The sequence below is a fragment of the Semicossyphus pulcher genome, unplaced genomic scaffold (assembly GCF_022749685.1).
Source record: "Semicossyphus pulcher isolate SPU_LCO1_2020_fin unplaced genomic scaffold, fSemPul1.0.p SCAF_10, whole genome shotgun sequence".
Classification (NCBI taxonomy): Eukaryota; Metazoa; Chordata; class Actinopteri; order Labriformes; family Labridae; genus Semicossyphus; species Semicossyphus pulcher.
This window is the reverse complement of record NW_027211604.1, coordinates 21,325,048-21,452,500: the sequence shown is the minus strand read 5'-3', so window position 1 is coordinate 21,452,500 and position 127,453 is coordinate 21,325,048. Positions and strand designations below refer to the sequence as shown.

The window sequence follows — 127,453 nt, the reverse complement described above, 5'->3', positions numbered from 1 at the left end:
ATCACAAATAGCCTTTACAGCAGTCACTTCACATGATCACACATAAGAAACATAAGGAACATATAATTACCAACTAACAGCCAAATTACACATTTAAAATAGACCAAACATCATCAACTGATTTCCAATTCTTCCAAATATACATGACACATAAAGGATAAATATTCAGTTAAGTTGCTGGTGTGAGCTTAAAAATACAAAAGTAAAACAACAAGGGTTCAAAATTTTTAAGAGAGAGAGTTTTTAAGCCATATTACTTGAAAAATATGTTTTATTAGCTCATGTCCAGTCTTAGTATAATTTCAACCGTATGGGATTTTAGCTATACTTTAAACCAACTCTGAAAGGATGTGGAAATCTGCCAGCGTGTCTGTGTTCAAGTTCAACTCCCATTTTTAAGGTATTGTAAAGAGAAATCTAGTCCCTCCATTAATTAAAGAAATATACTGTGTTAAAGAACAACACAAGCAGTTTAAATGTATCTGTTTATAAGATTTGAATGTAATGATGTAAATGGTTATGAAAAAGTCTCTCCTTCCAACTCCGTGCACTCACAAACCGGACCCACAAAGGCCCCCCGAGCTCGTCCTGCTTACGGGGCAAATCCACCATTTAGCGGCTTTCAGCTGTGATTTGCTGACCAGCTGCTGACTTGTGTTTTCATCCCGGTGGCCCTTTGCCATTTCACTGGTGATTACACTGCTAAAGAGCTCCAGAGAGCCGGACAATGCCAGAGAGCTTTACATGTCACCAGTGTCATCGGCCGCAAAGAATGGGACGTCGCCATTGAACCAAATATCAGCCTGTTTACAGTGAGGGGCCAGGGGTAGGGTGTGTGTGCATGAGGGTGTGTGTGGGTATGTCTACACTTCAATACCTACAGGAGGATGTGAATGTTAAGGCTTTGGTCTGTGTTTGTGCGAAGATTATGTTGTTTAAGGGTGTGTGACTGTAACTTAGACATGAGAAGAGGGTTTGTAGCTTACCGAGCTTACTTTCAGACATGTTTGTGTGTATCTGAGCACAGGAGACAGTTATAAAAACAAACTGCTCAACAGACAATGCATGGCCTGTCATCAGGCCAAATCCACTATTGTGTTATTTAAGTGCTACTGCAACAGACACACAGTGCATTTATGTGTTTTAAAGAGAGGTTTTAACAGAGGTCAGATGTGTCGTATCATATCTATGATACAGGAAATGTGATCTATCCAAAGAAAGTTTTCCAAAAAGGAACCTTACAATTAGCTAAAAAACCAGCCTGAAAAAACAAGACATTTCACCAGAATGCTAACCCCAAATCCTTCTATACATCCTTTATGAGCTGGGCACTTTGGGTACAGCACTTCTTTAGCTTGGGTCCTGCTTCACAGGGAAGGAGAGGACTCCAAACATGACTTTCCTTCCACTGGCGTACCACAGGGTTCTGTGCTCGGTCCTCTTATCTTTTGAGCAGTTAATTTCCTTTGTCCCATTATCTGCCCAAGCCTTTGTTGTAACATTGCAATGCTGATGATACAAAGAGAGTCCGACCACAACCATCTCTACTATGAGTTTAAACAGACTTTCAACCAGTGACAAAAACAAAATACTGGACATTTTCTGGAATATGTATATGTAAAAATATATGCTGTTTTTAATGAATATAAAGTGTTTTGTTGATTAACCCCTCTTAAATATTTTGAGTGTCTTTTAGTTCACATGCACTTGTAGTTCAAATAGTGTAGCTAACATCCATTTTTTTCCTCCTTTTTATTAGTTAAATGAAGAATTACAAAACTGTTTTAAGATAAAGATTAAAACGTACCAGCTTTTACCCAGCACTGGTTCCCACATCTGATCATTGTGTCTCGTTACAATGTGTTCAGGCATAAATCTGACATTTGACTGTTTGCTTTTCTCACATGGAGGACTGAAAGGCTGGCGGTCATGTGACTCAAATGTGAGTAATAGCCAGAGCCTTTACAGCAGCTGAGGAGAACGGCTGGTCCAGTCTTGCCCACCACACCCCATTCAAACAGTGGGATTTCAGGGGTTGTGGTGCTGCTGCAGGTGACAGGATCTCACTATCAGAGACTTTTTGTGTTGTACTGCACTGAATTTTGTTTAGTCAAGTATTTATTTTACAAATTGTGGTGATTCACGGGTGAACAAAAACTCAGGTGTCACACAAAATTTGAGCTTAAATTAACCAAATGTCTTCTGAATGTATTTTACATTCTGAACAAATTCTATTTGTTGGGTTTATTAATTGTGATGACAAGGTATTAATATTCAATCAGGAGTTTCTTTGATTATTAGACTACCAAAGCACTGGGTCAATTTCTTTGTAGCATGTTATATTTGCAGACCACGGTAAAAAATAAAATCAGTAATAAAAGAAGAGTGCTACTATTGAGGGCTGGTCAATAGTTTATACAAGTCAGGAACGCCCATCGGAGTAGCACAGGTAAGAGGAGGAGGAGTGAAATGTGTGATTGCTGAACATAACTGGGACTTTCATGTGAAACTTTTTTTCAATCTTTCACCATTCATTCACAAAAATCACATAAATGCCTCTTGACACACCTGTCATTCAAACACAGAGGAATAGTAACCAATGCTGCACCCTTCATAATAATGCAACCCTACAGTATGTGTGAGAAACTTCATACAGTACACATCGCGGTCAGTACTGACTGACTGCATATTAAAGGCTTTAGTCATGAACACACGTGGAATGCTGCAGGCCGTGTGAAGCAGCTAAAGTATTCCTCAACTATGGCAGGAGGGAAGCTCCTGTACTGCTCCTGTGCTTCTGACACTTGAAGTCACAACTGTTTTTTTGGCACACTGTGTTGGACTTTATATTTGACACAGGATAGGAACAGGTTTAGAAGTTGTTTAACTTTACCAGAAGAGTAAATCCAGGTTGCTGCAGCTTGTTTTAAATGTCATTTATGATAGTTTTACACTGGAGATCTGTTATTTTTTGTTTGTTTTACAGTTATATGTTAAACATATACATATGTCTGTCCAGATATAGGTGCGATTGTGGACGGTAAGATAGTATTGCTATGGTGTAAAATGCAAGATAGCTTTTCATTCATTAGGTTGACATGTGAGTGTATAAAATAGGCCTATGTAGGCTTGTAGAGTATTTTTTTTACATTACATTATTGCTATTTTCACTGAAGTGTTTACTTAAAAGCTACTGTGAGGAACTTTCAGTTTGTGTTGATGTCGGCTCCCCTTTTGGAGAAAGCCGTACTTCTTTTCTCTTTGATGATTTTGTCCTGTACACATTTAAGTGGTGGTTTTTAACAACAAAAAAAAATCTTATCCTGCTTTCTTTAACAGTCATTTGTATCACTCACTTTACATTTTTGGAAAATGTAAACAAAGGCAGTGTGTAGTTCATCGCTTTCTCTGACACCTAGCCCCTGCCTGCGGTTACCGGCATTAAAAATAACTATATAGAAATAATCTACCTTCTTCTTGATGGTCTGGTTTGCTTTTGTAGCTCATATAGAGTAATCAGAATTAATTTCATTCTGTTTCATAACTAGCGAAAAACTCCTCACAGTAGCTGTAATATCTGAGTACTTCCTCTACCAATGACAACACAAAAGAAGTTGCATACAGAGTTAACTTACAGAAGCTTAATTTATTTTAAAAATAATAATAATACATTTTTTTTATATAGCGCTTTAAAAGGAACTCAAGGACACTTTACATGTTTAAACAAAATAGCAAAGACAGTAAAAGCAATATACAGTATAAAACGATCAATGATCACGATGCAGAAATTACAGGTAAAATGTGTATATAAAATAAAAACAGTTACAACAGTGAGATAAAGATTGGTAACAGGTTAAAAGCAGATTTGTAAAGGTGGGTTTTGAGTCCAGAAGCCATAACTCAGTTCTCCAATATATAAATATATCTACTTACACAGTATCACACACACACACACACACACACACGCTAAATCCGACTCGTGTGCCAATTATATAATCAACCACACATAGCCTACTAAAAAGGCCCTTTAATGTTGAGCCATACGTTGGATGTCACTACATAAACAACACTAACTCACGCGCACAACAGAAATAGCCTCACACACAGACTCAACCTTGAACTCCCACTCTTTTATGGTAAATAAGGTAAATTATGGTAAAGCTTGAGAAAAAAACGTCAAGTTTTCAGGAAAATGGGACTCGGTGATTAAATGCACACGTGCATTTTCTGTATGGACACGTGTGTGGCGTGAAAGAGCAGTGACGAGGGGGGTTTAGGTGCAGTTACCCACCTTCTTTTGGAGGTTTTTAAAAAAATAAACTAGCATTAATAGACGAGTGGTGGGCGCACAAATGTCACGACAGTATCACAAGGTTGTAAAAAACTGGTTGTTGCAGTAAAAACCTAGTGTTTTGGACAGATATTTAATGAGGTAAGTAACGGTGATTTACGGACACGACGAGCGGGTGAGACCGACGTCATCCAGGGCTTCGTGGTGCGTTCATGTCTATCGGAATAATGCTGAAACAGTGCTGTATGTTTTATAGTAAGGGACAATACAGGTAATATTTTAAAGTAATTATTATGTCAACCAACTATATCACTGTTGTAGGGTCATGTAGGGTCATGATTTGCAGCAGCAACATCATATATTTAACGCATAGACACAGAAAGAGAGAGTGAATTTTAATTACGTGATCATGTACCTTCTGTTAAATGTTCACTGTGTTTTTTGTGTACTTTTTACAATATTTTTAAAGATTTGTTCTGGTTTTCCCTTTTGAAAGCCTAGTGATGATCTCAACCATTCCTACTGCATGCAGGTAAGAGCTTCTCACAGGATTTGGTGGTATCTCTTTAAGTGAGAAAAACAGATGAATTCTTCGCATTAAATGTTTTTTCAAATTTATGAGATGATAATCTCATTCAGAGAAAACTGGCGGGCGTTTTTGTTGCCATGAGAAGAACATTTCTGGGAATTATAAGATAATATTCTTGGAATGTCAGAAACATAAAAGACCTTTTTTATGCCAGAAAAACCTTTCTTTAAATACTGAAGTAATTATCTCTAAATAATTATCTCTTAAACTCATTGAACAAGAGAAGTTTTCTTTTTTCATAAAATGTTTCTTGGAATTTTGAGAAAATAATCTTGTATCACGGTCACACGGGCAAATGGTTTCTTTCTCAAGTGAAAAACATGGATAAAATAAATATTTATACCCTGTCATCAATGGGTTTTACATGGTTACTACCAACATTTAGGTGTACTATAGCCTATTACATGTTTGGTCCATTAAATACACAAAAATGGTGTAAAAAAAAAAAAAAAAAACTAATTTTGAAAAACAAGTTGCAATTTCCTTCTTTTCTTGTAACTCTAGTAGTAACAAGGAATCAAATTCATCAGCTTATTACTGTAGTACAAAATTAAGTTACTTTACTTTAACAATTTAGATTTCAGGACTTTTACTTAAGTAACCTATTTAAATATTGTGGTTTTACATAACCTAAGTCAAAGCTATTAAACTTTGATATAATTGCAGTCTTGCTGTTATGTGTTGCAGTGATGAGCTCATGTTATGTAGACCTCTGTGTATCTAACCAGCTATAGAAATGAATCAACTTCTTAAAGGGGGACAAAGACAGCTGTAATCTAATCAAATCATACATTAAAGACACGATAACCTTTATCTACAACTGGTAGTTTGCTGCTTTAAGTTTTTGGGTCAATATTTTAGTATCATTTGTTTGTAGGAATGGGAACATACATTTTAATTGGATCTTTGAGATTATGGAGTTTGCATTTTTGATTGGAGCTTGTTGGGTTATTTGTTTTTCTCGGTTAATTGCTGAGGAAAAACTGAAAATGCATTGAAATGTACTAAGACTGGGTTGATTTCTCTTTTTAATACTCATTTCATCTAAACAAAACAGCTTACTTAGAAAAATACCCGCTCTTTATTCATATTGCTAAAAGCACTTGATTACGTCGGACAAAGTGGCACTTTATTACTTCCGAAATTAGAAAGGGTTTAAGAGGTTTTTCGACGAGGCAGCACTTGAACGCAGCATCTCAACCTGACCTTAAAGCGCGCTCCCGGCTTTACGTGGCTACTCCCCCTCTACGGCGTGCGTGCGCGTACCCCTCTATCGCGTGGTGGGGATCATCCATATTGCTGCTAGTGCTGGAGTTAAGGTTGTAATCTTGAGAGGCCCTCGGACACGTTTCTTTATTTTTATATATGTTTTAATCCAGCGCGGACTGCTCTGCGTAATAGACTGAAGCTCTTTTGGTCTTGGAGCGGCAGAGGAGCGGCAGACTCCGCGGAACAACTTCACATTTCCTTGAAATTGAAGGCGAATTCGGGCCGGGGGGAGGACTGGTAATCCTGAGGGGGGAAGAAAGACGGTGGTGGGAAATGGCCACTCAGGTGGAGACTCTCCTGCCCGGCAACCCGCTCGCGAAGGCGGAGGAGCACGGTAAAGTGATCCGCGGTGAGCCGGAGGAAGAGGAGGGCGGCCAGGGCGACGGGGCCAAGCGGCAGACGGGTGTAACCGACCAGGGGAGCAGCAGCAGCAGCAGCAGCGGCGGCAGCAGCCCAGGGCAGGGAGGGACCCCCGCTACGGAGGAGCAGACCTCCAAAGAGGCTACAGAGGAGGGCAAAGAAGGCTGTGACAGCGACGACAAGCAAAGCGAGGAGGGTGTTAAAGGCAAAAAGGAGTTTACTGAAGCTCCCCCGCCCAAGGTGAACCCGTGGACTAGGAAAATGAACGCGGTGACCGTGGTCAGCGTGAATGGACAAGCACACCACGGTTTGTACCCCTCCCTACATGTTGATTTACTCGCTGTCAGTGTCGTGTTTGCTGTATGTCCGTCCAGGTGTGGTCGCAGGAGAATACTGAGCAGCTGTCACAGGGTTCAGGTTGCATTTATTGAACCAAAAAAGAGCCAAGTGGGTGCATAAACAAGCCCCGACTGTGGTCGCCCTCTTGTTGCTCCCTGCAAGCTGGTTATATTTGGAGTGAAAGCCCCCTCCTCATCCTCCTCCCGGTGATGGCTATTCTCGGAGTTCAGGGTGGCAGGGTGGACCCATGGGTGCCTGATTGCGCAAGGGTTTTTGTTGCACACCTTTGAGTTAAGATACCTCCTAGCTCTATTGAAAAATACACCACTGATTTGACTTCTTCTAGAATAGAAATGGAAAGCCTTTGTCATCATACAATGTACAACGAGATTAAGAGAGCTACTCCTTTAAAGTGCAATACAAAACTAAACAACAGCAACATACAGCATTCATACAGTATAAAACAATATAGCAGTCAGTGAATTGTTGCACAAATAGTAAAAAAATATAAAGATATTGCACAGACGTAGAATAATCGCACAAGTAGAAGGGGGAGAGGAAGCATCAGTGCATGTGTGAGTTCAGAGTGGTGATGGCTCTGGGGAAGAAACTTCTAATTTCACTATACAAGGAAACAGTCACGGTTTAACACCTCCAATTACATGTTATGCAATAATAACTTTACTTTTCCTCAATCTGGCTGAGATTAGACTTCATTTTAATCCCTAATTTAAAGGGTTTAAACCGCCGCAGAACATATAGTCCCTTGCCATTTTGCCTGCACGTTTATAGACACGTTGTGTTATGGTGCAATGGTATGTAAAGTTGCAGTGCTTGTGTCATCACTCCAGAAAAACTGGATTAAGTTGCTATTTAGTGAACTTTTTGTCACATTTTTAGCTGTGTCACTTTGCCTGTCTGCCGCAGTGACTTTAAGATGAGGTATACTCGGAATATAAATGTCCTTATGTTTAGCTGTCTTCAGCCCCATGTTCTCCCTGCTGTGTGTGTCTCACCCCAGTCCCTCAAACATGAGCTGACCCACTCCCTGTTCGTTGCCAAATAGTCATGGTAGTGGTTACTTCTGTTTGTTTGGAGGCAGCTCTCTTCCTACAGCAACGCCACACATTAACGACACATCCACCCATGACTACTGCTGCATCAATTAGAAAAGCCACGAGCCTGGCTGGCTGTGTAGCTGCTTAGCCTGCTAACAATAGCACACACAGGCTCCACTGTGGCCTAGCACGTCGTCCGAGCCTCTCCCACTCAGATGTTAGCTTAGCTCACAGGTCGCTACTGTACATTTTTAGCCATCCTGTGTACAACACGTCAGCTTTCAATCTTTTTCTCGACGCAGAAACGTAGCAACAACTAAACATCTGCTCGTTTAATCTCTAAAAAGGAGAAGGTTTGTTTTGAGACGTCACGTGTTCACTCCACGTGTTCCCCGAGAGAAAGGCATGGGCGCTGCTAGCTAGCAAATTAGCGGACTAGCTAAGTCAGCTAACTAGTGCAAACTCCGAGACAACATATCACTTGAGGTTGTTCTATGTGAGGTAGCTTGGCTGCTTCGTGGTCTATTATCCGGTTGTCATGCCATGCATATGTTGTCACCTCCAACCCGGCTCGTCTTGTCCCTCCAGCTAGCTATCGTTAGCATGGAAGCTAACAGGGAGGCTGTAGAGAGTGATGAGGGCTTCTGCATGATTTCACGCTGGTCCAGACTAAAAGTGCTAACTCATTATGTGTAGTCAGAAAAACACAGACAGGAATAGTCTTAAATAAATGATGATTGTTAAAATAAAAACCACATTATGCTGCTACGTGGAGTGATTGAAGGTGCTGCACATGGAGACAGCTCTCTGCCATGCTCCGTGTTAAAGCAACGTGGTTTCTAGCTCTAAGCAATGTGTGCTTATTCCTGAACACAGCCTGTTTTTGCATTTGCACAGTCAGGTCATTATGTCTCTGATCAGCAGCCTGTCAGCTATTTGTGTTGCCTTTTTTGTTTGCCAGCTGGTTTGTTTGCTGGGCTGAGACATGTGTAACTAATGTAGACTTTAGATTGAGGGTACAGTCTGTACCCTGAATCAGGAGGAGTCTGGGTGGGTTGGATGGATGGGCTCCAAATGCTGTCACATCAGCAAGTAAAACTGGAAGTGAGCCAGAGGTTGAGATAACCAGGCAGCAGTGGGCCTTTACTTTATGTTGCATTTAAAAACCTAAAGCTTTGTTGTTGATTGTGTGTTTAGAGCAGTGGTTCGAACCCCCTGGAAGTCCTGGGTTGTATGATTATGCCTAAGTCACAAACTCTAATTAATTTCTGACTTATATTTGAATAATTTGTAGTGACATAAAGAGGTACAGTATTTTAAGGAAATGGCAAAGACATGTGACTGGAGCATGATGAAATGCTTGACCTTTAGTATCCGAGTAAAAGCTTGGCTCTGTTTTAGTTGTTTAATTAAGGTGGTTTCATCCCCTGCCAGATTGTTGTCCTTGTATGCTTCCAAGGTTTCAATTTGGTGTAGTTTTTGTTTTCTAACCAAAAATACGAAGCAGGTAGAATTCTCTCTAATGGGTCATGTGTACTCTTGTGTGTCCTTGAGCAAGATCCTGACTCCTGTCCCGGATAAGAACACCAGCTGAAAGGCTGAAAATGTATTTCCACGGCCCAGGCAGCAGGGTTTAAGATCACAGTGGCAGTATGTTACTATGTAAGGTTAAAATTGTTGATTGGATTCTGGACAATCGCCTCAGGCATGCTAATACTGACATCTAGTCAGACTGGGGGATTGCTGATTGTTCAGGGAGAAATCATTTTAGTTTTAAGAAAATACTGCAGTTTTGACTTTATCCATTCTAGATGTGGATAGCTGAACTATAAACTTTATTTTTCCTCTAAGACAAATTTGTATTGTAAGTATTAATTTGAAAATCTGGCACTGTTATTGACTTAAGTGTACGTAAAACTTGTCGTCTGTCCAGCCTCCACCACCCAACTCCATAATCAATGGTGAAATTATCATAAGTACCCATGAAGTGTTACATGGGAGACTGATTGTCAGCTGACTCATCCTGAGCATGTAACTCTTTCATGGCCTGAGGGATGACGGACAATTTCACCCCGTTAGCCGCAACCTTTAAAACCCTGAAACTCAACCAGTAGGGAGAAACTCTCCATACAGAGGTCAGAGAGGACATTGTTCCTGAAAAGCATTTAAGCTTTTGAAGTCGTGATACAGATCATGCAGTTTAAAACAAATCGTCTTTCAGGCCCTTCAAAATCATGTGATGCTGTCTGATCTTGTCAACTTTTGATAAAGTCGAGTTTAATTATCTTTTGTAAGCTCCAGAGAGTAGACTAGCTAATGTTTGGCTGTTGAGGTTATCAGTAGTAAACACAATCGTGAGTGAGACTCCACCATATACTACTGGCTGGTCTGTAAGAACTGCTAGCCAGAAAAAGGATGCATTCTTGAGTTTTTATGTTAGGTTTAAATCCAGGGTCTTTCACCAAATGCATGTTGTGTTTCCTTAAAGGGCCAGTTCGCCGACTTTCAACCTCAGTCCTATCATGCTATCATGGGGAGCTAATGCCATTATGGTAGAAAAAAAATGCAGTTTCACTCGTGCAAAATAGTCATGTTTGAAATTTACATTGCAAACCCAAAGATTTTTTTAGACGATCCACCGGTATATTCTCGTTGTATTTCGGATTCTGTAGCCTGCAGCGAAAACAGTAGTATTTCGCTCCACCGTCTCTTGCTGGGCCGTTCCTTTCAGAGGGAGGGGCGCAATGCACGCTGGGTGTAGTAGGAATGTACAATGGGTGAAACCACAAGCTGTTTGTACAACTCCAGCTTTAAGGTCTGACAAATGTGTTGAATGCATTTCTCTCCTCATATAACATTTGTAAAGCTGACTATTTTATCAAAATAACGTTAAAGGCTCATTGTTCACACATTGTTATTTAGTAGGAGTCTTCTTGTTCACTACTTTTGTTTATGCAATACTTTTATTTTTTAGGCGTGACCAGCATTAGATGTTGAACAGCAGAGTAGCATGAAAGAAAACCAACAAAACCTGGACCCTCTTGTGAAAAACATTGCTCTGTAGTCAAGAATTCCACGTAATTGAAGTAATTGATTTTCACTTGAACTTTGTTAATTTTGGTACGGAGCCACTTCCACCTCCCAGAGCCTCCATATTCCTTTATAATGTAAGATCCTAAACGCATGTAATTTATAACATTAGTGTTTTCTTTTGTGCGGCTAATAATAAAATACGTAAACGTGAGCAGTTTGATTCTAAAAGAGGCTCCTCTGTCGTCTGGAATTGATTCAGTTTTGCAGTAAGGCTCTCGGGTGTCCAGCCAATCTCATTCTGGAAATATTGATATATGAATATGATAGGTCTTATCCTTATTTATAAAACCACATGACAAAATGATGCCAGAAGCAGACAATGAGGGACGCTACAGCGAGTGTAATGGTTGCGCCAGAGTTAATGAGTTTTTGATAAAACACTTTAAAGCTTACCATGTGATGGATTGCTGTTGTTGGCCAAGCTTGCCTCCCTAGTTACCACAGCTTACACTCACACCCCTGCCCACTCCACTTCCTGTCCGTCCTGCCTTTAGGCCCACCGAGTGAAAACATTTGTGAAATCTGGTCAAACTGCACAATTCCTGGAGCAGCTCTGACTGTAGTGTTGAAGCTGCTCTGACATTTTAATGTCTGCCATTTAGCTGAATCACTACTCTGTGATAGGTCATGTGACACTGTTTGTACAGCTTGAAGAAGTGTTGTGTTCACTGCATATACAGTATGTTGCTTGTTATTTTCCTGGATGTTCAAATTAGTTTGAAAGATACCACCAAAGGCGACGCAGAGCAGTTGGACAAAAAGTCGGGGTCTTTTATTTCTTGTGTTGCATTAAAATATAAGTGGGTTCTTCACAACCTCTCAGCATATTTTAAAAGTGTATGGCCCAGGATTTGAATCAATTTCCCAGACAAGAAGTCTCAGTTGCTCAGAACAGTTAAATGTCTTGGCTCAGCTGGTGTGTTTTGCCCCTGAGGGAGTTTATGGTGAATTAGCGATAAATGCTAGCAGTGGTGCTGCCCACCTTCTCTTTCAGAACAAGAGTACCAGTGTCTTTTTATAAGCAGACCCTCTCTTCTTATATTTCATGCTCTTTAACATTAAAACAGCAATGAAAACATTCGTTTCAGCTTAGTCTCTCAGCAGTTTAGGCTGAGCAAAATGCAATTTGTTGCAGAAGAGAACATACTGAGTGAAATATGGTACGATTAATCAGACAGTCCTGTAACTCTTAACTGCCAGCAATGTTACCTCTTGCTGCCAAATATCAATACAGCTTCTTTCTGACTGAAACTAGTCCCCATTTTCTTGAAATACTACTAATTTAGCGTGTTGACACAGGTTTTTCAGACCCGGGAAGACCTGCTTATAGATGCAGATTGTCTCTGTTCCCATTGCCAGTGGAGTGTCCTCCTGTTGGTCTCTTTTCTGCTGCGTCATTGTCTGACATCACAAATGCGCCCGAAACAGGGTTAGTAAACAGTGAAGATGTTACGGTGGTTAGGTCTTTATTGTATCTATTACTCATTCAGTCTGTGGCGCAAACTCGGCGCAGACAAATTTGGAACGATGTTCGAGCGCTGCTTGGACGGAGACGGGCAGAAGTTGTAGCTGAGATGACAGGTAGTCGCAGAAATTACTGACTGAGTATAGCATCGCGCTGGAGAGGGGGCGGAGATTAGCGGGTTTTGTGTTCCCATCATTGCCGATTGGAGCCAAGGCGATAATTACCCGGGTCTACTGCAGAGTCATTTGACCCAGATCTGAATGCCGATTGTAGCCTCTCCCATCAAACAACAAAGCCGGATGTTGGCTTGTGTTAGTGGGTTTTTTGACCAGTGGGAAAGCGGCTAAAGGGCAGAGCCGATGTGGTGCTACAGGTAGCGATGGGATGAGGATGACACTTAAACCAGGAAGTCATGTCTTAAGGCTTTACAGGTGCCAAGACGATGTGCAGCATTTTAGACAACAAGATCTGGAGAGTTAGGTTATGTTAGTTGTGAATTATGAATGTATTTAAAATGTGGTGTTTGCTAAATAGTGCTACATGATATAGATAAGCCTGCAGGATATGAGGAAAATCTTCTACCTGCAATAGAATTCTTCAAAATTGAGATGACAAATATTGAAGTGTGCATATTAGCTATAGCTTTACAGTTGGTCTTTCTGCTGTTGCACATGTTTTACACAGTACCTGTGTGTCATGTCGTCACGTCGTTTCTCCTGAATCCAAAACGGCCCATATATCGGGGGCTCTATCTGATAGGTCAAATGTTCCCATGCTGCTTGCAAATTAAATGTTTTTTCTCCTTCGTGTTGTTCATAAATCCTCCTAATGTTATTGGGTAATAATTGTTTCCAAATGTGCCATTAGTGCTGGGCCATTTAAAATTCTGCATATTCACGACTCATTATAGCACATTGGTTAATAGCAGGGGTATACTTTCTGCATGGACCTGAAACTGGATGCCAAACCTGCTCTATAGCGTCTAACGACCCCACTGAACTAAAGTGAAACTGCCAAATTTGAGATCCAAAGCTAGCTATTTGCCATCATCTGGCCAGAATTAAATTCCAGTCAGATAATCGCTGAGCTTCTTCCTGCTATGCTGCCGTTCTCTGCACACATGCTCCCGGTTTGTTGATGTTTGTATGACTTTACTGTAATGCTTGCTGAGTGAGTGCATGTGGTGTTTTCCTTTAGGGAGGACTCGGAGCGCTTAACAGCCGCAGCATTGTGTGCTGGAGCTCTAGTAAACAGTGCAGGAGACATGGCACGTGAACACACAGAGCTCAGATCTTCTAAGTCCTGAGAACCAACCATCCTTAAGAACGCAAAGGTGCTTTTACTTTGCTGAAAAGGTTTTATTATAAATGTAGGCGAAGCAGTTATGGATGTTTGTGGCTGATCTGGGTCTGTTCTTTTATATTAACCTGATCAATAGGGATGGGACAAAACATTGCTACAGTAATATATTGTCTTCGTTACTCTGTCGATATTCTAATTTACAGATATATGGCGCTCTGAACAGATTTCCCTGGGATTTTGACTCACCCCCTCACAGCTTCATGACTCATCGTGGTAGTGCTTATGACATGAATGAGGGCAACGTGAATGGAAATTAATTGGCCGAGGAAGAAGTTAATCAGATATTGTGATGGGAATATGATTGTCTTGCAATAGATCAATTATCTCAGAATCACTGTATCGTCCTAGTATCGTGATCATGGGCCACATATTGCCTATCGTATCGCCATAGTATCGTTAACGTGGGCCACATATTGCATAATGTATCGTATCATGGGTTACCCTGCGATATTGACCCCTACTGACATAGGGAGAAATTGACAAATAGCAGTTGCGTATTTTGACTTTGGTAACTTTTTTAAACAATATAGCAAAGGTTAGGAGGGCAGCTAGCTGGGACGATGAACACAAACATTTGAAACACACTGAAATCATGTATAAAGTTTCTCTATTTGAGTTATCAGACTGGAAGTACAGCCTTATTTATTTCCCCCCTCTTTGCTGTTGTGAAGAATGAAGCCTGACGTGGTTCTGTCCTGTAGTTGAGGTGTGACCCCCGAGGTTCAAGCAATCAGGAATGACTGGCAGGTCTGCCAAATGAATAAATGTAAATGTAGGCCCGGCCTGATGCATTAGCATTCCTTTAGCATGTTTGGTAACCTTAATTAACACTTGCAAATGCAGCCCGTCTTTGTTAGAAACTTTTGGTAGGGTGGACTGAAACCTTTACGCATTATATAACATGTCTTTCAGCTTGTTTTAAAGTAGGACAGCTTTTATGAGCAGGATATAAAATTGGTTAAAATACTCTGTACTGTAGTTGTGCACGAATAAGGTTATTGAAGTATTAAAGCTCCTCCTAGAACAATCTATTACACATTGTTACAACTTAATGATTTGACTATTTTCATATATTGTCTTTTATACACAAGCCTCTACTCATGGGTTTCCACAGGAGGAGTTCTTATTGTTGACAAATAAATTGATAAGCTTTTATATGTGCTAACAACTACATTATAGTGTTAAAAACCTTTATCAAATGTTTTTACACTGTTTTGTATCCTTAATAGGTTGAAAAAAGTACATTGTTAGCATTATTTCAGGCTGTCTTGCAAGCTCTAAATGAAGTTGTGAATTGGAAGGATTCTCCTGCTCGGCCTTCCTGCAGTAGTTGCTGTTGGAGGGGGGTTGCTGTTTCAAAATTAGCATGGACGCCTCACTCGTCGCCCACAGTTGTTCCTCCTTTTTTTGACTCCTGTCCTCTTTGTTGTGGCCATGAAGAGGCAGGACCCCCCGAGTTATCAGACACCTCAGGAGCTGTTTGTAGCCTGGTTTTATGACGTGTCAGGACCCCCGGCAAAGGTCGCCAACCTTAAAGGAGTGCTGACACTTGACTGGGTGAAGTGGAACTACTGTTTCAGACTGCTGCTGACTCTGAATGGCTGCTCACTGTATTGATGTGATCTCAGCTGATTGATCAGCTTGCTGAAATAATTTTGCTTCTTCATTGTTTCAGTTAAAGGTGGAAGTTGATGCATTTGACCTATAGATCCCTTTTTGTCTTGATACTGTTGCTTTAACTCTTGTTTCTCCTGACTCGGCGTAGAAAAGCGGACATTTAGACGTTAAAGTCGAGTCTCTATTAGTGACTATTATGCACAAACAGCCTAAACTGTACATTAATTCTGTTGTTTATGCAGCTACCTCTTTTCTCTGCTCTTCTGCTGTTCCCGGTCCACGACACTTCACGTTACTGGTGCACAAACACACTCCCATTCTCTCTCACTCGCTCTATCACTCCAAGCCCTAGTGAGTAATTATGATAATAGATTTATGTTTATCCAGCCAAAATGCAAAAAAGTCTCATTCACAGCATCTAAAATTGGTACGTTGGTCATTTGTCAATGTTTTTGTGTATTGAATCACTTTGTGATGATGATTTTTGCTCAGTAAAACCAGTGTGCTTTGGAAAACCATTGTTATTAAAGTAGTAAAGATTAACTATAAAAATGTGTCGAAATCATGGAGGACGTATTTATAAGGAACCGAAGCCGGTGGAAGTTCTTCAGCGTTCATGATTGACTTAAAGCTTTCTGCTCAGAACCTCAGTGCAGATTAACTAAATGCTAAGCTAGTTAGCAGCCTGTTGTGCTCGCTCTACTCCACCTCTCCCTCTGCACGCAACTCATACACACACACACGCATACCTCATACACACACTTGACTCTTGTCAGCTGTTTCAGATGAGCTCTTGTCTAAAGTCGTCAAACTCGAGCTCTTTTTATCTGTCAGTTTGCGCCTGGACGTGATGATAGCGGCACATCCCTCTGTTGGGTGTGGACAGTGTGCGTTGACGATCCAGTGTATGCTGTATCAAAAATATGACTAAGCTCCTGCAGCTGAAGGCCTTAAGTGAGGGTTGAACATGAAAGAGAAGCGTTGTGGTTAGTGTTTATTATTACTGCTACTGCCCAGAGTTTAAGAATTTGGAGTCTTTTTAGTTTGACCACTTCCTTTTAGGCTTAAAGAGCTGCACACTGAATGAAGCAGTTGATGAGTCATTAGCTGCAGCTTGTTGGCAAGTTAGCGGTGGCTGCTGCTTGGCTTCCTTCATAAAAAACACATCACAGTTTAATCCCTGCTGGTGTGCTTCTAAAATTAAGTGGATGAAACCCATACCAGTTCCTGTCTGAACAGCAAAAAGCTGCAGTGTCAACTTTGACCATTTCTCCCAAGGACGAGGTGTAGCTGTCTGTCATGGTGCTGTGCTGCAACAAGCATGCACACATGCAGCTCCAGTGGAGCTTTGCTGCAGTGGACATCCTTCACTGTCTTGGTCCTGCATAGTCAACCTGCAAAGCCGGGTCTTGTTCAAAGTTGTGCAGCAACTAAATAAGAAGTTGTTCTGGAAGTCTTTGTGTTGAGCTCTTAGTACTTTTGTAGATTGTAACTTAATCTCTGTGGTTTCCAGTTTTGTTTCACTCTTGTTTGTACTCTCCAATATCAGCTTTGGTGGAGCAAAGTCGTTCTGCATTCCGCTTTGTAAAAACACACACCGGGGTGGCTTGACGCTGGCGTTACTTGGTCCAATGTAAAATGGCAAAGGCTGCATGACGGTGGAGCTTCGTTACGGCGCTGAGGCGGAACGGCAGTGTAAAAAGGGCTAGTGTTCTTTACCTCGCTGTTCTGTCCTGTATATGTCGTTGGTATTTCATTAGGATCACAGTTGTTTACAGCTGCAAAAACTTCAAATCCATATCATCAGAAACTTTTTTTTCCCGCTGTTTTTTATGTCAGTTGTTAAAATCCTGAGTCATTTATCGTTGGCTGTTGGCTGACGGTTGCTATAATGGATTGGATGGACAATAAGTAGCTCAGTTTATCTGCTGAAAAGCTTCGCAGTGCTTCCATGTCAACATTCGTCCAGGTATCTGCTGATCTACTAATGTGATCATTTCCACCAGACTACTTCTAAGTGGTTGAATTCACGTCACTGTCATTTATAATTAATTTAACGAGATGAAGGATTTTGGTTAGCTAGTGCGCTAAAGTTAACGCCAGCCAGACTTGCAACACCTGAAGTCCCTCTGTTAAAGCGCCGTCTCTTGTTGTAAGGTTCTTTTTCTCCTTTTGTGGAAGCACTTTAAGCATAGTTTAGGGAGCTGCATAGATACATTGTAATTGACTTACTTGGATGGAAAGCTCACCGGTTTGACTTCATTATCAAGGCCATTATAAGGTGAGATTTGATGTCAGGTGAGATTTGTGACGTCCACGTCACTCTGCCTGGGTTTAAAGCGTGTGTGTGCTGGCTGTCACTGCAGCTCAGCGTACGCAGGGAGACGCCTCCCAGCCCTCTGCTGTCTGAGCTTCTTACTCTGCATGAGGTGATGTCACCACACGGATCATGTGACGCCGGGGAGAGTCTTTGACGTGTGTGTCTGAGGCAGGCGGGCGGTCTGCCGGCTCTGACTGTTTCCTCCATATTTGGTTCTTGCAGACAGGCTTCCCTCCTCTGTCGTCACTCGGCTCTGCTCTGCATGCAGCACCATCAGACTGCAGGCAGCCAGCAGACACTATCGATTTAACTTCACACTGATAAAGTGTTACTTTGGATTTTGAGCTTGAGAAATGACAAATATGAGGTGATTATCTCGCCTCCTCTTCCAGTTCCTGCTTCCCTGTAGCAAGCACTTAGAAAATAAGAGCTCTTAAATTTGAACCAGGCCTTTCTGAGTTCCTTTTCTTCTCTCAGATAGAAACTGAAACCAGTCCTGACGTTTAAATGTGTGTTTAATAAGAAGGGTTTTCTCTGTCTGACTGGATTTTTTGGGATATTCTGTTGAAAATTACATGTGAAGAAGATGTGAGAATGCTACACCTTTCCACAGTAACCGGGGAAATCCCAGAATACAACCATCACCTCAAATAAGTCAAACTTTCTAGAACAATATGACCTATGAATGATGATAAAATGCATGTGGGAGCAGGAAAAAACGACTCGCCATGGCCAAGAAAAAGTCCCAGCATCTGGCTGAGGACCGGGCCAGTTTCCCAACACTACCACTGTGTTTATCTAAGCCTGCAGAGCCGACGTGGCACAAGGTTTATTTATAGGATTCACCAGCGATACGCTGTGGGCTTTGGAGCAGGTATTGTCGCTGGTGTGTGCGTTTGCTGCAGCACCCATGGGAATTTGTCTTTGGTCTCCACCTGAGGGGTGTACTCTGAGTTCCTGAGAAAAAACAGTCTGTGGAGGAGGTGAAACTGGAGATGATAGCCAATGGAAAGAGAGAGATGATATCTGACTAACAGCTGCTGTTTTAATCTAAAGTAAAAGGAGCAGTAAAGCGTGTTGAATGTGCAAAATGATCCCTTATAGAGCCAACAAAACAAGCTGAATTGAGCCAGCAGTGCAGGACAGACAGAGGGGGAGATAATGGTTAATGTGAACTGGCGGGGGTTGGTTGTGACTAATGTTAATGGTAGCCTCTGGCAGTCGGGCGTGCACAGCAGGCTGCAACAACCGCCTCTGAGTGCTATGAGAAAAGACGCAGAGAATGAACACAGAGGAGAGAAGGAAGACGAGTGAAAAGAGGGAGGAACTGACAGGAGAGAAGGTGGTGATGGACCTGAGAGTGAGCTGAGTCACTACTTACTGGTTTGTGTTGGCTACACTGATGATTAGGGGAAAGCAGTTAAGGATGAGAGCATTGTTCCCCCTTTCAGACCATCTCGTCACTTCATAAGCGTGACAGTAATTTTACACTTCGACTTCATGTCTGAAGAACTTTCTTTGTCACTTTTTATTGGAAAGTAGAAAGAGAAACTGTTAGGATTGACCTAGTAGCAGGTCTAAAATTAAATATTTGATACAGTTATAAGATTTACAGTCTCCTCTTTTAAAATGTTTTATTTCTGCCAACTACGTGGTTAAAGTGTACCGACAACATGTGATTAGGAGTCCCAAATTAAAGTGGCTATATTTAATAATTTGCACTATTTATTGATATCGAAATATTTTAAGTGTAAAATTTCCATCTTTTAAAATGTCTTACTTCTTATATCTAAACGATAACTTGGCATTAAGTCTAATGTAGTGGTTCTCAAAGTGGGGTCCACGAACCATAGCCTTTTCCTCTTTGTGCACTTACTTATTTGATCAATCCAAAATGTGCTAAGCCTAGGTTAGCATAAATAGCTGCTTCTAGTTTAGCTCTGCCAAATGTGCCATTTTAAACTTGTCTCACTACTTCATGACTCCTCGTGGACACAAATGAAGGTAACATGAAGAGAAATTCGAAGAAGTTAATCGCGTATCGTATCATGAGCAATTCCCACCCCTATTTAACAAGCATGAAGATTACCCGTAAGATCTTTCTACTACCGGTGATCAGTTTGACCTGTTCATCGCTCTTTGATATTTAGTTCACTCAATATAAAAACCATGGTGATTCCTGGATGGTCGGCCTGTGGACAATGAAATGTGTTTGAAGCTGTTGCAGACAATTCTTTCTCGTATTGAACTATGTGAACCAGTGTGCCCCCTCTCCTTCCTTTTGGCTAGGCCAAACACAACCTGCACTTAGCCCTTGACTAAACACACAGATAAAACTGATATCCGTCCTCTCATTCAACTCGTTATTTAAACAAATTGTATTTCCAAAAATGTCAAAGTGTCCCTTTAACGAGTTTAATATGCACTGATTTGCTGGTGGTGCATTGGCTGTAAGTTTGACTCCATTCTGACCCTATCGTTGGTGCTTGTGTGAATCAACTTCCTCACACAGCTAGACATGAATTACTTAAAATACTATAGGCTATAAACAGAAGCAACATACATTTACTTGGGGTCAAGTAAAGCACAGTTAGCTACATCTGTGAGTGTGTGTCTTCAGTGTGTGTATGCAGGAAGAGGTCATTCATATTTTCTGTCCTGGTGCTTTATTAGTCTTTTATTTTGAAAGCTACATTGTGATAAAGTTTCATTACGTAGGTTTTCTTTTGCAGTTCTTATAGGTAGCTTGTTAGATAGTGAGATGCATCTTTCGTGGCAGAAATTTTCCGCTCATTTTGTTTAGCTTCGTTTGGACGTGTCAGGTGGTTGTATACATCTATGGTGTTGCTGTGCACAGTTGCACATGTGGAAAAACGTTTCTTGTTTCCATGTAAGCTCAATGTTTTGTCAGTAGGATTAATGTATTTCATCTTTGGGGAAACGACATGAATCTAATCTCCCTGTGCAAATACACGTTTTCCCCTCCATATGTCTTCACTCTGCACATTTCCATAATATTAAATAGCCATGTATCTCTGTAACACACATGCACATACAGCTGATATGTCCTTGAGTTTTAGAGAATATAACACTCTTATCACCCCTCTTGTACAGTTGAGCACATAATGCTCAGATAACACGGAGCACAACACGCAGTCACTCCTACCTGCCGGGCCAGACTGTTCTCGGGGTGCTTTTGACATGTAATTTGCTAAATAACTGAACTACCAGTGTGAAACTAAGAGCACCACAAAGTAACGATCAGCAGCAAAAACACGGGTTTCTTTTGTACATTGATTGTGGTTTAAGTTGGATCTAAGGAATCGTTATCTAACGCACCAAATGAGACCAATAGCTGATTTTAAAGTTTGGTTTGAGATGTAATTTGGTAATGGCTTCTATCCTAGTTTACAGTAGCACAAGCTCACAAAATATGTAGGAAGTTGCATTTCATTTCCTGTTATTCTAGAAAAGGTGGGAATAACATCTGACTCAGGCCTTTTTATTGCAGACAGGAGGTCAGATACATTGCTACAAACTTCCCATTGCCTAATTCCAAGTCTTAATATTGGCTTTTTTTTAAATGATCAGGGCTTGTTTACAGTAGCAGTCTTGACATTTGTTTGATGTAAGTCGAAACAAGGAAAAAGGAACATTTTGGGGAGGGGCGTGCAGGAAATACGATCCCCAAGAACCAAATTAGGATTACAATTTCTGTGCTTAAAACGCATGTATAGTTCCTAAGAGCTTTAACATTTTACCATTGTATTGGCTGCTCTAAGTTACACAATCATTTTACAGGAGAAAATTCAATGAACTCTCTGTTTTCCTGTAAAAATGTGAAATGTAGGAAATCTGAAGTGCTTAAAAAAGGAAAGGGCAAAGGATTAAGACTCCGTCAAAGAGGCAAACTTTAATACTTCATTGCTATGAATGCTGGGAAAAAAAACTCCAGAGGCATTAAAAGGCCTACAGAAGCAGATTTCTATAAGAGGACGGCTTGTTTGGACGCACTGCTGACGGTGTGACTGCCTAAGGAGCTGCAGCTTATAGTTTGGCAGACGTCCAAGCCCTGGGAGGCTCTCCTCTGACCTTAAACTATCATCTCATATCATCTGATATTCACCCAACACTGAGCAGCCCAGCGAGCGACTGCGAGTGATGCCTACGTGCCCTTGGTGGGGACATTGTGGTGTATCGTTCAGCTGATCAGCAGAATGCGAAAAAGCTCTACAAACCTGCTTTTTATCATTGAACAACCACCGTTTGTCCTCTAGTAACAAGTGGATCACACACTACAAAAGTCAGTTATGAGTCTGATACAGTTTTAAGAAGCAGAAAACAGTCAGGATTGACACACAGCTCACAGTCGGTTGAGCTTTGTTTCCTTTTATTAGTTTAAATTGATCTGCAGCCAATTTGATTGAATTAAACTAACCAAGATTTTAACTACTTTACGAATAACAAGAATGCCATCTGTAAAACGTCAGAGAGTCACTCCTGCAGGTTTGGTGCAGATAGACAAAAAACTTTGAATCAAGTTTTAAAAAATTCTTGTCTTCATGTTTGTGCACAAAATGTTTCCCTGACCTGCTTTTAAATGTGCAATGATTTAGAAAATATGTCGCCCAAAGTGCTTCACATCACAACCCCTTCTTTTGTTAGATCTTATCCAACATGGAAAACTGTTTATTTTTATTTTGTGCACTTACTTTTTTTAATACGAAACCAGAGTTAAAAGTGCCTTCATGCTATGTTCGTGAGGCTGCATTTTACCATAGTGCAACAATTTTAAGCTAATATTAACATGCTAACATGCTTGAATTGGCAATGCTAACAAGCTGCTGTTTAACAAGTTAACTGTTTACCCATACTATCATCTTAGAGCAATGTGCTTATATTTGCCAACTAGCATACAACACAAAGTTCAGCTGGGGCTCGAGGGAGTCATTAGTTTTTTTGTTTTGTTTTTTGGCCTTTTATGCCGTTTGATTTATAGAGAGGACAGTGGATAATGTTGGAAACAGGGGAAGAGAGAGTGGGGGATAACCCCAAAGAAGGGCCAAGAGTGGGATGTGAACCCAGGGCCGCCAATCGGGGACTGTAGTCTCTGTACATGGGCCATCGATTTAACCGCTGAGCTTAACCAGGGCCCAGTTTTGCTGATAGCTGGCCATAAACCATCATTTTGATCTGATGTTTGTGCTACATGAAGAGTCAGAGAATCACTATAGTTATAACAATTCATCCTGAAGGAACCATGAATAATTGTACCAAATTTCATGGCAAGCAAGCCAATAGTTGTTGAGATATTTTAGCCTGGTCACAAGTGGAGGGTCAACCAAAACATTAGCAGACGGTAGCATCCCTAGCACCATACTGCGAGCCTGGCTTATCAAAAAGAGTTCATAATTTGATGTAAAAATTAACCAGGAAACCTTTTCAGTAAACTTTAAGCTTTATAGTATTTTTGAGGCTGGAGATTTGTCCCTTTTGAAATACAAAAACTGAAGGGAAAAACAGGCCTTTTAAGTATTATCTAAAAACAACAATGTCTTCCTCACACTCTGACGCTGAGTGTGAGGGCTAGTGAAAGTCCTCTGTCATGATGACGAGGCAGAATAGCTCCCGAGTAAGTGCTTCATCAGTTGACCTACTTCCTGTGAGGGGCATTTAAGAAAACAATCATCCGAGGAATTCAGAACAGTGATATCAAGGAGACCATTGTAGCATTGTAGCACAAAGACGTGATGGTGGCAGCATAAATCTGCCACCCGCCCTGTATGTTAACATGCTCTGTCATGCTCTGTAAGCAGCTGTGTGACGTTTTTCTAATACTTCCACACTCCTGTTCAAACTAAGCAGATAAGAGCGGATAAATACTTGAAGAATTCATGCTGATTCCTTCTCCTAATTTAGCACAAAGTTGTTTCCCAAGGTTCTACGTCACGCTGCTCAGTGGAGGTTTCTTATTATTCTGGGAAATGTTTCTTCACCTGGCCCAGATGTGGCAGAATGCTTGCTCTAAATATGCAAACTCATTGTGAAGCGGTTACACTGAAATACAGCCTGACCCATTTCTGCTTGTAATGCTTGGTGCCAAGTCAGTGAAAGTTTGACGTTATCAGATATTTACCTCGGCTTGTGTTTTCTGTCCTGTTTGTCTGTTGAGACCTGGTTACACAGGAAAGCCCTGCTAAAGCTCATGGTTCACAGAAGCATTCCTGTGTGGTTCTGGATAAAAAGAGAAAAGCACCTAACACGTAATATGTCCTTCTTTAGTAGTCAGAAGACCAGCTATGTAAGGACAAACGGGAAATTCCCATTTCAATTCTGAATATTGGTTATTAGAAATAAGCCCTGATCATTTCTAATAACCAATATTCAGAATTGAAATGGGAATTTCCCGTTTCCAGATTGAATAAAGGCTGTAGGAAGGTTGTAGCTGTCTTGATGTTTGGGTTTGACCAGTTGCCACCTCAATATTTGCTAGATGGAAGTAGAGATGTAAAAGATAGCAAATTTCCTTTCCTGATACCTAAACTTCAGTATCATCCCAGACTCAGTATCCCTCCGATGAAAATGTGTACATATTGTTGGTGGAAGCACATTGATTTCTGACATTTTGCTGGACCTAACAAACATTACACTCGCTTGAAATAACCTGTTCCTGTTTGTTATTGTGACATGATAACATACCTGAAACTAGTTGCATTTTTGGGAACCAATGCATCTCGAATACTCCCCGATCCCCCATTTAAGGCTGTATTGGGGGCCAATTGTTTTAAATGGAAGTTGAGGGGAGCAGGGACTATGTCAGTAGGACCAACTCTTGATCTAGATTCCTGTGTTTTAAATGCCTGCAGAGTTCCCAAATACCTTCTTAAAATTATAAATGTATGTTTGTTATCTGTAGAAGCTAATTCTAGCTGTGTGTTGCGGTAGAACATCCAATGAATCAAAAGTGTTGCAATCATTTATTGTGTGTCATTTTGTTCTAGCAGTGGTCCAACTGGGGGGTTTTGTTGTTAATTAATTGTAAGTAATTGGCAATATAGTATCGGAGAGTATTTTAACCTTTGTGGCAGGAGGTCCACGTCAGCTGATGCTCGAGGGTAACCTCTGTCAAGCCCAAGGATGACACTTATGCTGTAGACTTTTCCCACCATTCTGGGTTGAATTAGCTTGGAGAAATGTTAAATCTGGTGAATGTTGCAGCTTTTATACTTCAACGGCATCAGTGATTTATGGGTGAGTGGTAGATGGTAGCACTTTTTGTTTACCAATAAAATGTAGGCAGGTTAAGATTTTAAGCTGCCAGCAACAGTTTAGTGTTGAATTAGTTAATATGGAAACTTAATGGAAATACACATACAAAAAGAAGAGCACCAGCAACAAAGACAAAGAGTTTCTGCACAAAAATAAAGGACAAGATGTGAAAAACTGCTCATTACATTGACGGTTAAAGTGATAAAATCTGTCCTGCAATCAGACCTGAACTTCTCATCTTTCAACAGAGGACATCCTTGAGTTTCTTAGCTAAAAGTAAAAGGAAGACGGACTTAGTCAACTTCTTAACCTTATGTTTCGTTATGTTTCATTCATAAAATTGCACCAACAGGAAGTCTAAATCTGCACCCAGTGCTCTGTTGTAACAACAGACGTGCTGCAAATAAGCTGTCTTGATTCTTTTCTTATAAACACAATCTGTCTGCTCTTCTTCAACATCTGAGCAAAAGATTGAACTATATTAAGTAATATTTTTAGTATGTAGGACTTGTTCTTTAATAGTTGATAACTAAACATGCTGTGGGAAAAACTATCATCCTGCCGTATATGTTGGACGAACACATTTATAATAAGGGCCACCACACCCTCAGCACATTATGGGCTCAAGTTTCAGGACTGCTGTTGGGTTTTTATCTCCTCTACATCCTGTAGCTTCATACTGTGAATTACTGTGATTTCTGGCTTCCTAGAAATCATGCCCTTTCTCTTTAAAATCCCTGGAGGACACATGACTGTGACACAGTTTAGCAAACGAGATGAAGCAAAGGTCAAAGAACTGAGCTGTCAGGAAGCTGGAATTTAGTCTCTGTTTAACAATTTCTCAACTATGTGACCCCCCCAAAAAACTGTGTTAAAATAAAGGTTCAGAAGTCCTTTCAGGGGATGGCAGAGGGGAAATAGAATTAAAAGCTAACATGCTAACACTTTGTGCAGCACATCAGTTTCTTCCTCTGTAGTGGAGCTATGATAAAGTTTATCATGTTTAATAATATGTTCAAATTAAAGTTAAATGGCCTCTCCACCAATTTTAACTCTGTATTCAGGCCTTTTGTGGCTCCAGAAGAAGCTGCCGGAAGTGTCATAAATGACCTCAAGTGATGTCACTTGAGTCTGCGTAGTTTGGATCTGAAGACTACAAGTTTGAGAAATAATGCTCAACAGATGTGAACTGTTTTCTTTATCTCTACTTGAGTCTAGCATCTTAAGGCTGCAATACATGCTATTAGCATATAAGACATAACGGAATCTCTGCTATGAACTGCTGCTTGTCCAGTTGCATTGTGGGTAATGTAGGCGGCATATTACAGGGTAATCGTCTCTTTTGATGGGTCCATGAGCAAACTTGAATCGTTGGAGTGCTGTTAAAGTTTTACACTATGTGCAAAGGAGCTAGTGCTAATGAGTGTAGCTAAACTTTGACACAGTAAATACAAATGTTTGACTAATATAAAGTCATGCCAATTGTTTCAGCTTTAGCACGAAGAAATGTACAACAGCCAACAATCAGACGAGAAAATATAAAATATAATCTTTCAAATAGAGGAGGAAGAAGAACCAGGATTAATGAGCAAGTTAAGTCTTCAACCTGTAGTTTAGTGCAGCGGTGGATGTAGATTACTTCCGTTGCTGTTTAGTACTGTGCATGTAGGACATTTAGCTAGTGACTGTACCTGTAGAGTACTTTCTCCTCTTTCTGTATGCAGTCTACTTCTGCCAAACTGACCTCTCAGTGTGGATGTACTGTCTCTTTCCTCTCAGCGAACATAACTTCCAGCTTTCCCCAGTTCTTGCCCGCTGGTTTCAAAAACTGTAACTGTTTTCTGGCCAGAAAAAGCTCAAGATTCTGAACTATTAAACCCCAGGCCAGTATCCTTCTGACTGCACTTCCCTCTTCTGCTACTGCATTTAATGTGTAATTTATTTTGAGCTAATATTATGCCGGTCATATCAGGAAATTCAGGTTCCCTATCAATTTCAATTTAACAAACTGCAGCTTCTTTACCATCATGACCTTTTAATATTGTGAAGTATTGTTGTACCTCCACATAAGCTGCTGAACAACTGTGACATGTAAACACACCACAGCTGAGGCCCCTGATGTACAGTAAAGCTCTGTGTGTTTGTTGTGGACACGAAAACACACATAAAAGACGCTCTTTAATGGGAAGAGGAGCTTGAAAGCCTGCTTTGTTTCACTGAACTGTTACAAAGACAGAATATGAATAATAAACAAAACATGACTTGTACATGAAACACATTTAGACAAATGTGTGTGGGACAGAGAGCATGATGGGAGATTTATACTATGAGTAACATCTCTGTTATCTCAATTTCAATACAAATGCATGGTTAATGTTTTCAGGTCAATGCAGGATGTTTTATTTTATGTTTTGACCTATGTATTTGTTTTCATATCGTTTCACCAGTTAAAGCTTCAGGACTTTTGAATTGGACTCTTAATGATTATTTGGTTGTTTATTTTTTGATTAATATATCAGTTGTTGATTTCTTTATTAATTGTTGATTAATGATTTGAAAATAAGTCCAAGATCTCGACTTTAAATTGGGTTTCAGGATGTTGATCATACAAAAATAGTGAAGACATTAAAGTGGTAATCTTGAAGATCTCAAATTTTGTTCTTTTTGGTGGCACCAAAGGCCATAAACGGTCATTTCAGGAGCACACGTCTCAGATATCCAGTTGCTTGCGTGACGTCCACGGTTGGCTCCGGTTGTAACTCTTGATTTTCCTCGCTGACGGTCGCTTTCCTTTTCAGACTGTTTGCTTCATCTGAGCGTCGAGTTTGTTTCTTTTTCTTTGGATTTTCACTTCTTGTTGAAGTTGTATCTGTAGTCATCCATCTTTTCTTTGTTTGTTCAGCCATAGTAGATTACTGTTTACTCGCAACACTTGCAGAGACCGGAGAAGCAGCTGCTTAGCTCCGCCTACCCTCTCTGGGAGACCAAGTCACCACCGACACCCAGTCTGTAATACTGCAAATACAAAGGCTTTCATCAGTTGGTAATAGGCTCAATCACCATTGTGTTACCTCATTCAGATTATTACTTTAATTTACAATCTTAAAACAGTAAAAAGCGCAATAAAAAAGCATTTGAGGACCTGGAACATGCAAATGTTTAGAGCTTTTGCTTGCTTAATGACCTTAATGATTGAATCAGTTATCAAAATTAGTGCAGATTAGTTTTTGGTCCACAGCTTTTAAGATGAGTCAAATTAGCATAATCAGCCACAATTTAGAAAATTGGATAATTGTTTTAATAATTATAATTCAAACATTACCTGGTTTCAGCTTCTTCGCTTTCAGGACTTCTTTCAGGAAATTTTGCCATTTCATATGGCCTAATTATATTTGTTACATTACCAGAAAACATGATAGGCTATAGCGCTAGATGCTAGATATTTCTCTTACATTTTATTGACAAACCAAAGAAACAGATATGTGAGAAAAAAGCAGGCAAATTCAGTAATGACATTTCAGCTGGTTGTTTCAGCTCCAGTTGGTCTAATTACAGCCTTGTTGTTGTTGTATAGAAAATGTGGATATCAGTAGATATCACAAGATGTCCCTGATTGTCTTGTCTTTTTATGATCTTTTACGTTCATAATAAACATTTAAAGGCCTGTAATGAAATCATATTACGCTGCTGCTCTTGGTGGTTTTAGGGCTGTAGTCCACTGGGGATTGTATTCCCCCTCTCTCTTTCTCTTTCTCTTTCTCTTTCTGGCCTCGTCCCTCGACATGATCGTCCTTAAGGAGATTACTGAGATTTGCTCTTTGGGGTAAACGGCTCGGCGAAGTCCCCGTGAGCAGCTTTCACTCCCTCATAGTCGAGTGTGGCGACAGGCGGAAACGGGCCGGATCTGTTACTTCAGGACACAAGACAAATCGGCACGGTTAAATCGGACTAGCTGCTCTGTTGGGAAGATTCTAGACGAGGTATGACGAGGGCTGATCCAATAACTCAATCTATTGAATTATAGGGATTATTGCTTATATTCATTTGGAATACTCTATTTTTAAGGATTTTTTTCCCCGAGCTTTATCAGTATGTGGTTAAACTTGGTTCTCCCTCGTCCCTGGACTGAGCTTTTATAACACAATGTTGTGTAGAGGGAAATTGTTACACTCGTAAAACAAATGTAAGCAGCAGAAACACTGAGTGAGTATGCTTGTTAAAAATGATGTTTACTTTATTTTAGGGATGGTTACGGACGTAAATTAGATTTTTTAAACTCTGTATTTGACCAATAGTTCTCTTTTATTAACATTTAATGGTCGAGTGTTGTTGTTGTAGTTGTTTTGTTGTAATCGGATAAGCTGCTTTGGTTGTATCGTTTTCTCTAACTTCTCTACGTCACCATATTAACATTTATTATGTCTTGAAAGATTAAAAAATGCTACATTAATGGTGATCCAGTAAAATAAACAGGCCAGGCTTCTAGAAGAAATTATACAGAATTCTTTTGCGTTTGGATGATTGGTCTAATTTAAAGAGCCTGGAATGGACTTTGACATTTAACACATGTAATGAAAGTAAAAACAAAATCAAAACATCACTCCAGAACTTCTTGAAATTGCATTACATAAGAAAGTACCTCCTGATCATTTTTTTTTTAATCCCCCAGACTGATCACTTCCTCTTGTTGACTGTCAGTTTCTGTGTTTGGCTTTGATGACTTTTTTTCTATGATCCCTGCTGGACATTTGCTTCATGAGTTTTTTAATGTCTCTCGTACTTTCCACATGTGTAGTTAATGTTTTACAGATCTGATTATGTATCAGGTTGTGTCACTCTTTCTGTGTTTGGATTTGTTCTTGTCTGTTGAAATCAGAGATGCAGATACATATTATTGCAATAGTTTTCATATTATTGTCGTTGATATATGAATATATCAACGACAATAATATGAAAACTATTGCCTCTGCAGTCCTAAGAGAAAGACAAATGATTTATCTAAAGCTTACCTGCAACAGGTATAAAAGACAAGTTATGGAAAAGTTAATGAAAAACAAAAGTGATTTAAAAAATAAATAAATAAATAAGTGAATAAATGTTGGCAAAACCACCAGAAAAACAAGCTTCTGTGTTTGTTTGTTTTGCTGATTTTCACCACAACCTTCATTTCTCAGACCAAATTCCAGCAAATTTATTCTACTTATTCCTGAATTGCCTTTAATTTTCTGCTGGTGTCAGATTGTTTTTAGATGCATGCCGAGCCCATTGTAATATCGTCCTTCTTTCTGTATTTCCACAGAGTCTACCGGCCCCGCCAAGGTGATAAAAGCAGGGAACCCACCCAAAGCCAGACGTGGAGGAAAGGTAATATACTGTCTGTGTGTCTGTCTGTACAAGAATACTCACTGTGCAGCTAGATGACGAGCCTGACATATGTTTAGAGATCGGACATAAGCATTAGTGACTTATAATATATATATATTTAAAGCGGAGCAGCCCCGACTACTCCCCCGAACAAAGTATCCAGAGCCGTATAGACTGAGAGTCGCGTCAGTGGAGGTCCAATACGCTCCATGATCCGCCATTGCGATGTCGCAACTCTTCCTCTATACGGCTCTAAAGTACCGCCAGTTAGTCACATACTGACCCATGTGTAGGGCTGACCCCGGCAGTCAGCCAATAATAATAAACTGGAGGGTGTACATCTATTAAATTTTAGCCTGATATAAAAAAAAATATAAAGCTCCTTTTGTCTTTTCAGAATCAAATTTTCAAAACATTGTGGGGAAAAATAACTAAGTGGCTTCTTCCTGTCTCACTGGATTTGCTTCAGAAAGCAGCACATGTTAAATGTTAAAATAGTTTTCCTTTTATAGAAATGAAATTACCGTCTGAGTCTTTTTGGTTTTTGGGGCTTTAAAAGTCTTTCTCAAATCCAATTATCTGCCATAGTTGGCAAAATGAACAAAAATCTGCAGTTTCACGAACAGTTGAAGAGCTGTTCGGTCCTTCGGAGTTATTTTGTTCAATCAGGATCAAGGTTGTAGGAATGGATTAAAGTTGCCTTTATTTATATCAGTATGACAACTCATATTAATGTTAAATTTTAATATTTTAGGACAGTATTAACTTAATAGAGATGAAAAACATGCAGAGGAGGTTTGAGCCGCTTCCTTTGCCCTGGTTAGTGTCCGCAGGGTTTTTTCAAAGGCAGCGTACTGCTGCATTCACATCACATGAGATGGATGGTGGAGAGGAGAGGTGACGGATTCACATGCCATGATCATCATGTGAGCGTCCACGTCATCAGGACAGTTTTATGATTAGAGTTGGTTAAGTGAGGATTCAAACAATCTTTTTTGACAATATAACACCATGTCCATTTAAATTGGGTTGAATTTGCTATAAATCACCATGTTTTATAACTAAAGATTCAGAGATGTTTTAGTGCTACTACATACCAATAAACTCTATATAAATTTAGACCACAATCTATTTAATGTAATTATCGACAGTAGTTTCAGAGCCAAATCATTCAGGGCGTCTTCATTAGTTCAGAGCTTCTTCAGCACTCAGTGGAGCTATGTGCAGTCACAGTGCTGGTATTTATCCGTCATGCCTCAGGCTGTGTAGAAACCTCCCTTCACACTTCCTGGAATGCAAATATAGGTTCCTGGCGAGCCAATGGCCCCGCAGATAAAGCCTACAAATACTCCCCAAAGCCTTTCATTCACAACTTCCCACCTTTGATGTGAGACGACCTGTTGTCGTCCTCCTCGGTAGTTAACCACACCTCAGTCACAAACTTTTATGATGGCTTGTGCGTAAAGTGCAACGTGCAGACACAAGGGCAGAAATCCACAAATAACAGGCAACATGAGGCTAAAGATAAAAAACAGTAGCGTATGTTAATGACCGCAGGTAAGCTAGAAAAACCTGACATATCAGGAAGTGTTTATGTTGCATTTGTGCACAGGGTTTACAGCTGACACATGGGGTTGACATGTAGAGACTAGAGTGCTCTTTAAAGTGACACTACCTGTGCAGTCGTGCTCAGTTATTTGTTTACATAAGTGAGGGGAACCTAGTCATGCCTTCCAGCTGTGAGATAAAATGTTTTACCTGTCAGTTAACATACAAGGAGTGTTTTTCTTCCTCTCTATAAGAACCAGAAAAGGTTTTTATCTTTTTACCTCAAATTAAGATTCAATTTTATTTGAAAATTTAAATTTGTATATCCAAAAGGATGTTTCTTCTGGTGTTAGCATGTGGTGCAGACAGAACCATGCAAAACCAATGAGAACTGTACATGCACACAGACGTTCCTCAGAAGATAATACTCTTTTGTTTATGCACCTTACATCTTATAAAATCCTAATAAAAAGCTTAAGGCTTTACAATCCTCAGTCTATATCCACATAAAATCTTTATACAGTCCCCTGTCACCGTGGTAACCTGCTCTAGCATCTCCATTTCCAGATACCTGTGACAATCCTGCTGATTCACCTGTTTCTTTTTACTTGTTGCTCAGGTTGGAGATTTCGGTGACACCAACAGCTGGCCGACTCCAGGAGAGATTGCGACTAAAGACATGCAGGTGGGTGTTAGAGTTTGCTTGAAAGGTCACAGGTTGGGAGATGTGCAGAGGACACACTGGTGAGACGAGAAGGGCTGTCTGTTGTCTGAAACTTTGTCAGTGACTTTAGGTAGACTTTGGCGTCTTTTATTCCACATACAATGCAATGTAAGAATCAGGACCCAGAATCTTTGCATTGGCCGATAAGAATTGCTTCAGTATAAAGTATATTTTTGGGGCAGAAGTGATGTCATTGTACCCGGACACGTTTATAGTAATTGTAATCAAGGCTTTTCACTAGAAGAGTGGCATTAAGGGGCAACAGAGCGTCCTTTTTATGCAGAACAACATGTTGGAGGGGATGTGAGCACCCATAGCATCTTTGGACTTTGTAGAGAGTTGTTGCTTGGCTGTTATCAGGTTGGACATCCAAACACACAACAGTAAAATGCAGATTTAAATGATATGATTTTTCAATATGTGTTAAACATAAAAAATATCATTGATAATACAATTATAAGAATAGTAAAATAGACAAGAAAATATCAGTAAAATGTACTTTCTATTCTACTGTGTGATTAAGCGATTGGAAACCAATATCACCCCCATGTCAGCTGGAGACAGTAGGATGCTCACAGCTAACAGTTGGAGCCTAATGATTATAGCAAAAGAGAGGAGAAAATAATCCTTCCGTTTCTGTGGTTGTAATTGCCAGGTGAAGGTGAACAGGGTTATTTAAAGGGCCGACTTGACACAGAGTGAGAAATAGATGCTGATGTTTATAAAAAAAAAGAGTTTCGCTGTGGTTTTAGTCACAAATTATTATAATCACCGACCAATCAGAGCGAGCAGCTGAACTTGGCGGCTTCCCCCGCTGTAGTGGATGTGCGTCGTTTTCTACAATAGGTATTTTAGTGGTTGTGGCTGTAATTACACAGCAGCCAAACATCCACACAAAGCAGTCTGCTGCTATTGGCCCGACTTTGTGTCCCGAGGACTGCATGTTTCCTTTTTTTAGGTATACAGCTCAAGTCTTTAGTTACCGTCATGGCACGACCTCTCACGCAGTGTGGAGACAAAACAAAGATGGCGGACGTTGTGAAATTGGCAAAAGGATAATTAAAAATTTGGAAGAAGAATTCTGAACTTGAGAAAAAGCCTTTTGAAAACATGAAGGAAAGTTACAAAACAATAGTGTTGTTAATTATAGTTACTATACTCACTATATTGTTATTTTTACACATTTAAGTCTGCATTGCCTTCATTGGAAACACTGTCCATTGAATAGTTGCTGAATTTATTAGTCGTTAAATGATTAGATAAAAAATCAAATAGGACTATTCGTATCCTTTTATCATCCCCCGTATGTATGAAGCTAAATATTTGCTAGTTTCAGCCTCAAAGGTTTTCGGGTGTTGTACTTTTCTGTATTAAATATCATTAGTTTTTTGGGCTGTTGTGTTCTGGGCCGTTGCTGAGGAAGAAAATGCTTTTTGAAAATGTCACCCTTGGCTTTTGTAAAGGGTTTGTTAATCAATAATCATTACTAGCAAAGATGCCGCAGGTTTCAGAGGCGAAAATCCCTGAGAATTTGTGAGGATCTGTGGCTTTCTGTTCCCTCCTGTGATAGTTAATTGAAAGTATCTCCTTTTTTTGGTGTCAGACAAAGATGACCTTTTAGGATGTTACTTTTAAGCTTTTGGGGAAATTACGATGGATGTTTTCTTTTAACGTTCTTCTGACGTTTTGCAGACCAAAGACGAGTCAATTAATGGTACAATGGAGAGTCACCACCCTACAAACGTTTATGCAGTTCGGCTCAGTCAGCTGGCTCCTCATTGCACATGGCTGGCCTTGGTTTAGACAAGAAAAGAAATCAAAAGAGATGGTCTCAGCCTGAAACACCTGTTGCATAAAAGCTGTACTCCAGTCTACACCCGCTTCGCTCAGGTGTTGATCCGCCCAACATACTGACCCCCTCCCCTACATACTTACTTCCCCTTACAGCTGTTGCTCTGCAGGGGGATGCGTCTAATTTGTGTCATCTTACAGTAGCAGCGATAATCAATCAGCCCTCAGAGGCGTTTCTATTTCTGATCTCCTGTCGATAGTGTGTCAGCGGGAGATCGACCCTGGTGACCTCCCCTATTTAAGGCAGCCAGGTCTCAGCGAACAGGAGAGAGAGAGCGTCCCCGGGCAGGAAAATGTGGGTCACATCGTCAGAGCCAGGAATAGCCGGCGGCTCCGGTGGCAGGAATCGTAGGTGGAAGGGGGCGGGGTTTAGAGACGGTGGCCAAGGCCTGGGAAGGGATGTCCTTTTAGGGATCCCCTTCATTAAACCCCCACTGGATCTGTGCTGCGGCTATTCTTAGGGGGCTTGAGTTCACCGTTCATCACGTAACATTTAGAGCTGCAATTCAAATGTGTATTCCAGAGATTGTACACGCGGGGAAATAGACTCTGAAATTTGATACAGGACGAGTTTTTGATTGCAGAGTTCAGGGGTTCAAGTGGGTGAGGTTTATACAGTAACGTTTCGTTGACTAAGTTTTTAAGTTTTACAATTAATTTTTTCTGTATAAAGAATGGATTTATTTTATCTGAGGTAGTTAAAGTAGTAGCAAAATATCTCATGGTACAATACTACGTCTTTCTCAGACAGACATTTTAATTTTAGAGACATGAAGTATGTAATTATATATAAAAGCCTAAATATCTTATGCTTAACAGAACAGCAGAACATCTTTTTGACAAGTGTTGATTATTGGTTAATCAAAAGTTGTAATCAGCTTCTAATAAGTGAACATTGTGTTAAATTTTTCTCTTTTATATCATTGTGCATTCAATATCTTAGAGTTTGGAAATAAATTTTTTCATCTTGATTGACGTTGTTGATTAAGTCACAGCTGCTTTAATTAGTTTAATAATTGACTTGTCAATCATCAGAATATTATAAGGCAACTATTTCTAAAATGGAAATGATAAAGATTCAATAATTGCTCCCTCTCAAATTTAATAATTAGACCATTTTCTGTGTGATACATGACAGTAGATTTAAAACCTTTGAGGATGTTGATAGTACAAAACAAGAGATTTAATCGATTCCAGAGAATCATAAATATTTGTCACTTGTTTAGAACATTTTGGGCAAAATAATAAATAGATTTCAGAAAAATAATTAATTAATTAGTAATTAATAATAACTGATAATGACTTGATAACGACTTTTACATGACAATACTATAAAACTTGAGCTTTAAAAGGATTGTTGTTGTTTTTTTGATAAAACAAGGATTCTTACTTGAGCCCCTTTTTCTGTCTCTACCTTCTCCACCAACACGCATACTTCAAACAGGCATTAAATGGCAGCAGGTTTAAGTCGGCAAAGCCGCTTGTTCACCCTCAAGTACTTCACACGCATTGATAAACTGCCTCTCTTTTACAATCCTGTAAATTAACGTCACATGCACATGGCTGTGTTTGCAAACAGAGGGCAGGCTCTCATTCGTCCATTTGTCTGTTCGTGGTTTCACTTATCACCCCATTTTGTCGTCTGTTTTTTGTCCAGAGTGAGAAGATTGTCAGTGTATTGTTGTAGCTGCAGCTTTATTTTGGGTTGTTAAAGCGACTGTTACAGAAGCGTCCTCAGTTTCCTCCCTGCGGTGGAAGAGGAATGAATCAGCATCCCTCTGATCTCTGCAGCATTACTGTCGACATTTTCTCAGCCGTTACACCACACGTCGTTATTGATTCAGGAGGAAAAACACTCCACTAGACACACCTGAGCTTTAAGCGCAGTCGTCTACCCTCATGGTTCGTTTCACACTTCTCTGTCCTCGCTAAAAATAACTGTTTCTTATTCCCATCTGTGCAGAAAGCAAAGCAGTAAACCAGAAAAATGTACGCCCGTCTTGATGTAATGACACAACATTATCCCATTTGCTGCTGAGTTGATATGGGATGTAGTTTTTAAAAGCCAGAGGGAGCTTTGCTGTGTGTTCGATGAAAAAAAGAAGAAACATAATGCCCTCAAATTGTTGAAGCAGAGCAGCAACACACAGTAGAGCTTTTAAAAAGGCAATAATTAAGTAGTTTTCACTCCTCCCATTGCACAAAATGGACAGATTATAACTGCAGGGGCTTGGGAGGAGTCACTGATGACTTGGTCAGGTGCTGAGACTTGTAAAATTCACTTCAGGGTCTCCCCAATCACTGAGGTATTCAGATTTTAAATTAGCCTGTGTGAGTGTTTGTGTGTGTGTGTACATCATGGTCCACCTCATTGTCTTCTCTAAACTGCTCTTCCCTCCCTCTGTTCAGATCGAGGCAGTGACACGGACCGTGTCCTGCCCGCCGACTGTCAGGCAGGTCAGAGACTCATGGAGATTCACTGTAAGTTCAACCTGCAGCCTCTGAAACCTGCAGCCTGCCTGCCTAACTATGATACCTGTAACAAGTTTAAACACCTAAAGAATCACACAATAAAAGAAGCTTCTAACAATATCCCTATATTCAGAAACGGTTGATAAGTTTCTATTCCACCCAGAAAGTTGAAGCTAGCTAGCTTAGCATGCTAACCACAGGACTGCTGAGTCATCTCCTGAAAACTCAATGCTGTGTTAATTTAAATTATTTAAAGTAGGGATTTGTTTCTGGTTTGGGTTATTTGAATGTAAAATATGAAATGCAATTAATGTTTGTTGTGGTCCTTTATGTAAAGATAGCAGTGACACATTAGTCTAGGTGCATAGGAAACATAATACCACCACCAGATCAATACAATAAATCAACAAAAATATAATTCCAAATCTAAAAAACATCAAGAAAATAATTACTTATTTACTTTCAATGTTCTTAAAATGTAAATATAAAGCGTAAGCAACGACACCAGCAAGCATTAGCTTTCTAGCTAGCTTTAGCTGCCTCTCTCTTTCATATGGCTGGATTAAGTGACAACAACTGTCCACACTGTCAAAGGTCAGAGCAGCTGGTTGTTACATAACCTCAGCATTCTGTACATTAACATGGGAGTCAAGTTATAACCCAAAGTAATGTACAGCGTGCTTTATTTAAAGAGTGGGGCTAAGGTAACAATGCTAGGGAAGCTCAGCCGCTAACCTGCCTGTTAGCTTGTTGGGGTATAAGTGAATTGACGAGCTTTTTTTAGCGCCCACTCTCACTGAAAGGTCACCAATCAAATTACAGTAATTTTGGTTCTTACAATTTAGAGCAAGTGAGTGTACATAATTCAAAATTAACATCCAGTATGTTATTTTAAAATTTCAGCTGCACTTTAAGCTACTACATGAATTTTAATTTGTTGATCAGGTGTCTGTTAGTCCTTCCTTATTGCCCTCTTTGCCGTTCACTTAGACTTGGGCTCAGCTGACGACCTGCCACGATGTTTAAAGCACCAGCCATATTTGTAGTATAGTCAGTTTATTTAATATTTCTTGTCAAATCAAAAGCCTTCCTATATCATTGTCTGTTTTATCATCCTCCTCATTTACCTCATTCTTAAATTAATGGTTTCAGAGAACTAAGAAAATGTCTTAACAAATTTGCAGAACATACCTAAGGTTCATGGAGATGTTTGCAGTATCTGTGCTGTTGATTTGTTTGTGTTCACTTTCTTTATGTTTAACTATTTACACACTAAAAGTAACATTACATCCTTGGTTAATTCAATGCGACAGATAGATACAGCCAGCAGTGTCGTGTCTGAACATGATACTTAAACCTTTCAGGAACCATACTGGAAATAAAAGATAAATTGTATAAGATTATGTAAATAAAATATAATTTTAGGCTCCACTGGCAATTTTGTATACTAGATGGATCCTCCGTCACATCCTAGGAAGAGAATATTAAAAAGCCTTAAATTACAAACCCTAAAACATTTAATTACACTTGATTTATTGGTTTTATGAGTCCTAAACTTGCAAGCAGCCAAAAGTAATAACACAATGTGCAGTTATTCTGTTCGTGGTTTATTTCCTCTGCTTCTTAAAATCAACTCTTCATCAATCCAATCATAATCATTGTAGAGGTTATAATTCAGTCCTTGTAACAAAATTGCTTCTGCTTTCTTCACCGTTAACAAAAGACTACAGCGAATGTTTGAAGTGAGGTCTTTGAGTTCAGTGTGATCAGATTAGTTTGTGATATGACTCCTTGAGGGCATGTTGAGCTGTGTATGTGTGTGTTTGCATTTAGACAGAATGGTTTGGGGCTTTAAGTGTATCCTACCTTTCACTTGCTGAGTTGAATGCTTTGCATGACTTGTATGCAAACCCCTCAGGGGTGTCAAACTTCACAGATATGTGTGTGTGACTGATAGCTGGGCTGTCGTAGTGCAGAAAAGCGGTTGAACTCTGTTTGATTTGAATGAAGTGGGATATCAAGTCTGTGAGCAGAGATAACCAGCAATGGCTAGTTCTTTATGTGAGCTACCCTCACTGTGTCCGTTACTGTGTGTGAGGTCAGACCAGGCTGGAGGACTGTGGTAGTACTCGCGTTTCTCTGCTGCAGTCGAACTTTATAATGAGACAAAGAAGAGATAATGAAACATGTAAACCACATGCAAAGTCTGCTTTGTTCTGCTCCCTTTTTATTGTGGCCCTGTGCTAATATAATATTTAAATGAATGCACTAATTATACGATTATAATGCCCACGAAACAGCTAGTCATTTTCAACAGTTCAGTGTTTGCTATGCCCTGCCCCACCCTCAGTTACTGTTGCTAGGCAGATTTACCAACTGAAATCCTTAAGTTTCTCGAGTAAATCACTTAACTGGCTCAAATGACAACTGTTTAGCTCACTGTGTCTGTTAATGTGTGTTAGCTCAGACCTGGTTGGAGGACGCTGTTAGTTCTTGCATTGCTCTGCTGCAGACCTTTTAAAGAGACAAAGAGGAGATAATGAAACGTGTAAACCACATTCAAAGTCTGCTTTGTTCTGCTGCCTTTTGATTGTGGCCCTGTGCTAATACAATACTTAAATTAATGCCCTAACAGACGATTATGATGCCCAAGAAACATCTAGAAAATGTTAACAGTTGAGTGTTTGCTAAGCCCAGCCCCTCTATCAGTTACTGTTGCTAGGCAGATTTACCAACTGAAATGCTGTTAAATAAGCAGTCCTTGATTTCACAGAGGCACACTAAATTAGTTTCTCATTTTTAAGAGGTTCAAAGGACAACTGTTGTTAGCTGCTGTTATTAGCTACCTAGCTAGCCAGCTAATGAAGCTAATGCTAACCCTGTACGTTGGCTAATAGGTTACAAAAAGACAAAAAGTCAAAGTCTTTGGCTTTGGGAAAGGGAAAAAGTACAGGTGGCACGCTTCAAACTTTTTGGACACTAAGTTGTCATCTTCCCAGAGCCCTATGCCTAACACTTTGATAGCTGAGGTGTCCAAAGCTTGATATAACAAGCGTAGCTCTACAGGTAACAGTGCTGAGCTAGGACTGGGCAATCACTGTTCGGGGGAGGGGTTGAGTGTGCCGTCTATTACCTGAACTTTATGTTGTCAATGTTAAACCAGTATGAATATTTTGTTTGGATTTTAAGCTTAGATTCATTTTGGCTTAAAACAATGCAAGTATAACATTGTTTCTTGACATTAATTTAAGCTAATTTCGTGTTAAAATATGTTAACAGAAATAGCTTTCTGCATTGTCTCCTTTAATCATTCTCTTCTTTGAATAGGTCTTAAGTCTCCTCTAATGGACCTGACTGTTTCTACAGATCTTTTCTAAACGTCTATCCGTCTCAACCTGTTTCCCCTCCAGGGCCCGAAGAGGACGACGACAGCCAAGAAGGAGTCAAAGGAGAAGAGAGAGAGCATCGAGGAGAGCAAGGAGAACCTGAAGGCCAAGTCGGATGACTCTGGAGAGGAGAAAAACGGAGATGACGACTCCCAGAAGAACGGGCCCAAGAAAAAAGGTGAATATGGGTCTGACAGTTGGCACGTTAGCACGCTAAAAGAAAAGTTTATAAATACTAGCATGTGCTACTGTTAGCACACAAACAGGCTCCTATTTATAATGCTAAACCTCAGCATTTTAACCTTCATAAGTAGTACCATGGTGACTCAAATCAGCTGAAATCACAGCTGTATAAGATGCCTCACAGAGGATTTTTAAAAGGGGTAACAAACAGGGGCTTTCCACTGAGACAATTCACAGACATTCAAAGTTTTTGCCTCAACAGTCTGAGGAATGAGAAATAAATCCTCAACCATGCTGTTCAGACTTAACTCTGTTCAGTTCTTATGAACCAACTCTGCCAAAACACTTTTGTTCTCTTCCTGTTTCTCATTCTTCAAGGATTTTGTGGCACTTGTTGGCATCACAAACACTTTCACTTTTCAGGGACAAACTAAAGTCAACACTTGAGGGCTTTCCCCGGTATTTTCAGGGGTTTTTATTCGTCACAAAAAAGTCCAAGTTTGTTTCCTAGTTGATGATGGTATGACACTTAAACCTCTAAAACGAATCATTGGTTGACACATCAAAATGTCAGTTGGACCAAGCTGGATAAAAAGACTAAGAATAGAAATGGGATTTTTTGGCATTACAGTTAATTTTAGCAATGTGGCTGCTCTTAAGTAAATACACATGATTTTATTGAAGTTTCCCATCAAGTTATTAATGTCTCGAAACTGAACTAAACTATTTTCAGAGCGTCAACAATAACAGGAGAAGTGGACAGCCTCCTCTAGAGCCCCATTAGAGAACCAAAAGCCAGCTATACTGCATATTTTCAATAGATACGATTACTCCATATGTGTCTTTTAATGCAATTATAAGATGGACAAATTAATGTTTTTTTAAGGGACTCCCTGTCAGCTGTCTCAAGCGCTAACTGGAAGCAAGCTAACTTTATGTTAACAGGTACCTTGAGGCTTGTTTCAAAGGAAACTGAGTCTGTTTTTAACGTTAGTTAAATACTTTAACCCCAACTTCAGCAGTTTGTCAGCAAATTTAAAGTGAATTGCACCTCATGCATGTACATGGAAGCTTACTGCCCTGTAAGCTCATTTTGGGCTGGGTACTACATTGATATCAGAGTACAGACCCCCCATTTCTGAGTGTGTTTTTGTTGTTGGACATAATTTATCTAAATGTCAATATATTTTATCACTATTTAGTTGTTCATATTTTCCTGTATAAAGTCATGAAGGTCATTTGTCAACAGTCAGAGTTCATTTGAAGATCTGCAGGGAAGTCTAGTCATGGTTGTAGCCGTGACAGCAGTACAATGAGCTATAATCTAAGTTTATCTTCGTAAATCAATGATCACAAAAAAATAAAAAATAATCTCTGTTTAAAGTTATACTTTGGTGTGAGGTCTCCTGTAGGTTTCATCTTGGAGTTAAGGCAAAGAGTAGGTTAATAAACATCTTTGTAGGTTACGGTTCTGATAGCTTATCCGAAAAACTGACCAGACGAGCCAATTGCGGGCTGACGAGAACACGCATCAGGCACACTCCGTAGTTGTTTTCCCACTGGTCGAAAAACCAGCTTGTTCCAAATTTGGCGGCGCCGAGTTTGATACACAGACTGAATGAGTAATAGATACAATAAAGACCTAACCACCATAACATCGTCACTGTTTACTAACCGTGTTTCCGGCGTGTTTGTGAAGTCTGACTGTGAGGCAGCAGAAAAGAGACCCGAAAGCAGGATACTCCATTGACAATGGGAAGAGAGGCAATCAGCATCTATATGCGCGTCTTCCCAGGTCTGAAAAACCTGCGTCAACACGCTAATTTCGGTGGGATAAGGGTATGTGTGACGCAGGACGTTAGGCACTGCCCCCAGGTGAAATACCGTGTTTTTAGGGAGTTAGGCAGATGAAATAAAGATTTCCTTATTGATAGAAGACACTTTTGAAATGAGAACTCTTAAGTAATTTAGACTGGCACCCTCAAACATTTACCTTTTTATATATATTTTTATATGTATAAGTTTAACATTTGTTTGTTAAACTGATACTTTTCTGAAGCTGATTGGAGATGTATTGGTCAGCCTCAACCTGCAGACATGCTGTAGAAGTGATGAGCTCTACATGTCTCTTCTCTGAAAATAATCAATGAGGAGAACTTTCACAACTCTGATCTCAGCATCGAAGCAGAAAAACAAACCCACTTGAACACACATGCTGAGCCGATCAGATTAAGTTAGATTTGAACCCTAAACTGGTCAGCGTGGACTGATTTTAGACCTGGTGTTTTTGGCTGTTGTGTGAGGTTTAATTAGAGGGGGGCAAAGCTTCATTAATTAAAGTTCAACAGTGTGACTCTTATTGGATGGATTTGTGGGTGGTCCTAAAATTTTGGTCGCCATCTTGCTGTCGGAGCAGTTCCACAAACTGACTCCTCACATTGCTTTCATCACTAGATCTGTTACACTATATAACAGTCGTAGTATTTTACATGTTGTGGCTGCCGAAGTCGTGACTCAGCAGCCTCTTTGTCATCTGCGGTCCATTTTCTTTTATTTTCAACCTCTCATGTCTTAACCTACTCAGTCAGCAGATAGACACAAAGCCACGTCGCTCTAAACCGGCTGTCGTTTCCTCTCTCCCACTGCATGTGGTGTCTGTCACACAGTCACCCACACATCCACACTACACACCTACCACCAGATGTTGCGTTAAAAAAGCAGATATCTGATGCACCCTGCTGGAAGGCTGAGGTACTGCAGCAGACTGTTACATCAGTCAACGACTCAGCAATAATGAAAGTTGATTTATGTCTCTGAGTTAATCTATCAGTGATATCCTGAAGGCTTATTTTCCTTCTTCATAAGTGTTGATTAGAAACATTTAACACATTAATTTTCATTCTTTAATCCCTTTTTAGACAAACAGTTTCTCAGTAAGCATTTTATATCAACTGTTTGAATGAAAATGGATGGTGTTAATTTAACTAAAGCAGTTTCTTTTAAACCTCACTTCCTTTGCAGGTTAAATCCTTCCAGACCTGCATGGAGAAAAAAGGAACAAGATAATTTATCTATTTTAATATCTGGTACTTATAAAGTGGAGCTTTAATTTACATAAAAAAGGCCTTAAAGACCTAATGTTTGTTTCATTGCAAAAAGAGAAAATAATGTAATGTCACAAGTGTTATGGCAGTCATTGCGTGCATAAATCATTGTCTGTGTCCTCAGAGTAACAAGCCAATTTCATCCAGTGTTTATGAATCCTAGTGTGTCTAAAGTCGTAAAAGCTGTAACTCATCCTTTATTGTAGTGTAGTCAGTTTCGTTTACAGCCATTATGATTTGTGTTTCACAGCCTTTGATATAAAATGACACTGTTGCCAAGAAAAATGCTTATAATGTATAAAGTTTTATCACATTTTAAGCAGAAAATAAACCACAGTTCACGAAAAACGCGTCACTAACTGGGCGCCGCTTGTGATTTCTCCTGTGAAAGTCGCCACAGACGCCCAGTCTGTAAAACTGCATAGGCTTTCATCAGTGGGCCATAGGCTCAGTCACCATTGCATTACCTCATTCAACGATAACTAGTAACTTAACAGACATTTATTTAAATGAAAATCTTTGAAATTAGATCTTTAATGACTGAATTAAAGTTTTCCTTTTCTAACTGTCCCGCCTCTCTGTCTCTTCCCAAACAGGAAACAAGCATAAGTGGGTTCCTCTGATGATCGAGGTGAAGTCCGAGGGTCCCAGGGAGCGCTCGGCCTCCAAGAACAACAGCAGACAGAACGAAAACCCGCGCCTGCCCCCTAACGCCAGGAACGACCTCAGAGGTCAGTCTGTGATGTCATCTGAGTCTCTTTATGTGCCTGTTAGTGTCCTAGATTTGATCTTATTCAGAATATAATGTTGGCATGGAGCATAAGAGACCTGGTTATTAATCTCCCTGTGTAAGTCTTCAGTTAAATCATAAAACTGCAATTGTGTGTTAATTACTTATCAAATCAGTCACAGAATAATGAGAAAAACGGATATTGTGTTTGCTAGCCACACATTTCATCGGAGTACTCCAGACAGCATCTCAAGGGTTTTAAAACAAGAATAAAACACTTGCAAAACAAATAACCAGGATACTTAAAATACCCGATCACAGCCAGGATATTATTGTGCATATAAACAAACTCTATGAACCAAAGCGAGCACGTGCTCAGGTTACTGTTGATGAAAAGTGGTGAATGTCGGCTCACACGGAGTTACAAGAAAAGTATCTGGGAATGAGTTTGAGGAAATGAGTTTGAAATCCCACCCAGCTGGTTTCACGTGGAGCTTTAAATGCCAGCAGTTATTAGCTGCTGCTGGTGTTTGACTTGTGAGAGCATGTGACAGCAGATTTGAATCTGTTGTGCTGCATGTGTCTGTATTATTCTACATGTGTAGCTGTCAATCTGCAGCATGCATGACTCAGCAGCAGGATGTGGACATATCTGTGTGTGCTCCGACTAATCTGCTACTTCTGCTTTGCTCGCTCGGCTATTAAAACTTAAATTCACACCAGTGAAATGTGTTGGTGGCTTAGGAGGTGTTTGATCTGTCGGTGTGCAGACGATTACAAATTAAGGTTCCACTCTATTTGTAAAATTAATTAGATTTTAGTTCTGCTGGTTCAGTGTGGTGATGTGTGTGCTGACGGGAAGGTTTGTCTCTTTCCCTGCAGACTGGCACAGTCAGAAGTACGAACGGGAGTGGCGTGACGACCACGACGAGGTGTCCAGCGTGAAGAGCGAGGGAGCACCGTTCCGCGGAGGGTTCAGAGGTCGCGGACGTGGAAGAGGAAGAGGCCGGGGACGAGGCAGGGGTAGCGGGAGAGGTATGTGGCATTTTTATTTTCTCCCATACACACACACACACACGGACACAGAGCTGTGCAGAGTGTGTCACTAAAAATACAACTTAACCACCAGTTTCCTGTCAGTTTTCTGTCATTTCTAATGTTAGATCTTTCTTTTCCTGTCCGTTCTTATGTGGTGTCTTTCTTTTTTTTAGTTCCTTCAACAATAAAAGCCACTGGTGAGAGTTTCACCACTGAGCTGCTTGTGTGTCTGTCATCACAGGAAACTGTTAAAGTACCGCTTCAGTTACTTGCCAGTACAAGAAATATGCAAAAAAGATGCCCCTTTTTATGTTGCTACTTTAACTGTAACTAACCAAAACGACTTGCAGAGTATATAAATTGTAATGGATACAAAGTATAACGAGGTTAAATACACATGGACGCATTATTTGGAGTTAACCTGCGGACGTGCTGCAGAAGTGATGAGCTCTTCATGTCTCTTCTCCGACTAAACATCAATGAGGAGAACTTTCACAACTCTGATCTCAGCATTGACGCAAAGCAGGAAACAAACAAAACTAAAAATTCAGTTTTTCTGCAGGTTAAAGACCAGAGGATAGAAATTATATTTAAAGTAGCCTTGCAACACAAAATGTGAAAAAGCCTTGAACATCGAAGTACTTTATTTTTGATTTCTAAGGAATGTTATCAAAGGATTAAAATGCCTCTGGGACCATTGAGAACAACAAACTGTGTGATCTAGTGGTGCGCTGATATACTAGGTTGTCATTTCTTGCATCCAGTCCATTTGGCTTCTAGTCTTAATAAAATACACAGACTTTTTTGTGCAATTTTTCCTGGCAAACGTTTGCCATTTGTTTGAAACGTGAAATACCCTCCAGTTCATTTAATAATGAGGCGATAGCAGATTTATAACGTTCAACATCAGAGGCAGCCTTCTTGGTTGTTTACAAAAGTGTCTTACAATTATCATATTAAACAAACCCCGTATGAAAGAAATAGTCATCATTGGCCCGTCCAAAATCAAGTCAGATTAAAATTTTGCTGTGGCCTGGTTTGGCTGTTTACACACCTGTTTAGACCCAACATTGCTGTGCTAATTTCCGATGATGTGTGCTATTAATTCGGCTGAAAACCTGCCAATAAAGATGTAAAACACCACAAACCGACCTGAAGCTCCACCATCCAATAATGCAAGATCTTTAAGTTTTACACAGCTGGTAATAAGATGCATCCTAATGAACATGCAGCAAAGCAGTCAGAGAAAACCTCCTGCAACAAGCATGTAGCATTTTGTCCCCTGTTAACGCACATCCAACATTTACCTTTTTTGGTGTTAAAAGAACAACTTGTGTCTTTGGGCGGTGAGTTATGTTAAGTTAGACTGTTTCCCTCCTATAACGGGCTAAGCATATCCACTACTGGCAGACTTGAGAGCATCATCAAGCTTTTCTTCATAGTCTTGGCACAAAAAAAAGATAACCCACTTCTCTATCCTCTCCTTGCTACACGGTAAAATGTTTGACTTTGTAAAGTTTTAGGTTGTATGTACTTTAGGTTGTGTTTGGGCTGATGCTGCTCTCAAACCGGGTGGTTAGTGACCCTAAACTGGCCCCACTGAGGCTAGAGAGAAAACAAAAAAGTGCAATAACAGTCAGAAAGTTGCTGAATGGAATGAGGAAAGGCTTTGGATCCAGCAGGAGGAGCAGGTTTCCCTGAAGGCCTGTTGGTGTTGGCAGGAGTCTCCTTCACATTGTCCTCCCCTCTCCATCTCCCCTCCTCTCACCCGCCCCTTCCTCTGACTGCTGTAGAGAAAGCACTGGTGCCTTTTTGAATCTCAAAAGAGGGAAGAAAAGTGAGAGAAAAGATTTAATACAAAGAACCTGGAGGAAGAAATAAGATAAATCGTCTATTAAGTCCATTTTTACGTGTCTCTCGTCACCTTGAGGACTCGTTGTAGACTTTGAGCAGCTCTGCAGAGACGGTCAGAGTTATTGCCGAGCAGATTAATGTTGTCTTTGTGTATTTACTCAGCTCTTGCATGCGTGTGCTCCACAAAACTCATAAATGTTTTTATGATATGTTTCTTAAATAGAATAAAACCACAAACCCTGAAGCCACAGGAGGCATATCTAAGCTAAACCTTCCTATCTAACCTGCTGTTTCTGTCCCCTGAAGGCCACTATGACTACCACTACGGCTACAAGTCCTATGACATGAAGGACGGACCCTACGGCCAGAAGTTCAGCAACACCGTGACCTACTACTACGACAACATGAGCAGCAATGACCTTTTCTCCGTCGACCAGGACCTGCTGAAGGACTACATCAAGAGGCAGATGTGAGTTCAGCTTCTGTCTTATTTGCTTAAACACCAAAACACACAAATGTACAATACAGTTTTCTATCAGCGGCTGTCACACGTGCTGTAGAGGTGATGAGCTCCTCATGTCTCTTCTCTGACTAAACATCAATGGAGAGAACTTTCACAACTCTGATCTCAGCATTGAAACAAAAACTGATAAACACTCGGTCACTAGATGCTTCTGTACATTTGAAGCTGTCTTCAGATATCTCCTTGACATCCAGCTGTTTGTCTAAGGTCATATTAAAGCCTGTGAACTTCTTATCAGACGACAGTTCAGACTCCTAGCCTGCCATCATTTTGTGTAGGCCAGGGTATCTGCAAGTTTATGGTCTTGTAGCAGTGTTCATTTCCTTATAGAAAACTATGACGAAAAATGGTTGTCAATGATCGTTTTTCCATGATGAAGACGAGACGTTGGCCAGCTAAAAATAGATCGTTGATAATACAATTCTGACGACACGTATGTCTTGTTTTCTTTAACGAGACAAGATGGGACTGAAATATTAGTGGTGGGCTGTCGGACATTTAAAATCCATGATGATTTGAAGCCTCAAGCACCAGTTAGAGATAACAGGTTATCACGAAGGTGGTTAGGAAGTTTCTCTGTTAACCAGGCTTTCTGCTTCAGGCTCTGTGCGCGCTCACAGAAAAAGGGGTGTGTTTAACGCCTCATTTGACGCTTCTTCCGCACTAAAAGGAGCGATCATCGGCTGTCTGCTTGGCGATGATGAAAAGTTATCTTTAGATGCTGTGTCATCATGTGACTTTTTATTGACTAAAGCCGGACTAAAACGTTTTGAGTTGTCGTTGACAAAAACTAGATTAAAACTATAAAGGGTAAAAGTGACTAATAAGCATTTTCTGACATTTTTATTTTGAATCTAAAATAGCTCCCAAAATTTACACTGTCTGGAAGACTGTAGCCCTTTTAATCCTGGGGTTCTGTCTCAGCGCCTTAACGAAGCTCCGCCGCCAAACAGCGCATACTTCAAATACACACACGGCGCTGTTCCGCCCTGCCGGCTCCACTGTTTACACAGACGCTGTTATGCCTCTGTTACTAGCTCCGATGCTGGCTCAGAGGCGAAACGACTTCACCCTACCATTCTGCCTCAGTGTGTTTTACATAGAAGACGGAACGTAACAGAGGCGTAATAATCCCGCCTTGAACTAGCAGTGTTAAAAAAGGGCTTGTGAAAAAATGGCTGTAAGAGGTGTTAAAATATCTTCAATTTATTTTTCAAAGGTCTTGAATACTTTCTATGTACGCAATAATGTTGGGCACAAATTGCTGGCAGCAGTGCCTGCCAGCAGCCAGCAGCAGTGCCTATATATACCATGATGCATTGCATGTTTGCAGTTGCAGCCTTGGTCTTGCTCATTGTATTACATCAACCCTTATTAATCCAGTATCAGCTGAAGTACTCTAAACATTGTTTGCACTCATATTTCCTGATGCAATTTCCTCAGATTCTTGTGTAGTTTATTTGCTTGTTTGCAATGAGGTAAAAGTCAGAGATGAGCAATCTAATCTAAAATAATCCGTCGTTCTTTAGCAACTAATCCTTGACAAATAACGGTGCTGCTGCCTGAGGAACAACATATTTTGCAGCTGCATGTAAGAACATTGGCAACAACTGCAGGTGTTTTTTACGCTTCAAACCTAAGTGTGAAAGAGAGAGATAATGTTAGACATCAGCAAACAACTTCAAAGTCTTTCTATAATATGACAGGTATTCGCTGTGAGGAGTCGTGTGCAGTCGAGCCACATGGCAAAGTGAAAGTGTTCTCTGCAGTCAGGCTCTGGCAGATGAAGACGCTGCGTGTTGAAACAGTAGTGTGTTTTTGGCACCTAGCTGAGGGAGCTTAACAGCTTCCTTGTGTGCACTCGGTGCCCCCTTCAGTTCAAATCTGTATCAAGTTACTCCGAGGCTTTCAAAGCCTGTCTGATATTCTGTTTTTGGTTAGTGATTCCAGAGAAGGTATTTGGTTACTTGTTGTGACACACTTGGGTTTTTAAGATCGCATTAATGCAGAAGCCCTGTGTGGTCTCTTCCTGTTTCTTTGTTGTCGTCCTTCTCCTGGCTGCTTCTCTTCTTTGTTTTTCCTCTTACTTGTGTCCCTCCCATGTTTAGATGCAAGGGAGCTGATTCGTCAGTATTTACTGCATAATGTTGACCACATGTCTCTCTCCCTCCTGCAGCGAGTACTACTTCAGCCTGGACAACCTGGAGCGGGACTTCTTCCTGCGGAAGAAGATGGATCAGGAGGGCTTCTTGCCCGTCGGACTTATCGCCAGTTTCCACAGAGTGCAGGCCCTCACCACCGACGTCAACCTCATTCTGGAAGTAAGCATGTCTTTGACTCTCTAATATGTCTTAAAGCAGCGACCAGTGAACCTGGAGAAAGAAAATCTGAGGTGATATTGAAGTCAGAACAATGTTTTTCTACTTGAATTCAATAGAGGAAATTGTGTCTTGTGGAACTGAAATGATGACACCCAAAAATCCCGTGAACATGTTTTCCAATTAATGAAAATATACATTGTGATAGTAATGATCTTAAATCCCAGGAACTTTCCCCAGGAACCTTTTGAGGAACTCTGTGTGTTTCGATAGCAGGAACCAGGGTCTAAATTTAGTCCCAGTGTAATTGATACAAATGACCATACTGGCCTGCTCGTCACGTTTTATTGCCTTCTTACCGCCACCTACTGGACTGGCGGTGTAGTGCAGTTCCTTAATGTGGTTCTCCATACGTCATTGGCCTGATTTGCATAATCTTCCCGGGACTTTAGGCCGCCGTGGAAACGCAGACAACAATGGGCTGCAGGAACCGTTTAGTTCCTGGTACTTTTGGTCAAAAAGCACCTTAACAATACATAAATGTGTCTGTGAATGTCCTTCATGCAGAGATTCTGTTGGACTGTATTTATGTTACTGGGTTGACTAACTGACCCTTGATCTCTCCTGTCAGGCGCTGAAGGACAGTAAAGAAGTTGAAGTGATCGACATGAAGATCCGTCGGAAGATTGACCCGGAGAAATGGCCGCTGCCCGGCCTGGCCTTGCAGAACCAAACACACACCGACTTCTCGCAGCTCATCAACTGCCCCGAGTTTGTCCCCAGACAGCTGACGGAGGAGCCCAGAGGTGAGATAAGAGTCAAACTATGAAAAGAAATCAAGTGTTCTTGATTTTCTTATATTATCATCTGTTAAGATTACTGTTGGAAGTCACATATGAGAAATGTTGTATTACACACAAATACAACATTCTATCAGCGGCTGTCCGACGTGCTGTAGAGGTGATGAGCTCCTCATGTCTCTTCTCTGACTAAACATCAATGGAGAGAACTTTCACAACTCTGATCTCAGCATTGAAACAAAAACTGATAAACACTCGGTCACTAGATGCTTCTGTAGAGCTCGTACATTTGAAGCTGTTAAGATGTCTGCTTGATCAGTGACCAGGAATTTAAAAACCATTCAGTACTTTGATCGCACTGTCCAGCTGTTAGTCTAAAAAAGCCTGTGAACTTCTTGTCAGACTACAGTTCAGACTACAAGCCAGTGTAACGCAACGCACCCCCTTCTACATTCCGACCGGGTTGATGTACCCCCAACCAACGACACAAAAAGAAAAAAAAACACAACATAGCCTATTTATTAAAGGCATCAAGTTTAATTCTGCTCAAATAATCACAGATCACAACAATACACTCTCGCATTCAAAACTGAAACTTCACTGCAACAAACTTACGCACTTCAGTCCTCACTTTTAAAGAGCAAAGGAGACGAGTGAGGGCGAGGAGAAACGCACAGGCGGATCGGCCCGTCATGAGAGAAGATGGGGAACGTGCTGTCATTATTTTCAGACGCATTAAAGAAAAATTGAATCAAGTTTAAATTACAGTTACCAGACATAACATAGTGGTTACGGAAATAAGAACATCAGTAGTCTAATTTGATTCAAACTGCAGTAGGGTTACACACGATGCACCATGTAAACATTAGATTGACACATGCAGAGGCTCAGGAACAGATCGCTTGGACATAAAGCGGATCCATTTGAGGATTTTCAAGTGACAAATCCTGCTTGGTGGTGTAAGTTGTATTTATTTCACCATTACATTTTTCCTCACATGAACCCCACTTTGGGAATCACTGCTTTATAGTTTTTGTCTAGTTTCAGTCAATAAAAAGTCATCACATTTTAGTGGAAATGTTTTCTCTCTCTAAATCAATTAGCCTTTTACAGGTAGCAGAAAGTGGTGTTTTATCATCTGTCAAGATAACAGTTGAAGTCGAATATAAGAAGTGATTTCAAATTTGAAACAAAAATCTTTCCTTCACGTTCTGTACTCCTATAAATTCTCCTCTGTGACCTTGTGTGTCCGCTGCAGGGTCTCCCAGGGTGTCCACGCCGAAAAAGCACCAGAACAGGACCGATTCAGACACCTCCAACCTCAAGACGATGCCCAAAGGCCTCTCCGCCAGCCTCCCCGACCTGGACTCTGAGTCCTGGATCGAGGTCAAGAAGAGGCCCAGACCTTCACCGGCCAGACCCAAGGCCAGCGCAGAGAAGGTGAAACTCAGGGGATCACTGTTTGAAGATGCCTTTTGCAAGCAGATACATGGGTTGCTTTGAAGTCGTAGAATAGTGCAGATAAAGTATTTATTATTAAATGAGCTGTCGAGTGAAAGAAGTAGGATTTCAGGTTATATCAGGACTGGATTTTGTGACAGAAAAAATAGTTAAATAATTGACGATTGATTAAAATAATCATAAACACATTTGTGCTAACAAGTAGCCTTTAGACGTGCACTGTTGATGTAGAACCAGTAAATGATCATGAACACGCCTTTGCAGCCACACGGACCAGTCTTTATGTAGATAACAAAATGAAGCATTTACTACATTTGTCTCTTTTAAAAGATAAATCTATTTAATGCATTAAAATGTCACTTTGAAAAGTACACTTCAATGACCTCCTCCTCCTGTTCTTCTTCCTCCTCCTCCCCCTCCGTCTCTTCCCTCCTCTCTCCTGGGTGCTCGGTGTTGGTTGGCTGATGAAGGCCCCCTCGTTGCAGCAGCAGCAGAAGGAAAAGGACGACATTGTTCGCTCCCCGGTCCCCCAGTCAGGCCCCTCGCCCTGCCCTGCTACCCCAGGAAATAAGGTGAGGGAGAAACATGTGTTTAAGTTACTTGTAAACTAAAGAACTGAAAGTGTTTCTTTGTTCTTTCAGTGCTGCAACTAATGAATTTCATTTAATTTATGTAATTGATTGGCCATTTAGTCTGTAAACTGTTGTGAATTTTGTCTGACCAACTGTTTGAAAAACTAGTTTTTCAATTTACAAGGATATAAAATGGAGAAAACAGCCAATTCTCACATCTGTAAAGCTGGAACCAGATAAAACTTGGCATTTTTAGCTTGATAAGTTACTTACAAGACTTAATAATTATCCATTAATAATCCCTTTTTTTCACCTGTGATCAGGACGGAGCGGAGCCGGACGAGCCAGAGGAGCTGGACTTCATGTTCGACGAGGAGATGGAGCAGATGGACGGGCGGCGGAACACCTTCACCGACTGGTCGGACGAGGAAACGGACGGCGAAATCGACGACCACGACGTCAACAAGATCTTGATCGTGACGCAGACGCCGCCCTACCTGAGGAAGCACCCAGGGGGCGACCGCACGGGACACCACACATCACGCGCCAAGCTGAGCAGCGAGCTGGTCAAAGTGATCAACGACGGGCTCTTTTACTACGAGCAGGACCTGTGGGACGACACGTGCGATCCCGAGTACGCCACCATCAAGGTGAGGTCGCTTCTCATGTTGATCTAAGATTAAAAATGTACAATATGTGTTTTTAATTTTGTTATTACTGCTGAGTGTACAGCCTCCCCAAAAGCATCCCCGAAATTGTCTCAAAGATCATGAGAGTTTTTTTTTGTAACTTGAAAACAGTTGGATGCATAGCTGTTAGCTGTCGCTTTGAATAAGGGTTAAGCGTTCATATCCATTGCCCCTCAGGCATCTTCTTACACATGCTAGTCCGTCAGGTTTTAATGAACTACGTCAGCATCCAGGGCTCGTTCTGCTTTCACAGCCAGAGCTGCACAGCCGAAGTACCTGAGCATGCTCAGTCTTCTTTTTTCTTCTTCTGCAGAGAATATTTAAAACAGCTCCCTTTTAGGATGTCTCTGAACCTTCTTCATCACACAGCCCATAAAGCGCCGTATTTTTTATATTTGTATGAAAAATATATTGAATTGAAATTACATGTTTGTGTAGACCGGATTTCACCCACCGCTGCAAAGTGATTTTGGAGAAATGCCACTACAATCATCACTTTCGTCGCCCTTTCATTGCTGAAATGAACAAATTATCAAAATGATGAAACAAAAATATGTTTCTGACACGTTGATGTCGTATTTTAGCCGGTCGAAAGAAGGTTGACATCAGGTCTTATACCTGAGTTCACTCTGTTTTCAACTAAATTTCAACGTTGAAATCCCTGTTGGTGCTCGGTTCCCGGTTACCTGAGACAGTCAGTAAAAAGCAACACAAACAGCTGCCTACATTTATGCAGACATACAGTACAGGGGTATAAGTTACGGGTATAAGTTGACGAATAATATCACGTGGGTTAAATTAAAGCTTCTGGATATTTGACAACAGAAAAACACTCCAATAAAGCAAATACCTGCGTGTAGCGCCTGAATTAAAGGGAAACATGTTCTACATAGAAACGCAGAATAATAACAATAATTATATTAATGGTCAGACAATGTAAATAATCTTGAGCAAAAGTGTGTCTTTCACACATCTTCCAGTAGAGAGTAGTCTTATCTCTTCTTGAGTAATCGTACAAAAACAATACAAAACAAAATGCATTTAATGTTTTACTGTAATAACTAACAGAGCACATCCTGCCCTTCAGCTGCTACACAGATCTGCTCCTTTAAGGCTGATTAAAGTTCACATAGTTTTCAAACAACATGGTTTAAGTTTTGGCCTGTTGTAAATCTGATTTACTTTAAAAACAAACAAAGAAATTAAATTAAACCGTGCTGCTTTCTCTTACAGAATGAGCACTTTTCATACTTAAGTCTTTGAGATGAAGTTTATGGAATTTAAATGTGTTTCAAACAATTATATGTACCACAAAAGGAGGATGTAGTTCTTCTCATTGATTGAGTTGAACATACATGAGAACCATCTGCGTTTTCCTAAATGACACACCATAAATAGCAGATTGTTTGAAACCAATTTCCAGCTGAATGTAAGCTGATTTTATGTCACCAGCCCCCTGAAGCAGACAAACTTTTAGTTTTTTATTAGTTACAATTTGATCATATAAACTGTTGGTCATGAACCACATAAATCATGAGCCCTCAGCATTGGTTAAAGAGTATTAATCCAGAAAGTCTACGGTTGTCAGTGGAGAGTTTTGGGATCACATGATGTTCCTGAAGGCAACACAATCAAACAACACAACCTGTCGTGAAACACAACTCAAGGCAGCTCTTCTGACAGCTTCCACATCACGTTGGTGTCACTTTGGAGGTTTTTCTGTCTGAGACCAGATGATGTGTGGATTTATTCTTCACTTGGAGCTGTTTCTGGATCTGGAAACAGAAAGTTTTGTTTTGTTTTTGTTGTCGTTGCGGCCCATTGTAGCATTGTTGGGCTCATTGTGGGACGTTCACGTGCTCGCACACATCCAGCTGTGTGTGGAACAGAGCACGCTTCTTTTTTTATAAATAAACCCCGCACACACGGCCTCGGCCTGAGGGGTCGAGCTGCCGGGCTGCAGGGGGAGACAAAGATGGACGCTCACAGATCTGAGGATACTTGGAGGAGTGAAGGGGCGAGTGTGAGTCACAGATCATGACCTTTATAACTAATAATCAAATGTTTGGAGACCGGTACTTCAGGCGTGTGAGTTTTTACAGTAAAGTTGACATTGAGCAGCTTTTGTAGGAGAAGCAGGGAGTGTTTTGTAATCAGGAGGTCATCACTGGTGGAAAATTCAGGGTTAGTGTGTTGATGTAACCGAGCTGGTCGGTGTGCTCGTGTCAGAACAGTAAAAGAGACGTCAGCATGAGGGTGAAAAAAGTGTTTCTGGCAGCCATGTTTTGTTGCTGCATCTCAATCTCCAGATTACTGCAGATCAGGTCCGTTGTTTAATTCTTTAACTTGTATACATCCTCAAAAACAGCGTGTTTAATTTAATTTGTTTTGTCTTTGAAATTCTTGCGCTTTCCTGTGTACTCTGCCTCCTTTTGGCTCATTTCAACATGTATGTTCAGGATGTATCAGCATCTTCTGCTCTCAGCAAACCTTTTTTTTATCCCTCTTTATGTGTTTTATTATTATTCAGCCCTCTACAGATGTTTTCCTACCAGAGTTGTAGGAAGATGATGTTTTCATTCTTTAATTTCTTGTTTCTCTCCTTTTTACAGCAAGAGGTGGAGAACTTCAAGAAGGTCCACCTGATCAGCCGCGAACAGTTCGACTGCCTGACCCCCGAACCCCCTGTCGACCCCAACCAGGAGGTCCCCCCAGGCCCCCCAAGACCCCAGCAGAGTAAGGACACGAAAACAGACTACACACTTGTGACTTTGCTTTGTGTTTTTACAAGGTATATGAGTTTTATTCTGTAGTAAGTCTAAGGCAGGCTTGTAGGTTTTAGTTTAATATTTAATGTTTAATGTTTAATGCTTGTACATAGAGAGCGGAGTTAAACCGAGGTCAAATTCCTTGTATGCGTACATACCTGGCCAGTAAAGCTCATTCTGAGATGGTGATGAGGTAAAAAAAGATATAAAGATACCTGAGGGTTCAAGAAGAAAAACTTATTTCTGTTTCACACAATTATACATTTGTTGTTACCTTTCTCTAATCTCTGCTAGCTTCGTGTGTAAACTGGATACTTATGACTCTACAGATCTTTAATAATTCATTTTGTGGCAAGTTTTAATTCATAAAGCATAATGAAAGGTTGTCCTAATATTCCTCTTTCCTTTTTTATATTCTATTAATCTTTCAAACAGCTCAAAGTGTTTTCCAGTGATGGGCCTGAAGTAGTCTCAAGTTTCATTCAGATACGCCCCTTGCCTTTTACTGTCCCAGACTACACCCCAGCTTTTAAATCAAGTAGCTTTAAAGATGTTATCTTGAATAAAAACAGTAAATACAGAATAAATCCCCCCTCTTACAAAGCTTCTTGTCAGACACATACTCACACACTGCTGTCAGAGAAAAGCCTTCTGACAGCTTCTAAAAGACTGTTACTTTGCTTTTTTTCCACTTAGTGAAAATTTCCATCATGACACCCTCTCTCTTTTTGTTCAGTGATTTTGTTTTTTATTCCAGCTGGCATTAAATGGATCTTTAAAAGCCATAAAACTGTGTTGATTAAACTGAGACACTTGAGTTATTCTATTAAAGTATTAATAACAACTTCAGCGCTCACGTCGGTCCATCATCAGAGCTGTGTGACTCTGAGTTCACACGCTGAGAGTTAAATGAAGCTGTGAAGTGATGTTGTGGTATTTAATTTAATGACTTTAAGAGCTTTATTTTATTATTTGTTAAGTTGAAAGTGAAGCATTTTGAGCATCTTTAAAGCTTTAGTTTGAGTTTATTTCTGCTCCTCAGCTGATCTCGCTCCCTCTCTCCCTTCAGTCCCCACAGACGCTTTGGCAAACAAACTCTTCGGTGCCCCCGAGCCGTCATCGATAGCTCGCTCGCTCCCCACTACCGTGCCTGACTCGCCCAACTACCGCAGTGCCCGGACACCCCGCACGCCTCGCACACCTCACCGGAAGGACCAGACCATGACGCCGCGCTTCTATCCAGTGGTGAAGGAGAGTCGGCCTGTAGATGCCAAGGTAAGATGGCCGCCATACAAGGGCAAAATAAGACCTATTGTGGTGCAATACCTGGTGTCAAGGGACAAAAAACACACCAGTTGATTGTAATTGACCCACTATTTTAACCTTTTAACAGACGCCCAGGAAGAGGAAGACCCGACACAGCTCCAACCCTCCCATGGAGTGTCACGTCGGCTGGGTGATGGACTCCAGAGAGCATCGATCCCGTACTGCCTCTGTCAGGTGAGACCCGCTGCTCTGCGCTTCAGACAGAAGAGCTTAACTGGGATAAATGCACCTCACACTTCACAGACGAGCTACGTCTAATATATGTTCTCTCTGCTCCCTCTCAGCTCAAACGCCAGCCCGTCAGAGGGCACCCCTGTCCTGGGTAACATCGGCTGCACGCCTCAGTCCCTCCCCAAGTTCCAGCACCCATCACACGAGCTGCTCAAGGAGAACGGCTTCACGCAACACGTTTACCACAAGTACCGCCGGCGCTGCCTAAACGGTATACTCACATTTTCTTCTTCTTCTACTTTATAATTTAGCTGTTAAAATATCAGTAAAATCTGGTTCAGAGGCTTTTTTGGGGTTTAAGAAAACAGCTAATCTTATATTTTGAATCTCTCCCCTCTCGACCAATCACAGAGAGGAAGCGGCTGGGCATCGGCCAGTCACAGGAGATGAACACGCTCTTCCGCTTCTGGTCGTTTTTCCTGCGAGATCACTTCAACAGGAAGATGTACGAGGAGTTCAGACAGCTGGTGGTTGAGGACGGGAAAGAAGGATACAGGTAAGAGGTTTGACCAGTGATCGGAGGATGGACAGTGGATATTCAGATATAAGTGGAATTAGTATGTAAGCCACTTCATCCTAGTTTTCAAGTACTTAATCCCCTCTGTGTGTTGCAGGTACGGTTTGGAGTGCCTGTTCAGGTACTACAGCTACGGTCTAGAGAGGAAGTTCAGGCCAGACATCTTTAAGGACTTCCAGGAGGAGACGATGAAAGACTACGAGGCTGGTGAGGAAAAAAACTTAAATTAAGGAGACAAAATGTCGACATATAAACACCACCTGATGAACTAACATGTTTTTTCTACCCTCTGTTCTCAGGCCAGCTTTATGGACTGGAGAAGTTCTGGGCCTACCTTAAATACTCCAAAGCTAAGAACATGGAGATCGACCCCAAGCTGCAGGAGTGCCTGAGCAAGTTCAAACGTCTGGAGGATTTCAGAATCGATGTAAGTAGAAAGCTCAGCGTGAAGTTTGTCAAAGCTGTTCGGTAAAAGTGCTCAACTCTAAAAAGATGCCTGAGCCCGATGAGACTTTAAAAGTTATGTTCACAGTTTGGCAAATAAAAGGGAAACATTTCAGACACCCAGGAATCAAAGAGTCATAAAGTAGCGTCGCCTGGTTCTAGTAAATTTAAAATAGTAGGCCATGTTTGCAAAATCTGTTCAGGGCAAAATCTGATTACTTACCTGCTGCTTTGTTTTATGCACATGCGCTCAGCAGGTTACTAAAGTGTATGTAAAAGCATCCTCAGATTACCAATGTAACCTGGTTTACATGTTTTTTTTTCCTGCTTCCAGCCGCCGATGGAGGAAGGAGGCCGCAGGAGACACTCGTCCAGCGGGGATGGACGTCGCCGGCACCCCTCTCAGCCCACCAGCCGGCCCCACAGCCAGGCCAGCTCCGGCCCCAGCCCCGCCCCCGCCGCCCAGGGCCCCTCAGCCAAGGATGATGCCAAACCCACCAGCCAGAGAGCCCCCAACCCCGCAGCTGACTCCGCATCAGATGCCAAGACACTGAAGTAACTCGACAAACACGCCGAACCGACACGGATCAACTCGACCACATCTGCAAGTCGCTGGTTCTCTCTGCGCAGCAGGAGGGGGCGTCACGCTCGTCTTTCAAGCATGAGAATTTTTTTCCCCCTTTAACAGATATTGATTCAGAAAAAAGAAAAATTTGTTTTAAATTTTTCAGAGAAAAATTACTTTTTTGTCTTCATGAGGCAAGGAACGGATGCGGTGTCAAACACTTTTTTCTTTTACAAATCATCTCCGGTCCACACGGTGGACGGTTTAACGTTGGAAAAACGACCCTGGAACTTTTTGCTTTTTATTTTTTAATATATTTTCCCGTTGACCCCCCTCTCTGTCACTGGGACCCCCTGTTTGATCGTCACTGTCCTGCTGGCTGAAAGATATTCGACTCCTCGCCCAGATCTCAGATTTATGATTATTATTTCTTCGGCATGCAGTGCGACTGGAGACTTGGAAATAGTTTGACTGACACTGAGCATCTGAAACCCCCGCGCTGGAGGCCGAGCTGCTCCTGACATCCAATCGGACCAAAGCGGTTTGAACCAAGCGACTGACATTTCCATCCGCAGAGCCCCCCTGTGCTCTCAGCTGAGGGGCTGGACATTCAAAATATTTGATTTACTTTACGGCTGGACATGGAGGGGGAGGATATTAACGAACCAAATGAGAAAAAAAGAGGAAAAAAGACTCGTACCGACCCCCCAGTATGGATACGCTGATTGAAAGTTGCCTTATTTTAATGGTTTTACTGCTTCTAACTTGTGCCCGCCACCTTCATGTCGAGTGTACAGCATTGAGATCACCCATGTATCCGCTCACCGTGTCCAGCAGAGGCCACTAGGTGGAGCTCTGTCTGCCAAACTGTTCTTTCCCCCCACTCCCCTCCGTCACCTTTTCTGAACTGTCTTCCAAGTGTCATCAGTCTGTTACAAGTCCTGTAATTCTTCCCTGTGTTTGCAAGTCGTGGCTTTTTGTGCTGAAACACGTCAACCTGGTGGAAGTTTGTCGCCTTTTCCCCCTTCAAAAAAGAAAAAAAACTTTAGAGGGAACGAGAGTTGGGATGGAAAAATCCCCCTGATGATCTCCCTTTGGGTGCTTCCTGTCTTTGTCTCTCGCTTCAACCCGTCAAGAAGAGCTGCATCCATCCGTTCATCCATCTGTATGTCATCCATCCATCAGTTGATGACAGTGACGATCAGGACAGGAATCATCAATCTGGATTACTTGAAAAAGCGATGGTTTTTGAGGTTATCGGCCGTTGTTTGCGGCCGCAGGTGCTCCGGGTGGAGACGCTGGCGAGGCTCAGGCGTTTGGCTGACCCCGCCCCCCCTCTTCCCGTTACACACACATCAGTTACAGGCACGAAACAATGATGGGCGTATTCGCACGCAGGTACGGATGTAGCAGCGTGAGCAAGCAGAACACAAAACACACGCACAGCTCGATTTCTTGCCTAAACTCTGGATTGTTTGTTCACTCTCTGTCCCGTTCAGCCGTCTCACTTCCTTCAGTCAACCGTGTGGATGATTTCAACCTTTATCCATTTGATGATATCAAACCGAAGAGTGATTCTTTTTTCCTCCACTAATGTTAATGTGAATTTGACAGATGAAGAGAAATGATTTCAGCTCCCTGCTACTTGTTTTGTTTATAGAAACAGATTATATATTTGCCTTACACGTGTATGTACTCTAACTTTTTTTTTTTTAATGGTCTCATGATTATCTTTTAATGCTTTTTATTTCAATTTGCAGTGTTTCTAGCGTTGTTGTTGTTGTTACGATGGAGGCGGGGTTTGTGTCAGGCTGTTTAAAACCCTCTGTGGATTTCAGAAACGGGAACATGATTCACATCACAAAAGGGAAAGTCGACATCAGGGCGTCAAAAAAAACTCAATCTGTGAGCTTCTAGTGTTTCACGTTGAAATCATTTTCTCCTTTTTCTTTTAGGAAAGATTTCTTTGCCAAACTGATAATGCAGCATTTCCAACAAGAAACTTTAATGTGACTGAAACTATTTGTTTAATCTTTCCAGTTTTTCCGTAAACACTACATCTGTAACGTAAAGAAATGCATAGAAATGATGATTTTGGGTTCAAAACTAACGAAACAATTCATGCTATTCTGGGAGAAAAAGTCTTAAAACACATGGAGGTCCAGATGAAATGACCCACAACTTTCTGTTAGCGTACTACGATGTTTGTTGCAAATGTTTTGCTCCCGATTGACGAGCTTTTACTGTGAAACAGCGCAGTCACGTGACAAGAAGCCTGACAGTTTGAGGTGAAGCTGTTTCTGTTTTTTTGTCCTTTTCTGTATTAATCAGCCTGTTGGTTGATGTTCCAGCAGAGTGTCCTGTCAGTGTTTCTGTTCTTCAGTTCCTTTTTTTCTAAATCCAGAATAGTTGGAAACATAAAAATGCAAAGCTGTACTTGTGTTCTTTCATGTTTTTGTTGGTTTATCTTCAGGGAGATTTGGATCATTTTCAGAGGCTTACCGTTGATGCATCAAAAGTGTTTACTGGAGGTTTAAAGATGGAAAAATAAGAGCTACAAAATATTCAGAAGTGAAAAAAACTTTGTGCATTTCCCAAAAACCAGCGAAGCCTTTGAACTGGTGAGCTGGTGTGTGTGTGGCTGCAGACATGGCAGGCTGCCAGTAGGGGGCCTTCTTCCTGGGACAGTCACATGATCCCACCCTCTAATGTGATCATCACCTGTCACTGGACACTTGTGGGTTTCAGGTGTTTTGGGAGTTTTCAGCCTTCTCTATCCGCAAAGAGCTGCTGCTAGCTGTCCAAACAAACTCTAGGGGGCGCCGCAGCCTCCGCTCGTCAGTTTTACACGGACTTGGCCAGCTGGCCGGACACTGGAGAGATGAGTGATGGACGAGGAAAGAGAGGGAGGAGCAAGAAGAGATGAAAGAAAGAGATCCCAGCTGGGGTTTGTGATGTGGCTCAGAGAAATATGGCTGGTTATGCTGTCTGCAGACTGAAAAAAAGGACAAAATTCCATAAAGCCATATGAATAAGATATAACTGTATATGAACCATTAAAATAGTTCATTGCATTACTATATCCTAGGCTTGTCATGAGGAAAAAAAGATGAAAACAAGGAAAAAAGGAACAAAAAAATATATAAAATGGAAAAATGTAAAATACTTGAATGAGATCTTGTATTATAACATTTAATATTCATAATATCTGCTTTGTAGGCTGATGTGATTCGCTATTAGTGTTATTTGTAATTTGTAGTAATTATGCTTTTCCTTAATAAAGAAAAAAAACCACAAAACGGACAAAAAAACCTTAAACACAACGACTTTGAGTGTTTATTTTTGTGCGTGTGAGAGAGTGAATGAATGAACTCTGCAATGACGCACAAAAGTCGGGTCGTCTCTCAATCGAAAGGTTGGTGGTTCGATCCCCAGCTCCCTCAGTCTACATGTCGAAGTTGGGCACTGAACGCGAAATTGCTCTCGGTGGTATGGGAAATCATGTTCCTCAGGACGTGGAGTGATTTTAATGACTCTGCCATACTGGTATTTTACGTAGCTTTTTTTTATATGACGTGTAACTATAGTTACATACATTTCCTGTCTCCGCCGGAGTGAGGGGAGTTTGTCTCAAAGCTCGGCGCTGTATTTAATCCCTTCACCGAAATGAAGGGTGCTCCGTTCAGCTGCGAGTGTGACGTCATACGGAGTCCACTCCGTGACGGAGTGGGAGTGGAGAGGGTCCGGTTCGGGAAAGGCCCCTAGTCAAAGAAATTTGAGTGGTTGCAAGGCTAGAAAAGTGCTATATAAGTGCAGTCCATTTAACATTTACATTTCTATTTTACTTAGCGCAATGCCCGTACATCAGTATGCATACAGCAGTTTAAAGCTCCTGTAAGGAGTTTTTCTGAAATTAAACCAGATCATCAGCAACATGATTGATTATTTCTATATAGTTATTTTTAATGCCTCAAGCTGCTGGCGGGGGTGTAGGTGTCAGAGGAAGCGATTAACTCCACGCTGCCTTTTTTTTACATTTTCCAGGGCAAAATTTAAAGTGAGTGATACATATGACTGTTAAAGAAAGCAGGATGAGCTTTTTTGTTAAAAACCACCACAGGACAAAATCAGCAAAGAGATAAGAGGTACGGCTTTGTCCACAGGGGGCGCCAAAATCAACACAAACCAGAAGCTTGAAATAGATATGGTGTTTTTGGTTTTGTTTACTTTGTGTTGTGTTTTGAAGTCACAGAAAATCCTGCAGGAAAAAAATACAATTACGCACATTTATTTTAAAAATATTTTATTATTAAACAGTCCAATCCAAGTATTGAATCAATCACAGTTAACTCTATTTGAACATTCATGTCTTCTTACACAACCATCCATGAGGCCTCCTGCTACACATACTGACATACATTCAATCATAAGTGCCAATGTCTCTTCTGCCCGAGCAGCAAGTGAACACAGCAGAAGAGTCAGGACTGGTGAGCATGAAAAGCTATTACTACACATTGCCTTAAATACAAAACGCATTTATATAGAATTATTAATGTAAGATTAGGATTAATATACATGTGTATAAATGACTTTAAGCTTAGAGTTATTAAGGAAAGAGAGAACATGTCTTCTATTGGCTTCACAAGTTTGTAGAACCTGATGATCAACATCTGCATTATAAATATAAATTCACACTGGAGCCGTTCGGACTGAAATGATTTGCTGTAGCTCTCTGTTGTTGCAGGGAATGTGAGAGGCTTTGAACGCAGCGTCAGTTACTTCTTTTACTACACGTTAGTAAAGTGTTTCTGCTTAGTGTTTTGATTACCCAGGGAGAAGAGACAGAATGAGAACTGTGGTGTTTTGATACAAGAGGAAACCCTAAAACAAAAGTATTCTTTTCTGGGTAGAGACAGTTGGATGCTCTGAAAAACAACATTAACTCATGTAACAGAGCTGAATATGGCTACCCAAGATTGGAGGTTGTGACAATCTACTAAAAAATGTCAGATAAACAAACTACTATAATCCAGGATGTCAAAATTAAGAGTTTGTAAAGCCAATTCAAACCTGGATGGAAACAACTTTTCACCGAAACAAAATGATAAAGTCAAGATAAAAAGACAAAATTTAGACTAACCATCCCAAAAGTTTGACTTATTACATCACAATTTTGCTTTACAGGGAGTTTTTTTGTTATCATACATAACTTCATATCTATCCTTCTCGTTACAAACAAACAAAGGCCACATTTACACTTTCATAGGATTTTACCAGCAAATCACCCTGAAGTACACAGTGCACCGCTGCACTGCCATCCATGAAACTGGATTATGAGCTACAATAACTTCCCAGGTCACAGGGAGATTAAATCGTGGGAGGAAACGGGGTTAAAAATAGCCACAGTAGCAGGTGACTCCACATCAGCAGTGGACATGGAGGACACCTTTTTAAAAAACTGAATGTTTGATAAAGTGCAACAACATTTCTGGGTTGAAAAAAATAAAAACCATCCCAAACTTTTTTCTGGATTAAAATAATCAAAAAGTCATTAAGATTTTTTGGGGAAATGATCCCAAACTTGGCAAAAGGTGTGCGTCTGAGGTCAAAGGTCATCACTCGCCCTTCTTGGGTATGTCGGGGATGGTCTCGTTCAGAGGGGTGAGGTTGGTGAGCAGGGTGTGACGCTCATACTGCTTGGTCTGCCTGAATTTGCTGTCGGTGCCGTGGAGCCGATCCAGCACGCCGAAGACCCCGAAACACTGGTTGAACCTGGAACCAGGAAGAACATAAAAGAACACCTATACAATTATGGACAACTAACCATAGGAACCCACAGGAAACACGTTAAAATCATAACTTTCAACAGTGTTAACATGGGATATACAGTCTGTTTGGAGTAACAGTCTAATTTACCATAATTAAAGGGCTTAGTTTTGACAGATTTGACTGAAATATAACCACGTATAGTGATATTCTATAGACCTTACCAAATGCCTGTGAAAAGATCTACTGCTACTAACAAGTATTGTTTGTCTAAAATATCTTACACCAAATGTGTAACAATCCGCAGCTGAAAATAGTCCCCAACAAATAAGCTTTTTCCTCCTGTCTGAGTTAAACTTATGTCCCCAGCTTCTTTTAGAAATAATTAAACCTTTATTAAAAAAAAATGATGTACTTGCAACTGTTTCTTTTTAAAGATTTACATGTTCGGGCTGAGAGCCAGAGACAGTGAAGAGAAGATTTGAGAGAAAGATGGATGTATTGTTAGTTCTGGTCTTTTTTGTGTGATTTGTTGACAATCCAAATATAAATTATATTATTATCTTATCTTTTGATATTTTAAAAAGGAGATGGTTAGTTTTAACTCATTTTCATAGGGATCTTTTTGTCACTGCACCATCAAGATTTGATATATTTCATGTTGCAGGAAGATGGTATAGAAATAATGCAAATGCAGTGTTATTATGCATCAGAGTGTCTTTAATTAGGAAAAATTAAAAACAGTTTAACTTGTTTACTTTAGTTCGAAAGATAAACATAAAAAACCATTAATTCTGATTAAAAGTACTCCTGGACAGGTGGACTCACCTGAGGTGGTGGAAGTCGTGGAACTCGGGGGAAGGCAGGAAGGGGAGGTGGTATCCACAGTGGGAGATGGTGGTGCTGACCAGAGCGATGCAGTACCACATGGAGGTGGTGGAGACGTGGGAGCCCAGGATCACCGGGCCGATCACCACGGGCAGCATGTTGGAGATCTAAAGATGAAGAATAACAGGTTTTAAAGGAAGAAGAAGAAAATGCTAATTTAAAGGATTAAATCTAGAAAAACAAAGGAAGATTTTTCTGTTTTTTTGTTTTATAGTAAAAGTGCTTGTTTATGCAACTGACAAGCTCAGATTTTTATTCTATGCTTTGTACTGCAACACAACTAATTTCTTTCTCAAACTCACACTTCCACCATGATCTTCCTGCAAACACAAACTTTTTGCAAGATTTCAAAGGGGTATATTTTCATTTAAATCATTTGGTGTATTCTCATATTGACAGTGAAAGATCACATTGATGGACATAGAAAATGAGTTGAAAAACAGGTCATGCGATCACCCACCATATGCTCCAGAGGATGAGCGTAGATGGAGACCAATCCGATGGGAGCGGTCCACTCGTGGTGCTGTTTGTGGTAATGCTTGTAGAGGCTGGGGTGGTGGAACAGCCTGAGAGAGAAGAAGAGGAGGGACAAAATACATACAGTCACATCCAGTCATCTGCAGATGATTTTCAATAGCAATACTAAAAGGCTCCATCTGTGCCAGCAGCTCTATGAGGCTGTACTCAGGAACAGCAGTGCTTTTGGCTAAATGCTAACATCAGTATGCTATAAATGCTCACAATGACTTAGCTAAAATGCTACATTTAGCAGGTAGAACTTCATCCTGTACAATATATTAGTTTAGCATCTTAGCATGCTTACATTGGCTAGCATGCTGAGTTTAGCATGTTTTACTAGAACAAGCTAACGTCAGCATGCTAAAGTGTTCACAATGACAATGCAAACATGCAGATTTTTAGCACAATATTTATCATGGTTAGCTTCTTAGTTTAGCATCACAGCATGCTAAAATGCTGACAATGACGATGCTAAGATACATTTAGCAGGTGTAACTTTATCCTGTTCAATTAAGTTGAGCGACTTAGTATGCTAATATTTGCTAATTAGCACTGTGAAGTACAGCAGAGGCTGATGGAAATATCAAACCTTACGAGTGGTAATAAGCTAATCTAAAACTGATGGTTTTGCTACATTAAAAGGTGATTACTTTCATTATTTATTAATTGTTGTATTAGTTTTCTGACTATATCATTAAGCAATAAAAAGCTGAATGGGTTTTGTTGTCTTTAAATTCACACTCTTTCCACTAGATGGCAGTATTGTTTAAAGTTCAGTGCTCCAAACTCACTGAATCTCTCAAGAGGAACAAGTGTTTCATCTTCTGGTTCGAAAAGAGACTATGCACCCACTTTTCCACTGGGGACATTTTACCATACAAGCACTGTGTAAGATCCTACCTGTGTGAATAGTAAAACATAACTTCCTCCGCGATGGAGAATACAGCCAGCTCCACCAGGGACCAGTGGAAGGTGGGCAGCTCGGGGCCGCAGGGGTTTCCTCTGAGGTTCATCAGGGAGTAGATGACCACCACCATCGGCCCTGAGATGAACACCTGGTTAAAAAGGACTGACTTCACCGCATGACGAAGCTTAGCTGGATCCACCTGCAGGACGAGGGAGGAGACAGAGGCGTCAAATACGATACAATCTTAAAAAGTCTGCTTTAAGTCAGGTTGAATTACTTTGAACGCACTTTTCTAAGACCCCAAATGAAAAGCTTAATGAATGCAAGGAGCTAAATGTAGTCACAAAAGTGCATCCCTTGAACATGAACAACTCAAACACAGTAAATAATAAGTTGTTACAGTCAATATGACATATAGCACTGAACCTTTAACCCTGGTTATAACACATGGACACATCATGATGAGCTTACATGTGTGTTTGATTGCGCTCATATGTGTCTGTGGTGTACACAGATACATTTTTACACAGTTACAGTACAGTGGTGTTCATACTTGTTCCAACTGTGACTCAGTGGTTGAACACTGTTCTTTTAAATAATAAAAGAATTAAAGTATAATCAGCTAAATTTACTTACAGTATAAAAAGTCAAAGTACTCCTTGTGCAGTAAAATAGTCCCTGTCAGTGTTTTTTTATGATTATTATTGCTGCTGAATTCATATGTTCACATGTATGTGCTGTTGAGTAGTGTAATCTACCGCATGCATCATATGATCACCATGATTTACAGCAAAGCCATGGCTGCAATCAACATGAACATTTGAACACCTGAACATTAAAGCCGTGCTGTAGGACTACACTTCCACAAGCAAATGTGAAATACAAGGGTGTGTGCAATACTGAAGAGGGTGCAATGTGCAATTTTTTTTAATTTTTTATCTCTGCATCTGGAAATCTAAATTGGTTGTACTGTACTCGTGCACTACAGTGACAATAAAGGTTATCTATCTATAAAATCATCATATGTCTGTACGTGTAAAAGGACAGTATTTTTGTCAGTGGATTAGAAGTGTGACGTCACATAAAATGGAAATACACAAGTCAAATAAAAGTACCTCAAACTTGTACTTAAGTACAGTACAACTGAAAAAGTTCTCAATTGCTTCGATGCGTGTTCAGAAAAAATTGAGCTAAAACCTTTCTAAAAATGCTATTTAAAGGCTGGTGCTTAAAATATTAAAGATTAAAATAATTTACTGATGATACAAAGAAAAATTGTTTTCACACGTTTTTGTCACATGTCTACAAAGTCTGTCTTGTGCTGTTGGTTGTGTGTGTGTAAAAGGAGGCCGATTCTCTCACTGTGAACCAAATCTACCTATAGGTGCAAATAAACTAACCTGAACCTGAACAGACAGTGTTGCCTAAGATGTTTTGTTGCTTCACAGCAGCTGCATGCCCAGTTTTGTTTACGACCGATAGTTCAGACAGTTATTGTCAACAGAAGTCACAGAGCTTAGATATGTCGGCTATAGAAAGCCAACAGGACACACAGCAGAATAGATCATCAGAGGTGATGTAAAGTTTTATTGTGACTGACATAAGCTTAACACTATTGGCCGTAACAAAATATCAATGTTATTTTACCCAATTAAGGAGATAAACACAGTTCATGTCATAAACATACCACACTGGTTCCCCCTGAACATGGTGTTTGTTAGCTTGCAGGATGTCTGGATTTTGGATATCTAAACCTGACTGGAGATATTTTTATTCCATCGATGAGCATGAACTTCCTGTGCATGGTTATAATCTTTGAAAGATAATCAATAATGTGATTGCACATTGAATGACCTTCCAACCCTGGTTATCAGTCATGTCCGTGTTTATCTGTGCAGTGTCCATCACAGAGTTTATCAGACGCAGTGAGTGGACTTTGGTCAGACGGTGGACACGTCAGGGCCATCAGTCATGTCTCAGTGTGTGCTCGTGTGCTCACACACTCTACAAAACACAAGGATTCCTTGTGTGGCTTACAAGTGACCCAGAAGATAATTAAAAATATACAAATGAATTGACAAATAAAGAACGATATAAACTCATAAATTAATTTGGGAATATTTGTTAGAAGAAAATATAAAGATTAAATATTCTTTCTTTATTCATTTATGTATCTTGTTGCAGCGATTAAAAGATATAGTTGTTCATTTATTATAAATTTATCATGTTATTTTATCTATTGATCTATTTATACATTTGTTTTTTCCCTAATGTTTCAACTTGTTCTCAATGTCAGTGTTTTGTTATCTAATGAGACCAGAAATGTTAATTTATAGCTCGGTTCATTGACTCTGAGTCTGAACACAGCCTGTAAACACAGGGAGGAAATGAGATTTAATATTCTTTACGACATAAAATATTGTCTTTATACTGGCTACTCAACACTGGCTGCAAATTATAACAATTACTGAGTTTAAAAGGGGCCATAAAATGATGTATGAGGTCACAATATTGTTATGAGGAGCAAAGGTCAGGAAGCGTTCCCTGAAGTAGTACCAGCAGTAGAGACACCGGTGGTATTAGTACTAGTGTTGGTATTAATATGAAAATGACAGAAAGTACTGATACCAACGTGGGGCTAAGAAAAAAATATCTGTGACTTAAAAACCTCGAAAAGAGGTTTAATAAAGAACATACCGGGTTATTCTTGTCCATCTGGATGCGGTAGCGAGTGATAAAGGAGGGTTTTCCTGTCGTGTCCACCAGCAGCAGCAGAGCATTGGCTATCCAGAACGTCAGAAAGGGGAGCAACATCGTCCCTGTGGAGGAAAAACAAGGCCGCTGTCAGTGAGAGGAGAGAGGCGCTTTCATGGCCTTGAACCTGCAGCCAAGGCCGAAAAATGTTCCTTAACTAGAAATAAACCAAAGACAAAATCTGAAGTCTATTAAGAGTTTGTTTTAATACCTGCAACATAACTTGCTGATATTTTTAAGGGAAGCCTGGCCTTTAGCACTTTCATTTCTGAGCTGACATCATCCCTGTCATTAAAATAATAAGATAGGAAACAGGATTACAACCTGTTTTTATTGTGCTGTGTTATATTGGTTTATCTTGGAGCATATAAATATAATTACTTCAGAAGAAGCCCACCCTGTTATCTGGCCTATTATAGTGTAGTCCTGTCATTTCATACTGTTTCAGGAGCAGATAATGTTCTATTTAGATATTATCCGATTGAGGAAACCCTTAGACGTGGACATTGTATTACGTAACGACAACACATGATGGTTGCATCATAAAATGACTCATGACTCATGATATGCAGAACTGTAAGATGTGAGATTGTTAAAGTGATAATCTCTAAGATTAGACACTATCTATCGCCGAATGAGGTAACACAATGGTGACCGAGCCTATGGTCCACTGATGAAGGCATTTGCATTTGCAGAATTACAGACTGGATGTCTGTGGCGACTGTAATGGAAAAAATTACAAGTGGCGCCCAGTTAGTGACGCGTTTTCCATCAGCCAGCAGTGGTTGGTCTGCCAGAGAGGGTAGGCGGAGCTAAGCGGCTGCTTTTCTGGTCTCTGCAAGTGTTGCGAGTAAACAGTAATCTACTATGGCTGAACAAACAAAGACAAGATCGATGACTACAGATACAACTTCAAAAATAAGTGAAAATCCAAATAAAAAGAAACAAATTTGACGCTCAGATGAAGGCAAACAGTCTAAAAAGGAAGAGTTACAACCGTTACAACTGCAGCACTGTCTGGATATCTGGGAAGTGTGTTCCCGCAATTACCGTTTATCGCCATAGGTACCGCAAAAGAGAATGAAACTGAGATCTTTGAGATTACCTTTTTAATGCTACACAAACTTGATATTTCCTCTGTTCAAGATACCAACCAAGATACTCTTCCGCGCAGTTATTCTGAGAAGCCGGCCCTGTTTGTAGGGAGGGAGTCTAATTTTAAACTGAATTAAATATTTATTTGCACTACCGGGAAAAGTTGGGTCCTAAAATTTAGATCAGATAAAAAAAAGAGACGGTCAGAGAGCTTCAGTAAATAGATCCACAAAGCCCTCTATCTCCATGTGTTACACAATGCAAAGTAAGTATTATATAATTGCCCTGCTTGATTTGGCCTCACATAAGATGGCTCTTTTAGAAACTGTCAATAACAGTCTGTTTGTTGCAACATTTTGTGCACAAGAGTCAGCAGTTTTTTTCTTACCTAAGTAGAACAAAGCCGTATGGTGACCCTCAAACATCACGTACAGCTTGGTCCACAAGTTCTGCCAGAAGTCTCCTGAAGCGCCCCAGAATCTCTGCAGATGCCTGGAGGAGGAATAGTCGACAAATGTCAAGTTCTCATACACAGTTAAAAGTAGTTATTATAATTCTGTATGCTTTTATCTGGAGGACTCATCTCAGTCTTTTCTGCACATATTTATACAAACTTTAACTTTGAATTTCAATTAATTAGCCAGTGCTCAGAGCCACCTCAGTCCCACCTATTAATGCCCTTCTAACTTCGAAGAGACACTGTGGAAGAGACTAAGCAAGAAACAGGACATACTCTAACAATAACAAACGGATACCCGGCCGTATTCTTAGAAACAAAAGAGGACAAAAGAACCACCTCACAAAAAACAAGGAACACCCTAGCTACATACTTGCACAGGCTATGTCACCTAATGTTAACCTGTCACTTATCATTCATCAGTAACTTTACGTCAAGGCACACCCTCTACTGTATTGTCTTAAGCTCATGTCCTGAGTTATGTCACTCATTGTCTTGTTACCACATGTCACACATGTTGTTTTGTCAACCCTGATTCCCTGTGTCACGTTATACCGAGCTCTGTCCCACTCTGTAGAAGGCTTCATGACGCCTAAACGTCTTCCATCCATTCGTCCATTATCTATACCGCTTATCATGTTCAGGGTCGCAGGGCGGCTGGAGGCGGGGTACACCCTGGACTGATTGCCACAGACAACCTTTCATGCTCACACCCACACCTTTTGGCAATTATTAGAGTCACCAATGAACCTAACAAGCATGTCTTTGGACTGTGGGAGGAAGCTGGAGTACCTGCAGGGAACCCACAGATGCACGGGGACAACATGCAAACTCCACACAGAAAGGCCCACTACACCCGAACCAGGATTCGAACCAGCTCTAATTTCCTACAGTAGTTTTTGCCGTGTAAATTATGATGCAATATGTGATTAAATATGATTATAGGTATCCTATATGAGGCATATTGTTGCTGTAAAACATGACCCAGTTTGACTATAGTTTGAACCTGATCAGGCCGTCTGCCGAGTGTTGCTCTGCACTGTTCATCTGCGCTGTGCATTCTTTTAATACCTTGTGATACTATCTCATCCTCGGGTTCAGCTCAGGTACATTTCAGGACAGGCTATTGGTGTGTTGCATTGTAATACTGCATCTTGTAATAAAATCCTACCATGTCAGCGAGTTTCCAAATGCAGCCAAGAATAAGATTCCTGATCCGATGACTACGGCAGCTTTCTTCACAGAGTCCCACAGTCCTCCAGGGCCCTCCTGGGAAGAGAAAAAACAACTGTGTATGAAGGTCTGTGTTACTCTGAGAGGTCTCATGATGTTAAGCTTCATCAGTGTTTCCCACAGAAATATCTCATGGTGTAGAAATGTCTCTGAAACAACAGAGACTGTGAGTGTCTCTCTAAGTGGAGGACAGAACTCTTTGGATCTTTTCAGAGCATTCGCTTTGAGTAATGTTTTCCTAAGGGTGAGACGTTAAGCAGAATGGTTCTGCATTGAGATGAATAATATCGTGGGGGAAATGAGAATGAAGAGGAAAATATATAAGACAGCAGGAGAGACACACTTTTAATTCTTCATGTGTATCTTATTTTGTAACAAACATGTGACAATGTGCTAATCGGCTAGGCGAGGCTATAAAGCAACTTTCTGACATTCCCTTGACTAACCAATTAGTCATCAAAATTATCTGCAGAGGTGCCGGTTTAGCTCAGCGGGTAAAATCGACAGCCCAGATACAGAGGCTACAGTCCTTGATGTGGGGGCAGAGTGTCATCTTCTATTCTCTCAACAACTCTGTCCTCTCTAAAAAATAAAGGCATAAAAAGGCCAAAAAAATTATAATAATTTGCAGATCAGTCAGTAATGAAATGATTTGTCTGATGTTCCACATCAGCTGCAGCCATCTTGGTTGTTTACCAAAATACCTCAATCATGTTCAAACCTGCCCTATCCAAGGTTAACAGTTGTGATTGACTCGACCTGGATGGATATTTGTCTGAACATGAGGTGGACCAGTCGCCGTGCCAGAGCAAATAACACATGAACTCGCAGCTTTGTCAGGTTCCAAGGCTAGTTTACCTCCATAATAACATGCTAATACACTTGTTTAACAGTGAATATTCAATACATGTGGGACAATGAACAGAAATGAGGAGGTTTAAAAACAGTAGAGCAACAATAAATGTGTTAATATGGGTATGTATATCTATATCAATAATACTATTAAAGGTACAGTGCCATTTCTGTGGAGTCCACACTGTCCTTATTGTAATTCAAGTGCTTCAATGTAAACTTTTCTGATATAAAATGTGTCATAAAGAAAACAAATGTGTGACTTAAAGAGATTTAAAAGATTAATTCAGACGATCCAGATACATGTATTTATTTTATCTTGTATACTTAAAACAGACAAGGAACAAAGGTCTCCAAGCAAAGTCCACTGCATTTAGGAAAAGCTAAATCTGAGCCAGCCACAGTGAGAGAAAACTGGTTCAGTCCACTCAGCGGGGAATTAAGTCCGGGGATTGATGTCACATTCACCAAACCTCCAATAAATGCCGGATTTCATCCCGGCTGACCCTCGGCACAGTCATGGCAACAGAGGGAACAATGTGGCACAAATGTCACGCTGCTCTCAAGCTCGCCTGTTCTTTCTCTTTTAGAGACACTTATTTTTTACACAATAAAAACACACTGATGCATCCTTGTATATCTATCCTAATGAGGTTTTTTACTTACTACATTTGTTATCTACAAACTTGTCTTCTAAGAAAAGTGTAAATATCTCCATTGTGCTGCACCCTCATTCTACATTTTCTCTACGTCATAACAGCAACAGAAGCCTCCCTGTTGCTCATTATAATACCATCATCAACAGGTGTCACAGTTGCGTGCATAATGCTTCTAATAATATTTGAATCCCTTCTTTGTTCCCCGCAGGGCGCTTTAAAATTTGTGTAAAGGGTAAAAATGCCACCCGTCAGGTTGGGCCTCTTCCTAAGAACAACATGGCACAAAGGGGAGACAAAGAAGCCAGGTTGAAAGGCTTCAGGGGGAGACAAGTTCAGTCAGATCCCCTTTATGTAACAGGTGTTTTGAAGGGAAATCACACGTGTTACCAAGTGCTTTGCTGAGAGGAGATAAAAAGAGAGAGGCTCAAATCATACAGCTGAATAAAGAGAGACGGCACAAAAAATTACAACCTCCTTTTGGATTAAGATTGTAGGACTGATAGAAGGATTTGCAGAAGCAATCTCCCTCACTGACAAGTCTCAAGGACTGTAATAGCAATGCAAAATCCAATAAAACTAATGTAAAAACATTGCAAAATATATATACAATAATATTTATCAGCACTTACAAAGGGCTGGATGTCACTTTGAGTTTACCTTTGCAACAATAAACAAAGAGTCTGTGTTTTAGAGGACGATTTCAGGGCCTCTGATTCATTATCTTAAAAGGGATCTACAGTGAAAGATTCATAGGAGAATTTTTAGCTCCTTGGGGCAACAGGTGGCAGATTTCAGATTACACACCTTAAGATATCTGCCATGTAAATAAATATCACAATATAAACGTATTATCTAGTAGTTCAAAGGAAAGAAGTTGAATCATCTTGTAACTACTGTTGAGAAACCTACCACATGTTTACAGACAAATATTATTTTTCTCGTTTAAAAGTAAAAAACAACCTGCTCCTCTCAAAGAGAGAGGGCTGGAAATCCAACAGAAACCAGACTGTCAAGAAAGGAAACAACTGAACGTCGAATAGGCTTGCGTGTGTGTGTAATTGTATCGTCTAAAAATAGTAATAGCAAACAGTTGTAAAGGTGTTGTGTTCTTACCTGTCTGCTGCTGGTTGTGGCACTTCCTCTCATGTCTGTAAACACAGTACAAATGTACACAGTTTGATAACTGCGTCTTCTATTGCTCCAATAAAATGCATTTAGATTCAGCAACAATACTTGTATTGGGCTTTTGTCCAAAGTTTAGGAAAATAAATCTTGAGTACCTTCAATCCCACATAAGTTTTAACACACTTTTAATGTTTTTCTCCATTAACAATTAAGTCTGTTTGTTTGTGTTAGACATGCCCTCATACAGTATGTCCACCCTCCACTGAGGAAGACTTTTTAATCACAAAAATGTGACTTAACAGGTCCAAACATCTCAGACTGTTTCATCTCTTCATGGTAAAATAATCATCAGAGTGCTGTTTAGCCTCGTGCAAAATTTACAGCTGGAGGATTATATATAATCCTATTATAATCCATGCTTTTCATAGTGAGCACTTTTTCCATCAAATTCTCAGGGATAAAACCTGCCCTACATCCTGTCTGCCTCTGTGTTTATAGTTCAGCAAGAAATACAAAGAAAACACATGTAGAGAAAAGGGCTAAAGAGTGCAAAAGCCAAATCATATTAAAATCATAATTTTGTTTATTGTTACATCTCTTGGATGTTTGAGCTTTTCTCTGCAGGGTAATGTATGTGCATCCTTGTCAAGTAGCCTATGAGATGGCTGTTTTAACATTAATCTACTACAGGTGAAAAGTTTCTCTGAGCTCACCTTAACAGAGTTTAAGTGTTTGTACAAGATGATTTTGTGACATTACAAATTACAAAGCAAAAATATTTTTGGTAGAGTATTGGGCTGTTATTTGTAAAACACATATTATCTGATTATTATATTATAGTTATATAGATTTTGGTTTAAAAAATTGTTTCAGACAAACATCAAGATAGAACATCAGAAAAAGCTAAATAAAATATAGTCTTGTGTAAATAATAGGCCTAAGAAATAAATAATTTTAATTATCATAATAAATAATCATAAATGATTAAACAGATTTTTTATTTATTTATAAATTAAGTAATTAAAAACACTTATTTATCTCAGTTTGGGCTTTTACAACTTGCCATTTGTGTTCGATAATTAATGAACTTAAGGAATATTTGCTTTGTTTAATTTAATGGAAACGTCACAATAATCCATAGTCAAAAGAGTATTTGCAAGCAGGTAAATAAACACTGAAACATTCTTGAAATATAAATAATTCATACTTTTCTGAAGGAAAACATAGAATTACGCAGTTATGAACTGTATTAGCCTTCAGTGAAAACATCACCTGCAGGCTGCTTTGTTTTCTGATCACTACTTCAGTAATGAAGGAAGGGACCGTTTTAAAAGTAACAAAACCCGTCTCCATTGACATGTTAAAGACTTAGATCTCTGACTTACCGCTGGTTCTCGTTTCCACCGTCATGTTGCTCCTCACGGGTTTCTCTTCTCAGTTGGTCCTGCTGCCTTTTTACATGCACTCAAACCAATCGTGTATTTACAACAGTGAACGACTTCTGATTGGCTGAGTCTTGGTCAGCTGTCTCCAGCCGTTCCCGGAAGTAGCGGAATCTGTCCTGTTTAGTGAGGATGTTGTTTTCCTTTTCAGTCCACATGTATCCAGGTGAAGGTTGAAACTCAGCATGAGGGGTGCTGCAGTGGTGTTGCATGATACTCATACAAAGGGGGAAAGTACATCTGATAATAAATGAGATTACATTAAAATTGTTAGATAACAGTAGGGTGAAAGTTGATCCATATGCAGTTCAGTCTTCACCTAGAAATCCCAACAATGAAACAATTCTAGGGAAATCTAAATAAACTGTAAAACACAAGGACCTGGCACACTAATGGGTTCCTCATATCGTTTCAATTGTTTTATTTTATTTCTTATTATTTGTGGTTTTGTCTTTATTAAGCACTCACTTGTTTTGTACTTTGTTTATGCTGTGTTAAATTACAACTTTTCACACATATTATTTTTATGTTTATGTCATAAGTGCACTCCTTCAGATCTTGCCCCAAGTGTGTTTCAACAATATAGGCCTATATAATACAGGTCACTATCACTCAATTATCTTGCATTGCAAAAATGCATTTATCAAATAATACCTTTTTCCAACCTTAAAGGATAAATTTAGGAATATTATTTTATTGTAAACAAATTTCATAAACGAATAAAACCAACATAGTCTTATTTTTATCGAACATTACTCAAACAGAAGTAAATAGTGTATTTGTTTGAAACTATTTCTGGCTGCCGTTGAATACACATTTTGTGCTCTGGTGAGTATCTACAGCAGCAGGATAAAGTGGGACTGACTTGAAATAATGTCACCCAGTGCAACAGTATGGCAGTGTTTTGGGCCAATATGGGAGCATAGATGAACAAGCTAAATATCAGGCTTTTTGGTCTTTTTATTGGATTTTTGACAATAAAAAGAATATTCCCGGACTTTTCCTTTAAACCTACATATTGTGGGTTAATTTATCATATTAACCACAGGCTAGTAACATAAGAGAAAAATGTATCTTTCATAGGTTTCAGGTTAACTTTTCTTTTGTTTAGTCCTTCCTTAGATCATTTCTATGTGCAGAGCAGCTCTTCCTCAAAGACATGTTTAGACATATCAACACAGTGCTGTTCTGTAATACACTAAACTGTGCAACCACTGCAGCTTTACACAATGACAATATTGATGACTACAGACTTTACATATTCACACACTGTCCTCTGCCTTCCCCTCATTACCCCTGCAGCTATCACTTAACTCCCCCTGACCCTGATAACCTCAGGCCTTCTGCTGCTGCTACATGTGGCTCTACAATCAGTCATTATTATCGAACAGGGGGTCAGACCACCATAATCATTATGTAAAATAATTATGACTCTGAACAGTGGTGTTAAGAGCTGTAACCCCCCTTTAATAAATGTGGAGAGAATCAAAGTATTTCTTACCTCATACCAGTAAAATGTCAATCAATCAATCAAATTATTTGTACATCACATGAGTGTTATACCTCCTTTAATTATTGTCAAAAGGCAATATAATAGATCATTTACACACGCTGTTTTAAGGTTTATCTCAGTGATAGTTTGGTTAGTCACAACAGATTACTTCATTTTATCAGCTGACGTCATGTCTGCTGACCATTCTGCATGATCAGGGTATAATTTGATTAAAATAACTGACTTTTATTTTGAACTTCCATTGAATTTGACTACAGTTTTGGAATTATATACCTCTTTAATACAAAAAAGTTTTATATTTTCTTCAGATATTCATATTTGATTTTTGTCTTACTCTTTTTTTTCTATGGTTGGCAATGAAAGAGAGCAGGAGATTTTGTTGTACAATGCAACCTTTTCTGTGTATGTACCGTAAAACCAAAGCTTTGACTTTAACTCCAATAGTTTTACATTCCCAAAGCAAAAAATTGAGGCCACTTTAAATGTCCTTACATTTTCACTAAAGCTGATAAAATGGTGGGTGCATTTTCTATGCAACTTATATAATAGATGAATGCTTCTTTTTCAGGTAATTTTTAGTTTGATTTCTATTTTATTCTGATTTGTATTCTATGCAAGTATCTGGTTTTTGTGCACAGCTCAGGTCTGCCCTCTGGTGTTAAACTGTTGCCGCTGCATCAGTGAGCTGAAGGGTTTTGACCATAGACTGTATATACGGTCATTGGTTTTGACACACATCTGTCACATGCTGTTCCCTTCAAGGACACACAGATGGCTGTAAAGTCTGGACTGTGAGTGGACTCGTGACCTATTTAGTAATTTGGATGCTTGATTGTGGAGTTTCAGGATCAAGCCCACTGTCATTTCCAATCAATTGTGTTTTACATGTTTTCATCCTAAAGCAATTCTTCCACTGTACTAGTGCTGTACATGAATATTATCACCTTTCTTCCTGTTTAAATCTCAGTATGTATATACCTTGCCTAACGATAAACCTGACGTATTATTCAATTTCAGGTTCTATTTTTTATTGATATACTGAACATTTGGCACACCATTACAGTAAAAGAAAGGTGAGTGTTTTAATAATCATAATTATCAGCAGAAATTGCAAAAGCACAAACAATAGAATTAAAGAGCCTGAATTTCATTCAGCTACTTTAAATTTTAGTAATGTCCTGGTATTTTGCATACTGACTCACAGTCACACTGTCATGAAACGCTGGGACACAATAAAACATGGTAATGTTGTAACACCTGTGCAAGCATCCATCTTATGACTCTTGGCAGACAGAGTAGTTAGTAAATCATGTTCAGTGTCAGTGTCATAAAAACTCTGCAGAAAGACACGTACAGTTCTAAAGAGGCAACTCGGAAAGTACTGACATGATGAAATAAGATTGAAATTATATTTGAACTTGGATCAGGGAGTTATTTTACTTCATTACTCGTCTGATAAAGAGCATATATTGTTTTAATTAACTGATTTATTTGATCACACTCCAGCACAGTAGGTGGCAGTAATGCATCTTAACACTGGGTTGTCATATGTCACTAAATGGAAAAAATAGAGGAAGTGAAGTTCCAATGCCTGCAAAAGAAAACAGCAGGACCAGGTACAGGTCTGACAGGTCTAAAGGTTTTCCCAGGGTGAGATACAATCAGTCACGGGCACAGTAATCAAATCCCACCCCTGCCTTTGGATCAAGGACCTGAGCTGCTGCTGTTTGTACTGACAATGTGTGAGAACAAACTGGACCAATGGCTGCCCTAATCTTTACCATTTGTATAATGATTAAATCAAACACATGGAAGCTCAGAGTGTCTCCACAATGACAGTACCATACTGCAACACTGTGCTGAACACTGCTGTGTATGTGTGTCATGGGCGTGTGTTGGTTCAGGTGAAATAGGAGCTGTGACTCCATGTGGTGACATTGAGGCTAGAGTAAATAATAAACAAGATCATACTGCTTATAGTAAATGGCTGTCAGCAAGTTTAACCCTCAAAAAGCTGATCAGACTTGTTTTGGCTAATTTTAAAGTCAATCAGTTAGGTTACTTTTTAAATGATAGGGGAAATACACAAGATTTACCTGGGCTCTCTTATTTCACAACATAGAACATGGATTGATTTCTTTACTTGCAAATTATTTCGTCATGCCTACAGGAGGTGTTTCCCTCCCACATAGCCCATTAGTTATTTGTTATGGGGTGCAGTCTTGTTGTGTTTTCCGTGGTTAGGCTACTTCCTCTACCTAAGGCTGTGACCTTTGACCTTATATTTTTTAAATGTATTTGTTTATTTAGGCTAAAATCCTCAAGGTTTAATAAATAAATCTATTTATATGATAAAACTGTAAACCAGTGTGTGAATAAATCAAAAGATGGTAAATTTATGCATGACCCAAGGGATGTCAATATCAGTCAGTTGGTCCAGACGGAAATATCTCATCAATTATTATATTTTATTTCCATGACATATTATTAACAACTATTGCACCCAAAGCATGAGTCCTTATGACTTTGGTGATCCCCTGACTTTTCCTTTAGCACCAAATTTGGCTTTAACTGAAATATCTTGACAGCTATTGGATGAATTTTCATGTCAGAGTCAATTTTATTTGCTGTACTTTGTAGCTTTGATTAGCTTATTGGCTGAATGTTAGCATGCTAACATCAGGTCATTTGCATAAAGTTGACTGCTCTATTGATTGCGTATGTGCTTACTCAGTCAGTTAACCAAATGTAGATTAGCTGTAAGCTAGCTAACAACAGTCACACAGACCTGGGATAGGCTACCCGTTAAAGTTTTAGTCAAACTGAAACATTTTCATCTTCCAGGAGGGGCGGATCCAGACTATTTTGCACACGCGCACCATAGACTGTATAAAAAGATGGACGACATGACAGCTCCCTAAAAGTGAAGCCAAAACATTTCGGGTGCCCCCTGCTGACTGGCTGCAGTATAGGTCACAAAGCCCGCCTCCTCCATGTTAACAGGTGGGACATGGGTCAAACTATAAAATCAAAATACACGCCCGCTAATTTTTTCTCAAACATGGTTTCTGTCATTATAGCTAGTTATTATCATGCTGATTTACGTGCAAGTGTTCATTTTTCTGACAAGTTTATTTTGAATTAGTTATTTGATGCTCTCAAAATGATGATTGACAGCTCTGTTGACAAATTCGGCTCCTGCAGCCAATCAGTTCCGGGTGAGCAGAGCGGAGGACGATCCGCGAGTGAAAACGTAACTAAAACAATCACTAAGTTTCCATACCTGTGAACGTTAACCTCAGACCAACACAGAGAAGCTGTTCTGCTGTTAAACACGCCGGTGTCCTTGCTGTTTTTTCGGTAAGTTAAGTGTGTGTTTGGGTTAGCGGAAGTGGCTACGGCCGCTTCACTCGCTGATCTCTACTGCGCAGTCTCTACGCTAATTTGGCATCAATTACATACAATGGGAGCAGAGGGAGACGGGTTGTCCATTTATATATACAGTCATTTGTGCGCGCGCACACACACACACACACAGACACTAGGATTTCAAGGGGGCACAGGCCACCATTGGCCACCCCTCTGGATCTGCCCCTGCTCCCAGCGGTCCATGGATGTTTTTCTTTTTTTTGGTCTAATCAATTCTTTTCTCTGAAATTGTATAATTTTGTGCCAACTGAAAGCTTTTCTTTGAAATTCCTCAGAACCACACATTTTGTTTTGTTATACTCAAATGTTAATTTATTGTACTAAAACTGGTTGTTCTTTATTAATATCTATCAGAAGACTCTAATCTAACAAGAGGATTTGTGAGGGGTTGGGCTAGGGAATGTTTTTAAAAAGTGACGCCCCTGGTCAAAGTGTGATGCAGACCACACACTGTGTATAATGTGACTGTCGGAAAGCTTAATGTCTTAAGAGTTAGCATTGATCTGCTCGGGAAACAGTCAGCATTTCAGCATTTCAACCACGTGTTTCCTTGGACAAGTAAAGGTGTAAAGGGTTAAAGATCAGCTCTGCAACAGCTCAGCAGGTTTGCTCCCTGTCTCCAGCCGTTGCATCGCTCCGCGGGCAGCGCTGGCTCGCGCTAATATTCAGCTCGCTGTGGATTGTGGGAGTCGAGGACTCTGCCCAGGCTTGTTACCGGAGGACGGGAGACATTTTCCGCTGTGCCCTGTTTTGTAAGTAATCTTCCGGTTTTGCACACAGTCTTGTCAAGTCAAATATGAACGCTTCTTGCCAGCCGAACCGGTTTCCTACCGTTAAACTGAGAAACTAACGCTGTTATTTCGTGTTTTTCTGGCATGGAGGCCGAGAGCGGAGACCGTGCTGCTGGATCTGACAGGCGGGGAGGGGAGGGGTGTAGGAGCGGGCAGCTGCTGTCGCTCCACCGGGGTAATTCCCACCCGACAGCTCGCTGACCTTAACGAGTAAATGTCCTCAGGTCGTCTGACAGCTCAATTTTAGCCTTTTGTTTTGTCGCTAAGTCTGTGGACATTATAAATTTACCGGTGCGAGACATCCGGCGGCTGTTGGCATGCGGAAATCGTCTCCTTGTCTGTCAGTGGGCAGCAGACAGAATGCCCAGTGTGGCGGTTAAACCCACCTACCTAACGTTACACCTGACCGGAGCGGCCTGAAATGTAGCATCTGCTGTCTGTTTGTCAATAACGTTGTAATTTCCCAGTGAGAAATATAATAAGATGTACCGTGTAAAATGCATGCATGAGAGCAGGTTTAGGAAACAGCATGGCCTTTATAATTGATTCAGTAACAGACAGCCAATTGGTGTGTGCATCTGATACAATAAAAAAGGACTGACAATAATTTTACATGTCATGAAATTATCTTAGGGACTGACTTGGACAATATGGGTTTTTATTAAAGCTTCTGTGAGGAGTTTTTCCCTGGTTTTGAAACAGACTGAAATTAATTCTGATTACTCTGTCTGACCTACAAAAGCAAACAGACCATCAGCGACAAGATTGATTATTTCTATACAGTTATTTTTAAAGCCTGAAACCGATGGCAGGGGGTAGGTGTCAGACAAAGCGTTCAACTGCAAGCTGCCTTTGTTAATCAGATCATGTATCAGTAATCAGAATGAATTAATTTCAGTCTCTTTCATAACCACCGAAAAACTCACAGGAGCTTTAAGCATGTACAGGACAAAATCAGCAAAGAGATAAGAGATACAGCTTTGTCCACAGGGGGCGCCAAAATCGCCACAAACCGAAAGTTCCTCACAGGAGCTTTAAGTTTAACCACAGAAACCAGAATATTATGCATATTTTCATTTGACTACTGATCATGTTAGGATGCTAATGGCAAATTTAGTAATTTAATTAAGTGTGATCAGGCAGAAGCATAGCTCTTATAATCAATTTCCTCCCACTGCTCTTGGTCCTCGGGGTGATCTAAAAAACCCATAAAATCTTAATTTGGAAATAGCTGGAGGTCTTAAAAGAGCATGATTATTGGACTCATGTGAAAGGGTTTGGCATCATAACAATGGTTGTTTTTGTTACTACATATACTAAGGGTTACTTGCTGGGATGTAAAATGTGCTGGGGCTGAATCAACTTGTTTTTAACAATTTGAGGGGGTCAAAATTAATACAAACTAAAGAGTTTTTAAAATGTAGAGTTAATTAATAAAGCAAATGCATTTTGTAAGTTGTAAAAAAGTATTTAGTAAACAAAATCTCAGATATTCATACAGTCATACTAACAAGAATGTAACCTGCCAGTGTTTTATTTAAAAAATTTAATCAGAAATTCATAGAAGCAGTATTTTAGTATGTTTACAGTGTCACAGCTGAGCTATTGATCACGAGGAGCGATCCACATCTGTTAATCTATCATTATTGATGTGTCCCCGCAGAGCCTGACACTGGTAGCGGACTCAGCACCATGTCTAGCCGAGGAGGAAAGAAGAAGTCGACTAAGACATCCCGGTCCACCAAGGCCGGGGTCATCTTCCCTGTTGGGCGCATGCTGCGCTACATCAAGAGGGGCTTGCCTAAATATCGCATAGGGGTGGGAGCACCTGTCTACCTTGCAGCTGTCCTTGAGTATCTGACTGGTAAGATTCATTGTTGGAGAGGAGAGAAAAGCAAAGGTTAAAGATGCACATTTGAACACATAGGACAACTTGTCTTCTTACTACAGAAGCTTTTTAAGCAGTTTTCTTTTCTGAGAACACTGCAGAGGACTGCAACAACTGATATGTAGCATGATGCTGTTGGCTACTGAGCAACTTTTTCATCATGAGGGCTCTCTAAATCTATGTTTAACAAATGCAGATGCTATAAATTACTTTTCCTCACAAAGTTGCTAACATTAGCTTTAGTCTACAGATATGATAGTTTGTAGATACTGATGTGGAAGTGCTTTGTGGAAGTTTTGTATACTCAGAAATCAACTTATCTCCTGATATTTCCGGAAAAAATTTATGGGTTACATTTGGCACTGCACTTGATCTATGAAAATGTATTTTACAGTATAACAATAATATAGAATAAAATAAACCAGGTAAAGTAAATCTGTTATCATTAACTGAGTTCAGCTGTGCATCCATAGACATGGGCTGATTTTTGCTCTACAATCTATGCTGATGAACTGCTCTGACTTTTTTACCCATGTAGCGGAGATCTTGGAGTTGGCAGGTAACGCAGCCAGAGACAACAAGAAAGGTCGCGTCACACCACGACACATCCTGCTGGCCATCGCCAACGATGAGGAGTTGAACCAGGTCAGCTGCTGCACGTATCTGAAAAACTAACAAAATTAGACATTTTATTTTCTGCTTCTTAAATGTTTTCATTTTGTAGCACATTTAAAAAGAGAGAGAAACACATCATTGTCAACGTTTTTACAATGCATATAAGTAGTGTGGGATCATATTAACTCTTTATTTCTTAACTTTATCCTCCTCTCTGTCTCAGTTGTTGAAAGGAGTGACCATCGCAGCAGGTGGAGTCCTGCCCAACATCCATCCAGAGCTGTTGGCTAAGAAGAGAGGAGCAAAGGGCAAATTGGAGACGCCTGTCTCACCGGCCCCGGAGAAGAAACCCAAGCCGGTCAAGAAATCTACAGCCAAGAAAATGAGCGGGAGAAAGGCCGGAGCGAAGGCTAAGGTAGTGCTTCATGTTAACAGGCCACACGTCTCTGTAATGAAATCAACACTGAATGTGAATCTGCTGTTGAAACAGTTTGATTTGTGAACAGATGTTATTGAGGTTTTTGTTGGCTGCGCAAGAGCACAAAACTTTTTATTGTAGCTGTTTAACAACCTAACCATGATGTTTTGGTATGCTGATTTATAAGCGTGCCATGTGAAAATAAAGATTTAAAAAACAGTTATTAAAGACATTCACATTATGTAAAACACCCTGTTTACCATTAACAACAACTGTTTCTTTAAACATCAAACAGATGAAAGACATAGGCAGCACTTCCTTATCCTTGTACTATTTTACCTTAGATGTTTTTAAAGTTATAATCTCGAAGATCTCAGTTTCTTTCCTTTTGGCGGCGCCTTTGGCGATAAACAGTAATTGCGGGAGCACACTTCCCAGATATCCACACAGTGTTGCATGTGTGACGTCCACGATTGGCTCCAGTGGTAACTCCTGATTTTCCTCTCTGACGGTCGCTTTCCTTTTTAGACTGTTTGCCTTCATCTGAGCGTCGAGTTTGTTTCTTTTTCATTGGATTTCACTTATTTTTTTGAAGTTGTACCTGTAGTTAACACCTGCAGAGACCGGAAAAACAACCTCTTTACGCTGCGTTAGCTCCGCCTACCCTCTCTGGCAGACCAGCCACTGCTGGGTGATAGAAATCGCGTCACTAACTGGGCGCTGCTTGTGTCCGTAATTCTGCAAATGCAAAGGCTTTCATCAGTAGGTCATAGGCTCATTCACTATTGTTGCCTCATTCAGCGATAGAAAGTGACTTAACAGACATTAATTTACATGAAAATCTTTGAGATTATTACTTTAAAGTGGCTGACCCTGACCTCTTATGTCCATACAGAAAACCATATCACTATAACTGTGTGTCACATGGTGCTAACATGTCTTCTGTGTCCTTAACAGAAGCAGGGTGAGGTGAGCAAGGCGGCGTCGGCAGACAGCACCACAGAGGGATCTCCAGGTGACAGCTTCACTGTGCTTTCAACTAAGAGCCTCTTCCTGGGTCAAAAGGTCAGTTATCTGTCTGCACAAATATATTAACCCCAGACAGGTGTATTTATAAACCAGAGTTGAGTCTCAACGGTTTGAATAGAAGTAATGCCAGGCTAAAATAGGACGAGTCAAAAAGTATCTAGCAGTTGGTAAAATCGTCAGTGAAAGGACTTTCTTCAGAGGTCATTTAGTCATGGAGGATCCTTTCTTTATTTTGGAGAAGAAAAATATATTTCAGTTATTCATGAGCAACCAGAAAAATCTGATCAGTGCTCAAGAACTGTAAAACCACACATGCTTTTTGTATTTTAGTCAGCCGCAGGGTTTGGAGATAGTCTAAACTACTCTTGCAGGCAATACACAACAAACTGAATCTATTTTGCTTTAGATTGTATCCTTACTCCCATCATATCTGACCCAGTTAAGGGGGTGAAATCAAGTATTTATCATTTCTGTCTCATAGAAATAAAGCTGTGTGTGATGTTTTGTCTTATAAATGTAAGTTTCTGTGATGCTGCTCTTCCTCACAGGTCTGCTATCATTCACCAAACTTTATTTCAGGGTTTAAACAGATCTTAAAGTGTGATAGGACAAACCATGAATGATGTGTTAACTGATTGTCGACTGTATCTCAGATCTGTATCTCTACTTGCTTGGGTCCTGCTGAGCTTAAAAAAAAGCATTCATCTCTTTAATCTTCTTTTCTGTTGAACTGAAACATGGAAGTACATTTGCCTCAAAGTCTCTTCTTAGACTTTAAACTTTCAAGATCAGAAGCAGAAGTATAAAAATAGATTTGACTTTGAAAAACATGAAAGGGCAGGGGAACGACATCGCGTGTAAGAGAAGGAATGACTCAAGAATGATGCAAGTAGTGTCACAAGTTCCCTGATCCTTAATGTTAATCAGCGATAATAAATCATAGTAATTTCTGAATTAGGAACATTTTGGCTGCTTTGCTCTCATTGAGCTAAAAACACAAAAACATTTTCAGTGCTGTGTTTTCTTTGGAGCTCTATCCTTTCAACAGTGTCCTCTGTGATTTTAGTTTTCTGTCATAACACAACAGATTTTAATATAATTTGTTGTTGTTTTCCAATCTGGTCATCATTAAAATTCCATTTTACACACTTAAAATTGATTAAAGAGAAATGAAGTGCTCCCCTAGGAGGAACAAGTGTGGGAAATGTACTTCCAGTACTCAACGTTTCAGCTCAGTTGCGACTTTACCTGCTGCTTATGGCACTGCATGCCCTGGTCTACCTGCACATGTTCATACTAATATAATGTAATACTGACTTATTAACCTGACGTGATGTAGTAGCACACAGGCGGTGATTCTGCTTGTGTCTTTTTAAAGCATATTGACAGCATTTACTTACAAGCATTTCCAACATTTACTGTTAACAAATTCACTTTGTTCTGCTTCACTTCACCATTTATTAATTTAAGAAGATTGGTAAACATCAAAAGCTGAGCAGAAAATATGATGGATGCATAACAAAATAGAGGCTAGAATTTATACACATGCTGCCTCTGCAAATATACATTTTAAGACCCATTCTCAGGCCATGTCTACATGTACACGGGTAAGTTTCCAGAAAAACCCCGTCCGCACAATCACGGTTATAAAACAAATCCCTATCCAAACGAAAACGCAAAAATTCAACAGAAACACTGTCGTGAGAATGCCACACCAAAAGGCGGCGATATAACCTGGTCATGCAAAGAATACAAAGAAAATCGCGGCCAATCAGAAGTTTAAAGAAATCTATTGCCGGAAGACATTGACCTCCGTAGCGCATCCCGACGCCTCTGTTCCTCGATATAGAGTAACTGTGTGTAAATGTAAAAAGTCCTGTTAGCAAGGTTAGAAGCATCACTGTTTTTGTCACGTCCATTATTTGGAATGTTGCCTCATTGGTGACGCCTCACAAAGAGAGATAACAGTGCACAGCCTGAGGTCACCAGCTAAAAACGCCATTTACCCCGTCTACACGAGTTTCTAAAAGTCTTCACCCTGGCTGGAGTTTTACAAAAGATCCGTATTCAGTGACCTAAAACTGTGTTTGTGTGATGCCGAAACGCAGAGAAAAAGCTACGTTTTGAAAAATACCCGTGTACGTGTAGACACGGCCTCATTGCATTATTTTGAATTCAGCTTAAACACTCAGTACCAGCAGTATTTATCTGCCGTCATCACGCTCTCTTCATTAGTAAAATGGCTCCCTGCTTGTGTAGCTGACCACAGATCACAGCAGCTGTTTGAATCACAGGATGATAATTAATCAAATGGATGCATTTAACCTCCCTCTGATTAAGATAATGAACCCATGAATAGAAAAGCTTCTGTTTTTTAGACTTAATTAATGTTACTGCACTTTTCCAGCCCAAATGTTCAGCCTCAGTCACACAATCCGAATCTCGTTGCTTTCACCGTCACTGCTTTGTTTTGTGGCTTTTTGTTACTAAGCTTTAACTTTAAATCCTAAAAGGTGAAATGTGATGATTGTATAACAGTTGATCAATGAATTTTGAAACACTAACAGGATGTTGCCTTTGCACTGAAAATTCTTAACATTTTGAAGGATACCTTGACTTCTTGACTTTTTTGTTTTAGAATATTTCCACAGTGTTGATACAATTGCTGGCTTACATCTGGCAGTACATCTAGCGTTAAACAAACACAAAAATAAAATGATATAATGGATATTAATACAGATTCTTTGTTGGGCCACCTTGCAAACAAATCCACTTTGATAAAAAAAGAATACTAGGTGACAATGCACAGGAACAGCAGGACTAAAGGGACACAGCATGACATGTTAGTTATAGACAAGTGATATAAATCATCTCTACAGCACATTCTGATGTAACTTAATCACAACTACAAACAGATGTTTTTCAAAAAGGACATTTTGACATGTCACAGCATTAAACCCCAGTTGTAAATAATCAAATTGGCTTCTTCAGATTCAGATTTGCTCCCCAAATTTCTATAAGGTTTGAAAGAGTGTTTCTCCTTACAAACGGAAATTGAGGCTTTCCTTTTGTGCATACATCTACCCCAGGTAGATGGTTTGTTTACAATGCACAGAGCTGAACAGACAAGAGGCTGTGCGGCCGTGCACAGGCAGTAAAAACCCCAATTGGGACCCATATGGCGAATGTGCTATATACTCCTAAATAATGCTCCTAAAACCTGCATAATATCTGCATCTCCCACATGACTGACATCTGAAAATGCTACATTTGTGAAGCCTAATTTGGATTATACAAAGTGAATATCCTGTCTACTCGACCTGTACCAAACTAAATGTTGTCATATTCTTATTTATGGTGTAAAAGTAGTTTGCAAGTAAACGCAGTCACTATAATGGCTTAGTGGGCAATTTAACAGAGCAGAGCCATCCTAACACCTGTGCTGTTCCTGCTGCGACACCTCAGAATGTGTTGCAGTGAAGAACACATACTTAACAGTAGCTTTCAACCATTTGCCTGTTCCTGATTATTCAGGCCGTTTCCATTGACATTTTAAATAATTTAGCATTTCTCAATCAATGCACCTGCAGGCCTGATGTCCTCCTCTGAACTCTTTCAGTTCATACAGTTGGCTTTAAAATTACAGCTGCAGCAGTCCGTATAACCTTTGTGGCAGTGTTTTTGACTGCAAGCTGATTACAGTACACTAATTTACATATGACTCACAGAGCGTGGGCTGTCAGTCTACATTTAGATATTTAATTGTACATGCCACACCAACACAGTTAGCATATGCTCACAGCTTGCGTTCAGCTGCAGATGTGTTGAATACACGGTTCTATAAATCATCAAAAAGTCAAGGTATCCCTCTGTGCAGTGTAGTGAATCTGGTTTTAATGGCTTTGCTTCCTCCCCTCCTCCTCCTCGCTCTCCCTCCTCCTCGGCATGCCTCCCCCTCCTCCGCAGCTCAACCTTATCCACAGCGAGGTCAGTAACTTGGCTGGCTTTGACGTGGAGGGGGTCATCAACCCCACCAATGCTGAACTTGAACTTAAAGATGATCTAGGTGAGGTCCCCCTGCCCGCCCCCCTTCTCTCTGGTCCCAGTGGGGGTTGTGATTCAAAATCCTTGAATGTTCAACAAAATACAGCTTATGTCAATTAATCAGTCAGAAAATAATGAGCCTTCAGAAAAAGACAGCTCAACTGGTTCAAAGGACAAGGTTTGTTGACACTGTGGGCAACTCGGTTGTTCGTTTAGGACAGACGTCGATCTGATGGTAGTGGACGAGATATAAATATTAATGTATGGCTTACTTAAAAGTACTAATAAATCTCTGTTTATTTTGAAAAAAAAATGTTGTAAGCAGGGCTTGACATTAGCACCCGCCGAATGCGGGTAGAGTTGGGCAGTGGTGTGTAACTCACTCACTCTTACTAACCACTTTGGCGGTCGGCATTCACACGTTTTTTAATTGCAGTCTTCTGAAAACGCATCATTGCATTGTGACAGACATAGAAATGTAGAATCTGTAGGCAGGGACGTGGATTTCTGGGAAGGCAAGTGTTCTGGTTTCCGCTTGAACTACGCTTGTAGTCCGAGTAATTTTGACCAATCACGTATCAGCAGACTGCGGCGTATGCAGGAAAAACAGTCCATGAGGAGAGCAAAAGCAGGCGGAGTGTAATCTGTCGTGATGCCATCCTGGCTCCCATCAGCGGCTTTTTGATGATGATTTAGCTTCTTTTTAATCTCTATAAACAGACATCTGCATGCTAACAGCTAACAATCCGTTCTAGATCTGAAATTTGACTTGAGATGAATTCCCTTGACACTCTGTCACAAAAGCCGTTCAAATTTCCCGACTTCCGACCTCCGTTCAACAAACGAGCGCTTTAAACGTTTTTTCAGACCTGACAAAGCTTGGATTTTTACTTCTTACAAATCTGCATCATGATGTTGAAATTACGTCAAAAGTAAGACCCGTTGATAACAAGTGAATCACAAGAAAACTGTTTCTCTTTCTGTAACAATGCAACACAGGGAAAAGGAAGTCTTGACGGGAAGTCATTCATAGCTTACCGCCCGGCACGTTCACCGGTGTCCCCATAGGCTATATCGTCTCAGACTATAGCTGATGGGATCCAAGATTGCCGTGCTAGTGACCACACAAGAAGTCCCTGTGAAGAATTAAAATGTGGCAGCACGTAACGGGTGTAACAAAGCCCTGAGAGCAGACAACTCAGAAAAGAAAACTTGATGAAACTGAAAATAAAGAGGAGACAAAGAAAAAGAAAAGACAGTTCAACCAAAAGCTGAGGTCAGGTCGAGATTGGCTTTCTAGTTTATCAAGTAAATTGTAGCACACCATAGTCGTCTTTAATCAAAGAAAATTTCTCAACAAATAAATTGTGGCTAGTGAAAACGTTGAGTGGCTTGTAACTTTGGAAAACCACTATCCAGAGTGGCTGGTGAGCAAAAAAGTTTATGTTCAAGCCCTGGTCGTAAGAGGATATAATCATACAAGAAACACTCTAGTTAAAGAAATACCCTAATTCAGGCTATTGGTGCTTCTCTGGAATCACTTTATATATCTTGTGACATCGTCCGTGTTCTGCATCACAAGCTCAGAAAAAGCTAGATTGTGTAACTGTCATTAATCTCATGAGATCAGTTTGTTTTGTGGCAGGAAATTCTCATTTTGGATCGTCACTAAAATGAAATGTAGGTCAGTTTAAGCAAACCTTTGAATTTATTGTTGTAGCACATGAGCTTTCATTCAGCTACACAATTTTAATAAGGCAAGCTGTATTTTTGATGCTTTGATATTGACCCTCAGCAAGACATAGTTACTGCAAATAAAAGCTCCATCAAATGACTCGCAGAAGACAGTAAACGACAATAAAGGATGCAGCTGTTCTCTAATTATGGCCGCTGACGTGTTTGTTTCTGCACAGATGCAGCCAATTTTCCTCTGCAGGAGTGTTTGTCTAAGTCGGCTGGTTGGTCAGCTCTCAGTTAATAAAACAACTTGTTGATGATGTTGCCCACAGTGAAAAAACCTGTCAAGGTCTTATCTTTGATCGTCTTTGACCCCAAGTGACTGTGCCTGCTCTCTGACTGAAAATGAAGAGCAGAAATACTGTTTTTCATGCAGATCAATAGAATCATGAATAAAATACTTTTCCCCGTAGCTATACATGAATTTCTGTGGAGACATTCAAGGATTTTATCAAAGCTCCTCAGAGCAGTGAACCTGCCTGCTTTCCCCCCAGGACTATCCTAGGTGTGTTGAGATTCATTCCAGGTCGTCCTCCTTTCAGCCGGCTTATCATTCACTATTACCAGTGTAATTTCAGGACTGTTATTGTGATTAAAAGAAAAGAAAAACTGACATGAGCCTCTGTTGGATACTCACTGAAGGCTGGCTGGAAGGTCGACGGTCTGGAATGCGATTATAAAGTTCTTTGCTCATTTTATTGAGCTATGAAAACAAGACGACACTATTAGTCAGCAAGTTGACTCAAAATATCTTAAACTAGAAACAAATATTGGAATCATTGTGAATGCAATGAATAAGAAATAATTTATAAAAGTTTTTGAATAATTGCATATTATCTTTTTTTAATTCAGTCTGGCTAACTGTGCTGTCCTGCTTCCTACTTACAGTACATGACCTTGTTTCTGTGACCTCAGAAAATAAGGAGCGTTCTCACTTCTTTCTCTTTTCCTCCTCTTCATTCCTTTTTTCTGGTCCCATCTTGTCGCACCTGATCTTTCACCATGTTTTCACCACCATGTTGTTTGCCTGTTGTTTGTTTGTTGTTATTGTCTGTAGTTGCAAGTTGTCCAAGCCGACATTTCCATCGTGGAGAGCGACGCTGTCGTTCACCCGACCAACTCCTCCCTCTATGCAGGTGGTGAAGTAGGTAAAGGAACCTTTGTCACCACGATGACCGCGACTGCCTGTCTGCTCTCTCTGCTTAGTCCGGATAGTCTGCACTGCAGTCTGTGGACAAAAACCCAGCAGCAGCACCCTTTTTATTCTGCTTTATAGCTTATTTCACTAATGCTCTACCCTGAAGAAAACCTTTCAACCCACAACCCAACCCTCTGCTGCTCTTTATATGCATTTATGTAATATTTACTGGCAGCACTATTATTGTGTCACTAGTGGAAATTAACTTGCAGGGGCTTGCAATGTGCAGGCAGGGACTATTTTATGTAGCAATTAAGTGCTTGTGGGAAACACCAGTTTCCAAGATGTAAGAATCAGCTGCCAAAGAGAGTTATAGTCACACGCTACGATTTCAGTAAACCTTTCTCAGAACACAAACTCAATGTGGACATTGTGAAAAGGATCATTTGAATTTGGCAGCTTACTGCATTAAAAATCTGTTTGGTGGCAGCTAAATGTATTTTGTCAGCTGTCGGAGATTCCTGCATTTTTATGCACCAAAATGTAATGGTTTTGGAAATAATGCTTGCAACAGGGTGCTGTCAGTCATAGCAGGATTCATGATGTTAGATGGAGAACCTGGATGACCATTTCAACATCATGAACCGGAGCAGAAAGAACTGTTTGGATTTTTACAGACAGCACGGCCTGGAAAAAAACGAGGCCCCTCATTCATTTAAATGCTGATGAAGAGGGCTCATAAAATATGCAGGCGGTCTTCAGGCAAAAAAAGTTGAACCTGTCTCGACAATTGCCGCAATGCAACATCAAATAGCAAGGACCGTTGTAAGCAAAATCGTACAGTCATGAACACAGTTTGTTTTCTACAATTTACTTGTGATCAGCTGGACAAAAGATTAAATGACTTCTGCCCTGATGTCACATAGTATTATTAAAGGGCCAGTTCACCGATTTTCAACCTCAGTCCTATCAAAAAAATGCGATTTCGCTCTGTGCTTTTGGAGGACGCTATCCGCTTCTCCAATGGGCCCTGGAAAACCTCCTCCAGACTACGTAAAACGCATCATCTGGCGGAGGCCAGGGAGCTCGCTAAACTACTCTTCCTCAATCTAGGACGCCTGCCTCCAATGTCATGTCTCGTTCAAAATCGTCAGGTTTGAAATGTAGACTGCAGACTTGAAGATTTTTTAGACGATCCATCGGTATGTTCTCGTCGTATTTCAGATTCTGTACCGCTCTGAGCCATTGCATGCAGCGAACATGGTAGTATTTCACTCCAGCGTCTCTCGCTGGGCCGTTCCTTTCAGAGGGAGGGGCGCAATGCACGCTGGGTGTTGTAGGAATGTAGAATGGGCAAAACCACAAGCTGTTTGTACAACTTTCTCCACAGCTATGCGCCAATGTCAAATATTATTGCTTCTATCGATTACAGAGAACACTTGACTGACAGTGGCTTTTTCCAGGGGCGAACTGCTCCTTTAACTCTCGTGTAGTGCGTTTGTGTTTAGTGCCCTCACTAATGCGTCGCTGTGCATTCTTTTAGGGCATTGCTGTTTTCAGTCTGAACACCTGATAATTTAGTATCCTGCTTTAGGAGACAGGTCCATTCGTTGGCTTGGACATAAGCTTTGTCCGACATTCCTAAAAAAACATCAAAAACTAACTCCAGTAAATTATCACTCTCTCCAGTGTCTTTTGTGCCTCGTCTTTACAGCTAAACCCTCTGAAGCAATTATATACAATATGTCTATATATATATATATATATATCCAAGTGCTGTTAGTCATGGAGAAGATGCAGTGTCAGTAGGAATATGACCCACGCAGAGCAGTTGAGTGCATCATGTAATGCATACAAAGCTAGATGTTTCTATCTGCTGCTGCTTGTTGCTGCTTTGCTCCACCTGACTGAGACTGTGTGGATGATCTGGCACTCACTTTACATCCTGTAACCTCCGCCTGCTCGCCTCTGCTGTCAGTTCAGGTGGTTACAAAAGGAACCAATCAAGTTTCTGATTGAGACATTAAATCCCTGAAACCTCAGCTAAAAAAACTCCTGATCACTGTTTGGAATTAAAACTAACAAATGCAACTATTGAATCATTAATGACTATAAACAGGCTCTTAAACAACAAGATTTTTTTACAAATTGGAATGCTTTTATTGCCTGCTAATTAATTTGAATAGCTTGACTTTAAAACATGGACATTACCTAAATGTGTTTTTCCAGTCTGCTTGTTTTCAGTCATTTTGCAGCCAGAGCCGTAATTCTTTCTGGCTCTGGTGGACTGAAACTCCCTCTCTCCTCTCTCTGGTTTCCTTTGTTGCTTCTCTCTAAAGCTCTGAGCACATCTGATCTGCGATCGATGTGAAATGACTCTCTTTAACAAACCAAACATGTAGGAAAGAAACTGTTGTACTTGCTTCCCTTATGGTTTCATAACTTCTAGATGTATCGTTCTCCTCCTCATAGTTGAACTGAAATTGCTCCCTGGACTTTAAACGTGTGTGCAAACATGATAAAAAAGAGCAACATGCTGCCAGCCCTTTTTCCTTTTTAAACAAACTCCTCGCTTCCTAATGTGCGAGTGAAAGAAAATACCCTCAGTCCGAGCCAGCGTGTGAGGACAGAGGGAAGTAATTATGGACTGGGGCCTATAATGCATTACTCTACTGACTCAGAGTGAGTCATTTGGAAAATAGCAGCCCTCAGTCTTTGCACTTAATTTGTAAGACATTTTCTGAGCAAATCACAAAACACAGCCTCAGTTTGTCTCACTGTCAGTATGGGAGAAAACAGGTAAAATGATTGACAGCATCGTTGTCTGCCTGCTGACCTGTCTGTCCGTGCATCTGCTCTCATGTTGTCTTGCTTTGCCTTGTTTGTCTGCATGACTTCACCTCTGGTCTTCCCCTGCTGCTTGTCTGTCTCTCTGTCAGCTTTATGGGAGGATGTAACCACGCTAGTTGTCTCTTCCTTTAACAGGCTCTGCTCTGGAAAAGAAGGGAGGGAAGGAGTTCGTTGAGGCGCTGCAGGAGCTGAAGAAGAAGAACGGCCCCCTGGATGTGGCTGGTGGTAAGTGCACAGAGCAGATGATGTTTGGGTTTGCCTTCCAGAAGCTGCTGCTTAGCTTGAGGATGAAAATATAAGACAGGCACTTATTTTAAGTGACATAAAATAGGACAAATTTCAAACTAACTAAATGTTAATAATTGTGTAGTGATGATGCAAAAATAGGTCTAAATCTTATTTTCAAAAATCACTCTCTCTATAACATTATGTGTTGTCCCCTTTTTTGAATGATGGCAGCACATTTCTAAATCATATTTAGGAAACAGGTCAGACTGTGGTCGTAGACTGTCTGCTGTCAGTTACAGACAGTCGGCAAAGATGAAAGATCAATACTGATTGTGAACTTGTTTATGTAGTAAAACAGCCGCAGAGGTTAAGACTTATTTTTTGCTGTCTGTGGTGCAAGACAAAATACAGGCTATTTAACAATAATATAAACAACACAACAAACAATATAAGAAACGCTTTATTGTTGCAACTCAGAAAAACAAAGAATAGAGCAGAGCTTTCTACATGTTTTCTAAGGTGTAAGACTTGTAGTAGTAAATGGTCAGATTTGATGATGAGACTTTATGTGTTTAAAGAGAAGATAATGTAGAGTATTACAATCCAGCTATCGATATTTATATTATAGTCTGTCATGTCATTAAGATGCCTTGACCAACATTTTCTGTGATCACAGATCCATTTGAGTACAAGGTGAGAAGAGAAATCTAAAGTTGTACTTAAAGATGCCTTCACTTTGATGCAACCATTAAAACCTTTAAATCCGTCCATCCATTATCTATACTGCTTGTCTTGTTCAGGGTTGCGGGCGCACCGGAGCCTATCCCAGCTGTCATTGGGCGAGAGGTGGGGTTACACCCTGGACTCAAGGCAGTCTTACAGGGCTGACACACGTTAGCCGTTTTCACACTGCGGTTCTGCCTCAGCGCCGTAACGAAGCTCTGCCGTCATACAGCCTTTGCCATTCTACATTGGACCAAGCAACACCGGTGTAAAGCCGTCCCAGTGTGTGTTTTTATATAGCGTTCCGGCGGAAGCAAAACGAGCGCGAGGTGTAAACAAACAACGCGTGCTTCACATACACACATGGCGCTGTTCCGCTCTGTTACTACCCCTGATGCCGGCTCAGAGGCGGAAAGACTTCACCCCACCATTCCACCTCCGTGCATTCTACATAGAAGACGGAAGGTAACAGAGGCGTAATAATCCCGCCTTGAACTGGCAGTGGCAAGTGGTTAGAAACAGACAACCTTTCAGTCGAACAATTTAGAGCCACAGATTAAATAAGGATGTCTTTGCACTGTGGGAGGAAGTCAGAGTACCCGGAGGGAACCCACGCATGCACGGAGAGAACTCCACATAGAAAGTCCCACTTGGTCTGAACCCAGATTCAAACTAGGACCCTTCTAGTTAACCCCTGCACCGCTGTGCAGCCACAACTTCCAAATGTACTTAAGAAAAAACCGAACATGTAAATGTACACCCTCCCTTCCACCAGACCGCTGCATTAATCTCCTCTCCTGTTATCACTCTTTTTTTGCATTCAAGCTGCTTCCAATTTGTTTGTTTAGTTTTTTGCCTCAGAAACACTGACGTGTCATGACTTTCTCACAATGTCACCACTGGAGGAGTTTTGCATATTGATCCCTTTTAAGAACCACCCAGCTCCTATGACAGTGATGTCAGTGTGTCCTCACACACACACCGAGCTGAACAGGGCTGGGTGCTTTTGGCCTCTGCTTCCACGTTCAGAAAATGATGTCAGGACACTGCAGAAAGGATCAGGCCTTTTGGGTGTGAACTCACAGATCCGACTCATTCATCTCTTAAAGGTTAAATATTGCACGTTTCCTTTTGTAATTGAACTGAAAAGAGAAACAGTTACACGATCAAAGACATTGGCATGTTATGTCTGTTCTTGGCGACTTAAATCTCAAACTGCAGCCATCGGTCTTCAGAGAGCCGTACTGTTTGAGCCCTTACAGATCATTTTATCTTTCAGTCCATTTTTCTCTCTTATTCTTTCTCCATCTGTCTCTCTCATTATTCATCACTCACACTCTCTTTTTCAAACACTCCCCACCTTCACCACTGCTCTCTCTCTCTCTCTCTCATTCAGCCAAGCCAGCTCAGCATCATAATCCCGCTCTCTGCTGGAGCTCATAAATAGATTACCAGGTGACTGAACAGCGAGCCAGCAGAGCCTGTCAGGGATTCTGAGGGATCTGGATCAGCCAAACAATCATCCTGACCAGAGCTGGATCAGAACAGCTGTCAAAGAAGTATTTCAGGATGTTTAAAGTACTTGTAAAAAGTATTTGCTCCTCTGGATTATGTGAGGAAACTTCTCATTTTCAAGGCCAGGCAGGTGCAGAGTCATGCACGAAGATAAATAGAGGAGGCTAATTGCATTTTGGCTAGTGTTCAAATACAGGTAGAGCTTAATCACCCTTTGAATTGCATGGTTCATTCATTAAAATGATCTGCTGCATAGAGAGTTCAAGAAAAATGATAAGTGTTAATTGATAATGTGGCCAATTACAAGTAAGTGATTTAACCATCTGTAACCTCTGGCATTTGAAACACTCCTATAGTGATTCAAGCATGGACATGAACGGTAATGGTAAAGTGTAAGGGGCTTCCTCCAGGTACTCGTTAGGTTAATTGGTGACCACTGAGGTGTGAATGTGAGCGGGAAAGGTTGTCTGTCTCTATGTGTCAGCCCTGTGATTGACTGGCGATCAGTCCAGGGTGTACCCCGCCTCTCGCCCAGTGACAGCTGGGATAGGCTCCAGCCCTACAGCGACCCTGAACAGGATAAGCATTATAGATGATGGATGGATAAGGTGTAAGGCAAATGATAACTTGTTTACTGTATACCTTGGCATTGATTTATTTGTTTATGTCCCTGGTTACACTACAAAGTGCACAAAAAAATGTATTTCCATTTGATACACAGAAAGTTTATTAGCAGCTACTTTGCTCAAGATTAAAGTCATTGACAGTCCCAGCTCATTATGTGTGAGGATTTGCTGCTGCTCTGAGATGGTTGATTCAATAAGTTTGGCTTTTAGACTGTTGGTGTAACAAAACCGGCAATTCTATGATATCATCTTAGGCATTAAGAAACTTTGACATACATTTTATACAGTAACAGTTTATACTTTTGGCATTTTATAGAGCAAACAAAAAGCTGAGCAAAAAGTTTCGTTCTCTTTGGCGGCACCTACGAGGATAAACGGTAATTGTGGGAGCACACCTCCCAGATATCATAACAGTGTTGCTTGTGTGACGTCCACGGTTGGCTCCGGTTGTAACTCTTGATTTTCCTCGCTGACGGTCGCTTTCCTTTTTAGACTGTTTGCTTCATCTGAGCGTTGAGTTTGTTTCTTTTTCTTTGGATTTTCACTTATTTTTGAAGTTGTATCTGTAGTCATCCATCTTTTCTTTGTTTGTTCAGCCATAGTAGATTACTGTTTACTCGCAACTCTTGAAGAGACCGGAAAAGCAGCTGCTAAGCGAATGTCGCCAAGACTGCACAGGCTTTCATCAGTGGCCATAGGCTCAATCACCATTTTGTTACATCCTTCGGCGATAAAAAGTGACTTAACAGACATTTATTTAGATGAAAATCTTTGAGAGTATCACTTTAATGCGTTTTTATCCACAACTGAAAATAGCCCCCAACAAAAGTACCATTAACTGCAATATGTAATCAACATGAGCTGCTGAAGCCTCGAGGAAAACGGACAAAAAAAAAAGAGCATCATCCTCAGAAGATAAAACTATATCAACAGAAATGTTACAGTGCTGTCGGCACAGTTTGATTGACAGGTGATCTCCAGATGTGCAGTGCACAAACACCACTACACACTGTTCCTCCTTCTCAAACCATCAAACAGTTGAACTTTGCAGGCAGTCATGAAACCTGTAATCATCATCATCATCATCTTTTGCACACTTTACCTCCTGACCAGATCTCACATGCAGAGTAACAGGCTCTCACTCTGCTGTGAAGTGTCTCCATCCTCTCTGTGCTCCATCTGGAAATCAGCTCGTCCTCAGCTTTGACTCCGGTCCAGTCACACGTTCGCTGTGGTCTAATAAAATCTGACTGGAAGTTCTCTCACTTTACAGAATCAGGGTTTTGGCTGAGATTCCCAGTCTCCAGCTGCTGGCGGGACTCTTCTCCTGTCTTCATCTCTGCGTTCTCCTCACTTCTCCTCCTTTCTTCTTCCTCCTCCTCTCCTCTTTAGCTGCCTGGAGAAGTGATTTCTGCGGCCCACCTCGTTGTTATACGCCGGTGAAAGCATTTAAAGCTCTTGGAGATTTGCTGCACATGTTTTCCACAAAGCAAAGTGTTATTTTAGCATCTCAGGTCTCCAAACTCGCTCTCGGGTTTTGACTTCTGACAAAACCATTTAATGAAGCTCATTCTGACTGTAGACAAAAGTGAGGAAATCCAGCAGCATGTTGTAGGTCGACAAGTTCACTTAATGTCATGGGAAACAAAACTAGAACATCAAATATGATGCTTGAGCACAACTGAGTTTATGGCACTGATTTCACTAAATGGAGCAGGGGGCAGCTGTGGGCGACTGCAGAGATTGGTCTATCATTTAGTGTCATTATGTGTTCAGACTTCTGCAAGCCGTCACATAAACATTTATTCAACTGCCAAACATTTGCTGGAATTGACACCATCTTTTCCTCTGTTGGATTTTGGCGTGACAAATGATTGTAATCCAGAAACTTCTCCTACTGATGTTTTTTGTCTGCTTCCTCAGCACCTCTGCTTTGTCTCCGTCTTTATTTCTTTACCTCACTAACTGTTGGTCATCCTCTCTCCTCTCCATCCCGCAGCTGTCATGACCGGCGGCTTTGGACTACCTGCGAAGTACGTCATCCACTGTAACAGTCCAGGCTGGGGCTCCGATAAGTGCGAGGAGCTGCTGGATAAGACGGTGAAGAACTGCCTGGCTCTGGCTGACGAGAAGAAACTCAAGTCTGTGGCTTTCCCCTCCATTGGTAGCGGGAGGTAAGAAAAACACGTAGAGAAACACATCTCGCAAATAATTCATCATGCAATCAGGTATTTTGAGGTATTCAGGTCTTTGTGACTGTAAAAGCAAGATGCTTCATGAGTATCTCTTACTGACAGTGTGCAGCGTGTCTTTATTAACAACAAGCTCGCAAAAAACATCCTGCGGATCGCTAGTAGATCCACAGGAGGGTGTTTTCACTTTGTCTTTAGTGATGACTTTTATCATTGCCTTTTAATAATGTATTGTAGTCAGACAGATTGCAAACTGTCTGCCTCAACTGTAAAGCACGTTGGGGACACTCAGCTTATTTTTTTAAATACTCTTTATAAATAAAGAGGCTGCACTTGACTTGTCTTAAACTGGTATTAGTTCACCAAACCGTAACCGTAAAATTTGGTTTAATTTAAATCTAAAAAGTGGGCTGCGTCCTATGTACTGATGCGACCAATATACCAGTATAAAATGCAGAGAGAGGTTTGTCATTATGTAACGGTATTTTACCCAGACGATGGCGTCTAGCGAAAGCTTCGTCACGGACATGTGGGGGCATGATCGGCAGTGCAGCCGCCATCCTCACAGCAATCAACGTTACTGTACACTAGTGTTGTCAAAATTAGCCCAAAATTACGTTCAATTATTCCTTCTAAAAAAACAAAGGTTTGAACTATTCGAATATTTATTTTTGCGTAATATGTGGAGAGGAGTGCATACCAATACAACGAGAGACAAACTTGCTTGAAAAGATATATTTAATAAAACCTAAACATGCCTTTAAAAAGATCAACATAGGCTTCCTACACACCGCATAATAAAGAAATAATTAGGTTATGGTAGAACAAGCATTCAGCGCTCCGAGCGAGGTGTGCTGTGGCAGGTATATTTATTAAACATTATTAAACATAAACATGTCTTTTAAAAAAAAACACGTCTATTGTGCTGGGGGTGAGAATCGCTCTCTCTCTCTCTCCCGCTGGGCCGGGATTTGAATTCTCCGCCATCATTACTACACGCCTCACGGTTGTTATATTAACTCGTTTCAGCGAGACTTAAGTTAATTATTAACGTATAAAGTGATGCAGCGTGCATTCAAAGATGCTCCGTAAGCCAGAGAGTGCGCACAAGACAGTCGCAGTGGTGCTGATTTTTTTCACATCAAATATAAGTTTTAATAACATAATAAAAATAAAATGTGGTTATATATTCAAGTGTAGAATATTCGTTGACAGCCCTACCGTAGGCTGAGCTCAACTACTGCTTCTGTAGCTAGCAGGATTGCAAATTCAACATGGCAAAAACAGATGGCACGCTGTAATTTGTGTGTTTTGAATGTGTTTCAAATGAAAATAAATTGAAATAGTGTTGAAATAACTTGTATACACGTTTTTATTCATATGTAGCCATAGAAAACCATTATCCCCTCTTCGATACCACCAAAACAGACTGCGTCTTTTATTCTGGTGCGACTTATATTCTAGATTTTAGGGTAAATTAATGCTGCAAACCTGTAAATCTGTACTTGAGTTCACCCAAACCCGGTGATCAATACTAGAACCAGATGAAAAATCCTCTCACGTGTTTTCCCAAGCATTCTTACATTGTCGGCATCAAACGTCTCGCTCATGTGTCTCAGCTTGTTTCATTTTTTTCTTTCTTTTTTCTCTGTAAATTAAAACCAGACTTGATATGGTGTCCCGGCAATAGTTGTAAACACTCCACACTTCGAACTGGAAAGATTTACACAAATATGAAATGTATTTGAACAACAGTTAAAAGTGTGAAAGCAGCACAAACCTTTTTGGCTCTGGCTTTGAGACGTTCCCTTGTTAGAGTGTTTCATTTCTATCATTCAGAGGCATAAAGATAAAGATAAGATAAAACTCTCAAGGGTTTACAAAGAAGAAACAGATTTTTAGAACAAAGTCTCCAAAACTAAAAAGCTGTTAAGCAGATACAGACAGTAAAATGATGACAATATGGGGTTGGTTGGTCTCTCCATCACTTTGGTTCAGATTGAATCTCCACAGTTGTTGGAAGGAATGCTTCATGGTTCCTGAAAGATGGATCCTGCTAACTTTAATGATCCTCTGACTTTTTGTCCTACAAGAACAGGATGTTTATTTTCTTTGGTGAAATATTGAGTCAAAGTGGGCAAAATACTGTCCAGTTAATAACTGTAGGTGTCTTTCACTCGTGTTCAAGAATAATTGGAGGAGCCGCACCATTTTTCTTGTGTATTGATCACATTTCCCTTAAAGGAGCAATTCTCCCCTGGTGTTATCTGTAATTGACAGAAGCAATAATATTTGAAATTGGCGCCATATCTGTGGAGAGAGTTGTACAAACAGCTTGTGGTGTCACCCATTCTACATTCTTACAACACCCGGCATGCATTGCGCCCCTCCCTCTGAAAGGAACGGCCCAGCGAGAGACGCTGGAGTGAAATACTACAATGTTTGCTGCAGGCAATGGCTCAGAGCGGTACAGAATCTGAAATACGACGAGAATATACCGATGGATCGTCTAAAAAATCTTCAGGTCTGCAGTCTACATTTCAAACCTGACGATTTTTAACGAGACATGACATCGGAGGCGGGCGTCCTAGATTGAGGAAGTGTAGTTTAGCGAGCTCCCTGGCCTCCGCCAGATGACTCCTTTTACGTAGTCAGACAGAGGTTTTCCAGGGCCCATTGGAGAAGCGGATAGCATCTTCCAAAGGCACAGAGCCAAATTGCATTTTTTTCTACCATACTGGCATTAGCTCCTCATAATAGCATTACAGGACTGAGGGTGAAAATACACTAATTGGCCTTTTAAATGTGACGACTTCTTCTTTCCTGTTAGGAATGGCTTCCCGAAGCAGACTGCTGCCCAGCTCATCCTCAAGGCCATCTCCAGCTACTTTGTGGCCACCATGTCTTCCACCATCAAGACCGTCTACTTCGTGCTGTTCGACAGCGAGAGCATCGGGATCTACGTGCAGGAAATGGCCAAACTGGAGACGAGCTAAAAATTTGGAGTATTTTGGAGTAATCGTCTCCTCGCCCTCTTTCTCCCCTCTCTTGTTTTTCCTGTGAGGAAATAGGAAGGTGTTTACTAGTGATTTGTTAAATATGAAGAAAAAAAAAGAAGAATCTTTCTATAGGCCGGGAATTGTTTTGCATTGTGTTTGTATTTTTCTTATATTGTTTTTAATTTCTTATTTACTTATCTCCTCTGATATTTAAATGTTTAAGTGCACTGTTCATCCTGCGGTCTTTTAATACAAACAGTGCAACAAAACAGATTTAACGAGTGAAAAGACTCACTTGAAGATTTAATTTTCATTGTAAAAGATTTTACGAGAGCGATGGCTTCACCTCAATTACCAGGCTTCCAGAGAAGTCCGATGAATACGGGTTCATGCATGTAAAGCAGAAAAGATAGTAAAAACAGATATTCTCTTTCTTTTGATCTCAAAACACGAGACATTTAATTCAGTGTATTTTTTGGTACAAATTCTGAGTTTTGGCACATCTCTGTTGTGGATAGTCTTGTATAACGAAAAGAAAGCATTCACATATGTTGGTCTGAAGGAGACTGATATAACGATGGAATGAGGTTTTGTTTTTGTGATGTTTGTGGAAAAAGATTTGTTTTCTTGTGTGCTGCAGAGACCTTAAATCCCCCCAAGAAAATAGTAAAATGACATACAAAAGCTAGTTTATTATATACTCAACCTAGTACCAGCACCATGCTTTTACACTGTAAACATACAGTCTTCATTTCCCTTAAAAAAACTTAATTTATGACATAATGTAGTAGAAGTGGAGATCGGAGGTTTTTGCAGGGCACAAATGGTTTATATTGTGTGTTCCTATCTGTGTTTATATAGATGGAGTATTTGTGAAATGTTATAGTAAAATATTGGACTGTAACAGAGTCATATTTTTATTTTCTATTTTAATTTTCACTGATTCTAAAAGTTGGTTTGGAAGCAAAAAAAAAAGTGAGTTTTTTTCTGTGTTTTGTCTTTGTTTAAGCCATAAAACAAACGTACTGGAAATAGAGGCTCTCTGCTGTTACCTTTGGTTTGCTCGTTCATTCAGCAGCCACTAGATGGCGCCCTGTAATCAAGAATTGCAGCCTTCATCTCAGCCATTTTCTGTGCAGCAGCTGCAGGCCTCTTCACACAGACGCTGGGCGATTTGAGTTGGATTTGAATTGGGACTGACGGACGTAAACCAGGAACACGACCTGCATTTGCTCTGCTGCATTTGGACTTTTCAAAAGCCTAACTTTCTTATGAGAAAAAAAAATGTAAAATGCTTTCTAAAGAATTGCTACAATTGATGACTCTACAAAAGGTCTGTACACACTCCGGTAATAAAATACCTTTAAAAACAGCATCTTTGGTCCTCTTGAAGTAATGACATCATTTTGAAGATGCTGCCGGGAACACTCATCAAGTTAAAAAAGGTGTGTGAAAACTTTATTGTTCCTCATGGAAACAAGTTTGTTTTGAATGTAATATTAAATTGATCTCTGCTGTATTAAAGCGAGCATGATTTGAAAAGTTGCAGAACAAATGGCAGGAGGATGACACGCTACATTGATTTGATTTGACTGAAAGCCACGTTCAAAGCCTCACGATCCTCAGCTCAACCTGCAGCTCTGCAGACGTGTGTGTTTCTGTACTATACAAGGTCTCACAATACGAAAAGAGGAAGAGGATATTCTGACGTGCAATGTTAGGGTCACAACTTCCCGAGTTGAGCAGAGGGGCTTAAAGGAGCTTAATGTATGTTTCACACTCATTAAGAAGTTTGTGGTTGTTGCTCTTGCTCCGATCATTTCTGACTATAAACATTTTCTGGTATTTTACCTGTTTTGCTGTTGTCATGACTGGAGCAAAGCATAGCAGGAAGTCAGGTTTGTAGTATTAAAAGTGAGAAAGTTTGCACAAGGAGTTGGTTGTGGTGGATTGATTGGTCAAAACTCCTTAAACCTGGAGGCCTGTGTTCTGTGTGCCCCAGATGTCATACTTGCGTTATCACCTATACTGACGTAAGTTATGTAACGTACATGTAACATGACTTCACCTCCATCTTTTATAGTTTCCTTGAAGTATTGTATTTAACTGAAACCACAACCTTTTCTAAGGCTAACCAAGTAGCTCCAATGTCTAAACCAGAGACTGTACATAAAAGTGGATGTAGCCTCCTTGTTTTTCTTGATTCTCCATATTTTGACCCGAAGATAAAACTAAAGAGGAGCGAGGGGTTTCTAAACACCAGGTTATCACTGTCTCTGCTCATGGCTAATTCATTTGCAGATGGGGATGACCAAATGTGACTACACCTGAAGTTTTTGAAATAAACACAAATACAATGGGGCCTGTGTCCACCAACAGCGTTTTTTGTGTTGGCAGCGCCTATTTTCTATGCAAAACCAATGCAGTTCGATGTTTTCAGCGCTTCAGGACGCTGAGCTGAGGACGCCGTTCAACTTTTGGAACACCGCCGCGCTCGTCAATGTCACTTCTCCGTGGCCGGCCAATCAAAATCAAGAAGGGGCGGGACTTTTGATATTAACTTTGTCAACAACAATGGCGGAGGAGAAGCTAATTCTTTTGTTTTTTTCAAATACGATATGATCTCTTTCCTTCGTTTTTTATACTTTCTATGTACAATTTCTGTGAATAAAAGCAAATAAGAGCAATTAAAACAGACCTAACGATTACTAGAAAGGGAAGTGGAAGTGCCACCAGACAACTTTCGTAACCTAGCAACAGTAAGGGCCAGTGAGAAGCACTCTGAAATTGAGGTTCCAACAAACACCATAAGTGGACACAGGCCCTTGTTGGACTTCTTTCAGTAAAGTTCCCATGTTCCCAGATCTTAGTGATTATCTCATTACAAATTTGTTATTATAATCAGACATGAGAACCAAAACTACAAAAGACAGACTCTTATACTTCACTGCGTATTCCTTTAAATAACAAAAGAAGGTTTAAATGTATGTATAAAGGCTACAAAGTGACAGGTTCAGTCCACCATACAGGCAGAGGTGAGCCTCCTTGTTGTGGGACGGATCCCACTCCTCAGTCCTGTCCTGAGGCTACACGCTGGCAGGGCACAATGAAGACCGAGGAGTCAGATGGGGGTCAGTTTCCCAGCCAGCCAGGGAGGCCGGGACCTGAGACCTCCTCTGAGGGCGCCCATCTGACGCCTAATCCCCAGGAAATACAGGCAGGTTTCACCCCTCCTCCACCTCTGTCCCTCCACCCCTACATCCATCCATCCATCCATCCCTCCCTGCTTCTCCTTGCTAGCAGAAAAGCCCCGTAAATTCAAAGCATCTGTACGGGCAAGGGCCAATCCGAGGGCCGCCTTTCCCAGAGCCCGCGCAGATGAAATTTTATTCTTTGCACGAAAAACTTGCAGGGGGAGGGGGCGAAAAAACAGAAAATAAAGTAAAGCAAACAGAGGGGGAAGATCAAGGAGGAGAGGAGATGAGGGGTAAGGAGCTGGTCATCATAGATTCACTGTGTTCATGAGAAGAAAGTTATATTATGTTCTTTATGGCTGATAGTCCTGATAGCAGCTACAGTCTGCTTTAAACTGCCACTGATCTCTGACTTTTACTCTACCAGCTTTAATGCTGGTGTCAAACTTAAGAGAGGGTCAGTTGAGGGGTCTCAACTTGGTCTCAAAGAAGACCAACAAGCTTTTTGTTATTTAGAAGCTTTAGCACTTTCATTATGTCACAGAACTGGCATCGAAATGCAATATAATGACAAATTGGGACAACGCCTTTGAACCTGTTAACCTCCTTATGTTGGGAAACAAGCTCACCCAACTCCTCCTGATGTTAGAATGAGTTAATAAAAACCTAAATGCCTCTGCGGTGGAGCTGGTTTTTAAGCGGAGCAGGACATAAAGCCTCTGTGAAGTATATTTGTGATCGCGGTCGGCGTTTTGTTCCTCTCTGTGACAGTTAAACAGTAGCCTTCGGTTGTTTTTGGTCAGAGCGGGCTTCATGTGGTCGAGGACAAAGTTGCAGCGAGAAACTTGATAATTTCCAAGAACTGAAGAGATGGATTTACACATGAGAAAAAACAATGTTGGATTTGACCTTGTGTGACCCAAAGAGAAACCGTGGAATCTGGGCTTTAATTAGACCAGATCCAAGCAGAAGGAGTCATTTATTGTGTCACATGTTTGTACAAAGAAAAAACAGTGAATCCTTCTTTCTCAAACGTTTTCTATTTACTTCCTTCTTCAATTGGTTTTTTTTTGGTGCTCGTCAGTTTGGCAAAAAAATAGACTGAACTGGGCCAAGGACACTGAAGCTGTCTACAAGAAGGGCCTGAGACGCCTCTTCTTCCCGAGGAGGCCGAGGTGCTTTAACATCTGCAGGACGATGCAAAGGATGTTCTGAGTCTGTGGTGGCTAGTGACCGAACAAACTGATCCGCAACTCCAGTGACGTTGTGGGGGTGGAGCTGGACTCTCTAACAGTGGTGTCATGGAAGAGGATGCTGTCTAAGTTATGTGTCATCTTGGAAAATGTCTCCCACCCAATCTAAAATGTGCTGGTTAAGCACAGGAGCACGTTCAGTGACAGACTCATTCCCCCAAGATGCACCACAGGAAGTAATTCCTGACTGTGGCCATCAAACTCCTCCTGTTTGACACTCAGAGGGAGGACACTAATGTATATACATATTTGACATATTTTTACTCTATTTATAACTGTCACTGCAACTGTAACGCCCGAATTTCCCCTCCTAGTTTAATCTCTATTTAGGGATTCAGGGACATGGATTTTAGGGACGGCAAGTGTTCTGGTTTCCGTTTGTACTACGCTTGCATTCCGAGTACTATTGACCAAACACAGTCTGGTGGAGAGAAAAAGCAGACGTCGTAATGACATCCTGGTTCCCACCAGCGTCATCTGATGATGATTTAACTTCTTATTAATCTCTATAAACAGACATCTGCATGCTAACAGCTAACAATCTGTTCAAGATCAAGAATTCAACTTGAGATAAATTCCCTTGTCACGAAGCCGTTCAGCGTTTAGATTTCCCAACTTCCTCGAATGCATCATAAATGATCCGACTGTCCGTTCAACAAACAGCATTTTAAAAGTAGTTTTCTTCTCCTCTTGAGGACAGACCTGACAAAGCTTAATTTTTACTTTTTACTAATCTGCATCATGATGTTGAAATTTCAGCAAAGGTAATACCCGTTAATTAAAGTCAATCACAAGAAAAACTGTTTATTTTTCTGTAAACAATGCAGCACGCGGAAAAGGCATGTTCACCGTGTCCCAAAAGGCTATATCGTCGTCACACTATAGGCGACGGTATCTGAGAATGCCCCAGGATAAATAAAGTATTTCTGATTCTGATTATGGATGACTTATGATCCAAAAGAAAGCTCCTGCACTTCTCCTCATGACCTTAAATGAAACATTGTTATAACATTTCGCTTAATTTTTAAAAGGTGATTTCAATCGTGCTTCTTGGCTCACAGTTTCTTTTCCACCTTATTTTCCAAACATATTGCTGGACAGAATGTTGAATTTGGCTGCTTTAACAAAACACAAACATCCACAATCATATTTTTCTACCAGCAATGCCAACATTTTTAAAGTCCTTTAAACCTGCAAATGATTGGCCTCTACGTGACGCACTATTCTTTGGCAAAGTTTGGGTTCAAATTCACATGAGAAATATCAGTTTGTTTTCTGACTTTGCTTCTCGTCGCCAGTTTAAAGTGGGCAGACCTCTGTGGGAACGTCAGATGTTTGTAATGTTTGAATCAGAGTTTGCTTGGAAGATACATCTGCCATAAAAGATGATCAGCCTGAAGAGTCCTAAAGAAGTCGTTTTCACTGTCAAACTCCAATATTACCGTCTCTAAAAACACATGTATTATTCATCCACTTGGACATTAAAGACCCCTCCAGTGAAAATCCAGGGTTGATCCTTGTAAACATCTCCATGTGATGTTTTTCATGTAGACATATCAGGGACAACATAAGCAGTCATCTCCATGGCTGGGCCTGTCTGCTTTTAAACTGCAGTGTACCAAGGACAGGCTGAACAACACGTTTTCAGATTGGCAGGTTTGAGACGTCACAGACCTAAGGAGCCAATCCCGTTAATGGACGGGGTGACGCTATCATTATCATTATGTGCAACCTATGGCCACCACTTTGCCGATGCGCGAGCCAGCTGTAACAGCCATCGTAATTTCTGCAAACTCACTACTGACTACTAACGTTAACGTTACTACTAATTACTACATTTCAAGCTAGCTAAGTTTCAACAAGTTGCCTCTAAACGATGGCAGAGACTTGTTTTGTTTTCACAACAGAGGGGGTGGGGCCTATGCAGATTTGGGAATTTTTAATGATGTTTGGTTTTGTGTTTTTGTGTATTTTTTCTTACCTAGGTTGTCTAAATGTTTTTTTGAGTATTTAGAAACTACTTTTTTAATTTAGTTTGCTTTGATTATTGGAGTTTGCATGTTCTCCCTGTGCATGCGTGGGTTTCCTCCGGCTTCCTCCCACAGTCAAAAGACATGCTCGTTAGGTTCACTGGTGATTCTAAATTCCCCGTAGGTGTGAATGTGAGCGTGAAAGGTTGGTCTATGTGTCAGCCTTGTGATTGACTGGCGATCAGTCCAGCCTCTCGCCCAAAGACAGCTGTCGTGGTCTCGACCTCCAGGTGTATGAGGCCGTGCAAGCTCGTTTAGTTTGGGCGAGAGGTTTTGGAATCTTTCTGGTTGGATATTTTTAAAATTGGGCTTGGGCTTAAGGTTTGGATGGTTAATAATAAAAAAGTTGAAGGTTAGTTGCAGGTCTGTGGTTGAATGCAAACTTCACTTCCACCTGGCTGTAAAGCACAAATGAATCCCTCCAACCTGACCTCAATGACCTTACTTTTTCACCTCACTACATAGAGTGAAATCTTCTTGAAAAAATGCACTAAATACAAAGAATGTGCTTCAGAATCAGTGAATGTAAGCACATTTCCTAGAAAGACTGGTCTGGCATTTCAACAGGTTGCTCAAAAGAAAGCTAGTCTGCACTCCTACGGCCGACCATGAGCCTGTGTCCCTTAATCCCATGATCCACAACCATTAAACATGGCTAAAGACGGGATATCCACATCTACAAACACTGGGAGGGAGTGCCACCGCCTCCTCTGTGCCACCTTTGGTCCACCTGTCTTCACTGTACCTGAGAGTCTCTGATTCTGGTGTCAGGAGATAAACCAGTCTGGACAAGAAGGGCCGCTGCCTCTGATGTTCGCCTGCCACCTCGAAAGGGTTAAATCAGACCCCAGGCTGGTCACATCGCACTGTTGGTCCATTTAGTGCAGGAAACCTGATAGTTTGGTTCCTTTTGATGGCCTGATTCCCAGGCTTAGGAGAATAAATTAAACGCAATCCCCGCCTCGGCCTCAGCTGCAGCGGCAGGGCATGCTGATTTAGGATTTTCATCTGGGGAGCTTTTCTCTCCCTTCCTGCTCCCCTCCTCTCCCAACCCCCCCTCATACCGAGGAATATGGTGAATATGCTTTAAAAAATGGCTTTTGTGAGGCCTCGGTGCAGCTGTCAGTCACAGAGACGACGAAGAAGAAGAGGGGTGTAACATGAAGAGAAAATACAGATAAAGATGGAGATGTGTGACCGAGTGGCTCAAGAGTCTGAGATTCAGAATATTCAGTCCTGATCCTCGATGCCCCGTCGCAGCGAGACAGGCTTTATTAGAGCCAGCAGTCTTATGGACGAGGGGCGATGACAAGCCTGTGATGTGTGTTTAGACTACTGATCTGTGAGTCTGTGTCACTGTGAGTGATGATAAAACAAGAACGCATCCTTGTTGTTAAGTTAATGTTAAAAAGCTGCATGTGTTCTGCTTCTGTAGCCTCACAGCTGAGACTGAAAGAGGCTGACTAAGAATATGAGCTCTGAGGACTTTACATTCTGCATTTGTTTAAGTTAATGTCTTACTTTCTTGAGATCATGACATATGTGACAGCTTATATTGGTATTAAGTCGCTCACACTTTGCTTGGGACAAATACAGACAAAAATCTGAGGATGAATCGATACTGACCGCAAACAGGCAATCAAGTGCAGATACAACAAAGCGATACTGACACATGATGTTACAGAGGAGAGAAAATGTCGTGCCATATTGGGACAGATGTCACAAAGGAGAGGAGAAAAATCCCTAAATTAACTTCAGTTTTTTATTATTATTCATTATAAGTTTGGTTTATTTGTGAGCTTTCACCAGGAATTGGAAAGATGCTGTTTGAGTTGCATGGTGGGAAATGTAGTCCAATATTTTTGCAGCTTGATGCAATTTAAAGTTAGCATATTTCTATCCTCTACACTAGGGATGCACGATATTATCGGCACGTTATCAGTATCAGTATCTGCCACTTATGGCATGAAAATGATGTATCGGCATCGGCAGATATGTCATTTTTCTGCCGATATTTTCTGCCGATAAAACAGCGCTTTAATTTTGCCTAAATGCTCGATGATTACCTAAAAATATTACAGTTTTATTTGAAAGAAAATATTACATACAAATAAATATGGCATTTTGCACATCACCTAATATGAAGTACTTTTCTTATATTGGCCAGTGAATGTGTACAATTTAAAAAGCAATGTATTGTGTTATTCCTGCATCTGCCAGTGAGCCACTACAATAAGAGTAGGCATGATATCAATTCCACTACCGGGGAGACAGGGAAAAAAACATGAGCCTGTATCGAAATCGGCAATCGGCAAAAAGGGTTGAAAACTATCGGCATATCAGGTATATCGTGCATCCCCACTCTACATCTTTCAACTTTTTAAAATTCATGCTTAATTCTTTCCACTGCATGCATCCAAACTGTGTTAAAGTGAAACACCAAAACACTGCATTTCATATCTTATAATATAATAACACGTTTTTTGATAATACAAAATTACTCAAGTATGGAGGCCTATCCACCTTGGGTTTCTGTACGTTTTAAATAAATATACCACGACACAATATCCATCTGTTTTAGCACATTGAGAATGGGTGGGAACGCTCTGATACTGACTGTCCTACTGACAGGTGTTGTCAGGGCCTGCTGTGTTGATGAAAAAGCCAAAAAGAGAAATGAATTACAAAACATTATTAAAAGTTTAGTTCTTCCTTATGGACAAAAACAGCACCGCTTTCCAACATCTCAGCAAGGTTCATCGCTCAATACAGTTAATCTGTCATGTTTAATACTAAAAGAGAGTTGATTCTTGTACAAGAAAAAGGAAGGTCCTTAATCTCATGTGTAATGGTCTTGAGCCGCCGCTTCCTGTGTGTTTCATCCGGAGGATATTTTGGTCAGCAGACAATATTTGGCTGAAATGTGGAGGCAGTTCTGTAATGCTTTGCAGTAAAGGGGTGAATCAAAAATAATTTATCATAAAGTCAAAGACCGACACGTTCAATTATGAATTTAAATGAGTCATGAAATTCACATTTCATGACTCATTTAAATTCATCAGTCTGTGGATAGAAACATCTTACTGTCTTTTGTCCATCTGTCAGCAGCAGACTCACACGGCCTGTGTGCTGCTCCTGTGTGATACACGGGTGTCGGTGGGTGGTCGCTGAACCGTCTTCGTCCACAGTTTGGTGAGCACTCAAACCGGAACACAGTTTCATTACAGCAGAATAAAGAGAAAGCAGTTCTGTCCACTGAGGACTTTGAGCCTTTGGCTTTTAGGAAAGTGCAAAGAATGCTGACCTTGTACATCCTGTTTTACTATCTTTCTTTTTCCTCTCTGTCTACTTATGATGCACTCGATGGGAACAGTTTAATAACCACAGGGTCAATGAAATGCGTTCAAAATACTCTGAATAATGTGAGTTAATTTGTTTGTGTGTGTATTTCTTCTTGGACATAAAGGGTTTTCATTCATTAGATGATAAAAGAGACCAGGAGCAGTTGATGATGGATCTTTCAGAATAAAATCACTCAATATTCCTATTAGAAATCTGTGGATGCTTAACTTCTCTCATAGCTTTGACTTTAAGATGTAATCCAGAGCTGTATTCATGTGCCAAAAAACATTTAAACACAAGTTTTTTTCCCATGTGAACAAATGCTCCTGTCTTCACACCCAGCTGGTTTCATGATTTTGCAACCAAAGGCCAAAGTTACAACCTGTGTTTTAACAAGACCAACAGTCTTACATCCTGATATTGTAACATACTATTTAACATACTAATTTTAATGCTTAAATATTATTATTGGTATCAACGACGTCAAGGTTGTCCTGAGGGTGGCACTATAGGAAAGGCTGTGGGGTCATTAACGTCATAAAGATTTACCTCATTGGAAGCACAGATCCATTTTCATGGAAAAGACTACGATGACATTTTGGCTCGTCATGGGTGCCTGTGGAAATTGTGTTTCCTCCTCAGGGCAGCATGAATGTGATGAGTTAGTATGTAATTTATTTTAATTTAAAGAATATTGGCATTTTGTCTTTATTTGATGATTGAAAGAGTGACAGGATATATGGGGAAATGAGAGTGGGGATGACATGCACCAAAGGGCCACAAGTCAGAGACGAACACGTGGCACCTGCTCTACTGACTGAGCTAAGCCAGCGCCCCAGTTACTCAGTAAATTGGAAAACACAGTTTGTCAGGGGTTAATTTTTCATATTGTAGATCAATGACTCTGCGATAGTGACTTCATTTGGAGCCAGAGTCTGCGCAGTAGAGATCAGAGGGTGGAGCGGCTGTAGCAACTTCCGCGAACCAAAACACACACTTAACTTACTGAAAAAAAATAACAGCAAAGATCCCACACGTCGGAGTGTTTAACAGCAGAACAGCCTCTTGTGTTGGTCAGAAGCAGACGTTCACAGATATGTAAACTTCAATGACTGTAGTGATTGTTTTAGTTACGTCTCCTCTCGCCGTTCCTCCTCCACTCTGCTAATCAGGAACAGATCGGCAGCAGGAGCCGTATTTGTCAACAGAGCTGTCAATCATCCTTTTTACAGCATCAAATAACTAATTAAAGCTGAAGTTGTCAGAAAAATGAACAGTTGGATGTAAATCAGCATGATAAGAACTTGGGAAAAATGTTTTTGGTGTGTATTTTGATTTTATAGTTTGACTCATGTCCCATCTGTTAACATGGAGGAGGCGGGCTTTGTGAGCTATACTGCAGCCAGTCAGCAGGGGGCGACAGAGAGGGTTTGGCTTCACTTTTAGGGAGCTGTCATGTCGTCCATCTTTTTATATATGTTCTAGATACAGTGAATATCAGCAGCAAATTTCACAGAAATACAGATTTCTAGAACTCCCTCTGGCTTTGAACACAGCGTTGAGAGAGTTGCATGCATATTGGGCCATGTGCAAGAACCAGTGTTATGAATAGACTTTCTCTGAAGAACATATAATAGATTTAGGAGAACTTGTTCACCAAAGTTCACATATTTGCTTTGACGAATTTTCTCTTATGTAGGAGCAAAATTCACACATGGTCCAGACGTGTTGTACAGGTCATGAACTGACAGTCAGGCACTTCTTTTGACCTGAAATTACAATATCTTAATTTGAATATTTCTAGTGTTTGAATTAACTTTATTTACCTAAAATAAAATATCAAGAGTTAAAGCGAAAGTAGTGTTTTCCTCAATCTCGGCTGAGTTGTGAGGAAAGGTTTACGACGGCCGAACAAACAAAGAAAAGGTTGATAAGTACACAAAATGAAACTTCAAATAATAGAAACAAATTTGACGTTAAGATGAAGACAAACCTTCAGTGAGGACGCTGTTTGTAAGAGTGAGGTCCAAAAAACACACCTGCAGTTACCGCCTTTCACCACAGGTGCCGCCAAAGACAATAAAACTGAGATCTCCGAGTGCTATTTTAAACGATGGTCAACAACAATGATAAGCGGTGAATGTCTCCTTGTGGGAACGAACAGAAGGTCAGTGAATGCATCACTGGACGGCTGTAAATTGCTTTTATTGGTCTTGCTGAGGTCTTAGGGTTAGACTGAGGTTATTCAAGTCTCCAGACACACTCAAATTCACACATGAGATATACGCACACAAGATCTTAGTCACCTCTTGTACACACACACACACACACACACACACACACACACACACACACTCACGTACACACTCACACACACAGGCTCTACCTCTTTGTCTGTGGGGTTAATCTGAGGGCCAGATCAAAGGGTCAGGTCCAGGAGATAAACTCCGGCCCTGGAGGTTCCAGCCCCCTTCTCTCTGTATATCTGCAAATCATTAAGCTCAAGGTGATTCACGGCAGCTCACCGAGTAGCCCCGGAGGATTCTGGGCCAGATAGATGAGGATTTGTCCGAGCCGTCGCTGTCGACCCCGCTGCCACTCATGCTGACGTTACTCTGTCGCTCGGCTTTAAGCCTCTGCATGCTCTGAAGCAGACATGAGAGCCACTCAAGTCACCCCTGGAGATAAAAGACCCTTCACCCCTGACAGGATGGGATCTTGTGCTGAAAACACACAAATTATACTCTCGGCCTGCTTTGTATGAAGGATCTCTGAGGAGGAATCCTTTTGAAAGGGCCAAATATTCAGCCCGGTTCAATGTCTGCAGGGTTTATTAAGCAGAAAATTTTCAATGGGAAGCAAAAGGCCGTGCTTGTTCCTGCTTGAATTGGAATACACTTCTAACAATGTGGACAGGGGCGGATGAATGGGCACATGTGTCATCGCTGCTGACACGCTAAATGAAGGGTATCAAAGCATGGAGGTTTGGCATGGAGGGAGGGCCAGAATGAGCGAGAGAGGAGAAGAAAGACGCAGAAGGAGAGGCGAAGGAGAGGAAAGAAGAAGGAAAGAAGAAGAGAATCAGTTAGAAGAAAGGGGCACATCTGCGAGGAACCAGCAGCTGGGAAACGTTTTCAACAAACACAAGACAAATATCTATTAGCATGTTTCAGAAGACGACTTGCAACCACAGCCTCTTGCCTTCTTTGCTAATTTACTTAATGACGTTTCAGTAAGGTGGAGACACAAACAAATGCGTTATGAACGTTATTGTTCATATGCTTAGCTATGCACTACGCGTGTTACTAGAGGATACCTCTAGAGGGCACAACCATATGGGCAGAATGGAAACAGAAATGGCGACAGTCGAAGAGGTTACTATTATGTTCATTCTGAGATCATGGCAGAAAAAGCGACAGCTTTTGTGTGTTTTGTGGACAGAACACGGCATCAGCACAATCCCTACTCTGTTTCTCCAACATTTTCCTCTGTTCACGTCCTTTGCTGCTTGTAGTGCGATTGGATTGGTTGGTTTGCATTGTTGCAAGTCTGACTGAATGCCTAGGAGAGAACAAACAGAGCCTCTAAGCTAGCCTCTAGAAACAGAAAGTTTCACAGACGGCTAATTCGATGAGTGGGGATGCTAATTGCTAACATGGTGGGAACATTGTGTTCCCGGAGATGGAGGATAATGAGGAACATGAAGAATGTCTAAATAAGCTGCATTATAACTGTAAGTTAGCGTTGTTAGCTGAAAGTTAGCTACTTTTGTTATGTGCTGTGTCTGTGATGTTAGCTACAGCTGGCAGGCAGCAGCTAGCTAACAGGAGTTGTGTAGTGCTGTTTCCATTATAATTCTGCTGTATCATTAAGTATTTTACTCTAGCCATGCTGCAGTTGTTTTTTGTAAATCCACAGATGCTTTTTTGACATGACTTTGATTTGGATTGTTAGCGGTAGATTTTTGGTACTTTTTGTAAGCTTGAATTGAATTGTGCTTGCGCTGTACATTTATCATTCTCAAATATTATCATTTAACGTGCATTTTAATTACATATGCGGGATTATTGAATCTCGTTTTCCGTATAAACATTATTTGTTATTGTTGATGCGTCCAAAATCATTAGCACCTGCTTTAAATAACACTTTAGCTCCCCCAAAGATAATTCTCTGGCACTGCTTCTGGCTCCATGTATGATTGTGACAGCCGTGTAGGTCGGGTGTGGGGGGGTCGGCCTCCGGCTAATTGGGATCCCAACCTTCTTTAGAGGAAGGAAAGGGCTCCCACCTCAGAGCTTTGACACCTTTAAAAGGAGACAGGTGACGCCAAGGTGCCCCCCACCCAAGAAGAGAGCAAAGGTGGGACGAGGGGGACAGAAGAAGAAGAAGGGTGGAGGTAGCATGAGGGTGCACCTCGGGGCGAGCTTTGGCGCCATGACTCAGGTTAGTCTCTGTGTTTGTGTGAATGTTGCTTTATCTGTGTTTGATGTGTGTGTGTCTGTCGGCCTGTATTCATGCAAATACGTGTGGAAGCCTGCACACTTCGCACACAGGGAGGTGAGTGTGTGTTCTCTGTGTCTGACTGTGTGTTGCTCATTCCAGGTATTCAGCAGGGTGTGTAACAGGGTGTGACCACTGCACGAAACACTGGCAACAATAACAATCTGTTTCAAAATTTCTTAGAGGTGAATTATAACGCCTTCTAAAGGTGGTTTGATGAAATACACAGAATATTGCCGACACGTCTTTAAATAGTTTACGTAGGCGTTGTAAACATGTGAAGAGCCGTTTAAAACTAGAAGGACCAGACAAACCACACGTAACGATTGTTTCAACCAACTTTCACATATTTTTTAACCTTTGACAAATAAGGAGCATAAACCTTAAGACCATTTAAAAACATGAGACAGCACATTAAATGAAATCCCACGTCCCACGCACATTACAAATGTTGATTACTGCTGCATGCAATGAGGGAGAAGGAGGAGATTCCTTGGGAGGATTTTTACAAGGTAATTAAACATATTTTTCAGAAAAAACACAATTTATTATTTCAAGCAGAGCATTTTATATGTGTTAAAACATGACTGGAGCTGCTCTTTGACGTTTTTCGAAACTTGTAGTTTCACATTAACCATGTGTGAGATGGGAAGAAAACATACATTTCCTTGTGCGTCTGAATGAGACACCAACGGGGTATGGCAAAAGCCCTCAGTGGCATAACGAGAAGCACAATGTGCGTGAGCTGTAAACTAACAGCTTCATATACACACACGTGGCGCTGTTCCACCCTGCCGGCTCTGCTGTTTTCACAGACGTCGTTTCGCCTCTGTTATTACCTCCAGTGCTGGCTCAGAGGCGAAACGACTTCGCCCCACCATTATGCCTCCGTGCGTTTTACATAGAAGATGGAACATAACAGAGGCGTAAAAACCCTGCATTGAACTGACAGTGTAAAAGGGGCTAGAGACAGACAACCTTTCACACTCACACCTTCGGCCAATTTTGGATGAGAACTCGTGGGTTTCAAATAATTTCAATCGTTAGTAAAATTTAGTAATGTAAACATGTGTGCTACTAACATACTGAATGGTACAGATGAAAACAGTCAAAGATGTATCCCAACAATTTAACTGCATGTAAAGTTGCTCAACCTAAATAAGCTAGTAACCAGCTAGCATTAATCTTTACCTTATTGATTCAAAGCCCTGGCTTCTGTAGCGCAGCACCTTTCCTTATCAGTGTGATTATTGTGCTTACAGGTGTAGTGCTGCTGGAACACACTGGAATTATGCTCTGGTGCATTTTTTCAACATGTGAGGAAATATTTGTATTTCATATAATTGAGCTGAAATTCATGTGAATTTCTGTTTTTTTTCTGTACTTAAATTGTCTCGTGCATTCTGCTAGATAAACATCTAGCAGTTGTAGATGTAGCAAATCAAATATTGTTTACATATTTTCTAACAAGAACAAGTTGCGAAACTGGATCTTAAGACTTAAGATTAACAGCTTAAATTATCACCCACTATCATTTAATCTGCCCGACTATCTAAGCCATTTAATCCAGACTGGCACAGACCTGTCTAATTTGGTCCAAAAGGTTGTTGCATGATTCAATTCTTTAATATGTTGTAATTAATAAACTAATCCACTTAGGCCTAAAGTGTAACTAGATCGAAATGTGTCAATGCCAGCGTGACTAAAATGTGTTACGTACACACTGTTTGTTTTCATAGTGTCCTTCTCATAAGAAAGGGATTTCTACTATTGATTTAATCGTGTTCCCACGCCTTGAAATCATTTTTATTTCAGAAGATGAACATTATTAAAAGATTTACCTCCTCCAAGTAGAATATTGTCAAAAAGCTGGAGCCCCTTTGCAGATTACATCTTTCAGCATTTGGTTGGCGTTAGGCGGGTGTTCACTTTCAAACACTGGGTGTGACCTTAAATCCACGCAGCCGCTCTGACGCCGCCGTCCTCAGCCAGCTGATCTCCTGAAACATCAGAGGCCAGGAGGCGGACGGCAACAGATGGAGAGAAAAGTGGAGGACGGTACAGGGGCACTGCTGTTGCATCACCGGGCCCCATTAGCATCATGGTGACCTATTACAGAGACGGCTGTGGTTACGATTAGCTGGATAACACGCTGAGATTATCTATTCAAGACCAAATGAATCAAATTTATTTGTGTATACAAATTAATTTAATTCCATATACATTTTATCAACGCCAACTCTAAACTATTAACTATTTAAGTAATTTTACAACAACTGTAGAGATATTCACTTGTTTTAGGTTTAATTGTCAAAGAAACATCACAAATCAACACGTGTGGCAGATATTTGTGCCATGCACATGGAAAAGGTTGCAAAAAGCAACTCTCAGAGAGATAATCAAGAAGCTTTTCACAGAGTTGACCTGTCAATCACACTCAGCACAGTGAACAAGCTTGTGTAATACAGCTGTGGTCATTAAATGCAATAGTCCCCTCACTTATGGTCAAAACTAAGACTAAAACAAATTTACATTAAATTACATAAAACACTCTAAATGTCCTCTAAATACACCCATTACCGACAAACACATGAAGTAACATGAACATGTTCATAACACATGAAACAACTTAAAGAGCAGCTCCAGTTTGTTTTAACACATATAAAATGCTCTGCTTGTAATAATAAATTGACGCAAAATACGTTTAATTATCTTGTAAAAATACTCCCGAGGCATCTCGTCCTTCTCCCTCATTAAAAATTCCTGAATCTGCATAGTCCCCGTCCACTATGCACATTTCCAACCACCCCCTCCAACATGAAACAAAGCACGTCTCTGACATCGTTTAGAGGCAACTTGTTGAAACTTAGCTGGCTTGAAATGTAGTAATCAGTAGTAGTAACGTTAATGTTTGTAGTCAGTAGTGAGTAAGCAAACATTACGGTGACGGTTACAGATGATGGTTACAGCTGAAGTGGTTGCCATAGGATACACATAATGATATGCATAGCGTCACCCCGTCCATTAACGGGATTGGCTCCTTAGGTTTGTGACGTCACAAACCTGCCAATCTGAAAACGTGTTGTTCAGCCTGTCCTTGGTACACTGCAGTTTAAAAGCAGACAGGCCCAGCCATGGAGATGACTGCTGATGTTGTCCCTGATATGTCTTGTAGCACATGAAGAACACCACATGGAGATGTTTACAAGGTTAAACACTTGATTTTCACTGAAGGGGGGCTTTAACGAAACTACACATTCAATCCAGCACATGGCATGATGGGAAATTAAGGCATTTTGGCCGTTGCTACAATACCTTACATAAAGAAAATAAGAGATAATAAAAAGGTGATCCCTTGATGTTCATTCCAATTTATTCATCAGTTTTAATTATAAGAGGGACTGGAGCCTATCCCAGCTGTCATTGGGTGAGAGGCGGGGTACACCCTAGACTAACTGCCAGTCAACCACAGGGCTGACCACACCCACACCTATGGGCAATGTAGAGTCACCAATGAACCTAACAAGCATGTCTTTGGACTGTGGGAGGAAGCCGGAGTACCTGGAGTGTTAATTCACTGCTTCCGCTTCAGGTACGAGCAGGACTGCTGTTTATGGTTTAGGTATTTTCTTGTCTTGTTTCAAAGGTAGATTGTAGATCATTCTTTCTTGTAATGTGGTTTGAAAGCCGTCGAGTGGTAGACTATGATTCATTGTGGTGTTGAAAGATGAAACATTATTATTCCTCAGGGCGAAAATACAAGAGCGGTAGTTACATTTATATTAATGTGTCCTCCTCAACGTGTAACCAGTGATTTTGTGGTTTGTGCGGCAGGTGAAGTCTTGAAATTGGCAGATGAGGTTTGGAATCAGCAGATTATCAGAGCGGCTAATGCTTTCAGCCTGCGGCTAAAGATTTAAGCACGTCAACCATCTTCGTGGGTAAAAAACACCTGTATTAAAACAAACAACAACTACTTGTGATCATCTCCGCCTTTGCTCAGTGTTTATGGCCGTATACCATCATTAAAACCAAAAAACGACATGAGCACTATAGAAAAAAATGTTACTAGCATGAAAGAAGTGTCAGATTTATCTCCACATGGACCAAATAAGAGAATCGAGCAGTATAATGGGCTTCATCTGGATGCAAAGCTCTTAGATCTGGCATCTTACATATTAATATCCTGAGTCTACTGGCAGCAGCAGACGAGACGACGGCACATGTTCTGATGGGAAATGCAAATTTTGTGTAGACATGCTAGCTTATGAGATCATCCTCCAGTTAGACACAGAAAGGACAAACTGAATTTCAAATATTGTTTTTGTGATATTTGATTGTTTTATTTCTTTAGATTATCTAATCAAGATGTGAGTAAAGCCATGACGGGAATAATGATGCAAGAAACATTACTCATTGTTCATCATGATACATAAACGATTGTTGCAGTCCACATTTGCTCGACAAAAAGTGCCACAGAAGAATGACAGGCTGTAACCGAGACATCTATGAGATTGCCTTCATCGATCACTCGACAAAATACTGACATCCTCACGATGAAAAAAACAAACTTCCAGATCTTCACCTCTGTGTGAAACATAAATCCAACACCTGTGCTTAAAGAAGAGTTTTAAAATGCAGAACATCTCAGCCAAGCTTTGCCCTGATGCTACGTAAGTCCTGACCTGTCAGCTCATCCATCCTGCGACATCCTGAGATGTTTCAGGCTTAGGAGGATGGTGTGATGGAGAGAGGAATAATTGTTTATCTTGCTTTTATTTGGAGCAACCTGACGAAGGTAAGTCTAATATCCACTCTCCCTTAAAGGGATAGTTTGGGTATTATGAACAGACTGTACTTATATAGCTCTCTTCTAGTCTTCCGACCACTCAAAGCTGCTTTTACACTACATGTCACACTCACCCATTCACACAATGGGGTTCAGTGTCTTGGCCAAAGACACTTCGACATGTGACAGTAGCAGTCAGGGATTGAACCCACAACCTTCCAATTGAGAGACGACCGACTCAGGTTTTGAAGTGGGGTTGTATGAGGTATTTATCTGACGAATGTCATTTTGTCGTTTCCACAATATTGTATTTTATATGTGGTCTCTACTACTAAATGCAGCTGATCCGATACCGTGCTTGAATGCGTGGGTATACAGGGCCCTTGTGCAGAGTCTAAAAAAATAATGTAAAACTGAAATGTTTGTTTATATGTAGAACTCTTGGCTGAAGCATGTGGTACTCGCGACTCCGTCTGCAGTGGTGCTTAGCTTAGCTTCCGTGTGGGTACTGAGCCGGCTCCTCATAACAGGGGCCATACTATCTGTTATCTACAGTATGTAGTACACTTACTATTGATAAGTACCTCATACAACCCCACTTCAAAAAACCTGAACTATCCCTTTAAGCTCTGTTTTGGTCTCAACCAACTCCTAAGAAAAATATCTGGCACCTTAGATACTAAATGCCAGAGATGTGGACTTGAGACTTGGTGATTTTGACTTGAGTCGACTCGAGTCACTGTTTTGATGACTTGCGAATTGACAAAAAATATATGACTTGAGACTTGACTTGACTTGAGGCATGATGACTCGGATGACTTGAGTGTGTTCATAAGTTTGAATTTTCTAAAATTCAATGTTGTCAAGTTTCTAATTATCAAGTATGTACGCAGCGCAAACTGCATCATGATTGGACAACTCCAAAAGCTCCCTGTATGTGATTATCATGATTGGATGACTTGCTGTCAGTCAAACTCCTCGCTATGGCAACATGCAACATCAAATCCCCCCGCTACCTGATGTTTTTTCCCAGAAGAGAAACCTCATCAGTCGTACTATACGGTCTCAGAGCAGACCATCATCATGGCTGTGTCTGTGTCAAGATAATACAGATACAATTCATTGTCATACTTTTAGAACAGGTTATATAAATTGGCCAATAATATCATTACTACAGGTAAGAGAGCTGTATTTTGGGTGGAAAAAAAGTGACTTGACTCTGGACTTGACTTGCCTTAACTAAAGACTCGAGTTGACTTGCCCAAGAAAAAATGACCCGAGACTTGCTTGAGACTTGGACCAAATGACTTGAGACTAACTTGGCACTTGAGCAAAGATGACTTGGTCACAACACCGCTAAATGCTCACCAGCTAGTTGCTTACTTTTTCATTTGGTGCTGCCAAAGGGGATTGAAGGGTGAAGAAAATATTCCTTTAAAGACCTCTTTCATGTTAAATGTAGTGGTTTGATTCATTTGTAATTGTTTTTAACTACACATTTAGAGGTAAAAACTGGTGATCAGTCCAGGGTGTACCGCGCCTCTCGTCCAATGAGAGCTTGCATCGGCTCCAGACCCCCCTAACACTGAACAGGATAACTGGTAGATAGATAATGGACATATATATATTTTGCAACAGAAGCTAAGCTATCATCAGCCATAATAAATTGGAAACCTAAAATTCAAACAATGTATTTTGTTTGTGTCACATCTTTCAAATTTCCAAAAACAATGTTTTGTAAACTCCCCCTTCACGGCTCTTGGTGCATAAAAACGTCACACAGACATCTCGGCGCAGTGAGGCTGACGAGCAGCACAGTGAGGTAAGAAAACGCCCCTGAAAGCAGATTATGTAGGAGAAAATCTCCCCAGTAGGACGGACAGGTGGAGCCACCCTGGTGGTCTTCAGCTGGGATGAAGACTGAACCTGAAAGACTTTGGTCTGCTGTGTTTCTGGATGCATATGTAAACATGTGACTGTGTGCATATGTGTGTGTGTATTTTAACACAATGATAAGTCTGTGTGTCTTTGCTGTGTCTTCTTTTTTGTGCTTTCTTAGGCCACACATGTTCGTCTTTGTCTGCGTGTTTGGGGTGTCAGCATCTTGAAGCTTTAAGCCTTTTCCTTTATACCTTCAGGAAGACAGGACCTGAGGCCTCACACACACACACACACACACACACACACACACACACAGTCCACAGAGTGTGTGCAGGGCTCAGACAGCAGGCCTGGGTGTCATCTATTCCCCCCTTTTGAGTTCAAAGTCCGGCAGAACAATGAGACACAATTAGCAGCTTACAGAGGGGATCTGGGCCTTTCGCTGCCGGGTTAGAGGATACTGACGGAGGAGCACACGCAAAATCTTTGTGTGTGTGTGTGTGTCCTTCTGTCTCTCTTCTGTCTGTCTATATTTATCTGTCTCCTTCTGCTCCTGCTTTCTTTTCTTTAGCAAAGAAAGGTGTTGTAAAGAGGAAATAATGACTGATAGAGGAGCTTCATTAGAGTTAATGGATGTGGTGTAATTCTGTGGAGTGGCACGGATCAGGCGGCTCCTTTAAACCCATCAACATGATTACTTTTAGGGAAGCTTGGTGGTCCAACAGGAAATGGAAAGGGACTCATTTGATGATTGAGAGTGTAAATATAGCGTGTTAAAGTATATTTGTTAAAGGATGTATTCATCGTGATAAAAAGCAGTGATAAGCAGACAGTGGAAAACTGTATTTAATCAGGTCGTGTTGAGATTTTATTTTCAAGAGACGTAAAGTGAAAGAAAAAGGTTTATTGTCAAGGCTAAGCTACAGGCAACGACATTTAGGGACAGCAGTTGAAAATTAGCCTTTTGGCTAACACTGGTACTTTTACACTGATGTTGATAAATGTGCATTGTCCCTGAGAATAAACCAATAAATAAATAAATAACAACAACCAGAGTCATAAAAATGTATTTCTAATGAATTAGTTTTGAATACAGCAACACTTTCTCTGCAGCTTATTATTGGTTTAAATATTGGTTATATTTATAATATTCTCTCAACTATTTCTTCCAATCAATCAGCTAATTGTTTAGTCTAATAAATGTTATTAGCTACTAAAAAATGCCTTTAACAAATCTCTAGAACCAAATGTTATGTCTTCAAAAGTCTCATTTCTTTTCCACCAACAGTTCAAACTACAAAATCTCCAATTAATAGTGAAATAAAACAAAAAATATGCAAATATCCTCCCGTCTGAGAAGCTGTAAAGAAATATTTGGTATTTGTCCTTGATAAATATCTTAAGTGAATTGTTCCTGATTAACTAACTGTTCATCAACTAATCTTTTTACCATTTCAATAACAACTGACTCACTTTTCTATGATTAATACCTGTCTTATCAAAATACAGTAAAGCACAGACATGACACATAC

The 127,453-nt window shown here is 40.6% G+C and overlaps 3 protein-coding genes across 5 annotated transcripts; 2 read left to right on the top strand and 1 right to left on the bottom strand.

The window, feature by feature from the left end:
- Nucleotides 1–6,170: 6,170 nt before the first annotated feature.
- Nucleotides 6,171–62,798, top strand: larp1 (La ribonucleoprotein 1, translational regulator). Of its 2 annotated transcripts, XM_069667962.1 has the most exons (21): nt 6,171–6,816; nt 30,332–30,396; nt 32,564–32,629; nt 36,929–37,000; nt 40,402–40,555; nt 44,261–44,395; nt 45,277–45,429; nt 47,593–47,755; nt 49,986–50,130; nt 50,759–50,933; nt 52,186–52,367; nt 52,859–52,960; nt 53,284–53,610; nt 56,262–56,385; nt 57,487–57,692; nt 57,811–57,917; nt 58,028–58,185; nt 58,326–58,470; nt 58,589–58,698; nt 58,791–58,918; nt 59,270–62,798. In XM_069667962.1, the coding sequence occupies exons 1-21, from the start codon at nt 6,423–6,425 to the stop codon at nt 59,492–59,494; spliced, it is 3,336 nt and encodes a 1,111-aa protein (XP_069524063.1). In that variant the 5' UTR covers nt 6,171–6,422; the 3' UTR covers nt 59,495–62,798. The 2 variants fall into 2 exon arrangements, with proteins under 2 accessions (XP_069524063.1, XP_069524064.1); XM_069667963.1 differs by lacking the exon at nt 36,929–37,000.
- Nucleotides 62,799–63,819: 1,021 nt separating this feature from the next.
- Nucleotides 63,820–77,212, bottom strand: faxdc2 (fatty acid hydroxylase domain containing 2). The gene is made up of 9 exons (XM_069674654.1): nt 77,141–77,212; nt 75,744–75,778; nt 73,058–73,155; nt 71,818–71,921; nt 70,278–70,399; nt 67,574–67,779; nt 66,615–66,720; nt 66,095–66,261; nt 63,820–65,272 (listed from the first exon to the last, which is right to left on the bottom strand). Exons 1-9 carry the CDS (start codon nt 77,163–77,165, stop codon nt 65,116–65,118), a joined length of 1,020 nt encoding a protein of 339 aa, XP_069530755.1. The 5' UTR covers nt 77,166–77,212; the 3' UTR covers nt 63,820–65,115.
- Nucleotides 77,213–82,773: 5,561 nt separating this feature from the next.
- macroh2a1 (macroH2A.1 histone) lies at nt 82,774–106,299 on the top strand. Of its 2 annotated transcripts, none has more exons than XM_069676014.1 (9): nt 82,774–82,891; nt 84,594–84,794; nt 85,357–85,463; nt 85,657–85,848; nt 86,809–86,916; nt 93,719–93,809; nt 96,785–96,874; nt 101,741–101,915; nt 104,764–106,299. In XM_069676014.1, exons 2-9 carry the CDS (start codon nt 84,623–84,625, stop codon nt 104,927–104,929), a joined length of 1,101 nt encoding a protein of 366 aa, XP_069532115.1. In that variant the 5' UTR covers nt 82,774–82,891; nt 84,594–84,622; the 3' UTR covers nt 104,930–106,299. The 2 variants fall into 2 exon arrangements, with proteins under 2 accessions (XP_069532115.1, XP_069532106.1); XM_069676005.1 differs by lacking the exon at nt 93,719–93,809 and adding an exon at nt 90,847–90,946.
- Nucleotides 106,300–127,453: the final 21,154 nt, after the last annotated feature.

What these genes read in the sequence shown, in the direction of transcription:
- macroh2a1 (XM_069676005.1), top strand. Translation starts at nt 84,623, where the DNA reads ATGTCTAGCCGAGGAGGAAAGAAGAAGTCGACTAAGACATCCCGGTCC. An exon ending in TGAACTTAAAGATGATCTAG is followed by an intron (nt 90,947 to 96,784) that starts GTGAGGTCCCCC and finishes TTCCTTTAACAG; the next exon opens with GCTCTGCTCTGGAAAAGAAG. An exon ending in CCCTCCATTGGTAGCGGGAG is followed by an intron (nt 101,916 to 104,763) that starts GTAAGAAAAACA and finishes CTTTCCTGTTAG; the next exon opens with GAATGGCTTCCCGAAGCAGA.
- faxdc2 (XM_069674654.1), bottom strand. Translation starts at nt 77,165, where the DNA reads ATGACGGTGGAAACGAGAACCAGCG. An exon ending in TACGGCTTTGTTCTACTTAG is followed by an intron (nt 70,400 to 71,817) that starts GTAAGAAAAAAA and finishes TTTCCTCCACAG; the next exon opens with GGACGATGTTGCTCCCCTTT. An exon ending in ATGTTTTACTATTCACACAG is followed by an intron (nt 66,721 to 67,573) that starts GTAGGATCTTAC and finishes CTTCTCTCTCAG; the next exon opens with GCTGTTCCACCACCCCAGCC.
- larp1 (XM_069667962.1), top strand. Translation starts at nt 6,423, where the DNA reads ATGGCCACTCAGGTGGAGACTCTCCTGCCCGGCAACCCGCTCGCGAAG. An exon ending in AAGCCAGACGTGGAGGAAAG is followed by an intron (nt 30,397 to 32,563) that starts GTAATATACTGT and finishes CTTGTTGCTCAG; the next exon opens with GTTGGAGATTTCGGTGACAC. An exon ending in CCAAGGCCAGCGCAGAGAAG is followed by an intron (nt 52,368 to 52,858) that starts GTGAAACTCAGG and finishes TGGCTGATGAAG; the next exon opens with GCCCCCTCGTTGCAGCAGCA.